The sequence below is a fragment of the Melitaea cinxia genome, chromosome 16 (genome assembly GCF_905220565.1).
Source record: "Melitaea cinxia chromosome 16, ilMelCinx1.1, whole genome shotgun sequence".
Lineage (NCBI taxonomy): Eukaryota > Metazoa > Arthropoda > Insecta > Lepidoptera > Nymphalidae > Melitaea > Melitaea cinxia.
The window spans coordinates 5323645-5461016 of record NC_059409.1 but is presented as its reverse complement, the minus strand read 5'-3'; the positions used below and the strand labels follow the sequence as shown (position 1 = coordinate 5461016).

General features: G+C 34.1%; 3 protein-coding genes and 2 long non-coding RNA genes across 5 annotated transcripts; all 5 read right to left on the bottom strand.

Annotated features, from left to right (window-relative positions):
- Window positions 1-135: 135 nt before the first annotated feature.
- Window positions 136-12760, bottom strand: LOC123661223 (transmembrane protease serine 11D-like). Its single transcript, XM_045596209.1, has 12 exons — window positions 12614-12760; window positions 10885-11016; window positions 10324-10477; window positions 9792-9890; window positions 9459-9595; window positions 8830-8886; window positions 8387-8503; window positions 4208-4414; window positions 2342-2618; window positions 1943-2038; window positions 630-829; window positions 136-267 (listed from the first exon to the last, which is right to left on the bottom strand). The coding sequence occupies exons 1-12, from the start codon at window positions 12758-12760 to the stop codon at window positions 160-162; spliced, it is 1731 nt and encodes a 576-aa protein (XP_045452165.1). The 3' UTR covers window positions 136-159.
- A 247-nt stretch (window positions 12761-13007) lies between these two features.
- On the bottom strand, window positions 13008-16332 carry LOC123661145. Its single transcript, XR_006744308.1, has 2 exons — window positions 16248-16332; window positions 13008-14490 (listed from the first exon to the last, which is right to left on the bottom strand). It is a non-coding gene; the product is annotated as an uncharacterized LOC123661145 (long non-coding RNA).
- A 2923-nt stretch (window positions 16333-19255) lies between these two features.
- On the bottom strand, window positions 19256-20097 carry LOC123661146. Its single transcript, XR_006744309.1, has 2 exons — window positions 20052-20097; window positions 19256-19383 (listed from the first exon to the last, which is right to left on the bottom strand). It is a non-coding gene; the product is annotated as an uncharacterized LOC123661146 (long non-coding RNA).
- Window positions 20098-23568: 3471 nt separating this feature from the next.
- LOC123661144 (spectrin beta chain) lies at window positions 23569-80586 on the bottom strand. Its single transcript, XM_045596139.1, has 32 exons — window positions 80268-80586; window positions 47301-47474; window positions 44491-44642; window positions 43710-43883; window positions 42693-42981; window positions 41656-41827; window positions 41352-41480; window positions 41038-41250; window positions 40738-40935; window positions 40247-40376; window positions 39759-39908; window positions 39008-39147; window positions 38203-38327; window positions 37639-37769; window positions 36708-36853; window positions 36468-36591; window positions 36060-36310; window positions 35085-35244; window positions 34197-34335; window positions 33666-33847; window positions 33356-33470; window positions 33112-33236; window positions 32502-32692; window positions 29710-30872; window positions 28604-28865; window positions 28026-28230; window positions 27478-27672; window positions 26971-27150; window positions 26653-26897; window positions 25988-26211; window positions 25301-25497; window positions 23569-24544 (listed from the first exon to the last, which is right to left on the bottom strand). Exons 2-32 carry the CDS (start codon window positions 47434-47436, stop codon window positions 23720-23722), a joined length of 7068 nt encoding a protein of 2355 aa, XP_045452095.1. The 5' UTR covers window positions 47437-47474; window positions 80268-80586; the 3' UTR covers window positions 23569-23719.
- Window positions 80587-84315: 3729 nt separating this feature from the next.
- LOC123661266 lies at window positions 84316-93544 on the bottom strand. Its single transcript, XM_045596254.1, has 6 exons — window positions 93355-93544; window positions 92832-93012; window positions 87760-87864; window positions 86342-86514; window positions 85296-85796; window positions 84316-84665 (listed from the first exon to the last, which is right to left on the bottom strand). The coding sequence occupies exons 1-6, from the start codon at window positions 93533-93535 to the stop codon at window positions 84316-84318; spliced, it is 1491 nt and encodes a 496-aa protein (XP_045452210.1). The 5' UTR covers window positions 93536-93544.
- Between the last annotated feature and the right edge of the window lie 43828 nt (window positions 93545-137372).

The window sequence follows — 137372 nt, the reverse complement described above, 5'->3', positions numbered from 1 at the left end:
TAATACAAGTTAGTCGACGACCATTTGTCGGTTATAACTACCAGATACACCCTAAACTTATTTAAATAAAACATAAAAAATATATTTGTATAATTCTTTTTTATATTAATTAAAGCTTTAAATAAAAATTTTAGATCAAAATAAGCATTTTAATAAAAGTTAATACATGTGCTGGAAAATGAAGTCGTAGAACGAGGTAACTCTGGCGAAGGCGGAAGGATGGCCACCCTCACAGTTGTTAGCAGCAACAAATGAACTAATACCAATCTGAAAAAAATATACAAATTATTCAATGTGCTACTTACGTACTTACTTTAACCTATATCTTATGCTTACTTATATATCTTACGTACTTAAATAAGTTCATTATTACATATACTAGATTAATAATGAACAGGTCATTTTCATGTTTCGGTTGCCTGTGTAAGTAAACTCTTAGACTCGTAGTTGCACATATATTGCATCCAAAATGGAACGTGCATAAAAAATATATACAATCCAAGATGCACATGCAAATTATGCAATGCTGCAATCGTCAATGCACGAATAAACTCGCGATAGGATACAGAATATTAGCTCTGTTTTAGTTTCTTAAATTCATTTTAATAATAGCTAAAGATATAACTTACCAAAATATTCCGGCCGTTACGGTTGACAACGAGTGGACCACCTGAGTCGCCTCCACAAATACCAACACGTCCGGTGCCGGCTGTACAGAGAGTGCTCTGTTGGACAAAATTGTTGCCGAACACGGCCGCGCACTGTGCCACTGTTATCACTCGCAGGTCGACCTGTCTCGATACAGCATTCGCAGACACACCTACCTGGGCTGCAGAGAAATAAAATAATTTATTTATAGGGGCTATTGGTAGCTGCAGTAAAATTACATTGCGTTGGACAACCCAAACAGTTCTACCTTCGTGGACATTCCCTGCTTAGCTTGTTGGCGATGATATGTTTTAAAGCTAGTCCATTTAAATTCCCTATGATATCCATTTTAAAGCTAAAAGGCAAACGTTGAATTCAAATAAAAGAAAAACGAGCTATCCTCCATTTTTTAATATTAGTAAATTAGTAGTTAGTAGATATTTGTCTGATTTAGCACATAGTAGATAATGATTAGCTGTATACATATTTATTAATTGTTAATTGAACTAATCCATTAAAATGATTAAAATATTGATAACAGAAGACTTGCCATAGAAAATATTCATTGTTATTATTTTATTAGTCCTAATTCCTAGTCCTTTCTGACTGCTGTTTTGTGTTGTAAATATATTTATTACTAGCTGTTGCTGTTGCTGTGTTTTATGTATTTACATGTTTAACGTGATTCTTTAAATTGGCATAACTTTTTTATTCATGAACCGATTGACATGAAATAAACACTAAACGCGCTGGCGGTTGCGGGTTCGATCCCCGCACATGACAAACATTTGTATTGACCATACAGGTGTTTGCCGTGGTCTGGGTGTTTGTGCAGTCCTTATGGGGCTCCCCACCGTGCCTCGGAGAGCATGATAAGCCGTCGGTCTCGGTTGTTATCATCTACACCTGATAGCGATCGTTACTCATAGTAGAGAATATATCCGCCAACCCGCATTGGAGCAGCGTGTTCGATTAAGCACTGATCCTTCCCCAACATGAGGAAAGAGGCCTATTCCCAGTAGTGGGATATTACAAGCTGAAGCGTAAACACTAAATGTTAAGTGAAGCCTCCACCACAATATATTAGTAATAACCACATCTAAATCGGATAAGCTGTTTCTGTGAATAGCGTGCACAAACACACAGACAAAGAGACAAAAATTTTAACCATCATTGTTTTTGGTGCTATTTGCGTTGATAGAGGTCCCAATAATATTTTTTCTCATATATCTTCCATGTACAGATAGCGATCCGTTACAATTTTATTATATGCTTCGATAAAAATTTCAATTACCGTCACTTGTTATTCCAAACCCAACAGCCGTGGCATATTCCCCGACAAAAGTCTCCCACAAATGGTTGAAAGGTAGGTCAATTGGTTGAATTAAATCTGAAAACATTATTTGTAATTAAAGAAAAAATAGTAGAAACATAATTCTGAAGTCCATGTGTAACTTGAATCTATAAAGTAAATGTTATTGTTACACAAAACTAGACATGAAGTTTGTAACTTTTATAGTCAAAATTTACTATAATTATATACGAAAATAAGAAAAATTGGAATATTTAATTTATTACTCATAATTAAAGTTCTAAATTAAATAGATTATGTTCCATAAATAAATAACTATAATAAAGTAAGTAAGAGCTGACTTATCGTAAATGTGTAAAAGCATAATGTACCCAAACTTACTTGTGAGTGTAACACTAAACGGTAAATAGATAACCGCAACGTCATTTCTCAAAAATGTAGGAAACCAATCAGGATGGACTGCGACGTTAGACGTTGCTATTCTAGTGCCTCCGCTGAACAAGAAGTTGGATCCCAGCACTACTGTGAATTCGCTAACAAACAATTGGCCCGGAGCGTCCCAACAATGGGCGGCAGTCACCAGTCGATTCGTGCTAATTAATGATGCGCCACAGGCGGATCTGGCATTGGTGTTAAAGAAGCTGATGACCAAACCAGCCTGTTTAAAAGTTTGTAAATTACTTGATAGGATAGTGTCCTAAAATACTTGTGTCTTTTTTATAATTATGAATATGTGATAAGGGTCACCAAATTAATGTAAACAAGTGCCGTGATGTGTCTTTTTGTTAAAGAGTTTTTACTGCGATAGGGCTCAGCAGGACATATCCTGTTCAAAATCTGGAGCAGCCCAGCTACGTAACAAACTCGACCTTACAGGAGCTCATAGGTAAATAATACTGCTCTCAAGCTGGGTTGTGTTCCTGTGGTGAGTAAAGTGACCAGAGCTTCTGGAGATTAAGGGTAGGGACGGCAACGCGTTTGCGATGTTTCTGATGTTGCAGGTGTGTATAATCTACGGTTATCGCTTATCAGGTGATACGTACACTTATTTGCCGACCTAGTGGCAAAAAAAAGAATGACTGTCTAAGAAGGTCTGACATTGTAGACAAGAACACTGCCTAACGTTGGGCGTGGTATCAATGTTGGCATATATCGTCATAACGTTTTCGTAGCTATTAAATAACTTCTATATTCTTATTTTTATATTATCAGCCCGGCTTCAAGCGGTTGCAATGCCGATACTAAATATAAAATATAAAATATAAAATAAACATTTGCAATGTACGGGCAAAAAATGTGTTTATTTACGACATCACATTAGAAACCTCTTAAACTATCCGTGTTCCTCTCGCTCTATTTATCAAAGAAGGTTTTCTTTAGTAAATAGAGATCATAACGTAACGTTAATATGCGATATCTTAAAATTAGCTTAAATATTACTCAGCGAATACTAATTAATTATCAGCATTCATGATTAAAATTATCATAATATTGCTAGTTGATATGTAAAAAATATGTGCCCGTGACATTTTGCTTTGATTAAACGATTTTTCATTTTTTTTCAAGTTCTGCTTTTGTCTATCGTCATCGTTATGATACTAATATTATCATTAGTAGTTCTGCAACCGAGTTTTACTCGTGCGAAAATACCTACAGAGATAACTTTTTTTACCAATTTTGAAACCTAGCTGCAATAATTGTTCGAGTAAATCCTTATATTGTAAACTAGCTTTCCACTGTTGGATTCACCCGTGTGGCTTATACGATAATGAATATGACGTTTTCTCTCGTTAAAATATAGCCCATATTTTTAGTGTTAACGTAGAATTTCCCAAGTGAACAAATTTTTTAAATAGGCCCAATCGTTTTTGAGTTAATGCATTACAAAAAAAATCAAATTTCCTCTTTATATTTTACTCTAGAATCTGACGAATTAATTTACTCACACAACATATATTGTTCGTTTATAATATAAGTAAATGAGGTAAATACATTTAATGCTTCATTAATATGTCATAACATCAATCTATAGATTATAATTATTTATGCAGATATAAATCTAAAAAATTAAATCAAAATTTACTTTCGAAACATAAATGTATTATATAATATAATGTACGAAGTTAGTGTAAAGTTACGTTACATGCAAATGAAGATTCTGCAGAAGAACAAACAAACAACTGGATTTAAAAAAATTATAAAAATTTGATCTTACATCAAATTAATGGTCATAATTATATAATTTACCATATAAGGGTGCGCACTAGGTTGCGCTATAACGCCACCAATAATTCGGTCTTCATCATTTGCTATGTTCGCTAAGATCTTGTCTTCGGCTTCCTTTATCCTGGTCGCTGCTGGGATACCGATGGCCTCGTGGTAATTAATTTGCACCTCAACAGTGGCCGAAGCCACTGCCACCAAACTAAGTCCAAAAATTATGAAACTACGCATTTTTTACCAACGCACCAGCAGTACAACAAATATTTTTTTATACATTTATATAGGTACATCTTATCGATGTATCGTATCAGAAATCAGTGATATGTGATTTAATCCAGGATAATTATTATTCATTATTAATTTTATAAATGATAAGCGATTACGTTTGTTTATCTATAATTTACTATACAAGACATCGCTTGCGGTTTCACCTAAGTTTACATTTATGAGTACTATTCCGCTACAACGAATCTCATCTAGTATCCCCTCCATTTCATTTAGTATCCAATGCTATCCCCCTACTAATATTATAAATGTAAATGTAAGTTTGTTTGTTACGCTTTCACGCGAAACCTACTTAACCGATCATCATAAAACTTTGTATACATATTATTGGAGGAATTAGAAGTAACATAGGAAAGATAAAATCTGTCTCTAATACTTATTTAATAGCTTTCAATGCGGGTGAAGCTGCAGGTAAAAGCTAGTTCCTAAATAATTTAGTCTCCTTATATCAAAATTCATTAAGTAGCCAGTATTTCGACAAGATCAAAATAGCATTAATATTCAGATAAAGTGTCATTATCAAAAGTTTGATAGTAAGATACGTTTACTAAACATCTTTTGTAAATCCTGGGATGTACGAATGTAAGTAAGTGTAAGTGAGTAAAGAATATTGTCTCTTGTATTTTTTTTACAAAGTTATGAATACAAGCCCACATGTCGTCTTTGTTTTGCCGTGGCTCTGATAAAACGTTAAATTTGCAATGTAGGAATACATATTGGTTACATAATGATGGTTCCGTAACAAAAGTTAAATAACAAAGCAAAATACGCAATTTTTAACATACTTGTTACAGAAAATCATTAACGAAATAAAAACAGAATGTGGATATCAAAATATTTTGAATTACGTATTCTTATGATATTGACGAGGATCAACTGCTTTGATATTAACCGAAATTGTACGTTTTCTTATGCAAAAATTGTACTGAATAAGTTATATAATAAGTGAACTAATACAGTATAAAAATAAAATTGAAATATTTTGAAAACAACTTCTATTAATAAAATTAGAATTTCATAATATTCTTCTCCTATACGGAGAATGGGCCTTTTGTTCAATAGCGGTGTATTTCAAAATTAGTTTAGTAGTTTTAAAAATTATTCCCTACAAACCTGCAAGTAAACTGAAAACTTTCTACTTTATATTATTAGTAATTTTGTGTATATACCGTATGTAAAATATGAAATTTATTTATTCTTATCAAATTTGTAATCAATCACATGAACTTGATAACATTGATGCATATCCTGAATTAACGAAAGTCTCGTGTTTTTAAATCATGCGTCAATAAACATCAACAAAACATCACATTTAATCGATAATTGTGTTTGCTCGCAAACGAAAAAAAAACCGACTTCAATTACATCGACGAGTAATACAACGTAGATCGACGAAAAAAATAGTCAAGTAACTACGCGTTATAAAAGATTACTTAAAAAGTAGATAACAGATCTCGATAAAATTTAAATGTGACCACATGATAAACATCCGCTTTCGATAAAATTAAAAATTATCAAAATCGGTACACCCAGTAAAAAGTTATTGCGGATTTTCGAGAGTTTCCCCTCGATTTCTCTGGGATCCCATCATCAAATCCTGGTTTCCTTATCATGGTACCAAACTAGGGATATCTCCTTTCCAACAAAAAACGAAATATCAAAATCGGTACATCCAGTAGAAAGTGATGCGGTATAATACAACGTAGGTCGACGAAAAAAGCGTCAAGTAAAAACGCATTATTAGATATAACTCGAAAACTAGTAGTTAGATCTCAAATAAATTTAAATGGGTGGTCCCATTGGCACACACCACCTTTCGATTAAAAAAAAATTTGTCGAAATCGGTCCACCCGGTCAAAAGTTCTGATGTAACATACATAAAAAAAAAATAAAAAAAAATACAGTCGAATTGAGAACCTCCTCCTTTTTTGGAATTCGGTTAAAAAAAGAACATGTAATCGAACGAATTACTGAAGAGTAGTTGTGTGATGATCTAACATAGCTCCTTATCAGAGTTGGGTTTAGACGACTGGAGGCCTCAGGTCAACAAAGGAGTGGAGGCCCCTTGGCCCAAAATTATTTTCCAATAAAATGGACAATTTTTTAGGAGGTAAAACGCGAAACCCTTCTATGAAAATATGAAATATGAAAGAAAAAGTTGTTTACTAGTATTTAAGTAATAGTCTGAATTTCCGAAGTCTCAATTGTTGGGGCCCCTCTTTTATGGCCATGGGGCTGTAGTCCCGGTTGCCCTCCCGTAAATCTAGCCCTGTTCCTAATGTTAGGTAAGTCTGAAACGTATTAGATATTTAGGGCCTGTTTCATTAGTTATGGGTAACACTATTGACATAATTATGACGATACAAATACACTTGGGAGGTAGAATAGGCCAGTAGAACCTATTCTCTCATTAATTGAATTGGTAAAATTTGCTTATTACGTTTCCCACAGACACTTTTAATTATATTTATAGTTTTTATTATATACTTAGTTTTATCATCAGAATTTTAAATTTTATCTTTGATATATTTTGATTTAGGAGATAATAAAATAAAATATACAGAACAATAAACATAAATAAAAAAAATAGATATTTGTCGATGTCTAGACTTTTCGGTTTGTATTATGTGTATGGTATATACGGACCCAGATTTTTTTATCATACTTGGGGCTGTTAAACGCGAAGTTTGACAGTAAGTTTAAAACAAACCATAAATATTGTACGACTGGCAGCTAGTATGAGCACATTGTTTCTCGGTAGGTACAAACTGAGATTTAAAACACGTTTTGATTGAACAATTTTTACTGATAAAGCCATTAACTACAGAAGGTTGATATTATTATGATAAAAATATTGTCTGTATATAAGCTCATTTAGATTGACGATTATGTATAAAATTACAATTTATAAATATCAATAACATAAAAGTTAAATAAATATATCATATAATAATTGAAGTGTTTATTAACTGAGCGTATAAAATGACAAAAACATCTTATGTCTAGCTTACAATCAAAATGACTTTAATTTCAACAAATCGAATCTAATGTTCATATGAACAGAATACAGAAATGTATTCTGCATTTACAAGATTCAAATAACGTTGTCTTGAAGATTCTTATCGTGGATTCATATTAATGGTAACCATGATGCAAGTTTTTCAACTTTAGTCTTTTTTTATATTGTCTGAAAATTATTTGATTGACTTTTTAAAGTATGTATTATATTTGAACCCATTAAAAGCTCATTAGTGCCTATTGGCCTTGACTGTTCTGTCGACATTTTTTCGCTTTTTCCTACCCTTCAGCCGAGTGTAATTGGACATGGTCAGACAGATACACTAAGAAATTTAAGCCGTCGAAAAAAAGTTTAATTTGATCAAGTAAATAAAATGTTTTCCTTCGTTTTGTTGTCAAGTAATTCTATTTTTTAACAGGGATATGATACTTTTAGATCACATTGATATACAAAAAAAAACGGATCACATTCTCGCATGAATTTTAAACGGATAGCTTGCTACAAATTATAGATAAGATAAAAATATTTATACCTAAATACAGTAATCTAGCAGATAATATACAATAAAATAATCGGTGGCGGGTGTACCAGTAGGCTGAGTGGGCTGGAGCGTAGGATGGCTAATTTTGGGGGGCGGCAAATTTTGCCTAGATTTTATTTTTGAAACATTCGTATATAAAAAAAGGTCAGCTGAAATATATTTTCTCTTGATTCTGAGTATATAATAAGAATAGGAATAGGTGGTGGTGGCGTATTTGTAAATCTGCCACTGAAAATAATGACAAAATAAAAATTAATTAAATTAAATCATTAATTCATCATATATTAAAGTTACATTAGCCGTCGTTCTTTATAAAATTGAATTTTGAATTGCGTGAGCTCCTATCAAGTGTTAGTTAATCGAGAACAATCCCTGTGACGTCTTGGATCCAGTCCAAGTGGAGCTGCACGCGAGTAAACACGGACGGCAGGTTGTTATTACATCCACTTGATGATACAAATGTTGCTACACCCACCTGCGAAAAATATTTAATAATTACTATACCTTATTTTTCTTTTTTTAGTATAGATATCTGTAAGTTAACTTAACTGATTTTATCTAAATTTACACAAGTGGAGCAGCAGTTATTAAATAATGTAAGTAAGGGTAAAAAGGCGTAGGTCGGTTAGTGCACGGTGTCGGTACATCACCACACTTTACATATTGGTTTTATTTTATTATTGTTAGAGTGGTTAGTGGGACTTAGATTATAAATACTACTTACAAAATTAACGTTTATCTGGTAGAGTCTAATAATTACTCATTATACGATAACAGATCCAAGAAATTTTAAGAACTTACCAATATTGTCTCTTGCGTTGCAGTTGAAAATATCGTCATAGGCCCGCCATTGTCACCCTGCACAAAACATAATTATCTTACTTTATTGTTATTTGAGTACTAACTTGCCAGAGTAACAACGAGCTCGCATTGTATTTGATTTGCCTAAAAACTATGTCACGCTTTACAATCTTTTTTTTTTTCATTTTATCCTTAAAATGTAAATTGTTTTAAATGTTAATTATGTTAAAAAATTCCTGGTTTGGAATGAATCAACGTTAGTATATGTCCCATATACAACACTGAACACTAAATGTAGCATCATATTACAAAACACAATTTTCAATTACTGTTGATGCTGTAACATTAAAGAAAATTTTTATATTTTGGTGTAGTGATTTTTCATATGATTCTAGATCGGCAAACAAGCGTACAGCTCACCTGGTAAGCGATTACCGTAGCTTATAGACGTCTACAACACCAAATGCATTGCAAACGCGTTGCCGACCCTATCCCCAGTTACACCGAAGAGCTTTGGTATTTTGATGATACGGTTTCCTTTTACAATATTTATATGTTACATTTATATTGTGTTCCGAAAACCGAACATAGACTTTCTTAATAACTTTTATAAATTGTACTCAACTTACCTTACAAGTACCAGAAGATGTACTGAACCCACATATAACGTTAGGTGGCAAATTGTTGAAGTAAGTAGTATTGCAAAGAGGGTCGGTTATCACTGTCATCAACAGTTCTCGAAGAGTCGGTGATACAAATGTGACCCCTGGAAGAAACAAAGTGTGTATGTTATAGTGAAAACTAATTTCATTTATTATTATTATTTTTTCTTTCCGTTTTACGCGAAATAAGAACAAAGCCGGCTTTTTGGTCTATGCTTTTCCTTTAAGGACTAACGTTTCTACTTAACAATAGAACATTTTTTATTTCTTAATTACGATTAAATAAAATAGTAATCTTACCGTCGGTTGCAATTCCCCACCCAGATATGATAGCGCCGAGACCAGCAAAGTTGGATGCAACCATGTCTAGATACGGCAAGCGGACGATACCAATTGTTTCTGAGGAATTTTTTTAATATATTGCTTTAATCCAGTCATAATAAATTAACTGAAATAATGTAATTTTTTTCATAACATCGTAAATATATATATATATTGACCCATTGGCGCAGTGCTCTGCTTTCTGGTCCGAGGGTGGTGGGTTTGATTCCCGCTCCGAGTCTGAGATATATACACGTTACATTTCTACTAATACATGTACAATTAATATTTATAGTACGGATGTACGCACGATTAATATATATAGTATGTAAATTTTTAATAGGTACTATAATTTTAGTAGGTACAATAATGTTTTTAATCAACGATTTTTCAAGACGATTGTTCAAACGAATTTCATGTTAAATTTTAGGACACGGTTTATAAACAACTATAAAATATGACAAACAAGTAGAAAAAGTAATTAAGAAGCGGAATAGTACAAGCTAAGTACCGGAACTTTGCACCACATTCGCCAATCTTAACAGGGCGAGATCGTTAGCGAAAGTGCTCGAGTCCCAATTCGGATGTACGATGATTTCATCAATGGTGATCATACGACGCCCGTTTTCATAACGATCGTACAGGGAGTAGGCTCCTAGCACAGCCTTTAAAAAATAATAAGTTTACATTTTGATTGTTTGATTTTTAATAAAATTAATTAAAATTAAAAAGTAACTAAGCTTTTTAATTTAATTTAGATTGTTTGCAGTTGTTATTAAGTTAGCTTTAGATTTTGATTATGAAAATATTTTATATATTATCATTCCTTTAACATATCTACATATATATAATCACCAATAGAGTAATCAAGATAAAGGAGCGTTAGACACAAAAAAAAACATTAAAATATTTAAAAAGTGTTACGCTTCTTTCATTCAGTTTAAAACAATACATTAATAGGTATATTATTCATAAATTTCCAAATAATAGGCTGATTCATTATGTGTACCTATTAAAAAAACCAATAAACTTAAAATAAAATGTTAAAATCCAGAAATGTTTGAGACCTAACCTGCGCATGTGTCACTTCGTCTTCTCCGTGGAAGCAGCAGTGCGCGGCGGTCAGGATCCACTGCTGGTGTATTAGAGACCCGCCGCAAAATCCTATTTCACCTAACGCGCCCACGCGTAGATATAGAGCTACCTGATTTATGAAATTATATTTAAAGTAGTTTTTTTTTTAACAGGGGACAAACGAGCGGACGGAGCCATCTGATGTTAAACGGCTACCTTTGCCCATGGACATCTGCAACATTAGAAGAGTAGTGGGTGCGTTGCTAGTCTTTAGGGAAAATATGTCTATAGGTACACTCAATGCTTAAAAACCGCCAAACTAGAGTGCTCGGGTAAGTAATTCCAGTTTTTTTGCAGCGAATTCGGCCCCGGAATTGGACCTCGTTTGTAATCTCTACCCCTAGGGTCCCAATACTTGTATTGATGTTTACTCTGGAAACTCGACACTAATATAAAGGGGTTTGTTATGGGTAAACGCACATATGCTGTGTGGCCACGGCATTAAAGAATATAGCCACCCTCTCTCTTCCCGTGGGTGTCGTGAGAGGCGACTAAGGGATAACACAGTTCCCCTACCACTTTGGAACTTATGAAGCCGACCGATAGCGGGATAACCAACTGCTGGCTTTGAAATACTTAGGCCGAAGACGGGTCTTCGGTGCGACAAAGTCAGCCCTACGGTCACCAAACCACCTGCCATAGTAGATAGTTAACTTGTGAATTGTTTAGGGGTCGTCCATAAAGTATGTTCGCAAATAATCATCCGCAATAAAATTAATTCGTCATTTTTTTTTCATGGCAATGGAGTCTTTCAGGTGTACTTAAACCTATTTGTTTTTGTATACCTACATTTAATTTTATTTATGTATTTTTATTTATTTATTTATATACAGAAATGTATTCGTATCCGTGGACACAATTACATTATGATGTACTTATGTCGGATGTTATTCAGACATGACAGCCATCGCTTGTATTTATGACAGATATAAATCAGTTCTTGGTGAATTATTATGCGAAAATGACACTATCCGATTGCACAAGCTATCTGAATTTTTATTGGAAATAAAAATAGTTGGAAAACTGAGAGAATAGGTATATAAAATGCCACCGCTGAAAAAGCAGATACCTAAGTACTTTTATTTGGTAGAAGAGTAAATAAAGGAAACTGTATTTAATAATTAAATATTTTTCAGTTTGCTTGTCTTCAACGATTCACTTAAATTAATTAAACTACTTTATTTACTAATAAGTTATTTACCTATAAGTTTAAGCTTAAAACACAAAATGGAGCCTCTCACCGAATAAGACAATATAGAGTATTAAAATCGATCGCGGTTTAACATTTGGTTTGGTCAAAGTTAGGAATTGTGAAGATAGTCGATTCAATTCAAAGTTAAGCCAACTTTTTGCCCCCTTAGCTGGCTGGTTTATGTGGGCCTTGATCCCGCCTAAATTCCCATTAAACTTTATACTATTTTGTTTTTTGTACAAATAAGTTTAAAAAATGTGTCTACATTTAACTTTAATCAGATAATTAAGAACAAGAAATTATTTATAACTATCATTTTAACGTCAATTAAACTAACAGAATTTTACCTTGTTACATCTAACAAGTACTACATACTAAAATTATTACAATTTCCTCTCAAACCTATTTTATTTCCACGCGTGTTTATAGTACTTAATTTAAATTCATTTTTATGCTAAAGTACAAACCAGCATACTTGAAATGGCCTAGAATTGCGCTGACTCATATCGCCTCCCAGAATCCTTTCATTTGCTTGTCTGTCACAGGGTTCATGGATACAAGCTCTCGAAGCATTTATTAAAAACAAAAGTGCAACATTAACTAATACAGTACATTTACACATTTTTGAGAAATTATATTTAATAAAAAATATTATTAACAGTTTCTAATGTTGACTACTATAAACTACATTCGGTGCGTCACTGTGAAATTAGGATGAGAAACTATTTATCTTGAAGTTTGACGAATTTATCTTTTATCATCAGAAGGAATGTGATATCTTGTCGTTACAACGTTTCAAGTATCCGGATAACTGTACTTTAATTTCAGTATTGTGTACGGGGGAATAGGTTAAAATTTAAAATACAGTATTATTTGAAAACATTATTTATTATATTTTCCTCAAAAAAGTAAAATTTTGAAATAATATATTTAAACATAGTTATACATGCGGTAGTGTGACAGGAGGCGCAGGCGCAGAATTACATATTCGACACTCACACCCACACACGCGCAGTCTATACAATAATTATAAACTAAGACAAAAATAAAAACAGAACTAAAAATGTGTGATCGTAATAATCTTATCTAATAATGGTGAAATTCAAACGTAGGTACGAATAAGTAAATTATTAAATTTGTGAAATGTTGGCAGTAAAATAATTATTAGATAAAAAATATAATAATATAAAGACATTATCTCTTTAAAAGCACGATATGAGGCATAAAGCATACTTACAACTCTCTTTATCATAAAGATACACTTCAATATCGCTGTCCGCGGTACGCACCGTACCCGCTACCACCTAGACTACGCACTTCTTAACATTACCAAGGATCTATCAAGAAATATCTGATATAAATTTAAACTTTTAAAAAGCGGCACTTGTTGGCCGACAGCGACGTCGAAGTTCGTACGAAGACACTTCACAATGGAAATTAATTCTATTCAATTACGTAGCGCGTCGCGCGAGGAGACGACATCGGCTCCGGCGCGACCAAGTCAATCAATAAAACGACATCCAGTGGATAAATTAACTATAGGTTGTAAATGCGGTTACAATCATATCTATATATATCTCGTCTATTATCAAATGCGATTAGAATTCCGTCTCGATCTCTGCTTGGTCGTCGTCAGTAGTATAATAAAACATCTAGGATACTTTACTTCTCGGTTCGATCGAACATCATACATTTCTAGTTCAAACGAATTTACACTATAATTTATCAGTTACATATATGATATACGTATATAAATAAATAATATATATTTTTCCATCTGAATTAAACACTAAAAAATCCTCTATTCATAAATAGCGTCGCATTTAGAATTTCATAAAACGTTTTAAATTTATAATCGTTTCAAGATACAACAATTACACGTCGGGGTGGGATCGTATCATACTCGGATAAAACATCTTCACTCGCTGGGGGACGAGTGATAAATACGACATCAGACGAAGGCGAACAATTCAACACTCAAATATCGAACAGTCTTAAATAACGTTTTTTGTACGCAACAAAATAATAACAAACAGTTGACAGTCGTCAGTGCGGCCGCTCGACACAATTTCGTCATTAGCAAAGCTTACGGCAGCAAGCATCGTGAGAAATATGCGGCGTCCGGGGGACCGGCCTGGGGGCTCGGGCGCGCGTCGCGTGTCACGAGCACGTGTCGCGTGTCACGAGCACGTGTCGCGTGTCACGAGCACGTGTCGCGTGTCACGAGCACGTGTCGCGTGTCGCGGGCACGTATCGCGAACACGTAGCGCGCTGGTCGCGGACGCGGCGTGCGTAATGAGAAACGTGATGCGGGCGTTACGAGCGGCTGTCCGAGGCTTCCTCGCCGCTTAGCTATGGAACAAACGGTTGACATTAATACCTTCATATAGAAAACGGAGGTGATAAAATGTTAGTAGTTACATATATATGTATATGTATGTATATTCGAAAAAAAAGCAGTTTAACGTGCAATTTGTTAGAAGTGGCCATCTTTGAGAATCATAATCATAACTAATAATAAAATTGTATTCTTCAAGCATTTTTTAAATGAAATCTACTTAATATTTTAATTGGTCACGCAATATATAAGCGGATATAACAATTATGTACAGATAGATCAAATAGAAACACTTCTAAATGTCATAATAACGTCATATTTTTAGCACTCTATCGTATACACATTGTTTCTAGAAAACACACCGCGCCCACTGTTATTGATAGTCGCATTCATTATTTCCCATATAAAGTATAAAACTGTGATAAATTAAATTTTTAGAATGTATACTTTAGGAGTATTTTAAGTTGAAATTATAAAGTTTTAAATGGGAGATAATAAAATAATGTCCAAGAACCAGACAAACAAAAACCTTTGAACACTTAAATATCACTTCGGTCGCGCTTGTTGCGATACGATCAAGAAAAGCTGAAGCTTGTGAAGAGGAATGAAATTTGAAGGTAAATTAACGTTTAAAAAGTTTCTTCCATATTCGTTTTAGAATAATTTCGTTATACCTATGATCGTAATAATGTATGGTCCATGCCTAGATATATTAACCTTTTTATTACACTTAATTAAAAGGTTAAATTTTATGTAGCAAAAGTTTAAGGATATAATTCTTAATATTTGCGCGATAAGTTGTAATTTAAAATTTATATTTTGCATGACTTGCATCATAATATAACAGAAGCTAAAATTAAAAATATAATAGTTCATCATTACCTTTTAATTAAAGTACACAATACACGATAATTATTTTGTTATCTAAAATTATCTGATATAAAACGATTAGCGAAAAATAAAGTAGATGTATATCTTTGAACGTTCTAAGAATAGTTATGTATTACATACATTGCAAAAGTTTCCATTAGTCATAACGAAATTATTTTAAAACCTACAATATTACTTGAAATTTATAAATAATATTGTAAGATGTTAAAAAACCGAAATAATCGTTTTAAGATTAAAATAGATACCAAGCCTATTGTGCATTCAGAAAATCGACTTCGAATTATACAACTTTCAATTACAATTACTTTTTATTTTTTGTGGACTTAACATTAAATTAATGGAGCGAATCTCCAAGGTTCACAAAATATTTTATACATTGCACAATAACGTCAGTCTCTCTCAAAGCCTCGTGTAAAAGCGTGTGCGACAGAGAGTTTAAGAGCGTGCGACAAGTTAAGGCCCGATCCACATTATACTACTGATCTCAGTTCGTTCTCGGACCGATCTCGACCCGGTAAAATATTGTTAAACAAGAAACAATTATTGTATTCATAATTTCATAATATTCTTTACAGCCAAGTTCCGATCGAATCACACTCCAGCATTAATACATCTATTGTTTCGCGTGTAACAATATTTTACCAGATCGAGATCGAACCAATAACGAACCGAGATCGACACTGTTATGTGGATCGAGCCTAAATAGGTTCGTCGCTCTCGATACTCGGCGACGAATGAGAACGTGCGCGGCGGAGAGTGTCAGATCGTGTGAGTGGTGCAGAGGCGAGCGCGACGCAGCGGATGGGGGGGGGGGGCGGTAGTTACTCGGTAGGCCGGCGCATGCTAGGGCGAGTATAGGTAGGAGAGGGCGCGCACTGACTTCTTCTTGAGCGTGAAGAAGGAGCGGCGCTTGGGCTCGCCGGCGGGGTGCGCGGGCAGCGTGTGCGAGCGCGGCGCGGGCGCCTGGGCGCGCGCGCGCAGCGCCTCCAGCCACGCGCCCATGTCGGCCTCGTCGTGCGCCTGCAGCAGGAACTCCGCGCCGCTGCTCAGTCTGGGGGCAAGCCGTTACGTACACTTTTACATTTCTTCATGTACTCATTCAAATTTAATTCATATGTTTTTTGCTATAAATTTTTTGTATTATTTCATTCTCAACTGTAGTTTACATTGAAAGGTACAAATTAACTACTATCAATTATATAAACATGGAAATTAATACTAATATTTGATCATACAAAATTTTTTTATTCATACTCGATCCGAAAACTAATTAAACTTAAATAAAACATCATCATTACAGCCTATACAGTCCACTGCTGGACATAGGCCTCCACAAGTTTACGCCAAAAATAACGTGAACTCATGTGTTTTGCCCATAGTCACCACGCTGGGCAGGCGGGTTGGTGACCGCAGGGCTGGCTTTGTCGCACCGAAGACGCTGCTGCCCGTCTTCGGCCTGTGTATTTCAAAGCCAGCAGTTGGATGGTTATCCCGCCACCGGTCGGCTTTTTAAGTTCCAAGGTGGTAGCTGTGGAACCGTGTTATCCCTTAGTTGCCTCTTACGACACCCACGGGAAGAAGGGGGTGGTTATATTCTTTAGTACCGTAGCCACACAGTACAAATAAAACATATCATACAAAATTACCATAGCCTGTAAAACATACTCACAAATAAGAAATTAGTTCCTAAAACGGAACACGTGCTTCCCTTTCATAAAAAGTACATTATACATAAGAAGTTATACCATAGAGTAAAATATCAAACGAAAAAAACAAGTACCTGAGACGGAACACGTGCTTCTTCTTGGTGTAGTTGGCAGCGACCTCTACAACGGCTCCATTCAGGTCTAGCGGCGGTTCTCCACGCCAGTGTTGTTCGGGCGCCGCCTTGTACGCCTTCTGGTCTTTGTAGAACGACATGCGCCCGTCCTTCGCGACTACGTACACTTTGTCCCACGATCTAAACAAGGAAGGCATTTTAGTTGATACATTGTCGAGATACAACTTATTTGCCTTTTTGGTCGAGAAGTTGGTGTAACCTACTTTTTGATTGAGAAAGAATGCCCTTCAGTTATAGTGCGTTCAACGAGCCGACCCAATGTAAACAAACCAAATGCGAGGTCATTCAACTATGCAGGGTTTTGTAACCTTGCAGGGTTTTTTTTAAATGTAAAATTTACGTAAATATTTATATTTTGTAATTACTGAATTAAATATAATTATGTATTTAAGATTTGATACTTCTTAAATAATAATTATCGAAATATAAAAATCAACCGAGCGCTTCAGGACACGAAATGAAATAAAAATAAATAATACAAATTCAAAGGGCCGTGCGCGGTCCGATTGTTTTCAAGGCCAGTTAAAATATCGTTCGACCTTGCAAAGAGACGTGCAGCAGATAGCAAACAAACAAGATAGAAAGAGATAGACTACATTTTGTTTCTTCCGTCGTCGCTACGAAAAAATGATGGGCTTTGTTTACATTTGGTATCTCTTCTCGTTGAACAGACTTTAGTACATTGTCGGGACTGACTAAGCTTGTTAGTTGCCATTAATAGCCTAATTTATGAGTAGCAAAAAAGAGAAGATTTAGAAGTCGTTATAAACATTTTAAGAAAGCCAAAGTAGAATTGTTCATCAAAACTCGTTCGTTTTTGGAAAAAGGGAAATCATGAATAAAAATTTGTCTGTAAAAACATCCTTCTTAGAATAACAATTAACTAAATCAAAATTTTACCTGTTAGAAGCTCGTTTAGCTGCCGACTCCCACTCGTGTTTACGGACCAGCGTGCCCTCCACACCCTCATCTTCCCCGGCGGGACTGGCGCCCTCTGTGTAACACGAAACTTATTAATAATTCCTGACTTTGCTAAAATTTAAATATCTACTAAAATAACAAAAAAAAAATGAAAGAATGTATAAAAGCCATGACTGAAGTTCATTTATTAAAGAATAATCTTACTAAAATTCGTACTTTAATTTTATAGTTCATTTATATGGTACTGTGAAAGACAATCATGACACGTATAAGGTACAAGAATAAGAAGAACACAGTAAAAATAAAATAACATTGTATATTTTCTATAATAATAAAATAATAACAATCACTAGTGATAGGTTTGATACTAAACGTTTAAAGCTCTATGCTAGTTGTTATAAATCTTCGAAATAAAATAAATTTATTGCAATACACGATCAAAACGTAAAACTTCAAAATCATGCGCTAACAAACAGCAGCACACTTAAAGCATTCTTCGCGAACATACACATTTATTCGATGGCGTGCAGATGTGGATGGATAACGTTAAAATAACGATTGACATAAGTTATTTCCACGTATAATTTGAATTCCTTTTGAAGTCATATTGTAATTGAAGTATAATAATTTATAACTATCATGTTAAAATTATTTTGAATGTAAATGCGTTACATTTCAAATAAATGTTTATCTATTTTACAGAATAATAAAGGTAATCAAAATCAAGACTTTTCTCAAATATACTTTTAAACGTACGTTACAATATTGTTATTTTCCTTACGTTATTTCAAATCTGTAATAAAGTGTTTAATTAAATAAATAAATATACGAGTTTTTGATTAATATCGTTTGTTCAGATGTAAAAATTAAATTATTCATTGTCTTTAAAAATATTGCTGAAGATGGATCAATATTTATAGCTCCTATCAACGATGGATGTATCTTGGAAAACGTCAGCTTAAAATGGAAAAAGCTAGGATATACCAAAAATAGCCGCTATTATTACTCATAATGAAAATTTTTGTCAATATATGGCGTAAAAGTTCGACTTAGTCATTAAAATTGACTATTTTCTATCGTATCCATCCACCTCAGTAACTACCGGGGGTACCTTCATCATCGCTATGGTGGGCTCCAGTCAGCAATTTCTTCGCGGTTCGCCAACGGAAACTGCGGAAAGGCGACTTGCTTCGCGACCGGGACTTCACCTTACCAGAGGTGGACGGCGTCGTGGGCGTCGAGCTCGAGCCTGGGGCTGTATTGCGAGTAGGGAATTCGGAGGGATTCGAGGGGTGCCAAAGTACGTTGTAGTGCAAAAAGTGGTGGGGATTTGTGCAATACGATAGACACGTAATAAAAATCAAGAAGAGGTAGGATTTGTTTTCGATAGCGTGGAAGAGTAGAAGAGACAAATGTGATTTCGGGATGAAAATATTGAAAATGGCGTGGGGTAATCGGGTAGGGGGGGAGGGGGTAAAAAAAGAAAAAAAATCAAAGCAACATAAAAAACAAAACTGCGTCGCAGCAAATGAACAAAAGCATTGTCATGCTGATTCTTCTTATATGACAAAACATTTAAAAACGCTTAACACGTATAGACACCAGAAAACACAAATGTTAGAACTAAAATCATGCAACCTATATACATAAACTGCGCGTCATTAGTATCAAATGAGTACAATATTAATTTAAATAATACTACTGATTGTCTTTCCAAGGATACGTATACACATTTCTACTTGCAGCATGGTGGTAAGGTTGATTCTGAGTAATTATTATAACTTTTTCAAATTATTAAATTTATTAACGTTAAGTATATTTTAGTTCGTATGGTAAATGAATTCAACGTGACACAAAACGTTTCACGTGTACGAAGCAACTCCCCACCCGCTACGTGTCCGTTAAACTACGTGTCATACTCACTGGAGAGGCGTGCGGGTTTAGCTGGAGTCTGTTTCGAAGAGGAGGGGCGGGGCGTGTCCTGCAGCGGGCCGGGGGCGGGGCTAGGCGTCTCTGCATGCGTACATCTACGTGCTAGTTACGTCTAATCTACACGCTACGTGTCCATGCTAGGTTATGCATGCTACGGGTTGCACATGCGTGTCTATATCGAAGATAAATTGTATATATAATCCATATTTTAACTGTAATACGATTCAGCCTGTAACAACCCACCGCTGGACATAGATCTCTACCTCCATGTAGGGAAAAACTTTAACTGTAAACTATTTTCGAATAGTACACGCATAAGCAAATTGTTTTTACCTAAACACAGTCATGCATAATAATATGCACCCAAAGAGTTCATTGTCAAAGACTACCTATCTATTATTTAAATTAGAAACAAAAATATCAATTACTAAAACGCCTAAATTTTCATTTCAAAAAGTAACATATATTTTTTGTCTTTGAATTAATTTCAGGTATAAAAAGTGCTTAAAGGAAGGCTTAGAGTTCAAGAATTAAATAAAGTAAGTATAAAATAGTTATATGACATAAGGTAAACATAATTAAACTTTGTTGTATAATATAATTGAATTATATGAGTATATACATGCAAAGCGAGCTAAAAAATAAAGCATTGCATACAAGTGTAGCGAGTTAAGCTTACGCGGAAGCAATAAGTGATACCTACCTTCTACTTAGACGGCATCATTGAAAGAGAAGAACACATTATAAGTTGATAGCACGTATTTTTATTAAATTATTTTAATACAACGAAGATATGAAAATGAAGAGTATCAAAACCATCACCGTGATTAGCGGTTGATATCATAAAATACATGTAATATATTTTTAACGGGTTTATATGAATTTGGGTTTTATTTTCTTACGACAATATTAGGTTTAATTTTTTTTAAAAATTTAAGAAAAATAATGCATTTTTATTTTTAATATAACCTGATACTGTCGTTCGAATATCTATTTATATCAATTATTTTTAAATAATTTTGTAGTAAATAAGCGTGAAAAATAATGTACGTAAAATTAGTGTTACAAAATATTTAATAATAACAATTATTTCCAAAAGTTAAAACCAGTCATATTAATTAGATATTTTTATGACATCTAAAATTATTACAATAAATATTTTGTAACATCTACTAATAAATCGGAAATATTGAAATGAATAGCAAAGTGAGATGATCTACGTCCTTCACCTAGAAAAATGAGAAAGAGTCGTGAATATAGAAATAGTGCAACGTTAAGAAAATTGTGCTTAGAGACCTGTCTAACAGAGCCTAGGTGAAACCGAGCCTAATACATGTTTTATAGCCTTTGAAAGCTTCTAAAGAAAACAAAATTAAACAACATCTACTCCGTGGCATTACTAGTTTAGAGCGCAGTGTAACCCGATATTAAGACACCCATTTAATGACTACGATGTATAAGCACATGCGTACAGCTGGGTATCTCTCGAAATCATTAAGTTTATATAAAGCGCTCTGTTACCTGGCTGGGAATGCGGTCGCTCTTGGGCCTTCTCAGCCGCTTTAGTGGATGTTCTCCTTACGACTACGCGTGTGCATGTGTGGACAACACATTGGTAAGTAATGTCCCTTTTGTCTCACACGCGTGACTCGGTCCGCGAAAGACATCGTTATATTGTTTTTCGGGTATCTTCAATACTTCGAAAAATAGGGATTTTAAGTTGTCGCCACAACTTGTAAAGAATTTAGATACAATATAGGCTTTGTATGATAATAAAGCCGTAATCAATGTCGAAAACTTCGAAATGACCAATTTACGTTACTGACAAATTTATTAGTGACAATTTCGAACAACCAGCGTAATATTCTTTCGTGGATCGAGCAAGCGATACAATAAGGGTAATTTCACATGGAAAGCGGCAAGCGACGCCGTTAAGACTTTAGGCCTCGCAGTGCGAATGTGCTAAGTCTTTTGTAATATTTTCATCGTTTCTTATTTTAAACTATAGAATAGTGTTATTTTGTTGCAACTTGCAAGCAGCATTCCACCAGTTAAGTGGTGAAAATTAGTAAAGATATTATTGTATAATTTAGAAAGTTTGGTTCATTGACAGTGCTAGAAGGTACACATGCGTGCTTACATTGCAATCCGTGAGTCGAAGTGAGGTTATTTTCAAAATGTTGTGTTTTCCATTATCATTTATTTATTATTCAATTTATATCCTACATTTATATCAACTTTTAATAAAACTTAATTTTATCAAATATAAAAAAAGAAACAAATAAATTGACTAGTTTCATTCTAACGAGAAAAATATTAAATATAAACTTTTTCTGTGATGACTCTTCGAAACCTTAAGGTGTAAAATTGAAACGCTACGGATTATATTTTAGATGCGCGACTCGGTTAAGTTAATTATTTATTTATTTATATATTAAATCACATTAATAAATCAGGTATATGTATCACATAGCCCATCTAAAAATAAATCTCAAGACATGAACATAGACTATAGATATCTATTGCACATTACCAAATTAACGTATAGTGAACAATGTCGTATCAAAAAGTGTCGGTACAACAAACGGGGCTACGTCACCGATATAATCGGATACGGTTCCGCTCATTGACTTCACGATGGCCCGAGTTCGCAGTTCGAAGAGTCACCTGCCGGCACGTGAGCGTACGTACGGGGTGATTAAAGATTAAAGTTGTACCGAGGCGAGCCATGACAAACGTCACGTGTACACTATAGTGCGTTCAACGAGCCGATACCAAATGTAAACAAACCAAATGCGAGGTCATTCAACTATGCAGGGTTTTGTAACCTTTTTATTACTAACACAAATTTTTAAAATGTAAAATATATTTATATTTTGAGAATTACTGAATTTAATATAATTAATTAAATATAATTATGTATTTAAGATTTAATCCTTCTTAAATAATAATTATCGAAATATAAAAATCATCTCGATCGCTTCAGGACACGAAATGAAATAAAAATAAATGATACAAAATCAAAGGGCCGTACGCGGTCCGATTGTTTTCAAGGCCAGTTACAATATCATTCGACTTTGCAGAGACGTGCAGCAGATAGCAAACAAACAAGATAGAAAGAGATAGACTATATTTTGTTTGTTCCGTCGTCGGGCCTTGTTTACATTTGGTATCTCTTCTCGTTGAACAGACTTTAGGGTACATACACACCGTACGTTCCCCACAGCTACGTGACCCTGGTGGGGGACGTGCGCGCACACTCACCCGCGGGCTGCGGCTCGGGCTCGGCGGCGCGGTCCACGGCGTCCTGCGCGCGCGCCTGCGCCGCGGCCTCGGCGGCCTCGCGCTCGCGCCGCGCGCTCTCCGCCGCCTCGGCCGCCTCCTGCCGCCGCTTCATCTCCTTCACCTCGAACTGTATTGGAGGAGCGTTGAGTCGACGCGTCACTCACTGAGCGAGCCGTTGCGTGTTAGTGCCGACGGGCTTGTGGTAGTTACATTTTTTTTGCGTTTGATAAAAATTAGGCAATTGATAGAAAATTCATATTTATCGTGTAGCTATTCCATCTGATAAGCATTTTTTTTTTAACTTAGACGAAATTACGTCTCAGTTGGGAAGTTTTATTTGTAGCATTTTCAGTAGTAAAATTCTTATGAAATAATCATGCGATAATATCAAAAATGCACACACAAAGCATCATGCGGTATATCAACTCCACACTTACACTATCCAAGTAGTTATAGTACCAAGCACCCTCCGGATACAATAAACTGCGCGTTTGGGACAGTAATAACAGGGAAGAGGATAGAGGAACGGTCTTAACTTCCTTGCCTAAATCGTTAACAGCCTTCGTGCTGCTCGTCAAGCCGGGCAGGGATAAGACGGCCACTTCAGCTTTATGATTATTATCGCTGTCAGATTTCTTTCTCCAAGATAATCTTTTCATTAAGCCTTTTATACTGCCCGATTTAGAGGACGATTCGCTTTGACTCCTCGTAGGTCTTAGTAAGGATACGTTTGGGTAAACATTCTGATAGGACAACCTTTCCCACAACATGAAGTCTATTGTGGCTAATTTATCGTTCGACATATCATTATCTTGATTGTATTCGAAGAAAATTGAGCTGTATATTTCAGGAGATAGGGGCGATTTTAGAGGAGTCATAGGCGGACTGCTCGTTTCGGAAATTGTTGACAAACTATTATTTGTAACGACCGACCAGAGGTACGAATCGTTCTTTGTGACCGGTGTCTGGCAGTAATCTATGTCTAGGCTTCTCTTTTTAAACTTTTCGGGTAATTGCAACTTATCGTTTGAATTTATTATTTCTTGTACAACTTCTCCGACTGGCCGAGTAATTTTAGAAGCTATTTTTAGTGATGGTTTCAAAGGTGTGGGAGGCGGATATTGGAAAACAAAGGATGATTCGTCACATTTATCCCAAGGTTGTGCGGGAGGCCATAGTGTTGCTGCATTCAGTTCAAGCTAGTAGTAAATTAAACAAAAAGTAAATTATAATGATATCAAACGTACTACTTAGCGATTTAAAACAAGCGATTAAAAAAAATCATGTCAATTTAGATTGGTGAAGATGAGAGATGATAACTGTATAAAAGGTGCTGTGTTAAAATTATTTATTCTATGAGATATCAAACATTAGAATTAACTACCAAGCAAACCATTTATTATTTGTTCATTTAAACCTATTTAAAAAAAATCCATGCCATTTTACAGAAATCGTTGTCAAGATCGTGAAATTTCAAAGTAATTGGTTTTAAAGTGCTTATAAGCGCTTTAAATCATCGTATGCCACAATATGTGTGCGTGTATAAATTTAACTGTTGTGTATTTCTAATCCTTCTTTCCAAATTTAAAATAATGTTGTCTATGTTTGCTTTACAAAACTGGATATTTACAAGTTTCCGCACACATAGAAACCCTCGCCAATACGAGTTAAAAATAGTCATGACTCAAGAAAGCTGAACCTCTATAAAAACCATTTTGTTACTTCAATTTAAATAAAGAACTATCAGCTGATCACATGTCAAACTTTACTGAACACATTCACATGACTTTCGAGGACAGCTTGGGCCTTCGTTGTTACAGTCATCTAAATTTTATAATCATGTGATATTCAGCTTTCTTACATTAGTCTACACCTACACCTATGAAATTAGAAATAAATACAAAAGTATACAAAGTGCAATAACTAGCTGGTTGTACAGCTGCATTCACACTGACCGTAGTGAGGCGCTGTAGAGCGCTGAAGCGGTCCTCTTGCGCGGCGGCGCTCTTCTCGAAGGCCTCGTGCTTCTTGATCAGGCTCTCCACTTCGTCGATGGTGTGGCCGAGCTCCTGCGACATGAGGTACGGCTCCTGCGCGATCAGCCACGCCTCCGCGACGGCCGCGTCGCGCGCGAACTGGTACACCTCCAGGACTGCGGGGATTATCATCGTGTATTTATATATACAGTGGCTGACCGGAACAGGTTTTACAGCCGAAGCCGAAACCGAATTTTCGGCCTTGGTCTCGAGTTTCGGTCCATTTAGGACCAAAACCGAAACTAAAGTCTAAACTAGATTTTTTTTTTGCCGAAACAGGCCGAAAAAAAATTTCGGTAGGTGTTTGATGTAGCTCTGCACGTGTGACGACACCTGTCTTTATTGAGGTAGGGTACAGCAGGATATATCCTACTCAAAATCTGGAGCAGCCCGACTGGGGAGGTATCTCAACCTTACAAAAGATCACAGCTAAATAACACTGCTTTCAAGCAGTTTTGTTGAAAGCTCCTAGTGAGGGTCGGAAATATGTTCGGCAAAGCGATTATGATACTTCTAATGCTGTAGGCGTCTATAGGCTACCGTTAACCGTTATAACCGTTTGCCTATAGTCGTGTATAAATAAAGTAAATATTGCGAGGGACTTACTGAGCTGCAAATTTTCCCAGCGCTCCTCCCAGCGGCGCAGCAGCGCGTTTCTCTGATTGGTGAGAGCGAGCAACTTGTCTCGGATGTCGGGCGACGCGTAGTGCTGCCTCGCGAGCAACTCCCGACCGAGATCGATACACGCCGTGAACTTATCCTCGCGCGTCTCGATCTCCGCCTTCAGAGACTGGTGGTTGTTCATCAGCAGCTCGACGCCGCTCACGTCACTGTAATCGAACTTTCTAGATGATGCCCGTTCTCTTGCACTTGCATAGTAAGGATTCGTCTATTAATCACGTGAGGCTCGAAAGGGAGGGGTGTTCGGAAAAAATCGCGAAATATATTAAGGAGAGGGGGGATACACTTGATTTCTGAATAAGGATGAAAAGGAGTAGTCTAAAACGTTACACACATTTTTTAACCACTTAGTAATCCAAGTGGTTATAAAGTTACTTAGGATCCGTTTCACCCATTTGGATATTTCCATTCACAAACGTGAATCCAAAATTTTTCATTTATGAATTGTGGAGATAAATGTCATAATGGAATATCGTACCTCCTGCTATTAAATTCTATTAATTAGTATAAAGTTTATCCACAAGGGGTGAAAGGGGCCGTCGATGTCGCGTGATTAGTAGTAGCGAAGAGGGGCTAGAGGCAGCACTCACCGCGGCTTCTCGCCGGTGTTCATGGAGCGCACGACGTCGTCCATCCACAGCGTGAGGTCGCGCACCTGGCTCAGGAAGCGGTACAGCTGGTCGGCGTCCTCCAGCTTGGCGCGGCGCGCGGCGCACGCGGCCTGCAGCGCGCGCCACGCCTCCGCCACCTCCGCCTCGCGCCGCGTGATCTCCGCCGCCTTGTCGCCCGCGTACGACGCGCCCAGCCGCGCGCACTCGCCGCGCGTGGCCTCCACCTGCGGCACTCCGTAGCTGGGCCCACGTCTCCGAAGATATACACATATATAGATATAGACAGCTGTAGCTCACCTGCTGCTGCAGCGTGCTGAGGTCCTGCATGAAGTTGTGGTGCTTGCGCTGCAGCGCGCCGACGCTGATCGCGTCGCGGCCCAGCTCGTCGCTAACTCCGCGGGCCTTTTCGTTCACGCGTTGCAGCGTGTCCTTGCAGTCGTGGAAGTACTTGTGCAGCTCGCGGGACGCGGCCAGCATCTGTCATCGTTACAGCTTGTTAATATAGACACCATATTTTTATATCAGTTTATATATTTTCAATAATCATAAATATAATAAGTTTATAAATTTGTAACTAATTTTACCATGTTAAATAATTATGTCAAGTTTTAATTTTTTCAATTTAAATAATACATAATTTCTTCATCAAAGCATCTTCTATCATTTTTATTAATCATATTTGCACACTCTACTCAAATAACCAGTTGTGTAATTATCACACAAATAAAAGCCATATATTCATGGTGCACATACACTTTCATGCTAAGACTTGTCGAGCAACACGTGTGAAGCAGCAATTATCACCTGTGTCCTGGTGTCGATAAGCTCCAGCAGGTCTTGCCAAGTCTCGCGCAGGCCCTCCTTCCACTGCGCGATGGTGGCGTTGTCGGAGTGTCCCATGGCGATCATCTGGTCGGCGATACGCTCAGCCGTGGCCACGCGCTCCGACCCCACCGACTGCGTCTCGCGGGCGAACTCCTTGAATCTCTCCCATAGAAGCTGAATAAAAAGACATTATTTTCTTAGATCATTTTTAGTAAAAAAAAAATTGTATTATTGCAACTTCGACAATCATTTAAGTAAGATCTATAGAGGTCAAGAGGATGAAATTAAAATTTCAATCGGGTATGAGTCAAAAATCGGGGATACAATTGCTTAGTGGTGATTGTGTGAGCGGTAAAGGTAAATATCTCGATAAAACTCTGCATGTCTCGCGACAAGCTCTGAGCTATGATTAGTGAAATATCTAACAATTCATTGTTAAACAATCTTAATATATGATGATACTTATATCCATATCGAGAGTTTAAAATCTCTGGACAATTGCAGTACAAAATAATAAATTCTCTCACCGTAACATGGTCGTAATCCTGCCCTAGCTCCTGCGAGCTGGCGACCAGCTCCCTTTCCGTGATCCACTGCTCGAGGTCATCGACCTCGCGCGACAGCTGGAAGAGTCGCAGAGCCTCGTCCAGCTTGGCACGCCTTTCACCTGCCAGGTCCTTGAGACCAGCGTATAGCTTGTCTACTTGCGATTGCTTCACCGAAATCTGTTCGCTGTTGAGTAAAGAATTGGAATTAGATTTAAGGAATATCGTATATCAATATGAATTATGTTATAATAGTGTACCAGAATCGAAAGCTGATGACGTACATAGATCATTTTTTATTTAAGTTTACAATGATTCAGGTGTTTTTCCTATGTCCTTATATCAACTTTCCAGCCTGCCCAGAGTGGTGACTATGGGCAACACACATGAATTCACGCCATTTTTGGCGCAAACTTGTGGAGGCTTATGTCCAGCAGTGGACAGCAATAGGCGGAAATGATGATGAATGATATATAAACTTTGATAAGTTAATGCCACATTGAAATTACCAAATAATATTAGTTGATTTCTTGATACTAATTCGTCTTTTTCAAACTCACCTCAAAGGATGTTCTTCGCTGGTCAGCTGACGAACAGTTTCTCCCAATTGTCTGATGGTCTGCGCGTAATCATCTACTGCCTGTTCCAATATCTCGTGCTTCTTCATCAGGTTCTGAGCTGAAATCTCGTCCTTGCCACGGTCCTCTACCATCATGTAAAGTTCCTGTTCACTCATCCACGCTTCGGCTTCGTTCGCGTCGAATAGATATTGCTGAGCCTTCTCCCATTGGGCCAAGTTGTCCTTACGTTGATCGATGGCATCTATAAAACAAAACCAAATTTGTAAAGATAACTTATAATCAAAGGAGAATGGGACTTTTGGGCCAAAATGTAATGAGTAGAGATATTGTTTAAAAAATTGGTCATATTTTTTTATTTTAAAATATAAAATATCAGCTCAATTCTGAATCTAGAAGCGGAGAAAATTGAGAAAGATAGTTTTCATCAAATTATTTGGGTATCGATTCAACTATAATCGATTACAGAATTAAAAAAAAAAAAAGGTTTGCACTAGTTAATTAATTCAAGATATTTAGATGCACAATTAAAGCTGTAAACAATAAAGTGCATTTAAATAAAGTTACATTAATATGGACAATATCAATTAATATCTGATAAACCAAAATGATTATCGATTTCATATCGATTTAAAGTAAATCATATTTTTAATGACAGCTTTGAAAGCTGACTAACTTGTGACTAACGATAATACTGTGTCCGTCATTCGTTTTGTGTTTACTGTTTTCCGATGCATTCTGAGTCCATTCCTGATATTTATTTATGGTTTCAAGTGTATATAAATATTCGTAGTGAGTTTTCAAACAGTCTTCACTAAATATAACAAATATTAATGCTACAAGAACTTAGTGATCGCGTTTTTTTATAGACATTGTAACATAACCTCACTTTTACGAAAAGTCTAATAACTCCACTCTCAGATAGCCAAAATATAGATAATTTTCAGCGAGGAAGCAATAACCCTAAATGCATTAATTGATACCATTTTCATTTCATTACATTTTGGCCCAAGATTGTATGGAATCGTATCATTCTCCTTTAGACACTAAAATATTTTCATAGCTTTCAAAAGTAATCATAAGCTTACCTTTAAGTTCTCGCCACCTCGCAGTGAGTTCTTCAATAAGAGTTTTGAATTCGGGCGCAGCTTCGTGTCCCTCGTCAATCAACTTCTGCCCGTTGGAAATTACTGTCAAAATTCTCGGCTCGTGGTTATCTGTCTCCGTCTTCAAAGATTGATTCTTCTTCTGTAGCATCTGAACGTTGAACAATGAGTTTCCATAGTCGGTACTTAGGGCCAGAGGCATCTTTTCGTGTATCCATAACTTCTCATCCTCGACGTCGCGACGGAATTGGAACGCTTCTTTCTTCTTCGCAAGTTGATTCTGGCGCTCCAATAGTGGCGCCTTGAGCTGCTCGAAACGTTGCTCCACAGACTTTTTCTTCTCCTTAATCTCTTCCATTTTATCCGGAACGGTCTTTTGCAGGTATTCCGCTTGAGTTTCGAGTTCGGTAACCTGCTTAGCCTTCACGGCCATCTGAGTCTCGATCATCTGTTGCTTCTGCATTAGAATATTGACAGATGCCAGATCAGTGCCGGTGTCTGTATTTTCGATTTGCTTCTCGAGCTCGTTCATCCACGAGTCGATGTCGTCACACGTCTGGTGAAGAAGCACTTCACGATTCGCGTCGAAGAGGCGTTCGCCCTTATCCTTAGTGGTAGTTTGAAGGTTCTCGAATTGATCTTGGAGTTCCATCATCTTGGGCGAGATGATTTCAACGAATTCTGGTTTTTGCTTCATGAGTTCCTCAGCCGCATTCTGAACAGCAAAGAGACGTTCCTTATTAGCCGCGATCTCTGCTTCGAAAGCTTGATGGCGAGTCCATTTTGAGTGGATAGTCTTCGCCGAGCGGTAGGTATCATCTTGAGCGGTTACATTCTTCTCTTGTACCCATTCTCCTAACTCGTCGCAATCCTGAAGGAATTGATGAAGCTGTAGTTGGTCTTGTAGTTTTTCCATCTGTTGGAGTGCCTTCTCACGGTTGGAATCCCGTCTCGCACGAATACTCTCAGCTTTGCGTTGTATTTTGTCAGCATCGAAGTGTCTCTCCTCAACCAGACGGTTGGCGAATTGAACGACTGAGTTAATTTTATCGTCATTAGCTTCCATAGTTGTAAGGAAAGCTTCATGCTCTTTAATTGCATTCTCGGCCTGTTCCAAGTTTGCAGGTGGTTCGGCCTTAGCTAGTCTAAAAAAAAAAAACAAATATATAATAATTTTTAATATTATCCGTCTAAAAATTTTCTACCAACATCACTTATTAACACAGTGTACAGAAGAAGTTGCCTAACGGCCGAACCCAATATTCAATCTAAAATAGAGATAGGTAGTTATCATCGACTGCTAATAACTAACTATCTATCCTTTCTAGTTGTCCCAATAATTCGGATAGGGGACTACTATCTCCAGTTAGCTGTAGATAGACCTGAGCTCTCCCTTACATTCCAGTATACGCAGCGTCACAGACGGCCTCAGTTATGTTACATAGATGTTTTGTAGTATTTAAATTTGTTATACAAATTTTATTCATATTAAAGTAATCTTGTTTTATAAAAATATGGACAAATTAATTTTTACACAACTTTTTAATTTAGAATAAACGATATTATATTAATATGGACTGCACGGTAAATCTAGTAACGGAACGTTTTAACACGACACGACAAAGACGCTACGAAGCCATTACGCTTTATTGAATCGTCGTTTCGTTTGAATTTGTATAATTTGCGACCCAAGTTATACCAAATTGTTTGTTTCACAAGGGTCACAAGATGAGTAAAGTAAGTATCATTTCACAAGAAACTTATTATTTTTATTCAAATATTTGTTGCAAAAGAGCAATATCACTTGAACTGCTACTTGAACTTGAGTCTGCCATTATTTTTCACTCGAAATTAATTTTATTTTAAACAAAGAAAATACCTTTGCAATTAATAAATCTTAGTTATCCCCCGAAAACTATAGATCGGATATTGTTGTTACTAAAGATAGCCAACGTTACTGACAGATAGAACTCTATTATTATTGGGACGCTTACACTGTCATTTTCATACGAACTGATATCTCCGGTAAGCTATCCTCCCTCTCATCGATAGATAGCTTTGAAGGATAAGATTGCCTATCGTCGACAAGTTTATTGGGTCAGTAAAATGAATGATAGATAGATATTTCTGTCTCTAGTAGGACATAACTAGAGATAGACTGAATATTGGGTTCGGCCGTAACAGAATCTGTTAAGCCGGTAACAATATATGCCTCACACTCAATGGCCTCCTCTAAGATTCACTCCCGTATTAAGGGTCAGGAAACACACACAATACACAAGCACAAACGCCCAGATCACGGCAAACATCCATATGCAAATCTCTGCTACATGCAGGGATGGAGCCTACAGAATACACATACTACAGAAACAGAACCTACACGCCAGCGCAACTGACGCAATTCAGCGATGTGCCCGATGCGCTAATGCGTCGCCAATTAAATTTTAAATTTCTATAACTGGCAGTATGCAAGTCCCCCCTAAACAACCATTCTGGTGCGTGTAGTCGCCTAAAACGTCTGCGGGTCGATTCCTGCTCGGGATTTATGTTTGTATTTGTACAAATATTTCTTTCCAATTTATATGTCAGTGGGTCTCTCCATCGTTCACCGGAGAGCAAGTTAAGCCGTCGGTCCCGGTTGTTATCATGTACTCGTGGTAAGGAATATATCCGCCAAGCCGCATTGGAACAGCGTGGTGAATTAAGCTCTAATCTTTCTCCTACAAGGAGAACGAGGCCCATGGCCAGCAGTGGGACGGCCCAAGCTCGCGCACCTGTGCTCCTGGTGCGCCAGCAGCACCTCGGCCTGGCGCGCGTCGCGCTGCAGCAGCTGCAGCTCGAGGCTCTGCGTCAGCAGCTGCTGGCGGTTCTCCCACATCTGCTGCAGCTCGGCCCAGCCCTCGCGCAGCGCCTTCAGCCGCTCGCGCAGGAACATGTACTGCGGGTCGTCTTGCGTCGACGGTTCCTGGGGATTCATAAAGTAAGTGAGTGCCACTGTCGAACACTTCATTCTAGAAGACTGGTTATCCAATCGACTGAGAATGGAAACACCGATTTAACGCAATTTTTAAAGACTACTATATTAAGGTTAGTGACTGTACCGATTGATTCGGATAAAATAAAAGCAGTGTCCATATCAAATAGACGTTCTGTGAACAACCAAATTGCTACTCTTCATTTGATAAAAAATACAGTACATACAAACCTAAAAAATATATTGAATGTTATATGTACTGTCTCTGTCTGTCTATCTGTGATCTTCGATATTTTCGTACAGGATTTTACTAAATTGAAACACAAGTTTTTTTTCAAAAAAGAATCCCAAAAATTTCAGTGACATAATGGTGAAATAAACAAAATATACCACAAAGAAATAACACTTACAGCAGTAATCTTCTCTCCATATTCCATCATCTTAGCATATTCATCCTTGTAATTATCGATCTCTTCCTTGATAGTCTGGTGTTGAGACAACAACTTCTCTGCTTCTGGTAGACTTGCTGGTATATCTGAAAACATAATCAAATTAGGCATACAGAACTTTTGATTTTATAGTTTTATTAAAGTGTTAACAATTACTTATGTTACATTAATTTAATAAAAATAAAATTTACTTTTAATAAATTACCTTCTGAAGCGACATCCGTTTGTGTCTTTGTAAGCCAAGCTTGGAAGTGGTCAACAGAACGTAAGAAACGGTGCAAGTCACCAGCCTCTTCCAATTTCGCATCGCGTTCCTTGAGCTGTAGAAAATAAAATATGCTATTAATTTTGCATTTTGAAACTAATCCCTATATACTTTTGTAAAAAGATACACATATATATTTTAAAGAATTTTTATATAAGTAAATATAATTAGGAACACCTAAGCTATACAAGTAAATTTATAGAATCGTAAATATCATTATTTATCTAACAGACCTTTTAAAGATACTTACCATTTGCGTGAGTTGATCCCAGTTGTCCGTAATAGTGTGGACACGTTCTCGAATGAGGCGGGCCTCGTCTGGGTGTTCGTCTTCGATAGCACTGGCTTCGTTCTCGAGGGACGTAATACGCGCTTGTATAGCGGCCAGGTCGCGCTCCATGCCAGACAGGCGACGTTGTAACGTCATAACACCTGAGAATGGGATCATTTTGATTTAAAATTATAATTATGTTATCAAAAGTTTTTTTTAACTAAAATAAATTGCATCAATGCTGATCAATTGAGGATAAACGATGTCCTAATAAGTTAATGATAACAAATTTTGAACATTAGACCATATCAAATGTGAAAGACAAATTTAATAGTGTAAAAAAAGCAAAAGACAAAATCACTACTGGCTTAATCAATGAAAAAATACAAGAGATATCTATTTTCTATTCAATTTCAAGGTTTTTTGTAAACATGGTAACGATGTCACTATTATAAACAATTTCATTTTCAAACACAATGATCTTGTAAGAACTAAATAAGTATTGCTCACCATTGAGGTCCATTTCCAGATTGTCTGTCTGTTGCAAGATGCGCTTCTTGTCTTCGATCCAGGACACGGTTTCACGGCACTCGATATAGAACGTCTGTACGCCTTGTGCTGACTTCAAATCGTCTTTCTTTGCTTCCGCCTGATATCAAAAATCTTTGTATTAATATTAGTTCACTTCAATCAATCAATCTATCAATCAATCAGTTAATTGTATAAAATTTTAATATAAAATTAGTTCACTTAATTTATAAAAAAAAACTTGTTAAAAATAAATGCTTGTTTTATTTAATATGTAAGTCTTCAGATTTTTAAGGTCATGCCTCTCTATCTTTGTCAACATATGTTTCGAAAGGATGAACTGTTTTAGATACAAACCAACACAATTTATGTTTGCTTAATACGTAAAAAATTTAAAAATAAATGTTCATTTATGAGATACGTAATACGTTACTCGAGAGTTCTCAACTCTTTTGTTTCGTGTCGTGACATATTATGCAATTTTACACTTGTCAATTATTATTATTTATAAATGAAAACATTACTTACGATATTATTTTTATTTCCATTATTCAATAAAAACAATTTTAAGTTAATCGTTAATAGGTATGTGTATACGGTCACCAACCCGCCTGCCCAGTGTGGTGACTATGGGCAAAGCACATGAGTTCACGTTATTTTTGGCGTAAACTTGTGGAGGCCTATGTCCAGCAGTGGGCTGTATAGGCTGTAATGATGAGGTATGTATAATAAAAGTAAAGTAAAGAATTCGATACATGCATTTCAATATATTTTGAAATGTGATGCGTCCCCACCCTTTTTCAAACAATGTCACACTTCGTCGATCCTATACCCCCCCCCCCTCTCCTTAACGTTTGACTAAGTAGCTACCTTCTCCCTGAGCGAGCTCCAGGCCTGGTTGAGCCTGGCCTGACGCTCCTGTATGGCGGGCGCCTGCGGGTGCTCTACGTGGATGAGTTGCCGCGCCAGTTGGTTCACGACGGCCACGCGCGACGCGTTCGCGTTCATCTCCTTGTCGAAACCGTCATAACTGGTGGATAAAAAGATTTTTTTCATTAATTTCAGTATTTTTCTTGACCAGATCTTAGTAGAAGGTCGGTCCTGAATCGTTGACGCTGTGAAAAACTGTATACAAATACTTGTTTCCGGTTTGGATGTTTGAACTTGCGAGCCTCTCCACCGTGCCTCGGAGAATACGTCAAACTGTCAGTACCAGTTTTTTGTAATATACATGTGTGTATTGATCGTTTCTCATAGTAGGGAATACGGTCGCCAACCAAAGAGCAGCGTAAGAGATTAAGTTGGATTAAACTGAGGTAGAGCACTGCAGTGGCCTTGTTGTGAGCGAGGCCACCCCACCATTATGCCGGGGCCTGGAGTCTTTGTCTGGGCCTACCGCTGGGGCGAGGTGGCGAATGCTAGCGCGACCCTATCTCGCCCCACCCAGGCGGACGACTGCTCACACGTAGTGGTTTTTTAGTCAGTAGGAGTCTGACATAACCCTCTGGCGACCCCGCGCCGGAGGGTATCCATGATAGATTTTCCCCACGTAAAAAAAAGGGCACTCCAGGAAATTTCCTGCTTAACACATGGAGCAGCCCGAATGGGGTAGTACCTCGACCTTACAGAAAATCACAGCTAAATAATACTGCTTTCAAGCAGTGTTATGTTTCTGTTGGTGAGTAAGGTGACCAAAGCTCCTGGGGGTATCTGGGATAGGGTCGGCAACGCGCTTGCGATGCTTCTGGTATCGCAGACGTTTATAAGCGACGGTCAGTAATCGCTTACCATCAGGTAATATATGTAAAATCTTCGATGCCTGTAGAGAGGCAGCGGCGTACCCACCGGTGCTTCATGATCTCGACGTCGTCGATGTCCTTGGGCGGCAGCATGGTGTCGAGCATGCGGTCCTTCTCCGCGATCCACTGGTCGGCCGCGCCCGCCTCGGCCAGCAGCTTGCACAGCGACAGCGCGTCCAGCAGGCGCTGCTTGCGCAGGCGCGCCAGCTCCGCCAGCTCGCCGAGGCGCGCGTCGATGGCCGCCAGCCGCTCGCGCACCTCGCCGCTGCACGCGTCCTCGGGGCTCAGCTCGCCGGCCTGCGTGCGCGGGCTCGTTATTGTTGTATACTCTCGACACCACTTACTCTTACTTTCTATTATAACTTATAAATAGCTACAATGGTAAAACCGTATGTAAAAAACATTTTGACAAATTAGATCGTACTATGTTACGTAAAATTTAAAGCAAATTCACCTGTTGTTTAAGCTGCTGAATGACGTTAGCGTAGTGCTTGAGTTCATCCGTTACATCCTTGTGTTTTTTCAACAAGCTTTGTACTTGTGCTTCATCGACTCCCGTATCCTCGGAAGAAACCAGTCTGTAAAATTATCAATAATGTACCCTCTTGTAAGGCTATAAAAAAGTCGTTAAAAAAAAAAGTGATATACATACATTATATCCATTAATTCTATTTAACAAAAAAATATTATATACCTGAGCGTATCCAACATCCAGTTGTCGATGTCGTCGGCGTCCGCGAACAGCTGATGATAGCGCACGGCCGCGTCTAATCGGTTCTTGCGGAGAGATACCACGTCCAAAAGATGGTTCCACTGTGACAAGATGTCTCGTAGACGCTCCTACAAACAATTATTTTCATATTAGAATAAAGTTCATTAATACACGTTAGACGACATGCATTAATTTTATAGCTCGTTTTCTTATCCCTTGAACCTGGAACAAGAAATTGCGATGGGTCTCAGGTCCAGAAGGCACAACAAGTTATTAGAAATGTTGAACCATTCTTTTCTAACATCACATTATGCGGTTATTTAAAGTTCAGGAGGTATAATTTTTATAAATGGTTATCAAATTTTTGTACGAAATTCTACTAGCGATGAGTATTAAATCCATTTGAATTTTTTTCTATCTTAGTCAAATTTTATGTAAATACCTTAAACGTAATAAAAACTTAACTAAATCCATCCCTATTTAAAAGAACCGTCCACCACCAACGTTTTTTTTGTCTAACGTCGTCGCGGATATGAGTGTTTTTTCAAAGTCTACTACTGAATTTTTAATTTAGGACTACCTGCTAATTTATAGGAAAGAAAGCATTTTTTTTTAAGTCGGCAAACAATCGTACGGCTCACCTGATGGCAAGCGATTACCGTAGTTTATAGACTGCAACATCAGAAGTATCGCAAACGCGTTGCCAACCCTATCCTCAATTTCCTCAGGAGCTCTGGTCACCTTACTCACCAACAGGAATAGAACACTGCTTGAAAGCAGTATTATTTAAGTGTGGTCTTCCGTAAGCTCGAAGTACTACCCCAGTCGGGCTGCTCCATATTTTGAGCAGCCCTGCCGTGCCCTACCTCAGTTGAGTCCTCGGTATAAGAGCCCCAGCGGCGAGAGCGCGTACCTGGATGCGGTCGGCGCCGAAGTGTCCCTGCGAGATGAGCTCGTCGCCCACGGCCGCCACGCCCATGAGCTGCGGCTCGTGCGCCTGCACGTCCGCCTGCAGCGCCTTGTGCTTCGAGATCAGCAGGTACACTGCGCACACGCAACGCATGCACTCGCACACAATTACCTCGGGTGACTGGCTTCCGAGGCCATTGTATATCAATACGTACTAATATTCTATATACGTTAATGGACGTGCCAAAAAGACATCTTTTAACTCTGTTACTTGAAACTAAGATTACTTTCATTTACTTCAAATATTTACTTTCAATGCAAGTAGTTTTATGATACTTATTACTTCTATACTATATTTGTAAATAAATAGCTATGTAAGTGTGTATTACGATCCAAACTAGTGAATCGATTGTGATAAAATTTAATACAAAATAGTTTATAAGGCTTAAAATAGATAAAAACTATATAACGTGAAACTATAAAACATATCCTTATTATTAAACTTGCTATGGTCAGAAACTGTACACCAATAATTACCAATTGAATCAGAAATAATGTTCACACTAACCGGTAGTGAGATCGTGGCCAATGTCGTCGACAGATACGATCTGTTCCTTTTCTTTAATCCAGTTTTCTTCGTCAGCCATATCCCAGTAGAACTGCCACAGCTTGCGGCTATCTTCGAGACGCTTTCTAAAGAGTTAAATAAAACTTTTTAATGCACACTCATATTCATTTACATAAATTATTATGTATTAAGATTACTAGAATATTTAAAACTTTATGAAAGTTTTTAACAATTATAAGTAAAAACACTGTATCAGCACAATTTTTTAAAATCACAATGAGTTGCTTACACATCAAACAATAAAATCAAAAATTGAATAATGAAATTAAATTTTAAAATAATAAATTATAACCGAATTACTAATTACTTCATATAATTTCACCAAAATTCAATGATAAAGCTACTCAAAATACATTACAAAATGTCTTTTTAGGAATACTTTGTCTCGCACATTCTAATCATAAGTATTCTCAGTACTTTAAAAAACATATAATGAAACATTTTTTCGGATTTTATCGTCGTTTATTAAGTATTTTACATGCCCGATATTTCGGATACTTTACAGCAACCATGGTCACGGGAGAAGAGAGTGGGAGGAGTCAGGAGGAGAGAGAAAAACTTGTTTCATTATAACGATTAAAATCCACATAAAGATTAGAAAAGAAAAAAAATATATTTATATACCAATGTCCAATAAAAATATAATGGCTGCATATGTCTTTCCACTAGAAGAACGGTTGCAACTATTGGCCCACCACCTGCAAACGACCACGAGATACAAACAAACGACGATAGAGGTATATACCTGCGCTCGACGGCGAGGTGCACGAGCTCGGCGTAAGCGTTCTCCAGCTGCTGGATGCGCTCCACGGTGATGGCGGGGTCGCACGGCCGGTAGCCGCCCTCCTCCTGCTCCAGGAAGCGCTGCGACTGGCCCACCACCACCTGCGGGCGTTACCGGATACCATCACTGCTCTGTCACTCGTGGCTTTTGGCATGTTGTTTAAGGTAACTATTGCGATAACATAATTATGGTGTCGTCTATTAATCACGTGAGGCTCGAAAGTTTTCAGTGGGTCAGAAAAACACAAAGTATCACAGGGGGGGGGGGATTTGGCTTGTTAATGGGATATCACTTATACTTCTATCACGATACTAATTTCCAAATATTGAATCAGATTATAAATAACAATATTTAAGGATATCCTGAATATTTTAATATTCTTTGCACACAAAAAATACACGTGACTTTTTACGCTGAGGAGGGCTTAAAAAGTTGTTAAAAAACAACACGATGGACGTTGAATTTGAGAAATCCAGAACTTAGATAAAATTTCTGGTATTTGTACGTGAGAATCAGTAATAAGTAGTCAAAGCATAATTTGTAGATGAAATATAAAAATTTTAATAATAGTAAACTTATTTAAGAAACATTTTTTATTGGGGTTTTATATAAACTTTAATATTCTTTACTTTAATAGCAATTTGTCAACGGTAACCACAGAGTTTTTAATCTAGACAATGAATATTTTGAAAGAATGGATAGTTTTTATTACCTTAACACGTTCTCCAAGGACGTTAATATCGGCTTCGACCAGCGCATGTTTTTGTAGTAGGTCCTCGACACCCATAAGGTGTTTGCCGTAGTCGTCTGTGAGAAGACGCATCTTGATTTCTTCCATCGAGTCCAAAATATATAACATTTCCTGCAACAAAAAATAGCAAATTAATTAAACAATATCAAACCAAAATGCTCAGCTTTATCTGATAATTAAATTTCGATTTACTACGTCTATTTATTGCCCAAACAGAAAACTATAAACATGGTGTAAATAAAGACTAGAGGTTGAACGAAGAAAAGAGGTTGTGCGAAATTTTCCTTTTCCCAATCTACTTATACTAATGTATATTTGTATTAATATACAACAATATAAACAGACAATACAAGCGGATATTTGCATTTATGTTTGTCAAGATCTCTATCACTAGAACTACTAGAGCTTCAAGTATGAACAATTTGTTATTGGTATTTCAATGTTTTCACCTGGAAGTTTTGCTGCAGCTGCAACGAAAGTTCAAGTCGAGCGCGACGAGCTCTCAACAGCTCCAATAGATAGGCCCACAGGCGGAGCACGTTGTCGCGGCGAGCGCATACACGCTCCATGTCGTGGTACCTGGGTATTCAAATGTTGTGTCAGCTGATTTTCTTTTATAAATGAAATAAATAAAGAAAAAATAATATTCAATAGGGTTCAAAGGCCTTCAAATAAATCAATTATTTGTAATGTGAATCTACCGCCCATTTTGGAATATCGATTCTACAGAAAAAAAATCAACAACAAACTCAGCATCACAAACTCATCTTTTAAAATATTATTAATCATTTTACAGTCATTAATCATTTTCATTTTTTAGTCATATTTTGCCTGAAGTACGTAACCACTATAGCACACATCTTGAATATAAATCTTTAACCAAATAATAATGTATATCTTTTCACCATACAGAGCAACTAGAAAAATCTAATTCACTCACCTCTCAGCTTGTAGCTCCGAGCAGACAGCCACGACTGCTTGCACGCGCTCTTCATAAGCAAAGATGTCAGTCTCGATAGCCTCGTGTTTCTTAGCAGCCGCTTCAACTGCAGCGAGATCAAAGCCAAAGTTGTCTTGACTGACGAGCCGTTGGTTTTCAGATAGCCATGTCTCACGCATCTGTGCTTTACGGTTGAATCTGAAAATACATATGTTTATTAGTGACATTTAGTTATGCAAACGTCTGTCTCCACTCCTTTGCTGCAGCATGCCCGGCGCGGCCAGCGGGCAGCGCGCTCACCTGGCGGCCAGCTGCTCCAGCTTCTCCTGGCGGATGAGCTCCTCGCGCAGCGCCAGCTCGCGCTCGTGCTCGGCCTTCTCCAGGCGCTCCCAGGCGCGGTTGATGTCGTGGATCATGCGGCCCTCGCGCGGCGTGTACGGCTTCTGGTTGGCGGCGCGCATGCGCGACTGCAGCGTGAACAGCAACACTTCGAGGTTACCCTTCTCGACGAACCTAAGAGGAAAATATTTTTTTTTTTAAATATAACTGATATATGCCTTGAAAACAATAAATGACTACGACTATAATATTGTAAGATTATTAGAACATCTTACTTGGGTGGTTTCTCAACGGTGCGGTAGTTAGCAAACTGTATGAGCTGCTGGCGCACACCCTCTAGCGAGTTCGCGAATGTTCTATCACCCAGCGCTTCGATTGTTCGCTCGATCCATTGCAGGAGGTCACTGAAACGAAACAATATTTATAACCCAATTCCACCAATGTTTTGTTAATTATATTTAAATTTTCGTTACTTATTTTGGTGATTTATATAACATACCAAAACGAATGCATAAGTGCCTGCATTTACCATTTGAACATTTTGACACAAAAAAATCGATCTCTAAGCTCCATAGTTACCTGGTGAGTGACTCGTACTCCTGCATCATTTTGTCATTCTCCATAGCAATGCCGACCACCTTTCCAATCCTCTTGCCCTGGACGGTTTCTTGCTTCATCTTGCTGAAGTAGTGGTAGTATGTTACCACATATGTAATGATTGACCTCTCATCTGGATGTTCGACTGCAATATCTGGTTAAATAATTTTATTATTAATTACTACCCCCTATTTAAGTATACCCCTTCTCTTATTGAGTATAAAATTATTATACTATAGAGGTAGTAACTTTTAAATCTCAAAATAAAAAAAATGAAATTTATTTTATCACGAAAACATTTATGATGGGAGGGCCTAGCTTTTGTGACGTCATATTTGTTAGGAAGACACTGTAAATGTGACAGCGTGACATGGGGAAGAGGAAGGGTCCAAAACGGTGAAATTCCGCGTGTCGTGTTTTATTAACAGCCCCATATCTACAAAAAATGATTAATCACTTCAATTATTGAAAACATTGTTCTTTCATTGTCCACATGTACCTATAAAAGGTTAGTTATTTGTTTTTAGTTATACCAATATTATTAAGACTAGAGCAAAATTTATATTCAAAGACTATATGTGAATAATAAATACAAATAATATTTAATCTAAACCACTCAAAACAATATTGCATAAAATGTGATACTAGTCATAGTTAATCATTTTCTTGGTGTTAACTAGACAGTGGCAAATTTACATACACTGGTGAAATATCTATATATCATCCATATGTATGTACATACCTCTCTGGACAAACAAACAATCATTGAAAATATCAACAAATAAAATATATTTTGATTAGCCAGTTGGCGAAGCGTGCAGTTATCCTTCTCATCCACCCCAAGTCTGGGTTAAATATATGTATTAATCCATTTATATATTTTTGTGTATATTTATCAAAAAAAATGTAATTATGTTAGTAAGCTGCTACTTATTAGGAAGGGACAATTGTGTGTTTGTGTTAAAAGATAATTATTTATTATATCTGTAATTAACTTCCAAATTGAGCTTAAGACAAACCTTCAGCATCCAAAAGCTTTGTGAGTCCGAGTTTCTCCTCGGCCACATTGAAAGCATTGTTAAGATTGTGTATGTGGTTGCTTCTGTGTAACTTCTCGAACTGTATGAGGTCCGGTCTGTGCTTGTGTATGATGGCGTTGAACGCCAACCCGTCCCGCCAAGATGTGGTAAAGTTTCGTACGTTCACGTTGTTGTAACCGGCCGTTTTCATTTGACACCATAATAGCAGTGCGTCCTTAGCGGACTTTGTCTCTTTATTGTCTGTTTCTTCTATTGTTATGTCTTGAATCTGTGAACATAAGTATTAATTCATGTTAAACTATTTTAGTGATCTATTTACTTAAAAACAAGGTTATAATTTAATAGGATACAAGTTATATTATAAAAAAAAAATCTTATTTAATAATAGTAGTAGTTTACACCTTCCTCATAAAGAAAAAATTATGCAATGTAAATAAACTTAAAAATTATATTTAAGGAATTCTAGTTTTTGTCTGTACAAAGGAGATATTTAAGAAAAAAAAAAAAATTATAAAGGATCTTTGGGCTAATAGCAACTTACACTTTTTTTTATCTTTTTTTTAATAGAGGTTTGTTCACAGGTTGAACATGTCACCCTCATTTTTACACACTAAATCTCACACACGATGCTTAAAATATATTTGTACAATTTTATACAATTGTTTTGCTTTTTCGCTAAAAGGAAATATAAGGATTGTATTATGAACTATGTTGTTACGTAGTATATTGTGTTCTTTATAAAACACCTCTCTCTCTCTCTCTCTCTCGGCTTCAATCCGGACACATTCCGTCAAAAAACTTAAATATTAGGTATTTTTAAAATTTTTGTCCGCGCACCACGCAAAAACTACTGAATGAAATTTGTAACAGTTTTCGCATATGTATTACTCAGTCAGTCCAACAATATATATCGACAAAGAATATTAATATATTACTATCAAATTGATTTTCCAGGCCTCTCGACTGTCTCGTATATATTTTAAACTAACAACCTACCTGGAAACGCAGGATGATGGTCCAGATAAGACCAAGGTTGAGCCTCGCGTTGCCGTCGACGATATCGTGCGAGCCCATATTCTCGAGGTGCACTCGCTGTTCTCGCAAAAATTGTAACGCTTTGTCCACGTTTTCGAGGCAATGTATACGCATTTTGCCTTTCGTTGGTCGAGGCTGAAATTAAAATTATATTGGTAAATATATATTACTACTGTATTTCTCGGGTCACTGAAAAAACGTTTATTATATTACGAGCCATGTTTATATTGGGTATATAAACATGGCTCGTAATAACGTATAATACGTTGATGTCCCAAATCAACAATAACAATAATAGGTATTATATACTTTAGTTGCTATAAAGAATACATGTTATCATTTATTCTTTTTAAAACATATTTTATTTAATAGATACATAATCGACACAACACGAAACATTGTTGGTATTGCTATATACAAATTAAATACAGTATTACATACAAGCTAGAAAGAATGAAATACATGCAAAACTATATTTATATATAGGAAAAATAATTTAATTGTATATTTTTTTAATTTATTGTGTCTTTTGGTACATAATTATAGTCTATTCGCGTTAAGAAAATAGCATCTCATCCTTGTCACTCATCGTACTTAGCCCCTTAGCTAATTATATTGTAGTAAATTGGAACGTCGTCTTCAAATTGATCAGTTGAAGTAAGCTTTTCAGATAGACTATAGTAATATATGAGAACTAAATTTTACATCCTTTTCGAACATTTTTATTAGGCAAAATACTCACCAATCTTTCTCCAGAGAGAACCTCCAGCAGCTTGATGAGCATCTTGCCGTCTCTCATGTCCACGTTGAGATCATTGATGCGGCACCCGACACGCACCAGGTGGGAATTCACCCATTTTTGAAATGTCTTCTTTTGGACACTTTCTCGTTCGTCTGAAATAAAAACATTTTTTTACTCATCTACATTGAAACAATTTATAAATAAAACTTACATAGTGAAACTTATTTCCATAATAATAATATGTATATGCAGCTAGCTCTAGATATAGATATAGAAGTCTGAAGATGTAAGCTCTCGATAGTCATTACATGTTCTTCAATTGTAAATCTACACCAGTGGCATTTAATTTTTTGTTCGGTTAGAAACCGCAAGACCTTCAATACACGTAATAGATGGTCGCTTTAAAAGTACGGACAAGTATAAAGAAAATGATTGTTAACACATTAGCCGCCAGTGGGGGCGACCGGGGCGAGGGACCCGCGACGACGCCGGCCTGCACCGACCGCCCTGGGGCAGGGCCATTGCAATAACTGAGTCCTACGTGTATCGAATACTAATGTCTACTAGGTAATACGAGATGCAGATCGAGTTGCGTTACGCTGTAGAGCGGAAACCGAGGTTATTTAAAAGTGCGTTATTATTCTAATTTGTGAAAGTTATTTATTAAATTAATATTATATTTTTAATTTTTCCGTACGACGATTCAATATGTGCTAATTTGACACAAATTATTTTACGTCGTGTGGGATAGGTAAGCTACTGAGGATATTATTGGTACATATATTTCAATATATTGTCTACTAAATGACGGTTATTTTTCATATGCATTGAACCCAAAAGACCATTTGACGCATTTTAGGAAATAAACCAACAATAACTAATTTATTTCTTACACTGTCTTTAATCACTTAATTTTTTCATTCGTTCGTTACTAAAGCATATAAGAGTCACTGATTTTTATATAAACATAATAATAGCTCCACTAAGAACACATTCGACCAACCTCTGAGCTCACACACAACTTTGTCATAGTAAAGTTCCAAGCCGGGCACTTCGATATCGACGCCGCGTTTTATGAGATCGTAGCACTCCGTCGATGTCATATCACCAGCACGGATTGACTGAGGCGTTCGGCGAAAGAACGGGAAGAATTGGAGCGACAAAATACAACTGGTCACTGGACAAGGATATTCGATACGCACGTTCCAGATGTCGACAACACTCGGTTAGGTTTAACGAACTAGTGTTATCGTGAATATTAATATTTTTTGCTCGATTTAAAACTCACGGATTAAAGTTTTGATACACTTTTGATTTCTCGTAACGAATAATTTCGACAGATCATGGTATTAAACGAACAAGCGCCGATATTCCATCGCAATCACTTAAACAGAGATATGTCAGATTACTCGAGCGTTTAAGATAAAACTAGTGAAAAGTTAACCAATTTTAGTGAGGAACTACTCACTAACGAATTAATACTGGCACAAACTGTTCATTATCCTGCCAATATGGGGAAAACGGAAGCGGTGGCTATTGGTGGCAATGTTGTGATAAGCTCCGTGAGCAAATATAATAATAACCATAATGTTATTAAGGTTATGTTATAATAATGCACGCATATAATTAAACGTACAAAAATATAAATATACCGGAGTATACCAGTTACGGATAATTGAGTCATACTGTGTTAAATTGAAGTAATTATTTCAGCGAGCCGTACAAAGTAAATAGTCGACCGTGTTATCGTTTACCTACATTGCTGTGTCCGTATTATTATCGCCTATAGATGCTCTTATCGCTGAGCGTATCGTAACTTTTAGGTACACATAACACAAGACACAAGTCGACCGAAGACTTATAGAATAATGTTAAGTCATATAAATAATTTAGGTTAGTATTTTATTATAACACACCGATGCAAAACAGAAATGTGTCGAATGTCGAACCTTTAACAAAAAGTTCACTCCCGGTCAGTAAAATTAGCGTAATACAGAAAATAAGGTCTAAGTTTAGTCCAAATTTTTAGCTACATGTATTTTTTATATACTTTACTATTTATACAGATGTAAATCACTGATGTGGTTAATTTTTTGCAGACGTTCAAGTGGCGAGCTACTAAAGCCTGTTATAATTATGTATGTATGTATGTAACTACGCGTTATCAAAGATTACTCAAAAAGTAGTTATCAGATCTCGATAAAATTTAAATGTGAGCACATAATAAACACCAGCTTTCGATTAAATTAAAACTTATCAAAATCGGAACACTCAGTAAAAAGTTATGCGGATTTTCGAGACGTTCCCTCGGTTTCCTTATCATGGTATCAAACTAGGGATATCTAATTTCCAACATAAAAAGATTTATCAAAATCGGTACATCTAGTAGAAAGATATGCGGTATAGTACAACGTAGTACGACGAAAAAATCGTCAAGTAAAAACGCATTATTAGATATAACTCGAAAAGTAGTTGTTAGATCTCAAATAAATTTAAATGGGACCAAATGACACACACCACCTTTCGATTAAAAAAAAACTTGTCGAAATCGGTCCACCCAGTCAAAAGTTCTGAAGTAACATACATTTTAAAACAAAATACAGTCGAATTGAGAACCTCCTCCTTTTTTGGAAGTCGGTTAAAAAATTAAGCATCGAAAATACTAAAAGCGTCTTTTTATAAAATTTGAATGATATGCATATCGGATCGGATATATTAAAAGCTTCGGAAAAAGTTAACATGCATTATCTTATTAATTCTAATGAGACTGTCTGGTGAAGTCGAATAAAAAATTCTGATTATGTTATAACCTGCAAGCGCTTTGATGCGCGATCGTTCGAAGAGCCTTGACGATGAGTTGCCGCCATCGTACTCGATTTCGTCGATGATCTCCTGGCCGTGGCCGATGGACGGGTCCCAACGGGACACCGAGATGTCGGTCGTCATCGCGACCTACTGCACCTCACCGCGCCACACTCAAATATCTGAAAACAAGACAACATGCAATTAATATACCTTTAATTTAAATATAACTTATATAACTATATAACTGTTTTTTTCATAACATTTTCTTCGAAACATTTTCTTCGAAATAAATTAAAAAAAAAATTAAAGACTAGAAATCAGACGTTTAAAATTTTTACGAAAATAAGTTTATAGAAACTTTTACCAACCCTTAGAGTTTTCTTTTCATCAATTCCGAAACGAAAAAGAATTGGTCTAGTAGAGATTACATTTCTACTATAGACCAGTTTTTTCCATTTTTTTAATGTAAGAAGTACTAGTATGTACAAACAGAAAAAAAAATTCTCCCAAGTAGTTATCTTAAAATAAAAAAAAACAAGGCACTGTTGATAGGATAAGTCGTTACGAGATAAACACTAAAGTTGTTTAAATACTTTTAACGAACGTGTCGTCAACAAATAAGTATTACAAAACACGTTTCACCTTGAACATATTTCTCATGTACTAACAAAGCCGCTAACGAAACAAAACACATGTGCATTTACCGTTTTACTCCTTTTCGTTTACTAAACGGTCAGGATCGGCTTACAAGAAATATTATTCCACAGTGTTGCATGTTTATTTTGACTACACACCGGTCCTAACGAACTGCACTCAATAACAAAATATTTGCAGTGACGTCATGCCTCGATAAGATTACATAATCTATAATCTATCTATCTATCTATCTATACATATATAAAAGCGAAAGGTCACTCATCACGAAATTTCCGAAACTATAACACCTACAAACTTGAAATTTGGCAGGTAGGCTCCTTATAGGACGTAGGCATCCGCTAAGAACGGATTTTACAAAACTTGACCCCTAAGGGGGTAAAACGGGGGTTGGAAGTTTGTATGAAAGTTCTATGTTTTTAAAGTAAGATGCTTGATATTTAAAATTTATGCTCTATAAATGATGAGAAGGTGTTCAAATAATGTATATTTAGAAATCAACTCCCTTTTTGGGTTCAAACGGGGGATGGTAGGTTGACCCACTCATCACGAAATCTCCGACAATGTAACAACTATAAACTTGAAATTTGGCAGGTAGGTTCCTTAAAGGGCGTAGACATCCACTAAGAATTTATTTTACGAAACTCGAACCCTAAGGGGATAAAACGGGGGTCGGAAGTTTGTATGAAAGGCCTATGTTTTTAAAGTAAGAGACGAAATTTAAAATTTATGCTCTATAGATGGTGAAAAGGAGTCCAAACAATGCATCGTAATCTTTATATATAAAAGAGAAAGGTCACTGACTCACTCATCACGAGAACTCAAAAACCGCTGGATGGTCTTCCATCCAGGATGGACTAAGATGAAATTTAGCAGGGAGGTAGATTATAGTTAGTAAACGTCCGCTAAGAACGGATTTTTTGATATTCCACTGCTAAGGGCGTTTGATTGGGGTTGATAGTTTGTATGAAACATATACAGCAGCTATAAGTTCGCCTGCTAGGTTATTTACACTGCAGCCTGAAAATAAAACTAAAAATGTGGTGTATAGAGAGGTTTTATAAAAATAACTAATAAATTATACTAAATTGTGCCTTTTAAAAAATTATTCAGCGTGATAAGCATTTCAAGTGACTGAAATAAAAAAATAATTTGCATAAACATCTTGATAGTAATGCATATCTTCACAACCACGCGAACGTAGTCGCGGGCAACAGTTAGTGTATTATAACAATAAGTCCCCAAAAGTGTATGTGATCGATTCCCTCAAAATTTACTGGGCTTCAAGAGGAAGGTTTACGGAACGACTAAGCCGATTTTGATGAGATTTTGGGTTTTCATTGAAAGTTTGCCGGGAAAACTTTGTGACTCACTGATTTAAACGCGGGCGAAGCCGCGGGCACAGCTAGTTATCTATATTTTAAAGTACTATCGGCACCCCTTACCTTACCTTTAAACATTTAATTTTTTGTTGAATCAAAAAAAAATAGTTTTAACTCGGCGTGAGGCGCGCCCATATTGTTTCACGTAATGTATTAATGTACAACAATATACTGTATTATTATTTGTAATAAAATCACAGTGTAAAATTAAGTACTTTTTGTAATTCAAATTTTGACTCCTTATTTTTTTCTTGAATATAATAATTATATATATCGAAATAAAATATAGCCCATCGTACAAATTGGATCAAACTCCACACGGTGTGCAAATTGATTAAATTCGGTTAAGTCGTTCAGTGTGCCTAGTGCGAGTTTTATTCACAGAAACATGACAGAAACGCGTTTATACGTGAAGATTATTTTGTATGGGAATTTAAACAGTGTAGCCTAGACGATAAAGAATAGTATACGATACAATCGATACAGAGTCATCTAGCGGCAAATGCTAGAACTAGGTTGAAATCCCGAATTTCCCATACAAAATGAAGTTAAAATTTACGCCCGTTATTTATTTATTTATTTATTTATTGATCCACCAACATTTGTTTACATCAATACATACAAAAACAAAAATACATAATATACATAACTTAATCTAGATGTAACAAACACTTACAGGCAGATACATCATGCTTAATATAAATAAAACTTCTAATCACGAGTTGAAGTAAAAACTAAATAAAAACAAAATAAAAAAAAAACACAAAAAAAGAAAGAAGTATAAACACATTTTAAGATGATTGGAGTTCGGTATTTAACAGCGATCGAACTTTATTAGTTGAGTCTGCATTAATATCAAATAGGTCACTATGGCCATTAACCAGCTTGCAAAGCCTAGGAACAGGGGAGTTTGATCCAAACACTGTTTTACGGGGTGGTGGATAGAGGGGAGCTATTTTGTTACGAGGAGGCCTAATTGGTTATTGCGAGACAAATTAAACAAAAGTCGCACTAGGCACTCTGGAGTCCATCGCGAACAAACAACGTAACGCGTAATTAATATATATTAAGAATATTAAAAAAAAACGAGTTCAATATCAAAATGAAATAACTTATTCTTACAGACGAATACGAATAATCTGTGGGGGTTCTAAATCTTACCAATGACTAGTTTTATTAATAGATAAATTTACCAGGTTTTAAGTAAAGCAAAAGGCACGTCACCTGGATACTGACAATTTTGTGTACGTATACAAGTCCCGATATGTCTCGACACCGGTATGTCTTTCCTTACCTTCTTGCTCTGAATTATATTCATACCGACTATATTCGTTATATTGTCTTCAACTTTGTAAATACTTATTCATACATACATACATATAATCACGCCTCTTTCCCGTAGGGGTAGGCAGAGACCACTTCACTCACTTCTTTCCACTTGCTACGATCCTTACATACTTCTTTCGCTTCGTCTCGCTCGCTTCGCTCGTTCTTCGTGTACCGATTTTGATAATTTTTAATTTAATGAAAAGTTGATGTTCATCATGTGGTCACATTTAAATTTTATCGAGATCTGATAACTACTTTTTGAGTAATCTTTGATAACGCGTATTTACTTGACAATTTTTTCGTCGATCTACGTTGTATTACTTGTCAATGTAAATTGAAGTCGGTTTTTTTTCGTTTGTCTGCAAACACAATTATTTAAAGGCAGTTAATCTTCTGTTTGTTCTTTATTATGAAGAAAATAAGACACGTTGTTAGTCTAAAGTAACTAAAACGAAAAGTAAAATACTAAAAATAATACGACACTAATAAACGTTACCGGGTCAAACAGCCATTTGTGCCTAAAGGGTCTGTTGGTGATGAATAACGCACAAACAGTAGTCAGCCATTCAAAATGGCAGACCGTTGGACGTTCCTCAAAAGGTACTCAAAGCGGCGCGTCACAAAATTAAGCTGAAACCCTAAATTTTTCAAAATGCACTGTGAAGAATTTTTGCCGGTAGCGCCTCCTATCGGATTAAAGACATATATGACCTTAGACATTTAAGTGTATTCGACTAAACTTTTCATGATAGAATTCGTTTTGAGTTAATTGATGGTGAGTCTCTGTCCTCAATAGAGGCGACCTCTAGACGGGTGAGCTCATAAGTGCAAACTGTTTTAATTGTTGTTTCATCATAAAACTTAAAATTCATAATCTTATGTGTTGGTCCTAATTAGTTAGTTTGTTTATCCCTAATCAAGAATGTAAATACGATAACATTTCATACAAAATTTGTTGGCTCTTTTCCAACATAAGGACAAACATAAAATAATTCTTAAGGAATTTACATTATATGACCACTTGGTTTGAAAAGTATTAAATTGGTTTAAATACTCGGAAGCGTCAATTGGAAATTTTTGTTAAATAAATTTTATTTTGGAAATGAACACTTTTAAACATTCACTTTAGCCTATCGCAGTCCACTGCTGGACATAGGTCTCCACAAGTTCTCAGAACTCATATGTTTTGTGCCCATAGTCACGACGCTGGGCAGGCGGGTTGGTGACCGCAGGGCTGGCTTTGGCGCGCCGAAGACGCTGCTGCCCGTATTCGGCCTGTGCATTTCAAAGCCAGCAGTATTATGATTATCCCGCCATCGGTCGGTTTTTTAAGTTCCAAGGTGGTAGTGAAACTGTGTTATCCTTTAGTCGTCTCTTACGACACCCACGGGAAGAGAGGTATATTCCTTACGGCTTTTAAACATTACCTCCTTAATAAGAAAACTGTAACAAAACAATTCTGTCCATTGATCAAAAGTTAAAATCTCTGTCTCTCTATAATCGCTGCTAAAGCCAAAACTATTTCTTCTCATTTTATCTGTATATCTATCGGTTTATATCTTGGCCGTGCTTGACACCGAAACTACAGAAAGGATGAGAATGAAACTTGGCTTGATTTTAGTTCAGCTAGTACGACACTAAATATTTTTTATGCTGAAATTCAATACGATTCCCATTTGGAATAACATACTAACAAAGGTTAATGACCACTGGCCTTGACCAAATTGTAGATATAGTCTTTCAAAGACGTACAATAAGGTGACACCGTAAGTGATGTTAAATCTCTGTTTTTTACGTAAAACAAAGCAAATTGATATTTGTATGTTTCGTATGATTCTGTATCCAAAAGTTCCAAAGAATCTTATTACTGTGACTTGTCTGTCATATACTTGTATCTTTCTAACCGTCACTGAAAGATATTTCAAATCACATAATAACCACAATTACAACATAATCAAAAATTGATAAAACTATAATTTCTAAAACAATATCCCTATAAAAATATGTTTTATAATGTTTTGAAACTCAGTCTTAAATATATAGACTGAGACTATAAATACTGAAAATTTGAATATTAGAATATACGGAAGTGAGAACCCTTCGATTAAGACGATTTTCAATACCTAATATGTTTATACCATCAATTACCCTGTCTCTGATAGAAATTCCTAATTCCTATCGTAGTCCATAAAAACATGAACATCAATATCATATTGCTCAATCATGTTAATTTAAATAGTAAAGCTCTTGTGTCAAAAACAACCGATAAATATTAAGTTAGGACAAACAATATACGTCACTACCATTAGTCAACACTTTGTCATTCAGTCAGTCAGTCGGTCAATTCTTTTTTTATAATTGTTTGCTCCCAAACGAAAAAAAAAACCGATTAAAATTAACAAACACACTAGTCGTTACTACGATTTTCGAGGAATTTCCTCGATTTTTCTGGGACTCCATCATCAGATCCTGGTTTTCTTAACATGGTACCATACTTAGGATATCTCCTTTCTAACAAAAAAAAAAGAATGATCATAATCGGTTCATAAACGACGAAGTTATCCCCGAACATATATAATAAATATATATGTATATACACGGTCAAATTGAGTAACCTCCTCCTTTTTTGAAGTCGGTTAAAAAGTAAACTAACTATGTAGACTTTAGATTAAATAATGATACCTGTATAATTTAAAAATTGATTCCAAATACATTTCGGTAGGTATAGATTTCAGCTATTTTATTAATAAGTAGCTTAATAAATAAGCAGTCAAATTTCTACTAAATTTATTTTTAGAAATTCCGATTCACGTCACATTTATAAAATCCCCACTCGTAAGTCTAAAATTAATTTTCTTTCTAAGTGAACGATTTGATTATTAACGTAATCAGATGACCTTGACGGGAACGTTTACTTTGAATGAATATAATTTCATATTATGAAATAAAAAGTGGCGCAATGTTTTTCTATTATTATACTGTAATATATACAAAAATCTACATAATTGCTTACGTGAGACGTGCAAAAAACATCAATTATTAAGTTTACCGTCGTATGCGTAACTACATAACGTAAGACATACATAGGATAGGCAACAACTTATCCTTTAAATAGCCATGTGTGCTCACAAGTTTAATATGTAATCTCTAAGACCATCTCTATGTACATTTAAAAAAAAATACAACATTTATATAAGCGATGAGTAAACAATAAAAATAAAACTCGAAAATAATGACATCGCAATGACGTCATTCTGACTCATTATCAGTCATCTTTACATACAAATCACATATTTACATATAAAGACATAATATCTATTGTAATAGATACATTATTAAAAATAGAGAAACAGACAAACGCACAACGTCGGGGAGAAATGGACAACAACCAGAGTACGAGAGATATATAAAGACTACAAGTAGCGTAAAGTTTAAATTTTGCAACAGTTTGAAACATCTAATACCTACTCGTCAACTTTTACAATAACTAAAACAATGAACAATAATAAGTTGTCTCGTGAGAACACTATACAGTATCCAGGACGCGCCAAGGTTTCTGATGTTTATATTGCATTACTATATTAATCTATTATATATAATCATGTCTTCAGAATATCTTTCATCACATCAGCCTTTCGCAGTCCACCACTGGACATAAGCCTCCACAAGTTCACGACAAAAATGGCGTGAACTCATGTGTTTTGCCAATAGTCACCATGCTGGGCAGGCGGGTTGGTGACCGCAGGGTTGATTTTGTCGCAACGAAGACGCTGCTGCCCGTCCTCGGCCTGTGTATTTCAAAGCCAGCAGTTAGATGGTTATCCCGCCATCGGTCGGCTTTTTAAGTTCCAAGGTAGTAGTGGAACTGTGTTATCCCTTAGTCGCCTCTTACGACACCAGAGGAGGCGGCTATATTCTTTAATGCCTTAACCACACAGCATTCAGGATGTCCAGAGGGGGCGGCTATATTCTTTAATGCCTTAACCACACAGCATTCATGATGTCTTTAGATAACAAAAAAGTAGAGATACTTTATTTTAAACCGGATATCAATATTTTTTTCGCTATTTAAGTGGAAGCGATTTAACTTAGAAGCGAGGGTAAAAAAATTTGTTGCTCTCAACTCTATGTGGGTCGTTTTAAGTCGTCCTTTTTTCATTTAATTGCAATGAGAGTTGAGCGACGTGATTCACTTAAACAGGTCGCAAAAATTGTAATACTTTAAAAACTGTGTACATCCATACTTATACCAGTTATGTGTAACTTTTGTTTCGTTTCTTTTAAAAATCTTTTAATTTTCTGAAGAAAAAACTTTCCCACGAAACAATGTAAATATAGTAAAGACGTATCGCAGCATACTTACGTACCGAAAAAAAAAATAATTTATAAATATAATATAAAAAACCTACAATATAAGACAATTTTATAAATTATACTAACACGAAAACCTTCCAACTTCTTACAAATAAATAATATAAATAGTTTATATCGGAAAAGCTTGGATTCATAAAAAAATTAAGTATAATAAAAAAAGATGTACTTAATAAACATTCTTTGATTCACAATATACCCGGACGTTCATTATGACTACTTCTGAACCAAAAAGGAAGAGTCTTCGCCCTTCGTCTTAAGATTCCTTTACTCAAAACAAAAGCATTAAACTTTTTTGAATTAAACAATGAAAAGGATTATTAATAATCATTGATATGTGAAATTTTATTGTTATTAGTACCAAAAAACCTACCTGTATTACTACACCTGTAAAAATATAGTCTAGACATTATAATCAAAACTGCTACTTTTTTATACTTAATCGCATAAAATTATGTGAACAATAGCAAGTATTTACTCGAGTTCATTACAGTCACTACTATAAGTCATACAAGTAGAATTAATGTCTCATAATGTGTCTTCATTTCAAGAAACAAATGACGGATAAAGCGAGCGTAGCCAATAGACAAGTGAGGACGTTGACCCGAGGTAGGCAGACATGGCGGCGGTACATACACCATGGGCAACATTAAAGAGCTACCATGCATGGGCGTATTGCGTACCCTTCGGCCATTTCAACTATACATATTCCTAAAGCTATAAAAGAACCTGCCGAGTAAATGTAAATATTTGTTAAAAAGAAGGAATTACATTGATGCTGCGTATATGTTGTATATAGTGATAGAGCAACGTGATATGAGCTGTATGCTATAAATTAATTGTTTTAAAAATTTGAGGAGTAGACAATAGGATAATTTTCACATTAAAAATATTTTTATCAATTTTTTCATTTTTTATTTTCTATTCATTATTATCTAGTAAGAGCAATTTCATACTCGTATTATATAAAAGCAAATGCTTTATATAATACGAAAACGTTTCAGAAACCTTATTACCAGTTTGGAACTTGTATTCAAGTACTTATGCAACTACTATTTTTTTAGTTTCTATTGCTTAAAAAAAATAACATAACGAAGTCAACATCAATGATGTTTGCCGCAGTCGTTAAACACTTTCGAGGCCTTTCAGCTACCGTGACTTCCCCCGTACTTATCACATCAACCGAACCACTAGACGTCATGCAATCAAAGAGGGGACAAAATATAGTTTCCTCTGTCACTAATCGCTGTAACGCATACACAACAAGCAAAAATAGGTACGCGATTTTAAATGCCAAGCCGTAGAAATAGAATTGAAATTTGCATGGCGCCTTAAATAATCTTATAACCGTTACTTCTCCATCGTATTCCGGTTTGAAAAACGGATATCCTGTCTGTGGCGTAGAAATAGTTCAGCAACATTAAGCACAGGTTGATAATGAGCGTGCTCAATAAAAAGACGCGACTTTTGTTCCTTTGGTCCTTTTATTATTATTATTTTTATTCTGATATGTACTATCTATATTTACAGTACCTAGGGTCTTCTGCTTATCTTATGGGTATATAAGTTTTGTCCTTGTACAAGTATAATAGCAATCAAGATACAATAATAGAAAGTGTGTTTTTCTGATAATTCCTGGCCCAAGTTTATTTCTAAATAAATTTTAAATAACTGCAAGAAAAATTAGAGCAAAGCTTAGATACCACTTCCACTATAGCTGAGTCAAACCAATACTTCCTGTTACCTAAAATAGCTTATGAGGCGACTAGTATTGGCATCTTCTCTCCTATTTATAACTAGCAAATTTAACGCAAGCTATAAACTCGTTTACTGATGAATTTACTTAAAAACGGAACTCTCTTTATATTTTACTAGCTGCGCCCGCGACTTCGTCCGCGTAGTATTAAAAAAAAATATTGTTCAGCTCGCAGAGTTACAAAACAAAAATATTTCTAAAAAACGTAGCCTATGTTACTCCTTATTACATCAGCTATCTGCCAGTGAAAGTCCCGTCAAAATCGGTCGAGCCGTTTCAGAGATTAGCCGGAACAACACAGACAGACAACAGACAGACAAAAATTTAAAAAAATGTCATTTTGGTATACGTACTGTATATACCTACATCCATATGCATTTAGTAAAAAGCGACTATTTTAATATTACAAACAGACACTACAATTTTATTTATCTGTATGTCTGTAGATTATGAAAATAGTTTTGTTTTTAAGTAAAGTTAGATGTAAGAGTTAATTATTTATCCTAGATATTATAGCAATAGTATGATTGTTTTGTATGAAATAAAAACAAAATATTCAAATATAATTTACTTTAAATACCTTACAAAAAATATAAAAAATACAATGCCCTACATTATTTAAAACAGCGTCGTTATGAATTTAGAGAATATGAATCGGAAATGCTAATGAAAGGTGAGCGTATCGTACTCACACACATCTGCTTACTAACCATTTCAAAAACAATAGCGCGTCATTACTATGTGCATTTTGTACCGTTCATTCAAAACCGCGGGAAGCTATGCGATTTTAATCACGGCACCCTATTAGCATGAGTTACATTACGGCACTTGGTACTACGTGTTAAAGTATATTTTAAATAAGCCATTTAGACTAACTGTTCCTGCGGATGCAGAACCTAGTTGTTTACGGTTCGTCACAGTACGCCGCGTGCCTGCCACTAACAGCCGAACCGCTTCTGCATTTTAACCGCACTTCAATCTCTGTTTTGTTTGTTTTTGTAATCAGCCTTCGACTTTTATTCCTATTCTAAAGCTGAGCTTGAAATAAATTGTACAACGGCATTTCCGTTGTAGTTATTTTGTTGTTTCAAGAATTATACTAAAGTATTTAAAATTCTATGAAAATTTCAGCGTGACACTGTGTGAGTGAATCATATCACACGACTACGTTTTTACAATATAAAAATCGAAAGTCAGACACGCTAAGCAATTTTCTTAACAATAAAAAAAATTGCTATTGCTAAAATACCTATTAAGCTGAAATTGATCTCACGGTCATAAATTTTTTTATGAAGTGATTAAATGAAGTAAGTCGAAGCACGATTTCCAGTTACCAACGACTGTTGACATCAGACGGCTCTAAATATAGCATTATTAGCTCCCACTAGTAGTTCTGCTTGAATTTTTAGCTTTCACTAATTTGCTAGAAAATACGATTAAAATTTTTGAAATTTTAACAATTTTATAATCACTAATTAAAACTTAATATTAACATGCAGAGAAATTTTAAATAATAAAAATTAAACTAAGAAGTGAATACAAAGATAAAAAGAGTTTTAAGAGTTTTTATAAAAACGTAAGTTTTTCTATTATTACATAATTGTTGTAAACGTGAGAATTAATGACGTTATGAGATAAGAAGAAAAGCCAGAAAAATTTCGTTTCATTTTTACTAAATCGAAATAATATTCATAAAATAAAAATGGGTCACGATGAGTCGCCGTTTCGTAGTGACGCCTTGCGGCAGCGTTCGAGATTCGTGTAGGAGTAATATGTCCAGCAGTAAACGGACATCGACTGAAGACGAAAACTAAATATTGTACAGAACTTACGGTGCAATATACGATCCACTCATACTTTATAAACAGTTAAAGGTCTACACAATCTAACCGAGGTTTGAACGAATTAGCGGACGAACTAACAACTAACAGGTACTTCCCATGTTTGTTGCAGAGCACGGACGAATCTATTAACCCAAATATAGACAACGCCCGAGCCTTGTTTGCGTACTACCATAAAACATTAGTTCTTTTTCAAATATATCTACGAAAGAACTATACAATAAACATGTATTAAGTTAAATGGTACACGGTACATGGCATTGACGATTGCCCTTCAATTTGGACAATTATTTTGCTAAAATCGAACACGGTTGGAAAATACAGCAAACTAAGAATCAGCTCTATACAACCGTCCAACGTAAATAGTAGATGAATGAATATACACAGAAAAGGTCGTGACGATCGAAAACGTGATGCTTCACAAAAACAAAAGGGATATCCGGTCAACAACGCCACCTCCAAATAGAAATCGCTTTAGTTACGGAAAAGTTCACGATCATTGGAATACGAAAATCTTTATTTTTCAAAGAGTAATCAAATTACAAAAAACATGGGTTTTCTTTAAATGTTTTCGATATTTCTTGCATTAAACTAATTCATGTTCTCATTTAAATTTTCATTCTATGAATCATCAATATATTGATATCAACACTTGCGAAGCCAATAAACATTTTTACTTATAATCTTCTTCCTCGCGAGTGATAATACAATTTATTGGAACTTATCAGACGCATTTGTCTCTATTTCCCGATTTATTTCGGTAGATGATTTTAACGCAATATACCCGATGATTTTATTTTTAAATTCGCGTAGGTACATTGCTCTCAATATTGAGGTTGGATGAAACAAGGCGAATTGTTACTTTGTTTATGGTTTTAATAATAGCCATAACTTAAATACGAACGAATTTCTCAAAACTTGACAATAAAAAATATTTCTCTAAAATTTAAAAATTCAATCTGTCTTCGAAATTTGGCATTAACCTGTATTTCTGAAATTATTCTCTTTTGATATGACTAATTAGATTTACTTTAAGAATGTGGCATAAAAATACAAAAATCCTTTCAACTTGACTTCTAGACTGTTTTTTTATCTAGGGGAACCATTACGTCATTCGTTCAAATGGATTGGTTGTCATTATTATTATGACTGCAACATCACAAACTGGGAGGGTGAGTTAGAAGTCAATGAGACCGCGCGTGGGTGTCGGCACTGAACTCTACTCGGCAGGATGAATTTCATTAGTTGCCAACGACATACCTTGAATAAGCGTTTCTGTGGCGCTTGGCATTTAAAATTCTTCTCTAGACCTATTTATTCTTTCAATTTTTGTTTTTGTTTTTTCTAGTGCTGTTTATATCATCTTTTAATTTATTTAAATAGTTATGAAAAAAAGGTCCGCGTCGATAATACCATCATATATTTCCCATGTAGTTACACTATTACCTTACTTCTATTTCTATTTTAGAGTTATTCATGCGGAACGAATCATCCGCTGTTCTGAGAAGATCGTGCTTACAAGCGAAGCGTGAACGTGTGAGACTTTCGTGTTGGCAGCCGCATCCAGTTTTTATTATGATCATTACAGATTCACTATTCGTCACGTTTCAAAAGGGCATAGGTATGCAGATTTGTTTGAAACTGTGATGTTACGAGTATGACATAAACGAGGTGACGTCAGCGGGCGTTGTCGGTTCTCCGCAATATGGCGAAGGCCGGTTGTGTTTCGAGCGTCTGACCGGTTTTATAACGACACATGCACTACGTTGATCGATCTCAGCTTGCAAGTTACAATATCTTATTGTGTCAATCGCTATGGGCTGAATCTTATAACATCCTCATATGATACATATCTGTACTATTTCATCTGTCTCGTATAAAGGATCCTAACTTATAAAAATACATTCTGTATCACATCTGCGAAGTCTTTGCTTTATCATAATTTGGTTGAACATAAATATGTAAAAGTCAAAACTTACAATATAAGGTGTCAATAATGTCAACAGTCTGAAAAATCTTACTAATGAAACAGTTTTCTTTAGTAATGAAATTGCTATCAATCATATTGGAATCATTTTTAGTTAACTGAATAATGGCCACGCCCTAAGCGTTCTTCACGTCTCAAGTGTTTATTGCGATGACGTTATCCATATATTTAGGTCAACACGTTCATTACAAAAAACATAAAAGAAAAGTTTGTTCAACTAACAGACCACAATTAATGCCTATTATAATTAAAATTGTATTTTCACGTAATACTGTAAATGTTTGAGTTGTTTGTAAACAAAAATATCTTACAACAGACCGGCTTTTTGCGATATACCTACATTATATTGAATAACTAGCTGTTCCCCGCGGTTTCACACGCGTTAATATGAGGAAAGAATACCCTTCTCGGTAAATGGGTTATCCAACACAAAAAGAATTTTTCGATTCAAACAGTAGTCCCTGAGATTTAAACACAAACTCTTCAGCTTTATAATATAATGGTGATGATATATACACAAAACTGATACTCTTCGCGGTTATCTATCGAGTGTTGCATTACAAAAAAATAAATGCACGTATTATTGTGACTAACATACCTACATAATTTTATCGTTTCATTGAAAACACATTGCTATTTAATTACCGTGACATTCTATGTAAATATTTTGTATAAGGGTAATAAGTTGTGATTTTATTTTAAAATGTTTGGCTCTGCTGCCAATGAGGTTATCATAATGCTGCAAAACCTTTACAAAATGTCAAGAAAAACTTAATGCCATTGAAATGACATATTTTGCGACGTTTACAATCAATACTCATTCTACTCACTACGTACTCTATTTATACTCTATACATACAATCATCATTCATCATCATTACAGCCTATACAGTCCACTGCTGGACATAGGCCTCCACAAGTTTACGCCAAAAATAACGTGAACTCATGTGTTTTGCCCATAGTCACCACGCTGGGCAGGCGGGTTGGTGACCGCAGTACTGGCTTTGTCGCACCGAAGACGCTGCTGCCCGTCTTTGGCCTGTGTATTTCAAAGCCAGCAGTTGGATGGCTATCCCGCCACCAGTCGGCTTTTTAAGTTCCAAGGTGGTAGCGGAACTGTGTTATCCCTTAGTCGCCTCTTACGACATCCACGGGAAGAGAGGGGGTGGCTATATTTTTTAGTACCGTAGCCACACAGTACATTCTTTAGTACCGTAGCCACACACTATACATATAAAAATTAAACCCTATTTCTCATGGCTTTCTATTGGCTTAAAAGCGGCTTAGCCAATTACATTCGTATATTTTTTAAAGTTTTCTATACTTTGAGGAAGGTTACAGAAAATTTAAGGACTATTTACATTTCACGCGTTTGGCTACAAGACATGACCTCTGTCAGGTCAGCTAGTATTAAACAAAATACTAAGTCAGAAGTAATGTGCGTAACACTAACCATACAGCAATAGCCGGAGGTGAGGAAAGTTGTAGGGGTTCTTAATAAGTAAGAAACCTTAGAAATTATCACAGCGTTTAATTTTAAAGTGTAACGTAAACTGAGGGAAAGAGAGAGAGAACAAACCATTTCAATCGTTCGTGTTTACTTTACTAGCACAATATGAATTATTTATTTGGTAAAGAATTTCTCTGCAATACTAATTCCATTAATGTTTACTGTTTTCTGAAATCATTTCTTAAAAATTAATAACAAGATGTATTTGTTAAGTCTTAGTATAAAAAGGGCTAATTTACAACTTCATTTATGTTTTGTCGTCTATATACTCGTATATCGTTTCACTAAAATGGTTTTAACAAAGATTTGATTTTAAATTTCAAAATTAATTTATGTTTTAAGTAAAAAAGGGGATCGCAGTTATTGCCCAAAACTTCCTATTTTGACATTTGTATTTTTCATTTAACTGTAAAGCGGAAAATCAACGTTATTTGTAGTCGGTCAGGTGAACCTCTGGTCATATCGCTTGCATAGTGCCGAAATATTTGGAAATCTAAATAACCAGCAATAAAAACGTAAATATTCCGTTTTACTTATATAGAAATAGTAGTTGCTGTGACCATGAAAGTTGGGAAACTTGTATTTCGTTTAACTTTTTTTTTATATATACGAGTATGAATCATACCATTCATAATTGAAAATAATTTTGTAACATACCAATCTAGCTTTAATAACATGTCTAAAAACTTAAAAGTAACTCAAAGGTTGATGTAACATTTAGTTGCAAACATGCCTATAACAACCGCTGTGCTGTAGTGGTGCGTGTAGGCGACACCGACGGTTCGATTCCCGCTCGGAGTGGAAATTTGTATTTCTTCAAATATTTCTCTCAGGTTGGACGTCTGTAATTGTGGATCTTCCCACCGTGCCTCGGAAAGCACGTTAAGCTGTCGGATCTAGTTGGTGTCGTAAATACCTGATAGCGATCGTTACTCATAGTAGGGAATATATCCGCCAATCCGCAGTGGAGCAGCGTGGTGGATTAAGTTCCAATCCTTCTCCTGCATGGGGAAAGAGGCTTATGCCCATCAGTGGGATAAGGCTGAAATGATATGCTTAAAAGATTTGCAAACGCTGGAGGATGCGCTAAATAAAATTAGCAATTTTGTAATATATCAAAAATCTCTTGATTAACGATTTTTAATTTTCTAGTATAAAATATGTTCACGTATAACCGTTTTACCTGGCAACCATAAATTATGAACAGTATCGTTATCTGTGTATCGAATTCAACCTTCCATGAATAAATTAAACACTGATTACATATAATAAAACGTCAGGGGAAATAGAACAATTTAGTTGAACTCAATGGTATGCAATAATGCAAACTATTCACATAGCGAATCATATTTTGTATCAGAATAATCGTATTTTTAATATTTATTATTAAATCTATAAAAATGAAATATTTATCAATATTATTGCGCATCGGCCGATAAATTTTTTATATTATCTCACTAATCAACCCGTAACGGGGACATAATTGTCATTTTATGAATATTGTAATCGACACTAGAACAATAATAAATAATAACATATTTATTTGGGATATTACTATCACAAACCTCAGGGCTCGGACACGATATTTGTACATTGACATCCACCAATTTTTTTTTTAATTCAATATCATCTAAGATATATGGTACCTAAATAATACGAACCTACAAACTCATTATATTTATATAAATAAACTAAATTATGGAAATTTAAATAGTTTAATAAATTTCTATCTCACAGTGCGCAACTATATACTACTCTTATGGACTCGAAGAGGGGCCAAAGCATGTAAAACTTAAGATATTAAGTGCAAACAGGAACTTAAGATTAAGTTAATAAGAAATTCTCAATGTGCACTGTATTGAAAGACCAAAACCAAATAGGCCAAGCGTAACTTTAAGCGTTACTCGGAAAAGTAAAAAGAACTGTTTGTTTTGAGCTAAAGAAGTACAACGTTTGAATGTATCCCATTTAAGTTCGACCTCGCCGCCGTATTACTTGTAATGAAGCGAATATGTGCCAATAAACACTTAAGACCAAAGTTGAAGGCTAGTATTTTTTTATTTGATTTTATTGTAGTTTTAATGACTTCAACAAAATCTTAACGACATATTTAACTACTCGGTTTATAACGTTATAGCCAAAACCTCGAAGAGCCCGTTGGCGCAATTTGCTTGACCTGCTTTGATGTGGATTAAATTCCCACTTACTATCCATACTTAGTTACATAATTATGTTTAATTTAGATGATAACATACAAAAAAAGTTTTATAACAGCTGGGTGTTAACCTTTCAAATAAGCTATCTTATGTACAAACACCCATGTACGTATGTTAACAATATTTAGTTACTTAAAACACATACTTTTACGAGTTTTTAATTATACTAATGACGTAACTATATAGAATTCGCTAATTAGTAGGATTGTGGTTTGCAAAAGTATTACTCGTTGTAATCAGACTGAACGATGAGGAAGAGAAAAGAAAATTTGAAAGGGTTACATAACGAACCGCACATTCATACACACACACACACACACACATAGTACGTGCTCTCGTGACATGGAAACACGAAACGCTTTGATCATCTCATGAAGGCGATAATTTAATTAATATATTTTTAGGTTTTACAAGGGTTAGATTGGAATTTCAACTCCATTTAAGGACATCAAAACATGTAAGTACCAACGCAGGTCTGTGTCAATAACAGATATTATGCAACATTCATAACAGTTAAGTATTGAACAGTTACTATGTTATAAACTAGCTGAACCAACAGACGAGTCCTGTCTTGAGAACTAATATCTAACATTATATCGATTTTTTGTCTCAATTTACTTAAACTTTCTTAATTTTCTCTTTCCATAAAAACAAATAGTATGAGAAAACTTAAAAAAAAAGACTAAGTAAAAAGAACTAACTAACGAGATCCTTATAGTCCAGTCGTTCTCAAAGTTTTCGCCTGACCAAGAATGAAAAGGATTATTTTTTAATTATTACGGTACAAAGGAAACTTCACAGTTACAAAAATCTAATTAAGAACGACATTTATAGGAGTATAATGGATTTTGTATGAACTTTAAATTGACAAATATAAATATTGATTGAAATATCAATCTAATCATACTAATTACTTACAATTAGAGGTTATTTTCGGACGTTTTTGCAAATCCTTCTTAATTAACAACATATACCTATTATAAAATAATTATTAGATTCACTAGATATTGAGTAATAAAACTGTACAAAAACAAGTTATGAATCAACGGACTTTTTTACATACATACTAAACGAAACAAAAATAACTAAATTTTTACTGACATTATTTATTTTATTCAATAATTTTACGAAACTTACCCAACAACTTACGGTACTTAAAATGGCGTAGAATTAATTTAACTTAATATTATGTAAATGCATTATCATCTTATGGCGAAATAATTTTTTTTTTCATTTAATTTCTAAAGTTTACAGTATATCTGTAATTAATTGGGAATATTTACCTACTAAAAGTTATTATAAATTAATTTCAACTGAAAAAAAAACAATGTTCAATGACTAGTATCTTATAAATTTTATTAAATAAATATTTACTTGTTTAACAACTTATAATTTTCTGGTATAAAATGCCTTTATATACGGAAACTGTAAGCTTAATTAGTGCCTAAACTCCTGATTATATTTGACAATTTTTTTGTACATAGCTTTAAAATGGCATGTAGTATTTGTGGCTAAATTTAATGCCTCTAACCTGTATATTGTATAACATATCTAACAATAGACCGTAGGTTTCAATGATAATATTATTATAACGAATAAACGGAAAGAGACTGAAGCCTTAAAATAGGATACAGTTTGCATTCTTCAGTTAGGAAATCCTTACACAAAACAAATATAAATATCGTCCATGACGACTGCTTATATCTTTAATCCATTGCATCATAGTTCATTCATAAGATGATGATATCACAGTTAGAAGGAGGATGACCGTAAGACAGCTTGATTGTCACAAATTGCTGACCAACAACCGGCAAATTGTTCTTATGAATTAAATTCTCGTGCTCTGTTCTATGTTAGTTTTAATTTTGCTTACTTTTAACATAAAAAATACGTGATTATTTATTACAATCTTAAAAGATAAGAGACACTCTTAAAATTAATTAATTTTTACTTTACAAAATTAATAACTTTGATAAAATATGACTTCGGCGATGTGAAATGTCCATGTAATTAAATTAAATAATATAATATTAGGAAATTATATCAGGAAAAAAAATTTTAACATCATAATATTAAGTTCTAATACACACCTATTTTAATAAAACGACGTAAACTACTTTGAGGTAACCATAAGATTTAATACTTAGGTGTGTCAACGTAAAATCGAAAGGATTTATTTTGTCATTATGTGACCCTTAGATTAGCATTTGATTGTATCTGGGATATGTCAATATAGGATATTATGTTAGTGAGGTATTCAGAAAGCGGTCGGTTACGTGAGGCGGCGCGTGCAAGACGGACTGGCTCGGAGGTCAATGACCCCGGCAGAGGACTCAGGACTCCGCTGAATACGAAACGTTATTTTAAAACAATGACATAAAATTTCATTTAAAATTGCATACTTTACAAACGAATAATTATTTTAAAATTTTAAATGATAACAGCACTTTTCAAAAGAAATAAAAAACAATAGCCCGGATTAATTGTCACCGCGCCTCCTCTTAAGCCTTGCCTGAGTTTCATTTTAATAATCCTTATGAAAATTAAAAATTATCCCAGATACAAGAATAACATTATTTTCCTTTATACTGAGGCATATTTACCAACCAACAAAACATATTTAACAACTCAAGCACTCGCGTCACGTATGTAACACTAATTTATCTTGAAACGTAGGCATACGACGTATTTGATCAATAAGATTTCAATTTAATACTCCGAAATTCCGTATAAGTGCAAATCCACTCAACTCCACAAAAGGTTTATTAGCATTCAATCACCGTGTAGCTTCATAACAGTATACAATGGTACATTATAAATTTCAAGTCGGAAACGGGTTCGGTACGGAATGGTACTCCACAATGGCACCATTGCAGTAAGAACACTTTAGAAAGTCTGCTCCTACGAACGTTTTGTTAGCACAATTAACGTTCTGGTTGCTCAGCTATGAAAGGGCTCTGTTATTCGTGCAGTTTGATTTTTAAGCTATCGTAGGAGTGAAAACTATCTTGGCTGTTCTTTTTGTTCTGATGCTTTGTGTTATACTTTTTTGTCAATAAAATATATTTTTTTATTTATCTGCTAAATCTGTTCAATTTGATCGAAACTTATATTATCTAACAATAAGAATGATTGAGACTTATCTCTTGTAACGTAGATATCCAGCATTTTGACTGATGTGTTTTTTTTATGTGAAAAATCCATTTCACACAAACTAACAGTTAACCCGTTAAGAAACTAATATAACGCTTATTATAACTATGTTATGTGAAAAAAAATATTGCCGTACAAAATTTATGTGGTGCAAATAGGTATATATAGTAAAGTTTTCATCTCGCTCCCATTTCTCCGATTTGATTTACATATTTTTCATTATTCACTGAATGTTTTGTTCAATAACAATAAAGTATAGCCTATATAGTGAAGAACTATAAGTGATCCTGAATAGTGTCACTTTCTGTTAATAATAGAATTTTCATGATCGGATCAATATTTGCGAAGATTACCCCTACAAACAAACAAAGTTAGAAACTTTACCTCTATAATTTTAATATAGATGGTACTTAGCAAGTGTCGTAAGATATATGGGATTGAAAAGTTTATCTGTACAACCGAATATCTAATAATTGTTTGCTCGCAATCGAAAAAAAAACGACTTTAATTATATCGACAAGTAATACAACGTAAGTAGACGAAAAAAATTAATAAACGCACAAGTCGTCACTACGATTTTCGAGGATTTCCCTCGATTTCTCTGGGATTTCAAAACCAGACTCTGTATTTCTTATCATGGTACTATACTTGGGATATCTTCTTTCCCAAAAAAAAAGAATTATCAAAATCGGTTCATAAACGACGAAGTTATCCCCGAACATACATTAAAGTCGGTTAAAAAAACGGTAAAAGTAATGTTACTTTTAGACTAACTTCTTTACTTCGTTGAAGAATATAAATTTATTATGTAATCTTAATTTTAGTAGGCGATACTACGCAAGATAGTTTTACACCAGTTACTGTCTAGCGCACTTATATTTAGACAACTCTGTACGAAGAAGATTTTTGAAACCATAGCAATGGAATGTGTAATGTTTGTTTAATGGAATATTTAAAATATGAGTGAAAAAGGATTAGCGAATAGTATTCTTGTTTGTGTAACCTTTACACTCAACGGTCCCCAGTAGGATATGAATTGGGGTTCCGGAAAAGCAAACAGCACTATAACATACGCCTAGAACACAACAAATACCACATGCCCTATTACAAATGTTCCTCGTATGTCATACTTGTATGTTTTCAATTTATAAATAAATTTAATTTTATCGAACAAAACGTAGGTACGCATATAGAGAAAAACAGCAGTGAACTGTACAAAATAACTTCAATACAAACTAACACAATTTTTTCTGACGCTCTCGTTGTTTGAATAAAAAATAAAGCACACATTTGCTTAAGAATCACTTTTACCGTTCTCCTCGAGCCACATTTACATTCATTATATTCATTTCATTGCCAGTCTCAATTGAGACTGTTATGTCACATGATCTCAGAGGTCAATCGACGGTTCAAACAGCGGGAGATAACTCGCAGCCGAATTCTTAATATGAGTCGCAGCGCATGTGTGTAAGTAAACAGTTTTCATTTAGTAATAGATAGACACCGAAGATCCACGGGCACAATTGTTGCGTCATTATTCGGTGTGTATCCCGGACTTCGAAGAGGGTGAGATTAATGCAGCGTTCGGGCAGCTTAAAAACGGGAGGGCCCCGGGGGATGAAGGAGTTACCACTGAGCTCCTTAAAGCCGCAGGGCGACCTGTCCTAAAAGCCTTGGCAAGACTCTTTAACACCGTCATCCACCGAGGATAAGTCTCTGTTGAAGAATTACAGACCGATCTCACTTCTGAGCCACGTCTTTAAGCTATTTTCGCGGGTTGTTACGAATTATCTCGCCAGAAGACTCGACGAATTTCAACCACCAGAGCAGGCTGGGTTTCGAAATGGCTACAGCACCATGGACCATATCCATACTGTTCGGCAGATTATTCAAAAGACAGAAGAATATAATCAACCGCTGTGTATGGCATTTATGGACTAAGAGAAAGCCTTCGACTCTGTCGAGATCTGGGCTGTCCTGGTCTCTCTGCAGAGATGTCATATCGACTGGCGATATATCGAGATACTGAAATGTATGTACGACGCGGCGACGATGACTGTTCATGTCCAGGACCAGAGAACAAGACTTACTTCCCTCCGGCGTGGGGTAAGACAGGGAGATGTAATATCACCGAAACAGTTTACCACTGCGCTGGAGGATGTCTTTAGGACCGTGGATTAGGGGGAAAGAGGCATCAAAGTCAACGGTAAATACATCTCTCACCTTCGTTTCGCCGATATCGTCATCTTTGCGGGGACGTTGGATGAGTTAGGCCAAATGCTGGCTGGCTTAAACGAGTCCTCCCGACGTGTCGATCTCTGTATGAACTTGGACAAAACGAAAGTTATGTTTAACAACCAAGTCATACCGAGACCGATATCGGTCAATGGTACCCTTCTCGAAGTTGTTCAGGATTATATTTACCTAGGCTATACTATCCAACTGGGCCGCGACAACTTCGAGAAGTAGACCGATAGGAGGATTCGGTTGGGCTGGCTGGCGTTTGGCAGGCTTCGTCGAGTCTTCACTTCGAAGATTCCGCAATGCTTGAAGACAAAAGTCTTCGAGCAATGCATCCTGCCTGTGTTAACATACGAAACCGAGACGTGGACACTGACGAAGGCACTGGTCCACAAGTTTACAGACGCTTAACGTGCAATGGAATGGGCTATGCTTGAGGTTTCTCTCAAAGATAGGATTAGAAATGAGACTATCCGCGAGAGAACGAAAGTAACCGACATAGCCCAGAGAATTAGCAAGTTGAAGTGGCAGTGGGCTGGTCATCTGTGTCGCAGGATCGATGGCCGTTGGAGTAGACGGGTCCTTGAGTGGAGACCGCGTCTTGGGAAACGCAGTGTGGGACATCCTCCGGCCCGTTAGACCGAAGATCTACGTAAGATTGCCGGTGTAGGCTGGATGAGGATTGTGGAAAACCGGGATGTCTGGCGCGAACTTGGGGAGGCCTATGTCCAGCAGTGGACTACCATAGGCTGAAGTGACTGTGTGAAGTGATTTAGTAGTAAGTAGCACTATCTCTTGTATATCTTTGTATATGCAATTTGTATATGAGTTTTATACAGGTTAACTGCCAAATTAGAATACTGAAGATATCTGCAAAATTAGAATATTCATGGCAATTCAATTTTCTAAAAGAATGATAAATTCCTTCAAAGAAGACTAAAAAAGAGGTCGGAAATTACAAAAATTTGATTTTACGAATACTTATATCTTTTTTTGAATGAAGTCAATAGTTTATGAGGTCTTTGCGACTAATAATTAGTTAAGTAAAAGTAAAGTTTATTAGGATTAGATGAAATGCCTTATTGGATAAGTAAGATTTCATAATCCCAATATATCTATCGGTAGTTTTGTTACTGTTTCTTTAACCAGATATTTACTTATTAAATATGAAATAATATACAATATGTACCATCATATTTCGTACCCGCTTCATCATATGAATTACGAGTGACGTGCTACACTTACGTAAACTAGTAGACAATTTATTTTTTATTGTTTTTGAGTACGATAGTAACGCCATTGTCATCATGTCAATAGAACGGCCTCTTTACATGTGTATCGTTACTGAATCTAGTAGTTTTGTTGTATTTCATTTTTAAATCATCTAACTCTCATTCTTAAACATCCAGACTTACAATAATAGATACTTTATTAACTACCGATAATAATAAATATTATATACCGGTTAAAAAATTTAATTAATTTGTCTAATAATATTCGATTACTTTTTAATACAACTTAATAAAATATACTTAAATTAAATCTGTATTATGCTGTTCTTAACATAAAAATAAGAATATTGTAAACAGTTACTCCGGCACAATTGTTTACGCTCAAACATACAGATGCATTTTTAGACAACATGACGTAAACAAACCAGATGCTAATGTACACAAAACTCAGTTAACAATATCATAACTAGTAAAATGAAGGTCGCTTTTAAAACGAAATTATCTGTGGCGAGTCATTAAGTAATACCGATACCAATATGTATTTATAAAATATTCGAGATATAACATCGGCTGAAGATAAACTTGCATATAAGCGTAGTTGTATTTTTTTTTTTTTTTTTTTTTGATTTGGAAAACGAATGAAATATTACATACAATATATTTAATATATAGAAATACGTATAACAAAATAATTGTAATAATGCAATGTGTAAATGTAAATCTAGTCTAGAGCTTTAATGCCTAAAACTATTAAAAAGTCTGATGATACAATAACATGTATACAAATTTAATAATTGTAAATTGAAACAACATACCTAAATCTTATCGTTTTTTATGTCAGTTAATAATTACATTTTAGATTATTTATACGTACTTACATATATAAGAAATACCTCTAACGTACCTATGCGTATTGAGGACAAAAAAATTAATATGTACCATAATAGTACATAATAAATAAAAAAATCTTAATTTTCTTTGAATAAATTTCAAATTTTGTTTCAAAAGCTTATAAGAAAAAAATCGATTGAGGTTTCGCCAGACACATCTTATTTAGGCAATGCATGTGAAACCGGACCTGCAGCTATTTCAACATTGCATGGCCGTTATACCGAGTATGTAACTCTTGAACAAACAGTCGTTGAGTTTAAATTTATACGATGATATCATGTTTTTATAACATGGCAAACAAAGCACGCCCGAATGTACTTGACCAACTAAATTAGCGAAAGAACATAGTAACAGTATTTTTTGTTCTACACTTGAACTAGAACAACATACGCATATTTTTGTGTTTATAGTTATTATTACGTAATTTATTGCATTAAAATATTTATTCGACAACGCGTTAGTGCAGCGGTCACAGCGCTGGATTACTAATGTTTCGCTGGCAGTTGCGGGTTCAATTCCCGCAAATGGCATACATTTGTATTGGCCATACAGATGAATGCGGTGATTTGGACGTTTGTGCTTGTGTATTGTGTTTACAGACCCCCGACACAGGTGCACATACTAGTGGAGGCTGTTAAGTGCGTGTGAGGCGTTTATTTGCATTTATAATAACATTTTTCACGTAAATATACTCCAAACATATTCGTTCGAAGACCTTCACCTCTTCAAGTCGTTTTATAGATGTAGTCAATAACTAAATGTTTAAAATTTCGTCATCTAATGTTTGTCTGCATTCTAATCAGTTAATAAGCCAACAGAGTCAGTTAAATATTCGAATAGACGTCTTTTCCTACACTTGAGCTAAAGTAATAGCGTCTCATTAGTTGCTCTGAGATAAATAAGCAAAATCTTTAAAAAATCTGTTGACTTTACCAATAACATATCGGCAGATGATCATTTTTTTAATTCATCAATCAACAAATTCCATCCATACAAAACAACTCTATAAAAACAATAATTTTTTTAACAATAACTTGGACTATAAGTACCTACTATTACTTATTATTAGTAAATATTCATTCTTAAAATTCGAATGCAGCTTTTAAGCCCCAACCAAAACTCGATTCATCCAAATACCTAATTTGATATCATAATTATATTGCGTAGGAGATTAATAAGGTGCAAAAATCAGTATGACATCATACCGTAACATTGATGCATAAAGCCAAAATAAATGCATTGTAGTATGACATCATCAAGGATGACACGGTCTAGTAGACAATTTTGATGTTATCAGCATTACAACAGCATTGTTACATCGATAACTGACCATCTTATTCATTCCCCAACAATTTTAACTTTATTAGGGTATAATTATTTTTAACCGACTTCGAAAAAAGGGGGGAGTTACTCAATTCGACCGTATATATATTTTTTTATGTATGTTCGGGAATAACTCCGTCGTTTATGGACCGATTTTTTTTTTGTTGCAAAGGAGATACCCCGAGTTTGGTAACATGATAAGAAAACCAGGATGTGACGATGGGATCCCAGAGAAATCGAAGGAAACTCTCGAAAATCCGCATAACTTTTTACCAGGTGCACCGATTTTGATGATTTTTAATTTAATCAAAAGCCGATGTTTATCACGTGGTCATATTTAAATTTCATCGAGATCTTTTGGAGTAATTTTTGATAATGCGTATTTACTTGACATTTTTTTGTCTACCTACGTTGTATTACTTGTCGATATAATTGAAGTCGGTTTTTCTTCGTTTGCCTGCAAACATAATTATTTATTATACCCTTGACTGTATGAAACATTTTAGTCTTAATCTTTAATTATTTATTTTATTTTTATGCGGAATGTTCAATGACAATGAAAATCATATATATATCATATATATATATATGTTTCATATATATATATATATATATATATATATATCATTTTGCCTACCACAAGCATTTTAATTTTGAGTTATTTATAAAATGATCAGAACTACCGTCCTAATCAGCCTAAATAAGTTACTCAAAATATTAACATCGTTTTCTTATGTAAAAAGTATATACTCAAGTTAGATCATATTCCTTTTTCTACAGTACTATTATTTGCTCTCAAAGTAAATATAATAAAAAACCTCTTTTAATTCTTCCTGACACAGTTTACATCTCAAATAATAAACGTCAGCACAAAATATTACTTGTATTGATATAGATAGTTATGGCGTCTGTGTAGCGTATATGCGACCTCAATAGCTATGGGAGACGAACACGCATTCCGATTTGAGACGATTCCGAGATGAGACGAGATTGATATCCGTCTAATATCCGTTGAGAGGAACGAAACAGTGTCGATTAGCGAGATTTTTGCTAGGTTTTTATATACCGTTTTTATTAGTCAGAAATTAGTGAAACAGTTGAGCATCGGTAAACTAGTTCTTTACTGCAGCTTAGCTCGAGAAACAAAGTTACCATACTACAGATAAAATCAACAGTTTTTAAAAAAAGTTTCCTATTTGCAATACAGAAAATGTTAGGTTACACATTTCATAGGACAATTTCACATTTCTAATGCGATAGTTTACATAAATACCAAGAATTCAATAATTATATCATTTTATAAATGATTCTTAGGGGTTTTATTTTGTAAACATTAAGTAAAGTTAAAAGCCAGATATTAAAATTTTTAAGTATTTATAATTATATTAATATCTACCTACTTTTACACTATCCTGCACTTTTTTATTAATAATCTCCTTTTACCTGGGAATGTCTGGAAGAGATCGCCTAAAGCCCTTTGCATGATGTCAGAGTATCAACTTTTTTTTGTACTGTTGTTTTTCTTTTACTAAAAAAAAGTGTCTTACTGTGTCTATGCAACAAAGTATTAATAAAAAAAATAATAAAAAAATAGTCTGTTTTATTACCATAGGTTATCTTGAAAGTTTCTGTTGCGATTAAACGTTAATTCGTAAGATTTATTTCTTAACGTTTTATTATAAGACTTAGCTCCCACGTTTTTTTTCCTTTGATTTAATATTTAATTTTTGTTTAATTACATACGCTGAACGCGAAAATACCTTATTAAATCAAAATTTATAAAATACATTGCTAGTATAATATACTAACTAATGTTGGTTCCTCCTAAATGCAAAGAAGTGTTATGTACGTTATATTCCACTTCTGCAATAGCGATTTATACATATAGTAAATATTGAAAACTCGGAAAAATGAGCGGAAGTTCCGTTATTTTATTATCTACGGACTTGACGATTTCTATAATTACGTTTGTAATATAATTAAAATTGTCTACTCGTGAACTGATAACAAAAAACTCTTCTAACATTATATCGTGTTTCTTGTGACATAACGTTAACCAGACAGACATTGATCTATAAAAAAAATGTAACCAGATGATGTCCAAAAACTTCCGTTTTTGATATACGTTTTTCTATAAACCAACTGTATATTAATGTTGCTGCATATTAATTAATTTTCAGTTGTAAAAAACATGTGAACATGTTGAGCGGCAGTGTCAGCAGAGGACAAATTATGATTGACCTTTTAATTGTATGTGAAAAACGTCCCTCAAGGTGACTCATCACTTAGCCCGAGAAAAGAAACGTTCGACTGAGAAATTGTTCTGTCTAGATATGTCCAGGTCCGCGCCTGCTCTCTATACCTATTTTGCTAGCTTTCTAGGTCATCAGGGGGCGTGAAAAGAGACAGCAAACAAATTAAATTGACATCTGAATGCGGAAATTTCGATTAAAAGTAATTGGATGATAGAACTTCCATTATAAGATTTCGGATAACGTCAACACATCAAATTTAATATGTGCTAACATACAGCGCAAATAAAACCGCAAATAGCAACAGCTAACGTAATAAAGACTAATTTGCTTTATGTCTGAAAACCTTCAAGAGCATTTAAGCTTCAAAACAGTCTAATAACTCAAACCTACAACTTCCTTAATTAACATACAACTTATGACATCATCAGTCAAACTATCGATCTTTTTCCGGCTGGTTTTCGCATACAGCTCCATCATTATCCAGTAATTGTTGTTGAACCGGTACGTACCAATCGCAATCGATGACTATCTCATATCCGCACATCCAGTAAGGAGTACACGGCACAGATTGTATTAGTTTTAAAGGGAACGAACACAACCGGGCGCGTTGAACGCACGTTCGCGTCGCGACACAGTTTGCTCGGAGTGAGCGGCTCGAGCCCGCAATATCGATCGGGAACTCCTGGCGCCGGCGGTCCGCATATCCCTAGTACACGCACGCCCCTCCCACTTTTGTTGCCAACTTGCCACCCTACAATACCTTACTCACCACCCTTGCTTGCGGCGAATTAATAGCGTGACTTTCAAACGTTAGAAAAAAAAATATTATCAAATAAAAAATGAGGAATAAAATTGATAAATAAACTATATTACTTAATCATTATCATCATAACTTAACTTTTCTATCATTCAATAAAATTAGTCGATTTTTTTTCAAACGCAAATTTATTATTTTATTATGGTCTATTTATTAAATAAAATACATGGTGTAATCATAGTATTATCTATGGCAACATTATAATACCCTTTTTTCTCCCCTCACGTGACCTTTTATCCCAAATACCTATTCCCCATCCACTCCAACTTGGAAATTACGTTATTATGTTATGTCAGAAAATAGGTAGCCATGGCATTGAACTTTAGCCAATGATTGGATACAAGTTTGTTGTGTGTAAAATTATTTAGATGAAACAAAAACTAAAAATAAAATAAATAAATGTATATTAAAGTATGTTTATAATATTTTCCTTATAAATTAAAACTAAAAAAATATATTTAATAGCACATAATTACACAAGAATTAAAAGACAATAATTTCATTATTTCTCAAGAATAAAACATCCTTTTATTTTTCATTTTTAGGTTGAAGGCAAAAACAAATAAAAGTAAAATATCTGAAGCTGAAATTTTAAAATTATATAGGCATAAAGATAAAGGGGATACTAAAATATGCATTATATTTAATTTTATGAGTGAAGCGTTATTATTATTCATATAAAAGTTGTTGGTATTTTGTCATTTCTAATGTGCAAAATGATGAAAAAGTATCAAAAATGTTAACTTTATCTGAAATCCTTTGCTTTTGCAATTTATACAATGTGTGTGAAATTTGATTCGCTTTAGCCTGTAATATCCCATGGCTGGGCCTAGGCCTCTGCCCATGTAGGAGAAGGATCAGAGCTTAATCCACCACGCTGCTCCAATGCGGGTTGGCAGATATATTCCCTTCTATGAGTAACAATCGCTATCAGATGTACATGATAACAACCTGTACTGACGGCTTAACGTGCTCTCTCTCGTGACTGCACAAACACCCAGACCACGGCAAACATCTGTATAGCCAATACAAATGTTTGTCATATGTGGGGATCGAACCCACAACCGCCAGCAACAGCCTCAAACCAGTGCTGTGTTGCGCCAACACGTCATCAAGATTGATCACTTCAAAGAAATAAAGAAACATTATTTTGTTACCTATGGTGAGAAAATTATCAAGCAACTCAGCGTAGTGTGGTGAATCAATCAACTATATTTCTGTTTTATGGAGAACAGGCCTTTGCCCAGAAAAGGGATGTTAACGGGTTCAGTTCAAAGATGTATATTTGTTTGATTAAGATTGCTAAGACATTACGGTAGGTAATACGAACTAGAGACGAACTTCAACCATCTGCTTTATTTTATATTTATTTTTAAAGGGTTGCCTTAAAAATCCTGACCAGGTTATAATTCAAAATTTAAAAATTCATCTTTACTTAAAAATGTATGCACAAGTTCAAAAAGTAAATTTTATAGCAACCGTCAGTTTGAAGGCTGTAGAAAATACAAATGTTGGGTTGTTTATTATTTTTCTGGCATAACTACTGTGCCTGCAGGAATAAACAGGTATATTTATATATATCATTCTAGATACTTTCACCCACATGTTTAATAAATAAATCTTACATCAAAATGAGTACTGATTTATTGGGAATACGATGACATGGGTTGCCTGCTAAAAGTCTGCTTTGATTAGCGGTTGCTGAATATAATATATCCACCAACCCGCATTGGAGCAGCGTGGTGGATTAAGCTTTGATTCTTCTCCTACATGGGGAAACAGGCCTATGCCCAGTAGTGGAATATTACAGGCTGAAGCATAAAAATATGTACAAAAATCTATTGAGATTTTTAACACCAGACATTTTTTGTTGTTTATCTCTCATCTTTATAAAACTTTTAAGAGGATTAATATATATTAAAAAAGGATTAAATAAAACCGGTTTCATACAAATAGTACAATTAATTATGCATGCCACAATGCCTTTATGTGGCATTCATTATGCAAGAAAGTCCTTGAAATACTTACTCAGAATCACATAAACATCTGGTGTATTTAGAGCGATAACTTATATATAGAACACTAACACTAAATTATACATTTTTTGGATTTTTTTTTGGAAGAATTTTAGAAAATTGGAAGAAGGAAAGAAAGTAAAAAACAAAGATTATCTGTATTTGTTTGTTGTTGGGTCTGCTAAACTATTACTTTTAAACATGACAAAACATTTATAATTCAATAAAGTTCTGCTTATCTTTAATGGTTAAAAATTATAGTTAAAATGTAATTAAAGAATTCTATTACTTATGACATTGCAATTTTAGGCAAAGACTTTTTCTGGACAAGAAAATGGTTAGTTTGCTGAGATTCCTCCACTGAATAATTGGGAAGTAATTTCTCTATCAACACTATTAATAGTTATCACATGTTTATGATAACTAGGTCGGCAGCTTTACTTGCTCCATGACATGGTGGGAAACCACAAAGACAAACATTACTTCTGACCAGACCAGAGACAAATATTAGTTCCAAGCAAGTATTCAATACTAAAATTTTCAGCATTAATAAAAATTGTATTGTTACTATGTCAGAATATTAAGATACTGTTTATGAAATTTAACTGTAGTCATACTTTCTATTTCATTATTTTTATGGAAAAACTTTCCTAAGTGGAAAAGTAAACTATTAAAAAAAAGTGTAGTAACTTTTCTTTTATTAACTGACACAATTTTACCATATTTTATAAACAAATATGTTATTTTTCTATTTCACATATATTTTTCTCTCTTATTTTATTATATTATTCAATATAATACAAATTACACATAAAACTATGAATTACTGATTACATTTGATACCATATAACCAGTTGCTTTATATACTTATCAATTAGGTAGAGAATCTTATCACTACAATATATAATACCCAAACGATAACAGAATATCTTTTCTATTTGTAAAGCAGATAATTTTTTAAGTCACTGGTATTAGAAATAAGTTATTTAAGTACATAAGAAAGAAATGACTTATATTTCTATTTTATTTATATAATACCCAAACGATAACAGAATATCTTTTCTATTTGTAAAGCAGATATTTTTTTAAGTCACTGGTGTTAGAAATAAGTTATTTATTTCTATTGTTTTAATTAATATAAACTTTATTTAGATTAATAATTGTTCATCTTACTAAATAAGTACAAATGATGTCATTGGCCTTCAAATATGATTTCATTTATGGAAATTTTGGCATTTCTTATTAGCAAGTGTTAAGTAACATAGTAATATATTAAATCGTAATATAAACTCATGACTTTAATCAATTTTTTGTAATTTTCTTAACTTTATAATGAAACATTTTTTTTTTGTACTGTTTATAATTAAAATTTTAATCTATATTAATACCGAAACAATTGGCCACTCTTAATTTATAATGATTTTCTTAGGAGCTAAAATTAAAATGATTTAAGTAGAAGTATTGTAGGTAAAGAGAGGTTGAATTATTTATATTTATATGATTAATAAATAGCTGACCTTGTTGCACAACAATGGACTGAAATCATAATGGTTTAAATGCTTAGCAACTTGATAGTCACAACCCATTAGTTGCAAGTGCATGCCGTTAAACTGTAATAATTATCATATTAATATTATTATATAATATATATTATATATGTATATATATTTATAACACAAAATATTTGTGTTCTTAAAAATGTTATGTATTCGCAGTCATTAGGTAGTATTTGTATACATCGAAAAATATTTTAATTACATAATATTAGACTGCATACTCGTCTTTAGATTACACTGTTAAAATTTAATATTTTATTAATAATTATTTATTTATATAAAGAAAAATGTTGTTATTCATAAAATAATATTTATTCTAATGCAGCAGTACAAGTCACCTCTGTGGGCCTCCTCGTTCAAATAATTAAAAATCGAAACTGAATCCTATTGGATTGAACGGTACTACATTCTTATTTTCGTATTTGACTGGAATGGTATCTTACCTTCAATCAGAAATAATAAGTAACGCCTCTCAGCACAGTTGACACACATAAACGTAGACACTCACAAATTATCACTCCAGTTTCCAGGACAACGACGAATTTCGTACCCAGGTCAAATATAACACAATTATTAATGTTTCTTTACCGGCTTTTTATCGTTAATCCACAGCCCGATCACTTTGTGAGAAACAAACTTGTAAATACTAGTTACTCATATATAAATCACCAAAATATCATCCGCGACTACTAGTACGAACACGGCGTCCAAGGCAAGGTAAAAGATCGCTGCGAAAGCATCACCTTACCGCCCATGTCATAGACTAAATATATCTCAGATGTGATAGTGACAGTTTGGAAAATCAAGAAAAATGATTTAGTATATACAAAAGTTTTTGGTATGAATAGGTGGCTCAGTAAGAACTAGACAGACATATAAGTGTTATTATAATTAGTATTATTGTTATGTAAAAATGCTGAAATTTTAAATGGTTTGTTAATTGGCTAGCAGATATTTTATAGAAATACTTAATACAATCTAATACAATCTTTAAACCAATTAATAAGTCTTTTTATTTTTTAAACCAAAGCTATAAATATCGTTTAAAAGATAACAAAATTAAGAAAAATGTTTTATTTATTTATTTATTTATTTGTACAAAAATCCATAGCTACTTTTTATGTTTCTTAAACCAATACAAAACATCCAAACAAAGGCCAATTTCGGATTTTACATTATTTAAATTACACTGTTAAAGGAGAGCAAGTTGATTTGAGGTAGTGAAAAATGAAAAAAATATAAAATGTAAAATATCCATGGTCAATAATCAATTAATTTTACTTGTTAATTTAAATTCCTTTTTAACCGTTAATAATTTGTTCCTTCTGTTGAGTTCTTTACTCTTTGATCGAATGATGTCATACATCAGCATAGACTGAATTGGAAATTCAATTTTTTGTCTATGAATGTTTCGGATAGTGCAATAATTAAAATTATATAGCCATGACATGTTTAACGCTTAACGTTTTCTTTTATTTATAAATTATTTAAATCTTTTAGTCGTTTTCCTATAATTTTATATCAATTTAAAGATTTAATGAACGTTTTACTATTTTTTGAAGTGGTAATAATTAAGCATCGTGATCTTGAAACTTGAAAATATTTAACATTTTCATTCAAAATATATCAGAGTATATTTTTATTTAACATACCAAATAAAAAAATGAAGTTTTCTCTCTTACGATTAGTTATTAAAGCTTAAACGTCAAAACGTTTGGATTATCCAAAAGATGTTTACTAAACGCTTTTACCGGTATTTTTTTTTACTTTTGCCTTAAGGTGTTGCCAATCACGGTAATAAATTTATATGCAAAAATTTTAAAACGAATTTTTTATAGGATTCATATTATTTAGAATTAGTTTTAAACAGGAAGTTTCAGGTAACATGAAATCCTAGATACACCAAAATGAATAATGAACATTTATTTTTTACATATAAATTTGGAATGAATTAAATATAATATATATAATTATCTATAATATAATATAATATATATATGCTAATCGCAGAGAAAAACAAAACTGCATAGCATATGCTCACAGCCATATGTCGAATGCCATACGTATTTATATTATTCGGGTAACAATAAGGTATCATCATCATATTTATTTCAGCCTATCGCAGTCCACTGCTGGACGTAGGCCTCCACCAGTTCGCGCCACAAATGGCGTGTTGCCCAAAGTCACCACGCTGGGCAGGCGGGTTTGTGCCTGCAGAGCTGGCTTTGTCACACCGAAGACGCTGCTACCTGTCTTCGGTCTGTTTATTTCAAAGACAGCAGTTGGATGCTTATCCCACCATGAGTGGGCTTTTTGAGTTCCAAGGTGGTAGTGGATCTGAATTATCCCTTAGTCGCCGTAACTACTAACTACACAGCTTACAATAAGGTATAACCAAAATCAATCAATATCAAAAATTATTATTAAAATTAATAATTAAGTTATTTGAAAAAAAAAAAACAATGGTGAAAAGTTTTGTTAATTAAATTAACACAATAATTAGAAATTGTACACACTTTAGTTTTCTTTGGAAAAAATAAAATGAAAATTTTCGTTTCCTACGTACTGTTGGACACTGCTTTTACTTTTTATGCGTAGGTACCTACATCGCTTCAACCTGTAATATCCCCCTACTGGGCATAGGCCTCTTTCCCCATGTAGGAGAAGTATCAGAGCTTAATCCACCACGCCGCTCCAATGCGGGTTGACGGATATATTCCCTACTATGAGTAACGATCGCTATCAGGTGTACATGATAACAACTGGGACCGACGGCTTAACGTGCTCTCCGAGGCACGGTGAGAAGACTCACAAACACCCAGACCATGGCAAACCTGTATGGCCACTACAAATGTTTGTCATGTGCGGAGATCAAACCAGCAACCGCCACGCGTCTACGCGGCGTCTTTATGTACTACAGTACATGTATCTACATATTTCATTATATTTTTGCGACAAAGAATAATACGGCTATTAGACAATTTATTACAATTCTCGAAAGCTGAGATGTGATAATCCTACCTATCTTTAGAATTAAAAAAAACTTTTTTAAATATAATGTTTAATTAAATCGGTAAATATTTCACCACATGCGACATACATAGTACAGACACAAACATTTTTCATAAACAGGGGAGCGGACCCACAAACATTAGCACAATATCTAGTTGCTGTTACTGCAGTGTCGTAGTGAATAAAAAAGGCATAAAAAGTTTAATGGTAATATAATAAAAAACCACTTTAATTTTTATATTTATTGCAAGTATAAAAATTACGTACAACTCAAGTCTTCAGAAAATTCATAACATTATCACATTAATTATAATATAAATTATTAAATAAAATTATTTTCGAGGAGATGCTAATGTTTTTATAGTGATAATCACTAAAATAACTTCCAACACCTTACTTGAACTTACTTATCAAGTAAAACTTTACAAGAGCATTCCCTCAAATAGCCAACTTTTAATACTAAGTTTCGCTAGCTTGAAATACTTATAATATTAATAAACGTGTACTTTTGTTCTGAAATAAATATTCTTTTTTTTTCAGTTATAATCGTATTATATGTGTTACTATACTTAAAGTTTCTAATATAGGACACCTCATTTAGGTCTATACCGGTGGTGATACTAAAAGATTTTTAAAAAGTAAATCCCTATTTGATACAGCATTTGATACAGCTCTATGACTTAAATGAACCTAAGGAGCTATCCATAAGATACGTCATACGAATTTCACGATTATTTGACTCTCCCCTATCCTTGTCACAGACGGTCACATTTTTATAAATATGACTAACCAGTGTGAAGTTACATATTTTATAAATTTGCATATCAGTTTTGACATTAATTTTATTTCTGTTTTGATTAATTGTTAACAAAACAATTAAATTGTTAATATATAGTTAAAATATCATGTTTTAAAAATTTACAATTAGATATATTATATGTTGAATTGTATAGTCACAAAATTTTGGAACCCCTCGCCCCTTGCCATAATGCTTTTAATCCCTACCCCCCCCCCCCTTGACGTGTGACGTAATTTATGGATGGCACTTAAACGTTGATTGCGTATATGGTTAAAATACAAATGTATATATAATATTCGTTATGATTTACTCAGATTTATTTTATATTATTTCTCTACATGTAGGGTACATATTTGCGTGACGTTGACAGGCTGTTTCAGTTTATTATAATTTCAGGTGTCAAGGCGGATTTAATTAAGTCGTCTCTTGCACTCGTAGCGCCCGTAACCCGTTCCTAACATTTTGTGAGATATTTAATTATTAGTGAGATATGTATGATTTTTATTTAATATTAAATATAAAAGAAATCCTATTTTCTAAATTTTTTAAAAATTTTAAGAATTTTTCAGTAAGATAATCAACAGCATAAACAGAGAGCAAATAAATAAATAATTTATAGGTCAATCATGAAAATTTGTGAACTTAAAACATTTTTTTAAATCTGTATACCAATTTAAAATTTAAAACGCTCTGTTATATGGCCAGTTATTGCTAGATGAAGAATGATGATCTAAGTACGGACTATCAGTCAAAAGGAGTTTGCTTCCACTCAGTCCAGAACTACTGCTCCCACTAGAAGAGAACATACTCTTACTGCCGGTGTAGAAAGAGAGAGATGTATGTACCGGTTCTCGGGTATCTCGCCGTCTCGCTCGCACCAGTGATGCGAAAGCGATTGCGATTGCGCAAAGAAATATAATCCCTAAGATACAGAACGCAAGAGCCATTTTGCCGGGTGAGAGACAAATTGTTTTATCTCCAGGAGAGAATCCTCGTACAAAGTTTTCATCGCCGTCAACTCTTCTTGATCCTGAGGAAATATTTGAGAATATATTAGAAAAATATAATTTCATGTAGGTACCCTAAATATAAGGGTTCGTCTATAAAATACATTCGCAAATAAGGGGGAGTTAGAATCTTCAATACCTTAATACCTAAAAATAAAATTTATTCACTTATACGCTATTTTTTTATCACGAAATCATTTAAAGGGGAAGGTCCTAGCTTTTTGACGTATTTTTTGTTAAGAATCACTGAAATTGTGACTTTAGCGTGATAAAGAGGTGAGGATCAAAAGGTAAAAAATCGTGGGACGTATTTTATGGACGGTCCCTAAGTAATAATAAATAAATAATAAATAAATATCTTCACAATTCACACACGGTCGTCTGTTCCTAAAGTAAGCAACTTAATGCTTGTGTTATAGGTAACAGCCGACTGGTATAGCTCCGTATATTTTTTTTCCGATAAACATACTTATAAATAATACATATATAAATATATAAATAAATATATGTATGACACCCAGACTCGGGGTGGATCTGAATCGAATGAACGAATGAATCGAACCCACAACAAACTGCGCCAACGGGCTAGTCATCTAGTAGTCAGTCTAGTAGTAGTGATTTGAGGAATAGTAAGAACAGTAAAGATTATTTACCTCTTATAGAAGCTTCATCTTCCAACTCAATGTTCGGTGCGAGAACTTCAATACTGTTGTACACTTCTAATCTATCAATCACCAACCCTCTAGCCTCTTTGTCTAAACGAGCCTTCCGTACTAAACCATCTTTAGTATGTTGCGGTTTCTGCAGAGATTGACAGTCTATATGAGGACAAACGCCCTTACACAACTCTATACCACAGGAAAGGTGCAACTTTGCTCGATCAGGGAATTTGAAAGCAGCAAATGTAGTCACGGCGTGCTGGTAAGTCATCATATTCTTAATGACGTAATCGGGATCAGATTTATCAAGAGGCATCTTTAATTTATTGACTAGTTCTAGATCTTCCACTTCGCCTTTTTGTTTATGTCTGTGCAGGGTCGGTTTGTTGAATATGGCTTCGTCTATAGGACAACCGGCTTCGTCTAATAGTTTCTGTGATGCTTCGCCTAATCCGTCGTGAGCTATGCAGTTCGTCACTCTAAGACCAACCCCAACTGGAATTAGAAATTTAAAAATAACTTTAAATATCGTATCTCTATATAATTCAACAAATTAAACTGTCCTAATATTTGTGATATTATCTTCGGGGCAACTGCTAGTATGACTGTCAATTCCTGTAACAACTGAGCTAAACCATCATAAAATAACAACTTTTTTGCAATAAAATATTATTTTAAATTCTATCGTATTTTTCTTGGACAGTAAATATATTATATGACATGATTTTATACAAACCGTAAATGAACCCTATGGCAAGACGAGGGTTCTACAGAAGATTACAATTATACAGTAATAATAAATGTTACGGAATACTACACCATTTAATAATTATCAATTTAAGATAGACGTATAATATTAATATATATATATATATATATATATATATGTATATCTTCGAAAAATATCACGGTTCAGCCTGTAACATCACACTGCTGGGCTTAGACCTCTTTCTCCCAGTAGGAGAAGGATCGGACCTTAATTCACCACGCTGTTCCACTGCGGGTTGGTGGATTGAAAGGTATTGATCAAGACAATTTACCCGGTAAGGTGCACTGAATGAGTAGCCTGGTCGGCTGGCCCACCTCGACGGTGGCAGGTTCAGATCCAGCAACGGCGGGCCCCAGCTCCATCCAGGCACGCGCTGACTCCAACAGCAGTTGCCTCTGTTCCATTTCCTCTGCTTTCTCCCAGCCGTGGCGATTCCTCCCCGTCCTGGAAATTGTAACAGTGCTGTACTGTAAGTGCTTTTAAATAATAATTCAATTGTTGATTGAAATTGAAGTTGATGTCGACTGATGGAATCTTATCTAAATTGTCATCATTGATTATAATATGCTATCACTACCTACGATTTTATTTTTGTGTTACCCCCACATTAGGAATTCTAAACATTTTTGAATATCATATCAAAAATTGACCGCTCCAGCGGGATTCGAACCCGCGTCTCCGACTGACCGTGTCGGCGCTCTAGCCAATTAAGCTATGGAACGATGTACTCGCTAGAGCGAAATTTTTGATATGATGATTTTTATTTTCGGTTTAAGCGAACCGTGGCGCCGTCTATAGTGAGTTCTTTACAGAGACCCGTAACTATTCAAAGTTTCATATTACAATGAAAATCTTTGACAGGAGACGACACCATGCTATTATTAATACCTACGATTTTATTTTTGTGTTACCCCCACATTAGGAATTCTAAACATTTTTGAATATCATATCAAAAATTGACCGCTCCAGCGGGATTCGAACCCGCGTCTCCGACTGACCGTGTCGGCGCTCTAGCCAATTAAGCTATGGAACGATGTACCCGCTAGAGCGAAATTTTTGATATGATGATTTTTATTTTCGGTTTAAGCAAAACGGTTCAAAAACGGTGGAAAGTTTCGGTTACAAAAATAAAATCGTAGGTATTAATAATAGCATGGTGTCGTCTCCTGTCAAAGATTTTCATTGTAATATGAAACTTTGAATAGTTACGGGTCTCTGTAAAGAACTCACTATAGACGGCGCCACGGTTCGCTTAAACCGAAAATAAAAATCATCATATCAAAAATTTCGCTCTAGCGGGTACATCGTTCCATAGCTTAATTGGCTAGAGCGCCGACACGGTCAGTCGGAGACGCGGGTTCAAATCCCGCTGGAGCGGTCAATTTTTGATATGATATTCAAAAATGTTTATGCTATCACTGTTTTGATTTTTTTTTTCTTTTTCATATGTATTATTTGTTTTTTTTTTTCTATTTTAATTGTATAAACTTTTTTTGCTATAATTATGTTTACATATAACTTGCCGTGACAGCTTGTATTCACATAATTATTATAATATGACTAAGAAATATAGATGCAACGTGATTTCATTAATTTGTGGCACGATTGTGTGTTATTTTTAAAATCAAAAGTATTAGCAATTGAATCCAAGGTCTAATAATAATTATAATTTGTATTAGGAATATTAACCTCGTGCGTTTTCCTTCTAGTCCAGTAATTTCTCGTAGCTTGGACTTAATGACGCCCTCCAGCGCGGAACTGCTTATCTGTACCGCACGCGGTTGCAATTTACACCTGTAATTTTAAAATAATTTTGTTTACTTATATACTTATATGCTAATGTTACACTTATATAGTATATCACTTCACGCCACGTACTGCAACGGAACATAAAATTCTTAAACCCCCTTCTTCTGTTGTAAGGACATGTAGAGCTTAATCTGTCATACAGTCAGGTATCTCCTCATTATATTGAAGAATATACATGTCTCTAAATTTTTCAATAAAATACACTTACGGTTCAGCCTGTAACATCCAACTGCTGGGCGTAGGCCTATTTCTCCATGTGGAGGATTGGAGCTTAATCTACCACGCTGTTCAACTACGGGTTGACGGATATATTATAATAATAATAATAATAATAATAATATCTTCTTTATTTCACAAACTTAGAACTATGTTACAATGATAATGTGGCAACAATATTAGAAGTAATGAGATTAGCATCTGTAACCGAACTAGGCATAGCCTGTATGTCGTCTATCAGCACCATTCCCTTCGAGTAATTATTTATTATACAATAATAGGTGCCAGGAAATATATATATCTTATACATTAATTTAACATATACATTAGCTTTAAGTTTGTAAGATGGCAAGCACATTAACTATATATAATATATTCCCTACTATGAATAACGATAGCATTAAGGTATTTGTGATAACAACTGGGACCGACGGCTTAACGTGCTCTCCAAAGCACGATTGGGAGACCCACAATGACAGATATTCAAACCGGAGAGAAATATTCGCTGACACAGCACAAGTTCCACTACACCAGAACGGTTGTTAAAGGTACCTTTGCTCTCACGACGTTTTGATTAACGAGAAGGAGATCAATTTTAATAACTTGAAAAAAATAGATAACTGTTAAAATAGAATACATTCTCATAGCCGTAGATTTTTTTTGTGTTGTGTGGCTACGGCACCAAAGAATATAGTCTCTCTCTTCCCGTGGGTGTCGTAAGAGGCAAGGGATAACAAGGTTCCACTACCACCTTGGAACTTAAGAAGAAGACGGGCAGCAGCGTCTTAGGTGCAACAAAGCCAGCCCTGCGGTCACAAACCCGCCTGCCCAGCGTGGTGACTATGGGCAACACACATGAGTTCACGCATTTTTGGCGCGAACTTGTGGAGGCCTATGTCCAGCAGTGGACTGCTGTGGAATGATGATGATGATGATGAGGTTTTTAATCGATTTCAAAAAAGGAGGAGGTTACTCAATTCGACCGTAAATAATATATGTAATGTATGTTCAGGGATAACTTCGTCGTCTATGAACCGGTTTTGATAAAAAAAAAATTGTTAGAAAGGAGATATCCTAAGTATGGTACCATGATAAGGAATGCAGGATCTGATAATGGAATCCCAGAGAAATCGAGGGAAACCCTCGAAAATCGTAGTGAAGACTAGTGCATTTGTTAATTTTTTTTCATCTACTTACGTTGTATTATTTGTCTATGTAATTGAAGTCGTTTTTTTTTGTTTGCGAGCAAACACAATTATAATTCGTATGCTTTACTGACTCGGCCTACTCGGCTCTTCACTAAAATACCATATACATTCAATAAGTAGATACGTATTGAAAAATATTAAATCAATGAAAGTAAGTTATCAAAGTTATTTTTAATTTAATTTATACTCTCATTGTTTAATGCACAAATATATTTGGACAACAGCTAATATTAACTAATAAGCTGACTCATAAATTCTAAATTCTTATAAAATTACAAGCTAATTGAAACTAATACTGTGTCTAAAGATTGATGGAGTTAAAAGCTTTATTACTTTCGGTTCGCCGATACCACGCCTAACCTTTATCAATAGCAAATGTCAAGGTTTACCAAATACTGACATGTTGCTTACAAAGCAACGTTCTTATCAACCACTTTATCGTGTATTGTATTTATTCCGTGTCATAAGTCATTAATAATGATTTTAAAGTTACTTATAAATATCCATTGAAACTTGTAGAAAAAAAATGACTATTTGTTTTTATTACACACAAACTTTAAAATGAATAACAATTTACAAATAATTTAAATACTCCCATTATTTGCGTTTATTCCTAGATAAAGAGAAAAATATAAATAAAATATATAAAATACAAATGACATTGCAAAATTGGTTAAAACAACATACTTACTAACATGAATATTTCAAATTTGAATTATTCTATTTCTATCTATCTATCTATCTATAACGTATTTTGGTCTTAAAGTCAACGTGAGAAACACCTGTCGCAAAAAGTCTAAACAAATTAGATTCAAATAACTAATTTAAAATCATAGCGTATCATTAAGTAGAGTCGATTTATTTTTTACCAAAGCGTGTAGTTTTAACGCTTGATCAGCCGTAAAAATTATATGAAATTACAGAATTTCGTGACTTCCTCTTGGGAGTTACGCATTAAATTGAAATAAGGTGGATCGGCCGGTGGCGCCGAAAAGGTCCGGTTCTAAATAAAGTTATCTTTTTAAACTTACCACACTTAATACTTAACCTAAAATAGATATCGCGTGCTCTCTCTCTAGTAACCAATTATAAAAGTGCACAGCCGTTCATTGATTTCGCTCTGGCCATTTTGACAGTGGCTCTGTGCACAACCTCAGGAGCGATCAACGCGGCTCAATTTATAAAATATGCCGATATAATTTTATGTCGTTTAGTAATAAACTCTGATATATATATATATACTAGGTCGGCAAACAAGCGTACGGCTCACCTGATGGTAAGCGATTACCTTAGCTTATAGATGCCTGCAACACCAGAAGCATCGCAAACGCGTTGCCGATCCTATCCCCTATTCCTCCAAGGAGCTCTGGTCACCTTACTCACCAACAGGAACACAGCACTGTAATAATCCCGCAATAGTAACGATAAAATACTGCAGAACGTGGAGCTATTGGGTTAATTACCAATATTACTGCTTTTTATTCCGATTTTATTTAATTTCTTGAGTACATGTCTAATTGTCTAATAGCGTCTACTTTACTATCTCTTAAGAGCCATTTCACAATTTTACGCTCTGCAAGTTTAGGTAAATTTGGCCGCATCGCGCGAGTCGTACGAGCCGCGCGATCTTTGTGCTAGTACGTATAGTGTGACAACCAAAAGACCATCGTGATCATTTTCTGATGTATAATAAAAATTATAACTATGGTATAAAATGTTTTTTACATAATTAATTTGTTAAAAATTTCAAGTATGTTATATAACAACAGTCAATAAATTTAAAATAAAATTAAAAAAATCAATTTTATAAAACAATTTTTTTAAATTGATTTAGTTTTTTTCAGTTTACGAATGAATCTTATATTTACGATATGAATAAAAAAGCATTTAATGACATCGACACCGACAAACATATTAATTAACAAATAACAAGACAAACAGATTGAAATGCCTAATTGTATTGATAGTGTGAGAAAAGAAAATTAAATTATACATTTGTTTACAGAAATTATCATTATATTATTTTACAGTCATTTTCGTAATATGTTTATTTTATTTATATTTTATTATGAAAGTATCAAATGCGTTTTATCCGCTATAACAACAGGCGCTTGGCGCGTGTGAGCGAAAGAGACGGCTGCGCAGAATTTGGCGTGGACCTTACCTCTAAGAGCGCTAGCGCTCGACTGATTTACCGGGCTTGATGCGTGGCAATATATACTATCTTTTTATTATTTAATATAAAATGTATTAAAAATAATTACATCTTTTAATTACTTTTTTTGTATTCCTTAATGATGTAAGTTTACTTTGATGAAGATAGTTCGTTAAAATTTCTTATTTTTCTAAGAGAAATATCGCTTTTAAAATTGTACTTATTTGGAAAATATTCGTAACTTTAAAATTTTTTTATCGTTTAATAGAGATACAAATGGAATAAAAATCTATGATAGTGGACAACAAAATTATATTCCACATATTATGATATTTTTTTAAAATGGTTTCAACGTAGAGGTTATTGAAAAGTAGGACTTCAAAGTATACATTGCGACCGTTTACCCAGGGAGGAGGCTGATGAAAAGGTTAATAATTTTATACACATAATATAAATCAAAATTCTGATCTGACTATGGACTACAACAAAGGTTGCTCTATTATATTTCAAGAATATAAATTACATTATTGCATCCAACACTGAGATTAACGACGTCAAAATATTACAATTTCGCGGATTGTTACCGATTTTTGTGAAATGGCTCTTAAGGGATACGATGATTTAAAAGTGAACTTTTGACATAAATATATATTATCACTATTATACATTATCATCATTATAGTCATACATTTATATAAGTTAATTGTTTTCAGTAAGGGTCTCGCTTTTTTACGTTGTGGAGATATACATTGAATAGATGCGGCGTTAGGTATATGGTTGCGAAAGAAATTCAACATGTCGAGGAAACAACGAAACTTTTCGTAGATCAGATTTTTCTGACCTACAACGCCTAAAATCTTGCAGTTCAATATTATGGACCTTATTTAGAGACCTAGTGCCCAATAAGTACGATAGACAAGCTTTTAAAAAACTTTTTTTTTCAGTAGTAATTGGGCATAGATATCTTGCTTTTGTACAATATTTCCTTTTCTAATACAAATAGTTTATTTGATTATGTTAAATAAACACACGTTCCAAAATTGATTTATAAGGATTTCCAAAAACCCGATACTTATTAAACTCCATGATCTTAGCACTTATAGTAATTTTGTTCGTAAACAAAAAAACCGATTTCACTTTACATTAACAAGTACAGTACAATACAAATTATTAGACAGAACTTAAAACTACCCATACGCAATTCATCAGATCTCGTTCAAATGTAACGAGACTACAAAACATGCACCAGCTAACAAATAAAAAAAATCATCAAAATTGGCATACCCAGAAAAAGATGACACACAAGGTAGCACATAGAAATAATACAAACACCTAGAGTCAAATAGTCTAATGGAATAATTATTTCACCCTACCTAACTATTATTTCCTGGTCTGAAGACTGCTGCAGCTTTCTGTCCATTTGGACTATCAGTTCCACAGTGTAGTACAAGATGTCATGGTCGTCTGGTTCCTCAACTGTGGTATTTAGTGTGGATGTTCTCACACCACACGCGTTTGATGGCAGCTGAATAGAAACATTCGGGTGCATTTGACCTATAAGGTAGAAAGTAATTAAAATAATGTGCAATAGTAGTCAAAATAGTCTACAACTGAAGATTATATCAATATTATCACGTATTCTTTAATTAAAATTATTTTTCTTAAGTGAATACACTTCTCCTATTCTTCCATTAAAAAAAGAAGTATCATAATTTTGTATTTTCGATGCACTTTATTACATTAATATATTCATATATACATATTTACAAATTTAAGTTAAATGCTACAATTTATATTTTATACTTTTATCTAAAATTTACATTATTTACTTATTAAAAGTTTTAAAGATTTTTCCTAGTTTTCTTTTCTTTTTTTCTAAAAGTTTTCATCACAAACCTTGTACTCGACATTCTCTAGAGAAATCCTTGCTGAAAACGAGACCTTTGAAAGGTTTTTCCATTTCAAGATGAATGCTTATAGAGTTCTTATCGCAAGCCGTCGCCACATCCTTGACTTGATTGGAACGAGCACGGATACTCGATATCAAAAGGGTTGTGATCAGTATTGGACGCCACATGGCGCGCCCTGCAAACAAAATTAGCTGTAATTAACAATTGTCGAGCTATTAAAAATATATAAAACTATTGCTTGCTTGTTTGCTTGCTTGCTTTAGCCTATCGCAGGTCACAGCTAGGACTCTTAAAGTTAGTAGCAAACATCTCGGTTCTCCCCATATGTATACGAAATTACACTATAATGAAATTGTGTCGAGATATTAGAAATACACTATTGCTCGGTTGTTGCTACTTGCGGTTAGATTAGTGGTCAAAGCGACGGAAATGAAAGCAATTCGAAACAATTTACTGTAGACTAGCTTAAAGGAGTGATTGTCGCAATCCATGAACGTAAAAATAACTATAATTCCAAGAAAAACTTTTTTTTTAAACGTAATTAGTCATTGGAGATCAGTGACCAGAGAATAATTATTATATACCTATAAATAGTCAACTAACCGTAATCTTGAAAAGAGGTTTTATGTTAGGTTTTATTATTATTTTTGTGTTTTGAACGGACCGCAGGTATCAATTTTTTTTTACCAGTGTATAACCGAATTATAGTTGCAATTTATTCAAAAATAGAACGATTAATTTTTTTTAATCACTAACTTAGCTACTTAATTGTAAATTAATGTAAATTCTAGAAAAAAAATCGTATGGTAAAAACTTCTAAAAAAATTAATTAATTTGTACTTCTTCGCATAGGCTCTACATCATATGATTTCGTTTTTACAAAGATAGAGGCAGATTTACATTTTTATGTGATTTCATTAAAAAACAACTTTAGAAAAAGATGGAAATGTAATACATGGTTTTTGCGGCTAGAGTTTGTTCCTCATAAGATAAGAATAATATTAATTTTTAAGCAGTTCGATTCCCATCCAAAGATTTTTTCTAGAAACAATATTTTATTTAACTCAAAATCGGCCTCCAGTATCTCTTTGATGAGCACCAGATTCGAGGAAAACACCTATTGTAAAATCAAATCTCCTTACCCTTTTAAATATAAACTTTAATATTTGAATTAATAGTTTTAACGTTCTCATTTTAATCTTAAGTAATAAAGTCCAGGAATTCTATTAAAATCTATTTATAAAATAAACAGTTTAATTAAACACTAACAGCGCTAATCGAAATGGGCTATCAAAGATTGTTAGCGAAGAACGGAAGTTTTGCGGACTAACGGTGTATAACATACATGCCTTATTTTCCATGATAGCTTTCAATTGTTCTATAAAATGGTCAAATTCATCGTAGCACAGAGATACATTATTGTTTTATACCAGTATTTATTGTGAGTAACAAGGATACCTACTTATTATCAGATAACGGTATGAGAGCAAGCGAACCGAAAAACGTAGACATTTTTGAGTATGATACCAACTTTTTATAGGTACCTTTTAGTCAATTTAAAGTATTATCACATATATATAAGTATATAATGCCAATGGAAATTTTATGAAATGTTTAAACAGAATTATGTACGTTTGTACAAAAAAAAGTAGCAACTGTGACAAAGAAAATGAGGAGGAATAGGTTAGCGTGGTATGGGCATGTAATGAGGAGGGATAAACACTATATTTGTAAAAGAATGTTAGGGATGAATGTCGAAGGACGAAGAGCGATCGGCAGACCAAAAAAGCGATGGATGGATTGTGTGAGTGAGGATATGATAAAGAGAGTAAGCGCTGAAGTGACAAATAATAGAGACAAATGGAAGAGCAAAACATGTTGTGCCGACCCTACATAAGTCGGATAAGAGCAGGAAGGTGATAATGTACGTTTATACAAATATTCCAATTTTTATTCTAAACTAGCTGATTCGTCGAGCTTTATCTTTTTTCGTGCATATACTGATTTTAAGCACATAATAATGAAAACTAAAGAATAATTTTTGACTAGCCTGTTGGCGCAGTTTGTAGTGGCCCTGCTTTCTGCTCCGCGGGTTGTGGGTTCGATTCCCGTCTGTCTGGGTGTTTGTATTTATATATGTATTATTTCTATGTATATTTATAAAAAAAAACATTTAGCTATATCAGTCGTCTGTTACCTGTAACACAAGCCTTAAGTTGCTTATCTTAGGAACAGACGACTATGTGTGAATGTTATAATGTAAGTATAATGTATTTAATTTTGTGCAGTCGGAAGTTATGTACACACATTTCAGCGAATTTGTGGTATTTGAAATGTCTCTATTAGCCACAAATTTGGCCAACAATAATTTTAATAGATTTAGTTCCCATTAAAATAAACATACGTAACATGGCGTCTGTGCTTATTTATAAGCGTTGTTACGTATAAAAGCGTAATTTGTTATAAGTCGTAATTAAAACTGTAAATGTTAACAATGCGTGCGTCGTGCGTGTGAAGAAAAAACTTTAAAAGTATTATTTAATGAAACCAAAAGCACAGTTAGCATTTTAGACAGAGTCTTAAGATTTTCTTACAGACAAATGGAATAATAACTAGTTTTTTTTTTTTTTTTTTTTGTTATGCTTCGCTTGCTAACTTAAGAATGTAAATTCAAAATACCTGATTTTTCGATACAACAAAATTGTTTTAACTTAAAGCGCTTTTAGTTTTAGTTGTGGTAGACAAATCGAATAATAATGAGTTTTTTTTTTTTAATTTTATTCTTTCGTTATGCTTCGCTTCCTAACTTAAAAATATAAATTTAAAATGCCCGCTTTTTTAATACAACAAATTTCTTTTCTACATTTAAATAATTTAAAGCACTTGTAGTGGCTCTTGGTAGCAGCTTTACATGCTCTAACAAGACGTATAAGTTTAGTAAAAACATGTGTATTTTAGATTGTTATGGGCACAAGCCGCGATTACCATTTTAAAGTAGCAAGATTTTTGTGTTGTAAGATATATGAATTTAATGATTAGATTTAAAATGTAACGGATGCTTTTATGAATAGTGCATACCGTTATAAAGCTTACCAATAAATAAGAGAAAGTAGGTACAATATCAGACAGTAGTGTCGTAACCTTAAATCAATTTAGATATAGGGCGTACTTTCTTGAAATATTATTAATATACAGTTTATTTCGATAATAAAAAAACGAGTTAACAGGTAAATTAAAAAAATAAGTTTTTATAAATCTCAGTATGTATAAACTTAAATGTTGATCTTTACAACATTTTTTAAATATTTTATTTAATTTTAGTAATTAGTATCATAAAAAAACGTTGTTTTTTTTATTACGTAATTTAATTATTTTTATCTTTGACAACTTTTTTTAAATTCTTTATCTATCAAAATAAATGTTGTAAATTAAAAACTAAAATTGTCGAGATATGAATAAAACAAAGTCAAATGAGATCTTTCCTCAAAAGCGAAAGTGAAAAAGATCCAAGATAAAAATTCTAGGTTTTAATTGTTGCTTTGTAGTTAAAATTTTATTCTAGTTTCAGGTTTAGAATTTTTGAATTTCCAGCTGGGATCTACGAGTGTCAATTATTAATGAGAAATCAGTTTTTTAAATTCTATCTATCCTCTATTCTCTCTCCTATTCCTAATGACATTGATTCGTTACCATACCATACCATACCATAGATGTATCTGCTTACTTTATATTTTTTACTAATGGACTTGCCTTTTAAAATTTAAGTGTTAACCACATAGATATAGATATGTTATGTGGTTTTAATACCAAAATTGATTACACGAGCACGAGAATCGCGTTAATCTAAAGATATCATAAATCCCATCATAATAACACGTCAGAAGATAATAGCATTTATAATTTTCACCTCGCGCTACATTATTACGTGCGGGCCAAGTTCAATGCCGCCCAATTATAACTGGCTGTAATTACCAATTTTCTTCAAGTACAATTATTTATTTGGTTGAGTCGTTATAGATTACTGTCTATTAGTTGGTGGATATTTTTTATTGTGAACAGTTTTGTGTAGTTATGAAATAAACAGAAATATTTTTTAGATAAAGTGTAAGATATTTATGATTGCATTTCGCTACTATGAGTTGTAATGAGGCATTTCCAAGCTTTTATTATATGCAAATGTTTAGACAACTTTTTGTTTAAAAGGCCTATGTCATGGGTGGTCATCGTAATATAAGGAAGTCAAATCATAATATAAGGAAGGAATTTCACGGAATTAGCAGAAACTTCGCAAAAAATATTAACTAACAACATTTATTAATTTGTACGATTTTTATTTTTGTGTTACCGATACATTAGGAAATTCTAAACATTTTTTTTAACATTTATTAAGTTTTGATATTTATATCTCAATTAAAATTGTAAAAACTTACGTAGACTTGATTTTTATGCTACTAGAGAGGCACTCAAGGAGGACACACAAGGGGCACCGTAACAAGTAAAAAGGACCTTTTGATATGGTACCCCTGAATAAAAGTTACCATAACTTATAAACTCTTGAAACACTAGGAATACCTCAAGCGCTTTTTTAACTCAATCTTATTTCACCGAACATCCGACATTCAGAAAACATTTGAATTCCCCATCATTAGAAGTAGTCATTGTTGATTTTTCTAGAGCACCATTATTGAGGAAAATTGCCGAACTTAAGTTTATTTCTTTTCTGTAGACTCGTGCCATATATAGTTAATGTGGGAGAAATAATTTTTGCGAAGTGATTTTTTTTTTTGACACACTAATGCAAAGCTTATATATACATAAAAAGTGCAGTTTGACTGCTGGTATATTTCAGTGAAATTAGTTGTTATATTTAATCAATTTTTCGTTGGTTCTTAACTTTTCCTAGGGTGGTTTAGTCAAGTTTTTGTTCAGTCTCAAATAGTGGATTATCAATCAATTTTATAGATTGTAAATTAACTAATATTTGTAATTATTATTATTATTATGATCATATTATCGTAAATCAATAAATAAATTGTTTGTAAGTAAATAGATCATTGACTTACGAGTAGGTATACCAAGAGTCCGCTGGCTAGTCATTATTTCCTTGATTAAAATCATTGATTTTAACTTCCTGGCACGGGATATTATTCTACTTAGGACAAATGTTTTTAAGCAATATTTTGCATCGCAGACGAAACCATGAGCAAGGTCTTATACATATTTTGCTCGCCCGTCATTAGCTAAAGCGTTCTTAATGCTAAACACCGTTACGAATATTGTCGTGAAGATCGCGGATTTAAATTATTTCGACAATTACAGTTAAACTCTAACTTAAAAGTCGTGACGGCACAGTAAACAGAACATATTAGTCCACCTAGAAATCTAAATGATCGTAGGAAGATGGAGCGAAGTTGTTGGTAGCTTCAAATTTAAGCAACTTTTTTGTTGCTATAATTCCAATTTAAACTGTGTAATTTTATTAGTCCATAAAATGAGAAGAGTTTGAACAACGATTTATAAAAGTTAATTAATATTTAAAGGAAGTATTACAAGTGTAATTATACATAACACTAATAGTGCAATTATACTTTTTTTTTGTGAAATTCACGTAATAATCGTATAGGTAATAGTTTATATCCGGTTAAGTAATAAGGCTTTAAAACTAAAGAGAAGAATTAATTATTTTTCTTATATATTACACTAATTTGGATGTAATTTTATTTTTTATGAGTTTATTTTAATAAATCATTTAAAATAAGAAAATTATTTTATAATTACTGCTCTTACTTTTTTTATGAAAAAGTACATGCATTTTTTACCAACTGGCATTGATCTATAAAAAACCCTATAGATAAATGCCAACTGGTTAAATTCTCAAAGAAAGGACCATGTTTTGACGAGCAATAGGTATAGCCGGTTTTTATATTTATTTACTTTATTTATCCATTCAACTTTAAAACCGAAAAATGTCTCTCGTAGTGTAATACAATCAAAAAATATTTTCAAATTCTACGTCGCAAATAATTTGGAATGTTTTCGACGAATAAATAACTTGACTGGAAAAGGTAAATTAAGTAATGAAAAATAATGCGACTGAAATAATGAGAGCTAGAAACAACCATTAACATAGACCTATTTAATAGATTATATAGATTCCATAGAAATAAAAATAGTTTAACCACTATAATTTTTTTAATTGCTTGCATAGCATTTTTAATGTCGTTTCATGCACACTTAAGTATATAGTATACACAAATAAGGCTTGCTTTCCTTCATAATGTTATTGCTATCGTTACTTGTTAGTTGTTTATTCCTACTTACTGCCATGCTCGTAAAAGCAGGAGGCGAACCCGCAGGCGTAGTCTTACAAGATAGATAATTAGATATGTAGATGCAAACTTCCTCAATAAAGCACCTAACAAATCCAAAAAGGTTTTAAGCTTTCAAACAACCCGACTAGACCCGACTATATATATATATATATATATATATATATATATATATATATATATATATATATATATATATACTAGTTGTGCCCGCGGCTTCGCCCGCGTTGAAATGTGTGTGTCACAAAGTTTTCCCGGCAAACTTCCAGTGAAACTCTCATCAAAATCGGCTTAGCCGTTCCGTAAACCTTCCTGTTGAAGCTCTCTCTCCATTGGTGAAACCACATGAAAATCCGTCTAGTAGATTTTGCGGGAATCGATCACATACATTTTTGGGTACTTTGTTTTATAATACACTAACTGTTGCCCGCGACTAACGTCTGCGTGGTTATGAAGATATGTATTGCTATTAAGATGCTTAATGCAAATTTTTTTTATTTCAGTCACTTGAAATGCTTATATCACACTGAGTAACTTTTTAAAAGGCACAATTTAGTATAATTTAATAGTTATTTTTACAAAACCTCTCTATATACCACATTTTTAGATTTATTTTCAGGCTGTATATGTTTCATACAAACTATCAACCCCAATCAAAGCCCCTTAGCGGTGGAATATCGCAAAATCCGTTCTTAGCGGACGTCTACTAGCTATAATCTAACTTCAAATTTAACCTTTGTCCATCCTGGATGGATGGACCATCCAGCAGTTTTTGAGTTCTTGTGATGAGTGAGTCAGTGACCTTGCTTTTTTATATATATAGATTACGATGCATTATTTGGACCCCTCCTCACCATCTATTGAGCATACATTTTAAATTTCAAGTCTCTTACTTCAAAACATAGGACTTTGATACAAAATTCCAACCCCCGTTTTATCCCTTTAAGGGTCGAGTTTTGTAAAATGCGTTCTTAGCGGATGTCTACGCCCTATAAAGAACCTACCTGCCAAAGTTCAATTTTGTAGCTGTTATAATTTCGGAGATTTCCTGATGAGTCAGTCAACCTACCATCCCCCGTTTTAACCCCAAAAGGGAGTTAATTTCTTAAGATGCATTATTTGGACACCTTCTCACCATCTATAGAGCATACATTTTAAATTTCAAGTCTCTTACTTCAAAAACATGGGACTTCCACACAAACTTCCAACCCCCGTTTTACCCCCTTTAGGGGTCGAATATCGTAAAATCCGTTCTTAGCGGATGTCTGCGCCCTATAAGGAGCCTTCCTGCCAAATTTCAAGTTTGTAGGTGTTATAGTTTCGGAAATTTCGTGATGAGTGAGTGACCTTTCGCTTTTATATAGATTATAGATTATAGATAGATTATAGACTAGCTGACCCCGCAAACGTTGTTTTGCCATATATTTTATTAACCCCCTTAATCCCCCCCTTTTAACTTAGTGGTATGAAAAATAGATGTTGTTCGATTCTCAGACCTACCCAATATGCACACAAAATTTCATGAGAATCGGTCAAGCCGTTTCGGAGGAGTTTAACTACAAACACCGCGACACGAGAGTTTTATATATGAGATAACTCAATTGTCAGTAAATAAATAAAATAATAATTATACCGTTTTTTTTGTTTGTGACAGTCACAGAGTGTTCATTGCTCGCTATGTAACAACTTAAATGTAATTTTTTTTATTTTCATTAGACCTTTTTCGTTTTAATTTTTCAATATCATAAAATAACTGAGAGTACGGAATGGATAAATGGTTATATAGGTTAGTATAAATAAATGATTGTTATGTTTCTGTGGTGAGTAAGGAGACCAGAGCTCCTGGGGGAGATTCGGGGTAAGGTCGGCAACACGCTTGCAATGCTTCTGGTAATCGCTTACCATGAGGTGAGCCGTACTCTTGTATGGCGACCTAGTTGTATAAAAAATATTATAAATATTTATCATGTCTTATTTTTATCATAACAGTTGGGATAATTTTTTTTTATAATTATTATCTAATCTGTTATGCTACGAAAAGAGGGAAATTTTTTCGGTTTTGGAATATTTTTATTTTATTAATCGTTGTAGTGTAATATTTTAAAGATTGCTTTCGTCAATGAATTGGCTCTCAAATATCATATCATCATTACAGCCTATACAGTCCACTGCTGGACATAGGCCTCCACAAGTTTACGCCAAAAATAACGTGAACTCATGTGTTTTGCCAATAGTCACCACGCTGGGCAGGCGGGTTGGTGACCGCAGTACTGGCTTTGTCGCACCGAAAACGCTGCTGCCCGTCTTCGGCCTGTGTATTTCAAAGCCAGCAGTTGGATGGTTATCCCGCCATCGGTCGGCTTCTTAAGTTCTAAGGTGGTTGTGGAACCTTGTTATCCCTTAGTCGCCTCTTACGACACCCACGGGAAGAGAGGGGGTGGCTAAATTCTTTAGTGCCGTAGCCACACAGCACCTATCATATCATATATTATATTAATACACTTAGGTTAAGATGTTTGCCTTCCTATTTGGGAAAAATCTCACAATTACTCCACATAAATTGTATATCGCACTGTGAGGATTTATTTGTTAAACTTGAACTGCTAAATACCAATAATCTTGCTTGCTCTTTGCTAAATACCATTAGTTATCTGTACATTTGTACCGTTTAGATTCCCCCTCCGGTACAGAAACATATCTTGGAACACTTCATTTTAAATAAAAATCATATAATTGATAAACTTAGCTCCTTTAACATAATCGTTCTTGGGGATTTTTACTTGGGTGGTCTGTGTTGGAACTAGACGACTGGCCCTGCACTGACTCCGATAACAACGAATAATTTGTTGAATAACATGATTACTGATTTAATGTCATTAAATGCTCTTACACAGTATAATTGTTGTAAAAATAATAAAAATCGCGTTTTAGACCTAGTAATTAGCTCTCTGGTTATCTCCCAATTGAGCGAAAGCAAGGACCCTCTTTCCGGGATAGAACCATTACACCCTCCTATTGAGTTTTCCGTTAAAATTAACTTTCAGGAAAAGCTCGAATCTTGTATTGGGGCTAGGTTTCGCTTCTACAAAGCTGACTATGACAAAATTACAAGTGCCCTGAATAATATTCTTGGGAGAAGAAATTGTCGAGTTATGATTGCTGTTCTGAGAATTATCATTGCTAAACATGTGCCCAAATCCAAAACACGGTCTAGTAAATATACGCTATGGTTTTCTGCAGCACTGATAAAAGTCATCAATGAAAAATTTAAATATCGTAAAAATGGCAACCGTCGTGATTTAATTACTTTTAAGTTGCTCAGGGAGCGTTGCGCGAAGTTTCATAATCTAAACTATAAATTGTATTTGAATAGCTTGGAAACAACTTTGTCTTCAAACCCTAAACTTTTTTGGAGTTTTATCAAGCGCAAAAAGGGTAAGTCAATTTCCTATCCTGCCACGATGTCCTTAGATGGCGAAGTGGCTTCTTGCGGACCTGGACAGATATAATATCATAAAATATTAACGGTTCGTTATTAAACAGGTTTGTTATTTTTGTTGGCGTCCTGTCGTGTTGGCGTATTGGCACATTGGCGTGTTGGCGTGTTGGCGCATTGGCGTATTGGCGTGTTGGCGTGTTGGTGCATTGGCGTATTGGCGTGTTGGCGTATTGGCACATTGGCGTGGTGGCGAGTTGGCGCATTGGCGTATTGGCGTGTTGGCGTATTGGCATATTGGCGTGTTGGCGCGTTGGCGCATTGGCGTATTGGCGTATTGGCGTGTTGGCGTATTGGCGTGTTGGCGTGTTGGCGTGTTGGCGTATTGGCGTGTTGGCGTATTGGCGTGTTGGCGTGTTGGCGTATTGGCACATTAGCGTGGTGGCGTGTTGGCGCATTGGCGTATTGGCGTGTTGGCGTATTGGCGTATTGGCGTGTTGGCGTGTTGGCGTATTGGCGCATTGGCATGTTGGCGCTTTGGCGTGTTGGCGTATTAGCATGTTGGCGTATTGGCGCATTGGCGCATTGGCATGTTGAAGTTTTGACGTGTTGGCGTGTTGGCGTATTGGCGTGTTGGCGTATTGGCGTGTTGGCATGTTGGCGTGTTGGCGTGTTGGCGTATTGGGACACTGGCGTGTTGGCGTGTTGGCGCATTGGCGTATTGGCGTGTTGGCGTGTTGGCGTGTTGGCATATTGGCGTATTGGCGTGTTGGCGTGTTGGAGTGTTGGCGTATTGGCGTGTTGGAGTGTTGGCGTATTGGCGTGTTGGAGTGTTGGCGTGTTGGCGTATTGGCGTGTTGGAGTGTTGGCGTATTGGCGTGTTGGAGTGTTGACGTGTTGGCGTGTTGGCATGTTGGCGTGTTGGCGTATTGGCGTGTTTAAGTTAAGCGAATAATAAAAAAAATGACGATGTTTCCGATTTTAGTAATTTTCCAATATGCTATGAAACAAAACTAATGAATGAAAACTATTGCTAACGGGCGTCAGATGTAGCCCGGACGACGACCACTGACTACTGCGCTCAGTCAGGCGTTATACACATTATATAATTTATATGTAGAAAGCCGGTATAGATAACTCTAGAAGAAGTCTCTTCCAGCTAACCTGCGGTAGTTGTTTTATTTATTTTTTATTTTATTACTGGACTTTCATTTGGACAAAATATCTGTGTTGTTACGGCAATAAAATATATAGCCGCCCCCTATCTTCCCGTGGGTGTCGTAAGAGGCGACTAAGAGATAAATAGTTCCACTACTACCTTGGAAGTTAAAAAGCCGACCGGTGGCGGGATAACCATCCAACTGCTGGATTTGAAATACACAGGCTGAAGACGGACAGCAGCGTCTTCGGTGCGACAAAGCCAGCCCTGCGGTTACCAATCCGCCTGCCCACCGTGGTGACTATGGCAAACACACATGAGGAGCTTGAACTTGTGGAGGCCTATGCCCAGCAGTAGACTGTATCAAGCTAAAGTGAAGATGATGATGACGATGAACACGGAATCGACTATCTGTTTAAGCGTTATATCAAGTTAGTCAGTCAGTCCACTGCTGGACAAAGGCCTCACTGAGTTCGCGCAAGACATTCCGATTTTCCGCAATATAACAATAAATTATATTTATATATAATTACTAGCTGTGCCCGCGGCTTCGCCCGCGTTTAAATCAGTGAGTCACAAAGTTTTCCCGGCAAACTTTCAGTGAAACTAAAAATCTCATAAAAATCGGCTTAGTCGTTCCTTTCGCTTTATATATTATATAGATAGATAGATCTAATATATAAAATTCTCGTGTCACAGTTTTCGTTGCCATACTCCTCCGAAACGGCTTGACCGATTTTGATGAAATTTTTTGTGCTTATCCGGCATCTATGAGAATCGGCCAACATCTATTTTTCATCCCCCTAAATGTTAGGGGTAGTCCACCCCTAATTTTTTTTTTTTTTTAGACAAAATTTTTAATTTCTATTTTTTCATGATACAACATTAAAAAATACATACAACCCTAAAATTTCAACCCTCTACCATCAACCCCTATTTTTAAATAGCGTTTAGCGGCAAGACAACGTTTGCCGGGTCAGTTAGTAATATATAAAATTCTCGTGTCGCGGTGTATGTAGTTAAACTCCTCCAAAACGGCTTGACCGATTGTCATGAAATTTTGTGTGCATATTGGGTAGGTCTGAGAATCGAACAACATCTATTTTTCATCCCCCTAAATGTTAAGGGTAGTCAGTCCACCCCTAAATATTGTTTATATTTTTGGACCAAATTTTATATTTTTATTTTATTATGATTTGGCATTGAAAAATACATGCAACCCTAAAATTTCACCCTTCTACGACCAACCCCTATTTTTATGGCTTTTAGCGGCAGGACAACATTTGCTGGGTCAGCTAGTTTATTTATATATGTATTATTTATAAGTATGTTTATCGAAAAAAAAAATGTAGCTATATACTGTATGGTACCTATAACACAAGCATTAAGTTGCTTGCTGTAGGAACAAACGACCGTGTGTGTATTATGTAGATATTTATTGATTTATTAAAAAGAAAAACTTTTTTAATGTTTTTTTCCTAATACGTACATGTTTATCGTAATTTATTATCTTCATTGTAATATGAAACTTCTGATATTTTGTGTCCGGTAGAAGTTCGAGGATCGAAGTAAGTCTCTTATAGTTATAAACTTTAACCGAAAAAAGAAAAGTTCAAGACCGATAGGAAGAACGATGAAAGAATGAATGGATGAGAATCAAAAACGAGTGAATGAGAAATCAACCTCTTTATCTACAATACCTCTTTTTATACAATTTTAATACAGATACGTAGTTGTAAGTTTTGATTCAATACAAAATTATTTCTCACAGTCACTGTGAACAAGTTTCTTTGACATTGGCTCCGTAACAATCGATGAGTTTCGCCTTTTTGTATCGTCGACGAGAATGACGAGTAACATTTCTGTGTATGAATTATTTGCAATTATTTATCATCAGAAACTCGATAAACGTGTCGGTTTAATAACGTCACGGTAGTGTTAATATTGATCTTTGAGACTTAATACTATTATATTTTTTTTTTTCTAAAACTAATTTTTGGTGTGGCCAATTGTATTTTTACATTTGAATACTAAAATGATCAGTTATTTTTTCGTTTGAAAGCAGCAACCTGATTATGCTTTTTTTTTATTTTAGCGCTGCGTCAAATGAGATTTTAATGATTTTAATTTCAAAATTAATCAATTATTTTCTCAGATCAGTACGCTAATGCTGAATCTGAATTTTAATTTCTGAAGTGAGTGCCTACATTATCTATAAGACAATTTCTATCACACATTTGTACATATATGTATATACGAGTACCTACTTGTGTCTTTTCTAATAAGATTAATTTTTGAAATAAAAAATATAACTAAAAAGGAGCGTGAGAGTCTCAAATATTTTAAAATGACCTTATAATGGTTGTTTTAATAGTTCTGATAAACCAACAAATCCACAATCGATGAATGATCGTATGAGTGATCTGTTACTAATCTATGATTATGATACGATTGTCAGACTCTAGCTTCAGGACTTGAATCTCAAGTATTGCGTCAAAACTTTTCAGTGCTACTTAATTAAGTAGAGTGCAGGGGCTGACGACCTTTGTACAACGCTGAGCGGATTATCTGTCTACAGTTCAATTTGAAATTCCCTTACTCTATATTTTTTAATGTTTTTGGTTTATATAAATCACATTTCTTATTCTTTATATTTTTGTTATGTAGATAGATATTAGACGGTACATACCTACATGAAAAAGCTCGGCAGTTATGATATACCATAAATTTAAATTTAATTAAAAAATAAATTAGATTTAACTGAGGTAGGCACAGCAGGAAATATCATGCTGAAAATTTGGAGCAGCCCGACTGGGGAAGCACCTCGATCTTACAGAGGACCACAGCCAATACTGATAATAGTACTACTTACAAACAGTGTTGTGTTCTTGTTTTGAGTAAGGTGACCATAGTTCCTAAGATTAGGGGTAAGGGCGGCAATGCGCATTCCATGCTCCGGGTGTTGTATAAGCTACGATAATCGCTTAACACCGAGTGAGCCGTACGCCTGTTTGCACACCTAGTTATAATATATTTTTTTGCGTTGCGAAACCACAAAATAGCGCTTTGTCACACAAGTCAGCGCTTTTCCTATCTACCATAGTTTCGATTCCTACTCAAGGCGAATATTGTTTCGACTATGCAGATATTTCATAGTCTCGTTATTAATGTTTTATTATTTATAATTTCTTGACTTATAAGGGTAAAAATTAATATAGTATACTAATTTAATAGGGATACTTCATCAAAAATAACCTGACGTATCTGTCATCACAACATAACAATCAAAACATTTATAAAAATTACTACAATTGCAATATCAAGGGTGACAATTTATTTTACATAATTAAAAAATAAATAAACAAGCAAAAATGTACATAAAATAGCTTATTATTACCATCATCGATCATTATGAATTGCCAAATATATCGAAGAAAATTTGATATTGGACATACAGTTAAAATTACACACTAAGTATTACTTTACCTTTTTTTATTATTATTTTTTTGGAAATATATCATATAACACATTGTGTCTAATGTGCTTACGTTAAAATGTATAATATTTCATACATTCTCAGTAAATTGATTGCATCGGACCTCCTAAAGGTCTAACTAATTACAATTACGATTAATCAAATAGATTACGTAAGTTCAAAAGTCAGCTGTAATAATGTAGAGTCGTATCATAATTAACCGTTACTTATATTCTCATTACATATTAATCTTTAATTATGATATGTGGTGTTTAGTACAAGTCAATACCTGGTGATGCTACGATATACAGCAAAAATCTTAATAGAATAGAATATATATTACAAATGAATAGGCAGAAAAATCATGAATACATACGCTGTTCAAAAGGTATTTCGAAGAGTGGACAAACCCAATTAACATGGCAATTAAAAATAAGTTTATAAAATTTTGAATATTTAATATTAAATACATTGAATATTCAAAAGTATAACCTAATCAAAAGTGATAAGATGTTTCTAAGGTAATACTAAAAAAGCAATTAGTAATTTAATCCCATACAAAAGTATCTGCGTGCGTTGTAAACATTGTGCGTTCGATCGTCGAACACTTCAATTTTGGGTAGCTGTTCCGCCTTGCCTGCCACAATCATACCCCAGTAACCCCCACATAAACGCCAGTAACCCATTAAGCGAGCAACTAGTACACAACCACCGGAATGTTCTGTGATTCTAACAGTACCAAGGCAACGGAACCGTTACCTGGTAATGAGTCTCGCCGCTGTGGGACGACGGAAACCCGAGAAATGTGTTTTCTCGTAAACACCGCGCTAACGGCAGACTATCAGTTAAATAATATTAATTTTCCATAGCAGGAATAGCGACGACGCCATATTAGCTTTAATGTTAGAGTTTCTGTTCCGTCATTATTCATAGGTACTTATTATTTGGGTATCTGCCTATTGTAATAACCAAATATAGGTATGTCATTAATATTAAAATTATGAATGGGATGTTTAGTGAAACATTTTTAATAATATTTTTTGACACTCGTAATCTAAAATGTATAAAGTACTAATATACGTATCTAGCTTTTCGTGAGAAATTTTAAAGTTGAAAATTGCCAGTGAAATAATATTCGATTTCGGTGTACCTCGTTACCTAACCCTTTAATATATTTGTCTTTCAAAATAAAATGTTTGATTTCTATACAGAATGTTTGATCCTCGTCATCACAGATAAAACGGACATTAGTTTTGTTTAGTAGTTGTTTGTATGTTTCACAATTTAGAAAATGTTATATATTTAAATTGTGGTAATGTATCCGTTCCTTGGGTATGAAATAAAAAAAAATCACTAATTCATGACATAGATTTTTTTCGCTTATTTCAAATGCTCACGATAATATTCACGATAATATTTCGTATATATCAAGCAGGGAAAGTAAGCGTTACAGTGCATTATTTTGTAAATCAAGGCTAACAATCTGTCCATCTGTCAGCGTATTACTCGTAGTCATCCATCTTTCAGTATTGTTCATATCATTAAGCGACGGTCTTAGCGAGAGGTAATGTGCGCTAAAAAAATAATATTTTTTAAGTAATGAAGCTGTGTGGCTACGGTAATAAAGAATATAGCCAACCCCCTCTCTTCCCATGGGTGTCGTAAGAGGCGACTAAAGGATAACACAGTTCCACTATCACCTTGGAATTTATAAAGCCGACCGATGGCGAGATAACCATCCATCTGATGGCATTGAAATACAAAACGGTGCGACAAAGCCAGCCCTGCGGTCACCAATCCGCCTGCCCAGTGTGGTGACTATGGGCAACACACATAAGTTCACGCCATTTTTGGCGCGAACTTGTGGAGCCCTTGTGAGCCCCCCTCTAGCAGTGGACTGCGATAGGCTGAAGTGATGATGATGAAGTAATGAACTTAACGGTATATTTATTAAATCTATAACATATATTATTATAAATTATACGAAACACGGGATATTTATAATATTTGTTGTGTATGTATATTTAATAAGTAAGAAATATGATATCCTGTTTCGCAAATAATAGTGTTCGTGACTACGAAAATTGAAAAAGATATTATTACATCCACTGTATTTTATATAAATTTTATTTCTAAGTGTAGTAAATATTAAATAAGCTTTTTGTAATCTTACCGTAATACCTTCCTAATCTGAAAAAAATATTTAAAGCTGTAAACTGTTTTGAGTAGCACTAAAGAGAGTAGAAATTTCTTCAGTATTTTTGTGAAGTTACAAATAGATTTCGTTCTTATACATCATAATGATAAAGAAAGCTAGCGTCACGTTCATAACGTTGTAGGCAAAAAACTGCAATTATTTATCACCAGAAATTTTAAGATTTGTATCATTTCCGACATTAATAAATTTTAAGTGAGTTATTTAGATAAGAATGCGGGAAGACACTTTTATTTAATTTTAAACAAAAATAAATAAAGCCGCCTTGTGCGTTACGAAACTACGCGCGCATACAATGTGTAAGTCCAATGAAAGAAAGTCACAACTTGATTACCACAATTATTGTTTACTGTAAATGTAAATATGGCACTGTTCAAATAAAAACTTATACTTAAAGCATCGCTTTTAATAATTGAAAAATCATTCTGTTAGCTCTCAAACTGCAGCTGACTTCAATTACATCGACAACTAATACAGTGTAGGTAGACGATAAAATAGCCAAGTAAATAGGTTTTATCAAAGATTACTCAAAAAGAATTAATTAGATCTTGATGAAATTTAAATGGAACCACAAGACACGCACCACTTTCCGATTTAAAAAAATTAATGATATTGGTTCACCCAGTCAAAAGCCCTAAGTAGCATTAATATATATATACAATCGAATTGAGAACTTCCTTTGTTGAAGTCGGTTAATAAAAGAATATTACATATACATTTCATTAACATAAACAATGTAGCAGAGAACATAATGTCAGACGATACTTAGTTGAATACGAACGCAGTAACGGGATGACACTAAAGGCGAGACTAGGCTTATTTAACCTTAAGCCATGTACGGACTCCGCATTCCCGCTTTCCTACATTAAAATACACTGTACTACAAATCGTGTACATGTACTAAGATTACACGTGTTCAACATAGCTGTACTAAGCATATACTGGATAGTGTAATTATAGTTGCTTGATATTTTTGGAAAATATTATTTTATAAAGTTACGGAGAATTCGTAGATAAAGTAAATAAAAGATCATGATCTGATGATGATTTTTTAATACAAATGTGACAAAAAGAGTACGTTACGCTAGATAGTAAGCGATTACAAAAAGTATCGCAAGTACATTTTCGACCCTGTTATCGCTATTAACAAGTGCTATTTGGCTGTGATCTTCTGTAAGGTTGATGTCGCTACCCATTCAGGCTGCTATACATTTTACAGGATATGCAAATATCTTGCAAATATATAAATGCTGTGCTATCTCAATTTGTTTATCTATTTTGTTAATTCTTTGAAGATTCTAAAACTGCTTATCATATTTAATCATATCATAAATAATCGTTAATTAAAAATTAATATACCATACAGCAATTTTACAATAAATTATTTTTTCCAAGAGCTTTATGCTTAATTGGTTCTGTTGTAATTAAAATTATATCCTATAATTTTAAAAGATTACGAACAGTTATAACTTGTCATCAATCACGTAATAATGTTTTGTGGAAAGAGACGTTTTTATAGAAATACTAGCTGACCCTGCAAAACGGTTTTTTGCCATATATGTTATTAACCCCTTTAATCCTTCCCCTCCCCTATAACTTAGGGTATGAAAAATAGACGTTAGCCGATTCTCAGACCTACCCGATATGCACACAAAATTTCATAAAAATCTCTCCACCCGTTTCGGTGGAGTATTTTAACTAACATTGTGACACGAGAATTTTATATATAAGATTTGAGTTGGACGGTATTATGCAATAAATAGCTATATATTAAAGGATTTAGTTTTGTGATGCAATCTACTTATCGGAATAAAATTTGAATAATTTAAGCACATTTGTACATACTTAGATGATTGGTAGATGCTAGGTGGTTATTTATTGTAACCTCTAAGAAATTCTTTATGTAACGTGAACTAATGACTAAAAAACGTTTTAGAAAAATTTACGCATTTAGGAAAGACTTTTCGCCAGAAACGTGTTAGGTTTAACTTCGATGAAATATTATACTGACGAGGTGAGAACACATCGAAAGTGGATAATAACGCAATGACTATTAAGATAAAAAATGCTCACTAATTAAACCTTTACATAAGAAGTGGACGATAAAATCAGTTTACTTAAAAGCTATTGTGGACCACTCATGGTTTTTTCACCACAGACACCTGTCAATTTGTCCGCCCATCAAAATGGATCTCTTTTGTTGTACGCGTGAAGGCATTAAAAAAAAACACTAAGTGTTTTCTCTTCATGAATAACGTTGTATGTTTGTATCCTAGTGTTGTAATACCGTTAGTTGTCATTAAAAATGTTGGAACGTTTTTGTGGTGGTTTTTTTATTATTATTTCGAATACGTTCCGTTAGTAATGTTACGTTTTTATTACCTAAAAGTTGTCGAGTACCTACAAGTGAATTAAAATGTACCGATTCGACTTTTTTCGATCTACATTAATTAATTTTATTTTTACTGCGTTCAGCTGTTTTTTAAAGCTACTAAAAAGTTTTTTTTTTCAATCTTAAACATGCGTGTAGATCTCGTATGTTGTAACCATAACTCATAGTAGTATGAGCATAAAGTTATGATTTTGTCATTCTCATCATTATTCAAAGAAAATCGGAGAAGATCTTGACGTAACTGAGGCTGATCACATGTGAATCCGGCGGAACGCTTTCACTCTCGCGGGTTCGTGCGATTGTTATCTAACTGGGGCCATGCAAACACTGCTTAACATTTAAATTATAATATATCACACTACAATTGTCCTTATAGATTTAATAACATTATAGAAGATAAGAAATACTATTTCATATGTAAGTACATGGACTTAATTAAAAAGGCCTTGAAGCTTGAAGTATAATATGAAAAAAAGAAACGTGTTGAAAGCTTAGGGAATATATTATGCATTTTATTACTTTATGTGATTGTTAAAATATAAGACAGTAGGCACTAATGAATGATAACGTAACCTACCGAACGTTGCGTAGAAAACTTTAACAAATCTTTACTTCTATTTCGTTCTCCTATTCTTATCTCTCCTATTTCTTCATATCCTTTCGAGTTGTTGTAGAAACTAAGTAACAAGGTTCATCATTTATCTTTTTACATATGATTTTGTTTAATGAGTGTTCAATTAATGTTAATAATGTTTTGTATGATAATTAAAACTGAATGTTACGGAACGAACGACGTACTATAACAAGTTTTCTACCAACATTTTAGCGAATAAAAAGTATTATTAACAAAGAAACGAAGATGTTAGTAAGTTGAACTTTGTGAAATCAGCAACTGTTTTTAAATAAACAGTAGGTATCATCTCATGTTCCCAGCGAAGCGAGACCGAGCGAAACACAACCGCTAATTAAATCATGGTTTCTCATAACGACGACTATTACGCGTTATTCCTGTGTTTGATGAGTTGTGTGTCTACAACACTATATTGTATGGTACAGTACGGACATTTCTTATCTCATTATTATATGAAAAGATTCTAAGCTAGAACAATGTAAGTATAACCAGCATAGAAAAAATTCATAAGAATTACGTGAGAAGTGGTATAAAAATACTGGTCATTTTAAGCTGGCAACATACTTTGTCTTATAAATTTTAAATTACTCCGCCTTATCGTTAGCGGTTATCGTAGCCTATAAACATTTACAAAACTAGGCGCATCGCAAATGCATCGGTAGTCCCATCCCTGCAGTGATTATAGCGCAACTCCAGGAGTGCTGGCTACCTTAATCACCACAAGAAGGTAATACTAATTGGAAGCAGTATTTTTTTTATTGTGACATTCGGTAAAGTTAAGGTGCTTTCCCACTCGGACTAGTCCAATTTCTGAGCATGATATTTTCTGCCGTACCGTGCCTCTTTTAAAGCTGCTTGCATGCGGTGTACAAGCCTGTTTTAAAATAAGTAACCAGTTTTTCTCTTTTTAAGAAAACCATAATAATAAAAGTGCGTGAGAAGCATTTATTTATCAAGTTTATCAGATGCCAAGGGAAATGTTTCTTTAAGGAAACTGCCATTATAAAGATTACCCCGATAGACAAACCTTAAGCTCCCCGTTTCCGCGAAAGTGTATTAAAAATCCAGTTATTTTTAATGTAGTCTTTAAAATACCATGATACTTCAGAGTAATTTGATACACTTATATCATGAACATGTTATGATAAATAAGTGTAACATTTTAAATTAAGTAAATTAATTTTGAAGTTATTTGCCTAAATTAATGAATGCTGTGTTGTTACGGCATCAAAAAATATAGCCACCCCCTCTCTTCACGTGGCTGTCGTAAGAGGCGACTAAGGGATAACACAGTTCCACTACTACCTTGAAACTTAAAAAGCCGATCGATGGCGGGATTACCATCTAACTGCTGGCTTTGAAATACACAGGCCGAAGACGGACAGCAGCGTCTTCGGTGCGATAAAATCAGCCCTGCGGTCACCAAACCGCCTGTCCAGCGTGGTGACTATGGACAAAACACATGAGTTCACGCCATGTTTGGCGTGAAATTGTGGAGGCCTATGTCTAGTAGTGGACTGCTTGAGGCTGCTGTGACGATGATGATGCCTAAATGAAATCTACGTCACGACGGATCATCTCAATTTTATCGCTACGGAAAAAAGAGATAAAAGATAACTAAGTTATTGTTTCTAATGGTTGTTTAAAATATAGTTTGTCAACTATAAAAAACTTTTATTTTAAAACTGGCTCATGCTCCGCGTTAAACGGACCGCGATCCCGCTACATGCATAATTATCAAATTTCATATCCTTATCACGTATCAAACATGTCTAGAGCACCACTGCTTATAATTTATTGAAAATTAAAAGCTATCCTTTTAGCTTTAAGATAGAGTACAAAATTGAATAATCTGGACGGAGAATGTGGTGCAGGATTGATCAGTATGATTTCCTCGTGACGACCCCTTGTGCCTGTGACCTACAGAACCTTGACTTTTGGATCGTGAAAGTTGAGAAAGATCATAATTGGTTCGATAGTAGTAAATCTATTTCTAGTTACCTTTGTTGATCTTATAAGGTTTAATATAGAATGCGATGGTTAGTTTTTCAGTTTACTTTTTTAATCATTATTAATTTGATAATTTCGAATTATTTTTCGAAAATACTTTTATAAAATGAAAAAGGAGCCGCAAACTCCTATAGACCTATGAGGTAAAAATGACGAGCACACATGACAGAGCCTTGATTTAAAAATCTTAAATAAGCTTTAAAAAAATGTAAAACTAGTACGCCTGTAGTTTAGACAAGAATATAAGTATATTTGTAGAATTTAAAAGAAAGTAAAATTGACAAAACTTTTTAAATTGAGAAAACAAATCTCTCTTATTGATATTCCTACTTTTGAATTGTTTAAGTTCGCAAATTCATAATAAGTTAATAACACTATAGTAGAGTGTGAGTGTTAAAATAAATATAAAAAAACCAACCTAAGAATTTGATAGTAAAATGAAAACACATATCGGTACCTATGCTATTGTTTGTTTTATACTCGTCAATAATAATTGTTCTACATTTGAATTTTATTTTAAGTTTTTTTAATAAGTGTTTAACCATAAATTAAAAATCAAGTTTTTTAAAATCAGTTTCAAAAGAACTTTCATACTTCTAACGTGACATTTTGTGCATTAGGTATATTACTGATTAATAAATAAATTGTTATTATAATTACTTGTACGTAATTGTTGCAACACATATATTTTTAAGTATGGACTCAACAAAGTGTACCTTACGCTCTCGATCATCAATTACCATGAGATCAATTTCGAAACAACATCAACACAGTTCGCGTGTACTTATTAATATTTGTATTTGTTGCGTGAGAAATCTCATGGGGCCACAGTCCTTGGCATAGCTTATTTATTCGAATCACGCTATGCTTGGATTAAGAGTCAGAATGACATCGTTAGAGATGCAACCGTATGGATGTACTTACAGTCTCATCCGTTTTAAGTTATAAGTTACCTATAAAACTATCTGACGTGTGACGAGATCCAATAAATAAAACTTTATCATATTTTTTTCACTATCGAATTCATCTATATTTATGAGATATTTCGATTCGCAAGTGTGAATCTGAAAATTGTAGTTTATAAATTGAGGTGCTACAGGTCCTAATGGCCAATTTTATCTCCTGCTGGTAAACTCTATTTGGAACTTATGTGCAGGATAAACTTTATCCACAACCATTGAAATAGGTCCATAAACATATAAACTAGACTATAACTGGAGTGGATCTCTTCACCAATCACAAAATAATCAAGGCATTTTTCCTAAATTTTACGCGTAAGTATATACTAGTAAGACAAGGTTGGCTTTGCTTTGATAGAGTTATATGGTAGGAATGATCAACATTTCTAAAAGCTTGTTTAATAATACAACAAAAAACATTTATATCTGTCATAACAGTAATAGAAAATTATTGATATACCAAGCATTGCCAGCGACTTAGCTAGCGTCGAAGATATTCTACGTATAATCCAAATATTTCAAATTACCGGAACAATACAATAGTTAGTTGTTTTCTGTTTTAAAGCCTAAATAGCTACTGTAAATGATACAATTTTGTTTAAGATGACACTTCTAAAGTCTAGTATATTTGTATTTTACCTCCTTAAATCATGCTAAAAGCTTTTAATTTTTATGTATAATTATACCTAATACCTACATAAAATTATTCGCGACCTAGGTATTATCATTGTTTAGACTTTTATATTATCACTTACAACATGATTTAATCTTACCTATAAAAAGTTTTTTTGTAGAATAATTAAAGGTTTAATTTCATTTATTATATTCATAAGGATTGACGACATTCATTAAAATATAGCCACATACTTATAATATATACTTAGTTACAAAAAAAATATTAAATTTAGAAAGAAAATTTAATTCCTACAGGTAATCATAATCCGAATAAGATTACTCTTAAATAAACTCAATAGACAGAAACTGGAGGATGACTTTTAGTTCGTAATAAAACCATAACGCCTTTGAAGTTCACCGGACCCTTTACTAGGGCATAACTCACCGTTACTTGACCGTGACCGCCCAGAAAGATGACTTGCTATAGTCTGCTACCTATTACTGGTATTATCTAAGTACACATGCCACGCCATATTAAACTTTACGTATTTAGTACCAAGATCTCTATAAGTGTCAATATCTTACTAAAAAACTAGACTTGTCCCGAACACGTGTCATGATGTAATGCAGCCCTGATGTGGGTCAATCGTTCCGTTAGATGTTGAACTTGTCTTTGCATAGTACGGTATCGGTTGCATTATATGTGCAAACAAGAAATACACGTCATTCTATATTTAGCCACATCATCAATAGAACAGCGGGGCTTCTAGGAAAATCACAAAATATAGATGTAGAATTTTGAAACAGTAAAGTCTAATTTGTATTCCTTATTGTATATGAAGAAGAAAACTATGCCTAGCAGTGGGATGCTGTCAGACGAATGCATTTTCAGTTTAAATTTTTTATAAAGTTGACTAAACTGTTGTAACTGCTGGCTTTGAAATACACAGGTCGAAGACGGGCAGCGGCATCTTCGGTGCAACAAAGCCAGCCCTGTGGTCACCAACCAGCTGCCCAGCGCGATGACTATGGGCAACACACATGAGTTCACACTATTTTTGGCGCGAACTTGTGGAGGTCTATGTCCATCAATGGACTGCGATAGGCTGGTGATAATGATGATGATGAGTAATTATTAAACATTGCCAAACTAAAATCAAGTCAGAGTATTATGAGTTGTGTTAATAGTTTTTTTTCTACATAAAAAGTAATTACAATATAATTATCACAAGTAAATTGAAAATCAGTCGGCTGATATTAACTCCGTTAGTTACCTACAGAAGTATGAGTTAATTGTTTTGTTAACTATTTCTTTAATACATTTTAATGAAAGTAATACTCTTATTGGAACTTCATATTCGTATAAGAAATCGTATAATACTTATTATTATGTATGAAAATAATTATAGTAATCGAAACTATCTTTTCGATAATCGTAAATACATTTCACAAAGTTTAAACTTAAAAAAATTGAAGTACATATCATTATTAAAATACAATTTCATTATTTTACTTAATGCATTTGAAACCTTTTTCCTTCGGAGTCTCGTTAAAAAGACTGCCATAATAGTTAAATAAAATAGTAATTTATATATTTAATAATATTTCCCCGTGCTTAACTGAGACACATATTCAGAACCTTTATAGCATTAAAAGCTATCAAATTATTATAAGCATTCAAAACACTCATAAACTTTATAAGATTTTAAATTAACATGGTTATTTTAATTATCTCTTTTCTTTGCGGAGCTCGATATTTCGATGTTCTTCATCTCGTGAACAAGACATTCGTAGATAATGTCGAAATATCGAGCTCCGCAAAGTAAAAATAAAAAACCAGGTAAATATCCCGTTTTAAATAACTCATTTAAAACCTAAATATGGTAACAGATTATATTTATTTCCTCATTTAACATTTGTGACGCATGTTATACAAAATTGATTTATTAAATTTTTGAAAATAATTTAGTCAAGTGAATAATAAAACAGTACTTTGATCGATACCAACTTGAAAGTCATCAAATGTAATGTTAACAAAAAAATATAATGTCTTTCGCGCTTTGACTCGAGTTACTTTTTGATATATTTAACGACTGATGTAGTTACGAATTGTAAAAAAAAAGTTTATATCTATTAAGATAATTTGAAAGAAGATACCTATTTACTGTTATCGAAATATATATAATTATTTCCTACTAAGTTTTATTACAGTTCAATTCAATTGCAATGATTAAAGATTATTATTATTACGCTACTATGAGTTACGGGGTAATATTTTGTACCCTATAACTTTGTTAAACATTTTAACAGTATAGAAAAATCTGAAGTACAAACTTTATCATTAAAACTTTTCGGAAAAAAAAACAAACGAACTCGTTCAGTTTGTAACTATGAGTAACAAATTCTGTTCAATTGTCTTCCATGGGCACAGTAAATACCTAATATAAGTTGCTATATATCGTTATGAAGTAAGCAAAGGTATATAATGGCTAATGCGTAGGCCGGTTAACGTATCCTATAAATTTGAAACAAGAACGCAAATTGCAATAAAACAAATGCATATTTTCCATTAGCATACATAGAAATAAATTGCTTACTTATTCAATCACGTTCATGTAATGGTCGGATGAACTAGGAAGTAATTTGTTTTACTAGAGCTTGAGGCTAGAAAATTAAAATTCAGTCTATACAAAACGTTGCATAGAAATGAATAGGAAATATAGGTTTAAATGACGTAGGGCACATCAGAAAATATCCTGCTCTAAATCTGGAGAAACCCAACTGGGGAAGTACCTCGAAATTACAGGAGATCACAGATAAATATTAATACTTTCAAGTAGTGTTATGTTCCTATGGTAAGTAAGATGACCAGAGCTCCTGGGGGAATTGGGTTTAAGGTTGGCAATACACTTGCGATGCTTCTGGTCTTGTAGGCATTTATTGTTTACCATCAAATGAGCCGTATGCTTATTTGCCGACCTAGTTGTAAAAGTAAAAAAAAAGGTAAAAGAAAAAATCCTTTTCATTTATTATTAAATATTTTTGTTTAAATTTTAATTGTATTTATATTTTAATTGTTTGTTGTATATCTAAATAAAATAAATGGTATTGTAAATTGGTATTTACCATAATTTTTGCTTATATGGATTGTTCAACTGAAAAAATATTTTTTTCAGCATCATCTCATAATCGGCAACGATATTTACGACTTCCCTTTCAGATAAACTTAAGTAATCGCAATAATAAACAACGATCGCGCAGTCAGCGCACGATCAATTGCTTGATGGCATTATAAGTGTGGTTTAAGATTTTGAATCAACGACGAAAATTCAATTTCTGTGCGACTTTGCAGGAAAATATTCATCATCAGGAAGGTCACATCAGTTGAAGGAATCACTCACAGTTTGCATTTTTTATAGTTTTTTTGCTTTACAATTCTTTTATGCCAAGGCATAGGCTAATGATTTAAAGTGGTTACATTTATAGCGACTTCAATGTGGATAATATATGAGTAAAAAAATATTCCCTTTTTTGATCCTGCTTTTAAACCGTTTCTGCCAAATCTTTTACAATTAAAATAACCTTGTTGTTTCTGCAACGTCCTACATTTATTTGTCAGTACTCAATCGTTATCAAAATTATGTGGAACGCATAAAAATATTATCTATTGATTCTTAGTGCACATATAAAATTACACGAAAGTTACATCACTATTAGTGATTTCATACATTTGTCTTTAATATTAAATGAAATGTAAATATACACTCTTTAGAAATAAAACTTGTGTGATGAGTAATCCTAAACTTACAAATATTACCGTCTATATTAATACCACCAATATAACGGTAACAGAACAATTTATCTACTGCTATAAACTAGCAATTTAACTCAACAAGAAAATACTAACAATAGTCCGAACGATCTGAGTAAAGGAAAGCGCTTTGAAGTAACTGTAACGATAATAGCCTAATAAATAGCCTTAAGACAGCCGGTTCCCGTTACCCAGGCCCTACAGATCACGACGGTAATTTGATATCAGACGCGATGTACCGAACCTCTGTCGGTTTTGCCATGACTATGGGTTCTATGTCCGTTATTACATGTGCTCGCTTTAAAATACTGAATATTAAATTTTTCTTGTTATGCAGATTAAATTAAAAAATTTAAGATTTTTTTTTTTAAACTCATATTACTTTTTATTGAATGATTTTATTATAGGTCGTAATGATGTAAAACACAATCGTACAAAAATTAGTTTTCATTAACAATAATACATGAATATTAAATAGTAATTATATACACAAAAAAAATTTCGACTCTAGACTTTTGAATTAATTAATTATGTGTCAAATTGTCAATAATAATAAATATTTTCATCAACATCGAACAGTAAAATATCTGAATATTAAAAAACAAAAAAAAAAAATAGCCGTAAGCAATATAACTGGTAAAATTTTATATGTAAGTAAATATTCAATAACGAGCATCAAATGCGTTGTTTTCGGTTAAGGGCAAACAATTAAAACTATACAAGTAAATATCTCACGTTCAACGAGGCCGTTAAACTTAGGTTCGCGTGATACAACTGGCGGAAGTACAAGGCCTAAGCCATTCGCAGTCAAGTGCAATCAACCTGAACCTCATTGTTCAGCAGATAAACTGTTATCGAAGCATTCTCAACCTCCTGTGAAGCGAGCCGGGACTACATGGCAACGTCGGTTTTGTTTTCTTAATAGCAATATTAAATCAATTTATTTTATATCGTGAATCTATGTACTCGAAGAATACATTACTTACAGTAGTAACAATATTCGATGCCCATTATCTTATATATAAAATTCTCGTGTCATAATGTTAGTAACAATACTCCTCCGAAACGACTGGATCGATTTTTATGAAATTTTGTGTGCATATCAGGTAGGTCTGAGAATCGGCCAACATCTATTTTTCATACCCCTAGTTATATGGGGAGGGATTAAGGGGGTTGATAACATATATGGCAAAGCAATGTTCGCGGGGACAGCTAGTTAATACATAAATAGTTACTTTGTTAAGAAATATTTTGAGTTTTAATAAGGGAAGATGTAACTTGAACGTAGGCACTGCAATCTTTGATGTCTAACTATTTTTTTAGAACTAAAAGTGTAAAAACTAAGTATCGTTATTAAATTGTGAAAATTTACTTTAAATTCTTGGAATGGGTACTCATTATTGTGTTAGTAGCAATTATACTACTGAGTTCACTGTTGTACATTGCCATTATTAACTTTATTAGTGTTTGCATTTTCCATTCGATAAATTTAATACTTAATATCTTTTTAGATAATTATTCAATTTATTTGAGTTACAAAATAAAAATAAAACAAATTCTGTAAGTGTATCAAAAATGATTACTCTAGTCTATATATTTATTCATTATAAAAGTATAATTATATCATATAGGTATCGCTAAAATTGTTTCTATACGTGTCAATAAAGCATATTTTTTTCTTTTAAATAAGTAATCATGTTTTAACACACTCATGTAACATACGCTTTATTCATAGAGAAAGGTGAAGTAGGCGTTCAGTGTAGGTCCAGTTTAGTTAGTATTTGCTGGATGCACGAACCTGATAGTAGCAAATAAATTGGAAAATTTATAGCGTTCGAGTTTAGGTCCACAGTAATTGTATATTGACACGTGGGACCGGCCAGTGTGAGAAAATACTTCATCTATTCATCGTGCACGTTCCGCGGAAATTAATTTAGCGAACTGATTTATCGAGGCCGAACGTTTAACGGTTACTATCTTTACAGATCGACCGAGTCTGGTTTATTTGCATATGTCTGTAATTTTATCTATAACGAGTGTAAAAGTATGCGAAATTAATGCTTCCAGTTTTGTTATTAATATTTATTTGATCAGTGTTATGTCATACATTACATATCATTTAATTAGATTCTAGTTTTTAAGGAATGCGTGCGCAGGAAGTGCGAATTTACTTGAGAAAAATGTATGATTGCTCAGTAATTAATAGTTATAAGAATTAAGTAAATAGTTTAGTGATTATATAAAGGAAAAAGAAAATAAAGATATTTCTTCGGTAAAGTCTCTTTAAGCCCTAAGGTATGCGACCGTGAGTCGCTATGGTTCTGAAGTAAATAGGGCACCGTTATATACACGGCATTCCAATGTTACGAGTACAGTGTATGGTTTTTGTAGCGAATGTCGTGTTCTCTGATGGTCAATAGGAATTTGTAAATCTATGCTTTCACCATTGGATTGGTAACAATTTCTTTCGAATAAAATATATTAAGGTTACAAGTCATGAAAACTATTTTTGTAGAAATGATAAATCGATTTTACTTTTCTTCCGTGGTTTAAGTCTTTTTAGATTTACCTTCACGCGTATCAACGCTATAAGTAATAAGTAGATACATGACTATTACGTCATTATAATGGTATACTGGGTACTAGTTGTACAGTCTACCTATCTTGATACAATTTTTTTCACATGATCAAAATGCCAAGACACCATCATCATCATGATTATCATCATAATCATCATCATTTCAGCCTACCGCAGTCTACTGTTGGACTTAGGCCTTCACAAGTTCGCGCCAAAAATGGCGTGAACTCATGTGTGTTGCCCATAGTCACCACGCTGGGCTGGCGGGTTGGTGACCGCAGGATTGGCTTTGTCGCGGCGAAGACGCTGCTGCCCGTCTTCGGCCTGTGTATTTCAAAGTCAGCAGTTGGATCGTTATCCCGTCATCGGCAGCTTTTTAAGTTCCAAGGTGGTAGTGGAACTGTGATGTGATGATGTGTGAATCCATTAGTCGCCTCTTACGACACCAACGGGAAGAGAGGGGGTGGCTATATTCTTTACGGCTGTAACCACGCAGCACGCCAAGACAATAAGTATCGAAAATTAGTAACTTTAAAACTCATTATAATGAAACAATTTTTGCGGATTTTATCGCGGTTTATTAGGTTTCTTACATGCCCGACATTTAGGATACTTTACAGCAACCATGGCCTTGGGAGGAATTTTTAATACTTTAGCAAATGTCTTTATTATAGATTAATTATTAAAAGTAATGTACGTAAGTTAGTTAAGTAAACTCTTTGGACCAAAAAAAAAAATTCCTTGGACCTTTTCTTATCAGATATTAAATATAATAGAAGAACAATAGATACTTGACCGGAATAATTTTTCGAGTTTCATTACATTACTAATTAATTAGACACACGAAAAATTATCATAAATACGGATAATAAATGCAAAAATATAAAAAGTTAAGTACAATTAATTGTTATTATTTGAAAATTAGGTTAATGTCAAATTGCATGCGATGTTATTAATTATAGTTAACAGTTTTACGCACGAAGGCTGATGCTCAAAATGCGCGGAAATTGAAAAGCGAATGATAGTGCAGATTCCAACATAACTATCATCACATCATGTTATAGAAAAATTCAAAGAACTATTGTTTGAGTCATATAAAATTATAATAATTACCTTTAAAATAGAACTTTATTTAGATATTTTTATGTTGTTCTTTTGTTTCATTTAAAACTGGGGTAGGGCACAGAAGGAAATGTTATGCTGAAATCGTCTATAGGCTACGGTTATCGCTTAGCATCGGACATAGATTTGCCGACATAGTTGTATAAAAAAAAGTAAGATTATGTTTATTCTACATCTAATGATGAAGATATGAGTGATAATGTACTGAAGCGACAAAACACAAAAAATAATCTTAGATACCACGACGATCATAATTATAAAAAAATTAAAGTAATAATTGTGAATGATATAATTATGAAATGAAAACATATAAATACATTTAATTAGGAATGAGTCAATGTGTATTGCGTAAGAGATGAAAGCGTGCGTAGGCGCGTAATCGTATGTATCTGCATTTCATATAAGATTTACTCACAGCCAGTGCACTGAGACGCATCACGCATTGCATTACAAGTGTTAGATCATTGCTGGAAAAATGAGAGGAGGAAAGTTCGTAAGATTGTTTTCTTGACGATTTCTAAAATATTATCGCGCTGTTACCTACGAGTACGTGCTCTTAAGTTAAGAGTTCGTTGTAGAGACTAAACTGATACAATTACTTATTATTATTTTTTCAATATCTTCGTTTTTTTTTTATAAGTGAATTAGTATAGTAACAATAACACGTATTGAAACAAACATTCAATGAATAAAAATTTCTGAAAGTGATACCAATACGCTTACGCTTCAGTCTGTAATATCCCACTGCTGGGCCTAGACCTCCTTCCCCATGTAGGAGAAGGATTAGAGCTTAATCCACCACGCTGCTCCAATGCTGGTTGGCTGATACCAACACATTTGTTCTATTTTTTTTTTTTTTTAATATTGTAGGTACAAGTGTTATTTATGATACACATATAAACGTTGAATATAGGAAGCCCTAGAATTTATATACCAACATAGATTAATAATAATTCTACCTAGTTATTTATAATTGCCTGGAAGAGCTCGCTGTTTTAGCGATAAGCCTCTTTTGTGCATTTCTTCTGTTTGTTGCTATAAAAATCCCATTTGAAGTACAATAAAGAATATAAATAAATATAATGAACAAATTGCCCGGGCTCTTACTGTCATAGTTTTCTATGTTGGAAATACCTCTATTTATTCCAAGCAAACTTTGTGATTATTTACTTAATATATTATATAATCAGCTGATCATTTCGATACAAAAACATGAGAAAGCATTTCCTGGCGTGGAAAGTGTTACGAAAGACAGATAACCAATAGTGCTAGGATTGAACACATAATGATTTTGTAAAAAAAACTCACGTAAGACTAGATTTAAATTCAAGATGTTTTCTAGAAAGTAGATGCTAAATAGATAGAGCTACGCTGATTCTATACTATACAACAATAATACAAGAGATGGTTTGAAATGAGTGTGCAAATACTTAAGAGTGAGATTATTACATAATATTGATCTTAAGCATCACGTTTGTATAAATCTTGAAAACATCTGCACGTGGAAGTAATATTCAAGTTATTAGCCAAATATTTTTGAGATTGGGTGTTGCATAAGACTTATTGGTTTTTATACTCATATTCGATTCATGTTATGCATAGTAATATAATTACTTAAACTTAAGACCGTTTTTTATATGATATATCCTATTAAGTTGACAGATTTTTGATGTAAATTCTCATATAACTCTATGCTAAGATCAAAAAGCCTAATCTACACAAATAAATAAAATTGGAGTGTCTGTTTGTAATGTCAAAATAACCGCTTATTACTAAATGCATATGGATTTATACATGGTACATATACCAAAATAACATTTTTTACAATTTTTGTCTGTCTGTCGGTCTGTCTGTTTGTTCCAGCTAATCTCTGAAACGGCTGGACCGATTTTGACGGGACTTTCACTGGCAGATAGCTGATGTAAGAAAGAGTAACTTAGACTACTGTTATTTTTAAAATTTATTTATTTTATAACCCTACGAACTGAACAATAGCTTTTATGATAAATTCCACGCGGACGAAGTCGCGGGCACAGCTAGTCTTATATATAAAATTCTCGTGTCACAAAGTTAGTTTACCATAAACCATACTCCTCTGAAACGGCTGGACCGGCGGGTAGGTCTGAGAATCGGCCAACATTTATTTTACATATTTTACATTATTATACAATTCCTTGTCGAATACTTGGCTTTAAAAACAAACTAATAATAATACTATTTATTCTCTAACTCTATAAAAAACGCAAAAGACGCAAGCAAAAATTGTTACTTAAGTTTATCTACTTGTAACCTCTATCTGTGTTGTTAATGAATATGAGATGTACTGTAAACATATACCAACTATTAACTTATTTATGTAACCAATATTATTGGATCTTCGAATGTTAATGTTCACACTTGAACTTAGCAACTAGAAGAATCCTACGCTTTTACACACGCTGTATTAAAGATAAAGAATTATTTTTACTCTGAACCGCATTATTTAAAGCCATGTTAACAACTATCCTGACATTGCTTGCATTTTGCAAGATAAGATGTTAATGGAAACGTGTTTTGTATATAATATATATTATGTTTATACACTTACAAGCAGATAGCTACGTATTTAAATACGTTTAGTTTTTTATACTTTTGTATATTACACCATTAATTTATGTGTAGGTACAGTCACATTACAACATAAAGTTGTGATCCACATGACAATCTCTACATGATTTGGACTGCAAATAAAACATTTACTTGTAAAGTTTTGAAATAAAAAAATCTCTGTATTACAATAAAAGTGCCCCCCACCCCTATACTTTACCTCAAATATGGGTTTTGTCATCGCAGGAGGTATCATATTATTATGTCACTTTGTTTTTCAGCTACATCAACTTGAGTTATAGATTTAGTAATGACAATAGGTAGGTATACAAACTTTGTAAAATGCAGTTTTATTGCAAATTGAACCTTCATACAAAATACTTACACACGTTCTAGGAGTTTTACTCTCAGTGTGACTATTGTAAAGTATTACTTCACCTCATTTGTTTAAGTCAACTTTGTCACGTAGAGCTATTTTTTTAACACGACTCTGTTTGTTAAACGTTTCAAATGTTCTGTCACGAAGTATTTCGATCAGTAAAGACCATGTAAAGACGTGATGGTCGAAGGCATATATATTAGTATTGTCCAATCTACAAGAAAATAATGTCTTTACTTAATATTCATCTTCACTTTTGTATTAGACTTAGCTTTTATTACGTAAATTATATTATAAACCTACTACGAAGTTTGTTTAGTTTTAGGTAAAAAGCTATTAGGTAATGTAAGGCTTATATGATGATAAATTTAATATTCAGTCAGTCGGCAATCTTACGTAGATCGTCGCTCCAACGGCAACGGGTCGAAAGACGTCCCACACTCCGTTTACCAAGACGCGGTCTCCACTCCAGGACTCGTCTCCTCCAACGACCAACGGTCCTGCGGCACAGATGGCCACTGCACAGAAGCCCACTGCCCCTTCAACTTGCTAATTCTGTGGGCTATGTCGGTTACTTTCGTTCTCTCGCGGATAGTCTCATTTCTAATCCTATCTTTAAGAGAGACCCCAAGCATAGCCCGTTCCATTGCACGTTGAGCGACTTTAAACTTGTGGACCAGTCCCTTCGTCAGTGTCCACGTCTCGGCTCCGTATGTTAAACACAGGCAGGACGCATTGCTCGAAGACTTTTGTCTTCAAGCATTGCGGAATCTTCGAAGTGTGTTCGAAGTGAAGTAAGTGAAGTAAATTTCATTCTCACTTCGAATTTAATATTACAGACATTAAATGAAAAAGTATTAGAAATTTATTTTGTGCGCACTAAGTAAACTTAAAGCTTTGCTACGAAGTAAAATCGAAAATTATAAGTAAAACAAAACAAAATAAGGCTAATTAGTTATTGTATTTATAATTCAGCAAAATAATAAACAGAACAACCTTCGTTTATGAATACTTTATAAAATAATCCAAACCAACTAAATCAAAATGTGTACACATAACCCAAAGTGAGGGTAACAGTACTACTGAGGGTAAGTCTAAGTAAATTCGAATTGAGATAGCATATATTATAGATTACAGACTCAAGTTAGTTCGCTAATCTCTCACTTTATATAATTAATTCCCTAACTCAGGTTTTAAATCATGTTACGCTGCGGGAGACTAATAAAAGGCATATATATGATTTTATAAGTAGATATCAATGTTGTAACGAACACAATGTAAGATGGTCTACAATAGTATCGATACAATGGTCGAAGGTACAGCGGATATTTTATAAATCTCTATCGCACAATTACCACACACGATAACCTCAATTCGACTGATACAATTTCTACAATTATTAACTTTTTAACCTTGCGGTGTTACGCTGGAATAATATTTATAAATCTAGACTTATATATTTTGTTTTAATTATTTAATAGTCAAAGATTGTACAAAACAATTGTACATTTTTAGAAAAGCGTTTATTATACAAAAAAATAATAATGGTCATTAATTACAAAGATTTGGTTGTAATTTAAAAATCTTACGAATTCTCGTAGTTTTGCAGTCGCGAATATAATTGGTTTAACATATCAAGTAAACAAATATTGGATAAAAACCATTTTTTTTATTTATCAGTTAAACCACTACCACTCGGGACAAAATTTACATATTCTATTTACTGACGAGTCATTTTTATCTTAGTATGTAACATAGGTATAATATGTAGGGAATACTAACTAGTTACTACGTAAGTAAATTCTAGGAGTAACAAACGATAAATGGGTTAGCTAGATTACTGTATAATGTTGTTATACGGCTAAATCTAGTTTAGTTAGCCGTTTATATCTATCTAAGTAATAATATAACAGCGTTTAAGCTCAGCACTACATAGAAATATGTAACGAGTACGTGAATAACGGCTTTCAAAGCATTAACTTGTATAAATTCAAAGTATTTTAGATTTAATTTCGAAAAATTGTAGTAAGGTTCTTTTAAATTAATGTATGTTCAAATGTTCTGCTCTACTTTGAATATGTATTCTAAACTCTCCTAAATTATATATTTAACATCACGGAGTAGTATAAGTATATTTCTATGGTCTGTGTTTAACATAATGCTGCATTTACAGTGTTTTTACAAACCTATCTATAAGTACAAAATCAGGGTAAATTGGTAAGGATCCATCATAGATCAAGTAAAAAAAGGTAGATAACGCACCTAGAACAGAAAACTGAAGCCACTTTTTTAAAGATGTGTGAGTGAGTGAAGTGTTGACACCTTTTAAAAAAAGTCCCTAAAATTTTTATTAAACAATTAATTTAATATAGGTAAAATGGGTATGTGAAAACAAAAACCTGTTTATAGTTTTAAATAAATTTACTAAAAATAAAACAAAAAATCGGTAGAATAATAAAAAAATATATTCGTAAGATAATCGTATGAATGGACACTTCCTATCCCCTCTGTTTATCTCTTTTCAGTTTGCAGTCGGTTTTTTTTAACTATTTTTCTTAAACCTAGAATCCTTTATGTTGTATAAGTTTTTTAAATTTTTGTCGCTTAGAACTCAGAGTCATCGTCATTGTTTGCATTTTACTAATATGATGTAGTCTTATGTTCAAATATTTTTCAATCACTAATCGTATTAAATTGACTTTATGCGCATGGCCAGCATAATCGTGGTCATTTTCTCAGTCTTACAGCCGCTACCCATTCACCTCTTATTAAAATATTCATTGGAAACCTAAAACCATGAAATTTGATAGTAAAATATGGGTACCTAGTTTACTCAAAAATTGTAAAAAGTTAAAACATAAAACAAACGAGTTAATAATTCATAAATATATTTTGATTTTTTTATTTTCAATTTATGTAACATAAAATAACACGAGAAAAAAAAAACAATAACTATGTCTACCTTTTACTTAATTATTTTTCTGATTGCGTACAATTTACTTACCCACATTTTGGGGTATTGAAAAAAAGAACTACTGGCAACACTCCCGTGGTACGTCATTTCGTGACATTGAAATTATAAGTTCCGAATAACCTCAATATTATTTTGGAATAACAATAAATATAAAGTTTTATATGTACTTACGTGTGAAACGATATTCCTTCAGATTTTTTGTTTACTTTGGTATTGTTTTTGCACCATTTAATCACACAGGACGGCATTTTATAAGCAAAGTTACTGCATGAAGCCTCGTGACATACTAACGAAAATGAGCGTAGTTTGATGCATATGTGTGCGTGAGCGCGTGTATTTACTTGAAGGAGCCGAGTTTTGTGGCTTCACTAACAACAAAGGCCGCGCATTATCTACTTTTTTTTACTATATCTATGGGATCCATCAAAAAAAGAATAGTTTCTAGTACTTACTTTCCATACAATTTAAAAAAAGGTTTCCTTAAAGAATGTTATGGGAGAAGGGTGACAAAGGACCATCTAAGAAGGTAGTTCAAAAAAAGTTGACAGTTCTTCAGAGTTTTAACTTTTTGGGAATAATTGAGTTTCCCTGACGTAATCTTTATAAATGAATCAAAGGAACTATTACGTAATTTGGCGAAGCAGAAGGGATACAAAAAGTAACATTTTCTGTAACGTATAATTACTAGCTGTCCCTAAGAATAGGCAGCCAGTAAATAAAATTCAATTACTTGAGCAAGCTAACGCAGCTAATAGTCTTGCATCATTATACTTATTTCATAGAATAGCAATACAATTACGTGATTTAATTGGACCTTCAGAATTGGATCGTAAAGGTTTTTCTTAGTTTTATCATCTATAAAATTCGACAGAGCTGTTCTATGTTATTACATCGGTAGTTAAGTATTTGATGAGCAATGCAAGTTCTTACATCCGAGCTTTTTACGATGGGCTCTAAAGATAAATTTATAATTAAGAAAGTTCCTTCTACTTGTTCGAATCGCAATTATTATGTATCTACAATAAACTTTTAACGAAGTGCAAGCGTCGCGTATGTGAGCTACATATATTATTAAAATTACTACACTGATTATACTTATTGATAAAAAATTACCACATTACTTAATAATATTCTCGTTATGAATATTTATAATAAAGTTTAACAGATACTCTGGATGGCCATAAAACTTTATCTCTAACTACACGCACCTATGAGTATCCAGCAAATGTAATTGATTGAAATAATTAAATAATTATAATTACCCAATGCACCGGAGTTGTACAACGTTTTTCGATTAGCGTTATATTATGACATTCATTCAGAAACCAAAAACAAAAGTTTTATAGATTGATTTTCTTACTGTTTCTAATTTCCTATGCGTTAATAAAGGAATATATTAAAAATCAGTGCTCAGCAATCTAAATTTATATCTTATAAGCAATTTCATAATGCAAATTAATATCTTGAACCTTTAAGCAAAATCTCAAATTTAATCTGACGGAAATTATTTTGCTGCCTACCACGTTTTATTTGTTATTTTATTTAATGGTTTACCAACATATATACATCAAATATAGTATCAAGAGTACATTGTATATAAATCGTCATATTAGGATGTAGATCCAATTACAGGAAAACACAGCTTCCACATTTTAAGTGTAAATATTTGAAGGGGAGAGAATAATAATTATTATAGGTCAAGACGATATTTTTTTTTAGGTTAAGTTACGAGCTTTAAAATGTTTGACTAATTTTCTATATGCACCAAAACTACTGTGAAATATGTCTATCTTTGTTTTTTGATACAAAAAGTTATGATCCCGACTGATTCTCGGGAACAAGCTACTGAAGTCCACGTTGGTTCTTATACCCTTTGACATACAATGGCTTAAAGTTAACAAGTCTAGAGTTATGTCTTGGAACAATAAAACCAATCCGAGACAACAGTCGTGAACAGTCCAATAGGCCTCTAGAAATCTTGTACAACAGGATTTGGTCACCCAAGACATGTTAGCGATAAACTCCGAAACTATTGAACCAATTTTTATCAAATTTTGCGTGGATCTGTAAGGGGGCGTCCATAAATTACGTGAGGTGTTTTTTTTTTAATTTTCTGTCCCTCCCTCCTCTTTTTCCAAAATGTGGGTTCCTTACGTAAACGCGTTGGATTGTTATTGTAAAAAGAAAAAAAAATGCTTCGTGCTTTTATTTACGACTAGTTAAGACTAGTAATCAATATTGCTGAGAGTTTAATTATAAGTGTAATAAAAAATTAACAATAGAATACTTAAATAATACTTTTCAATCAGAAAAAAAATTGCGTGATATTTGTCGAGGCCAACAAAGGTAGAGGTTGTGGTAACTGATATGAGTGGAGCTTTTGTAAGAAAGGGAATGAAGATGAATGTAAAGAAGACGAAAGTGATGGTGTTTTAAAGAGATGAGGCAGTGACAGGCTACAATATCGTAATTGGAGATGAACAAATTGAACAGGTGAATGAGTTTGTGTATCTGGGTTCAAAGTTTACAAGAGATGGAAAGTGTGAGAGTGATATTGAAAGAAGAGTGAATGCAGGAAACAGGGTGAATGGAGCTTTGCACTATTTTATGAGCAGTCGCAGGGTGTCTAACAAGGCTTCTTTGGCTGTGCATGAGGGGGTGTTGGTTCCGACACTCATGTACGGAAGTGAAAGTTGGGTATGGCAGAAGAAACATGAAAGCAGAATAAATGCAGTTGAGATGAGAGCGTTAAGAAGTATGATAGAAATTAAACTGAGTGACAGGATAAGAAATAGTGAGATAAGGAAACGTTGTGGTCTGAAAGAAGATGTAGTGACAAAAATTGAGAAAGGTATGCTCAGATGGTTTGGTCATGTCGAGAGAATGAGTGAAGAACGATTTACGAAAAAAGTGTATAAGGCGAGTATGGATAGAAGGCTTGGGTGGGCTAGACCTAGGCGGACATTCCGAGACCAAATAAGGGACGTCTTGAAAAAAGGCCAGGTCAAGAGTACCCTAAACCGAAGAGCATGTATGAAGGGAATAATGAAAGTGGACGAATTGAAAGAAGTATGTAAGGATCGTAGCAAATGGAAAGAAGTGGTGTCTGCCTACCCCTAGGGGAAAGAGGAGTGATTATATGTATGTATGTATTATTTATCGATTACTTCTATAAAATCCTAATAGATGGCGGTTTGGCATCTAAGTTGCACAGATATCGGGTATATGATGCCGTATTTCTATTTTTGAATATAGATGGCGCGTTTGAATATAGAATTTACATGTATTTTTATCCAACATGAATGAATCTTTTTTTTTTAGAATATATTAATCTGATTGTATCAAAAGAATTGATATAAAATTGATTCCATCTATTATAATTACTGAGCCACAGCAACATGTGGCTGGGTCAGCTAGTTATTATATATTTTAGATATTATTTATACTAATTTTCCGCAGTGAAAAAATTTACGCGTTAACTTTTACCTGCAAGTAGTCATTTATAACATAGCAATTATTTTTCTTTAGAAAATTTGTAGGAATGTATAGGTTAGTTTTTGTACATTATGAATTATGATTATACGAATTGTTACGTTTATATTCATTATGATTTTTATGTATTTTAACTTATCCCGTGATTGACCATAATACAAACATAATCATTACAATGTTTGCATAATTTCCTCTTCCTGCACCTTGCTCCGGCTGAATAATAAACGTCTAACCATTAGCGATGCCCTCAGCGGAACGGAACGAATGCTCAAACGACGTCCCGATTAGATGTTTACACTACAATGTCCATTGCTTTCAAATGGAGAGTTCTCCATAAGAACCTTTTTGAAACATAATATAATTTCTGATTCTATATTTTTGGTCCAAATCAAACGAATTACACAATGACTTTTACTATACTTTAGGGATATTTGTTAGTAAATAGTTTTTTTAAAGCTTTATTTACATAATTCGTTTTTAGTCTTGAATTGATATAAACTTAAATAAAAATTTAAAAATCAATGACTTATCAATCGTTTTGTTTAGCATAAAAAAATAATAACTTAATAGCAGTAATGCTTTTATTTGTGTGCAACAATATTTTTAATTGGGTTTTGTATTTAGGAAAAGTGAAGAGTGCATTTTAGGTGTGCTACGCATTTCTTTAAAAAAATTTTTTTTAAATATAATTAGCTATTAAAAAAATTATCCCAGATCAATTCAATCTTTACAAAAATCTTACCATAACTTCTTTATACTGACAAATTGAAAGTGTTTTCTTTTTTATTATTCTTTCGCAGCTTAAGGCTCCTTTCAATAAAAGGCACTTACTAAAATTGCGAATAAGTTAGTTTCGTTTTCTATATAAAAAAAGAAAAATTTCAACAAATTGTTAAATTTTTTACATGCATATTTTTCACATTTTGTGCTCACGAATCTCAATTATACTTTTACCATTGTTGCGATTACGGGACGGCATGTTTTTACAACACGAAATAGAAAAGTAATAAAATAAAAAAACTATAATACAAAAATGATGTTGAAATCCAAGGTTTTTACCAAATAAATTTTCGATTTCGAATTTAATATGTGGATAACAAAAACACGAACAAAAAATCAAAATGCATTCAAATAAAAAGAAAAAAACAAACAAATCTGTTCAAACTAAAAAAAAATAACTTGCCTTTACAAATGACTACTGGAAAATAATCCACATCGACTCAATCTGTATAAATACAGCACTAAATATATTTGAAATTATTTCTTTACACGAAATCACGACTACAAGTTCTTAACATTTTTCCTGCGCGTCTTTAAATTCGAACGCGGCAATCTTTTCACGTGTGGCGCGTCGCTCGCTTGTCTTTGCACTGAATGTTTTCAAACTGTCTTACTCCTAAGCTTACGTTCTTAACAATTTTAACAAGATGCGCTTACGCATCCTATAAAATTTCACATTTTATTGATAGAAATACTGAAATGTATTCAAATTTAATAAATATAGATATAACTTATATACCTAATGCCTGTATGGGTTGGTTTTTTTAAATCTTATAACATACACGGTCGTCTGTTCCTATGGTAAGCAACTTAATGCTTGTGTTACAGGTAACAGCCGACTGGTTTAACTATATATATTTTTTTGTAAATATACATGAAATAATACATATATAAATATAGAAATACAAATATTACACCCAGATTTAGGCGGGAATCGAACCCGCAACCCGCAGCACAGAAAGCAGGGCCACTACAAACTGCGCCAACGGGCTAGTAGTATTGTAGGTTTGACTATCCTGTTGACGCAGTTTTCAGTGACCCTGTTGCCAGCTTGTTGAGGGGGTTGTGGGGTCGATTTCCGCCTTTAGTCTGTAACTGTGACTGTTACCAAAAAATTGCATTAAGATCAGTGCCGTAGCTAGATAACCAAGGGCCCTGGGACAAAATATAAACAAGGGCCCCAACTATCTATTTAAAGTCGTTTTTTCTGTATTCGTCGTAGTCCGAATTCGACATACTCCAGAATTGTCGTAATACAGTCGACTCCGTAATAAAATTTAAAACCAAATACAACGTGTAACTTATTTTAGTGATCAAATTAAAACTATTTTATGAAAATAAAAGAGAATATCTACCCGTTACCGTTCAAAACAGTACAGTACAGTTCTGTAACAGACACACAGACAGCGGAGGTGCGTTAATATGATCCCGTCGAGCACCTTTTCGGTCAGTCAGTTTAAGTTCAGCTTATTGCAGTCCACTGCTGGACATAGGTCTCATCCAGCCTACACCGGTAATTACAAATTACGTAGATCGTCGGTCCAACGGGCCGGAGAACGTCCCGCGCTGCATTTGCCAAGACGCGGTCTCCACTTCAGGATATGTCTGTTCCAACGGCCATTGGTCCTGCGACACAGGTAACGACCCCACTCCCACTTCAACTTGCTAATTCCGTGGGCTGTGTTGGTTAATTTCATTCTCTTGTGGATAGTCTCATCTATCCTATTTTTGAGAAAAACTCCCAGCATTAGGCCGTTCTATTGCATGTTCAGCGACTTTAAACTTCCGACTATCTCCGACTATCCCGACATCGATCGACTTCAATAGTTCCAAGGTGGTAGTAGAACTTTGTTATCCCTTAGTTGTCTCTTACGATACCCACGGGAAGAGAGGGGGTGGCTAAATTTTAGACTGCCGTAGCCACACAGCAAAACCCCTTTACGAAAACCTAGATAAGTAAATGCGCGTTATCAAAGATTACTGAAAAAGTAGTGATCAGATTTTCATAAAATTTAAATTGGAATAGAAAACAAGTATCAGTTTTCGAATAAAACAAGAATCAATAAAACTCGGTATACTCAATGAAAAGTTACGCGGTATAAACTTGGTTGACGAAAAAATAGTCAAGTAAATATGCATAATTACATATAAGTCGAAAAATACTTGTTAGATCTTAATTAAATTTAAATAGGACTACATGACGAGCACCACCTTTCGATTAAAAAAAAAATCATCGAAATCGAATTAAGAACCTCCTCCTTTTCGGAATTCGGTTAAGTTGGTGTTGGAAAATTGAATATTTAACTGACTGCAAAACATGCATTTAACTGTTATTGTGTCTAGTACATTATTGAAAAAAGTAATTTTAAGATGAATTCGATAATCTGAAGATGATTCTTCAAAATGTTCTTTTTATTTTCTATCGAGTGTTCTCATAGGTCCTGCGTTGCATCAAGCGCGTGGTATTGAAACACACTGGGGACAAGAGAGCTAACCTCCAAGTCTGGAATTCCTCTGTAATTTTTCAGACAAGTTACCATTGTTAAATTCGTGCTCATGGAATCTAGTTTGTTTCTATTACGAATGTGGGAGAAATTTTCATTTGTTCAATTTATAGTTTGTAAGTCAGAGTCCGAGGGGCCCCCTGAGCTTGGGGACCCGGGGGCACTGCCAGTTTGTAGCTACGCCACTGATTAAGATGCTTTGCTTAGGAAGAGACTCTTTTGTGTTTATATTAAACATATTTAAGAAAAAAATAAATGTGGTACAAGGATGAAAATTCAAATAACAAGAATAGAAAACAAGTTTATTTTATATCGACTATAATCCCAGTACATATGTAAATATACTAAATAGTTAAAGTTCAATCTTAACAGTATGTAATTTTACTTAAAAAATATCAAGATTCTGAAGACTTCTATCACAACTACTTAAAAACAAATAATGCCGTAATTCGTACCCTGGTTTTATTTATATAAATTTTCTAATGCATAAATTTATTGAATACATACTCAATTCAGAAAAAAAATACATATATATATATATATATATATATATAGTA

Coding starts and splice junctions, on each gene's coding strand:
- LOC123661223 (XM_045596209.1), bottom strand. CDS start 12,760: ATGTGTAAATGTACTGTATTAGTTAATGTTGCACTTTTGTTTTTAATA. Junction 9,891..10,323: donor GAATGTGGTGCAAAGTTCCG/GTACTTAGCTTG, acceptor AAAATTCCTCAG/AAACAATTGGTATCGTCCGC. Junction 2,619..4,207: donor CTAGTGCGCACCCTTATATG/GTAAATTATATA, acceptor ACTTTTAAACAG/GCTGGTTTGGTCATCAGCTT.
- LOC123661144 (XM_045596139.1), bottom strand. CDS start 47,436: ATGACGACCGACATCTCGGTGTCCCGTTGGGACCCGTCCATCGGCCAC. Junction 42,982..43,709: donor CCATCATCCTGCGTTTCCAG/GTAGGTTGTTAG, acceptor TTATGTTCACAG/ATTCAAGACATAACAATAGA. Junction 36,854..37,638: donor TCGGCGCCGACCGCATCCAG/GTACGCGCTCTC, acceptor AATTGTTTGTAG/GAGCGTCTACGAGACATCTT.
- LOC123661266 (XM_045596254.1), bottom strand. CDS start 93,535: ATGTGGCGTCCAATACTGATCACAACCCTTTTGATATCGAGTATCCGT. Junction 93,013..93,354: donor TAGAGAATGTCGAGTACAAG/GTTTGTGATGAA, acceptor TCTACCTTATAG/GTCAAATGCACCCGAATGTT. Junction 85,797..86,341: donor CATTCAGTGCACCTTACCGG/GTAAATTGTCTT, acceptor TTCTAATTCCAG/TTGGGGTTGGTCTTAGAGTG.